General features: G+C 41.9%; 1 protein-coding gene and 1 pseudogene across 1 annotated transcript; both read left to right on the plus strand.

Moving 5' to 3' along the window:
- Window positions 1-5,468: 5,468 nt before the first annotated feature.
- On the plus strand, window positions 5,469-8,558 carry LOC119512704 (annotated as a pseudogene).
- A 21,173-nt stretch (window positions 8,559-29,731) lies between these two features.
- On the plus strand, window positions 29,732-120,580 carry LOC119512715 (Fc receptor-like protein 5). The gene is made up of 29 exons (XM_037807545.1): window positions 29,732-29,890; window positions 31,529-31,549; window positions 34,685-34,939; window positions 36,016-36,276; window positions 36,582-36,866; window positions 37,658-37,945; window positions 43,269-43,382; window positions 44,566-44,593; window positions 45,479-45,537; window positions 45,764-45,829; window positions 66,898-66,929; window positions 67,026-67,138; window positions 87,321-87,385; window positions 89,823-89,843; window positions 92,088-92,342; window positions 94,149-94,403; window positions 94,696-94,980; window positions 96,525-96,806; window positions 98,612-98,887; window positions 102,039-102,317; window positions 107,119-107,397; window positions 110,853-111,131; window positions 114,469-114,747; window positions 115,239-115,355; window positions 116,002-116,029; window positions 116,962-117,044; window positions 117,279-117,347; window positions 119,487-119,518; window positions 119,604-120,580. Exons 1-29 carry the CDS (start codon window positions 29,806-29,808, stop codon window positions 119,655-119,657), a joined length of 4,545 nt encoding a protein of 1,514 aa, XP_037663473.1. The 5' UTR covers window positions 29,732-29,805; the 3' UTR covers window positions 119,658-120,580.
- The last annotated feature ends 23,599 nt before the right edge of the window (window positions 120,581-144,179 follow it).

Here is a 144,179-nt window from a genome sequence, read left to right on the forward strand (position 1 = left end):
CAAAATGTAGATTGACAAAAAGAGCAATATTGGAATTGAGTTCAAATATCTTAAAATTAGATTCTAGGGCAGCATTAAATAAAAGATGGTATTATGAGTATATGACATAAATCTAGAGAAATGGAAAATGGAAACCTAAAAATAGACCTAATATTAGGTTGATGTATGATAAAGAGACATCATCAAACAATAGAAATTTATAGATTCCTCTATTCATCTATAAATTAAAACTAGATTTCAGATAGTTAAAAGGGACACATTTTTTTTAGTTCTAAAAAACATGATGGCTGAGAAATGGCATTAAGGCAATATTGGATTTTTATATCATGGCTTGCTAAACTTTGTAGTAGAAAATGGCTTGCTAAACTTTGTAGTAGAAAAATCAGAGCTTTTATAATATAAAATATATTACATTATAAAAATTATAAACATCTGTCCTAAAAAATTTCACAACTAAAATTAAAATGAACATCACATTAGGAAATCATTTTCAGTAAATAAGATAAAGAGTTGAGATATGATATAAAGACTTCATTGAAATTGACAAGGAAAACCTCAAAATTTCATCTGATAAATGGATAGAAATCATGATTATATAACACACAGAAAAACTCTCTTCAGCTGCTGCTTACTTGACCAAAAGCTTCACAAAACCTATCGCTTATCCCCTAAACTTACAGAGTGTCTGCTAGGCACTCAATAAGTATTTCTTTTTTTGGCCCTTGCAATTTTATTGAGATATAGTCACATACCATACAATCATCCAATGTATACGATCAGTTGTTCACAGTATCATCATATAGTTGTGCATTCAGCACCACAATTTCTGAACCTTTTCATTACTCCAAAAAAATAAAAGTGAAAAAGAATACCCAAAACAACCCATCCCCTAAGCCCTCCATATTATTCATTTACTTTTTTTGTCCCCATTTTCTACTCATTTGTCCATACACTGGATAAAGGGAGTGTGAGCCACAAGGTTTTCACAATCACACAGTCACATATATATATACAGTTATATAATCATCAGGAATCAAGGATACTGGGTTGTAGTTCAACAGTATCAGGTATTTCCTTCTAGCTATTCTAATAACTAAAAACTAAAAAAGGATGTAACCTCCAGAATGACCTCTTGACTTCATTCGAAATCTCTCAGCTACTGAAACTTTACTTTGATTCATTTCTCTTCCCCCTTTTGGTCAAGAAGGCCGTGGTGGTTAGGTTCATGTGTCAACTTGGCCAGGTGACGGTGCCCACGTGTCTGGTCAAGCAAGCACTAGCCTAACTGATACTGCAAGGACATTTGTGGCTGGTTAATAAACCAGAAGCCTGGTTTATTAAATCACCAGTCAGTTGATTGCGTCTGTGGCTGATTAATCAATGACGGGAGTGTCTTCCTCAATGAAAGAACTCAATCAGCTGGATTTAATTCAATCAGTTGAAGACTTTCAAGGGAGAAGAGCAAGAATTTTCACTTCTTCAGTCAGCCAGCCTCTCCTGGGGAGTTCATCAAAGACCTTCATTGGAGTTGCCAGCTCACTGCCTGCCCTATGGAGTTTGGACTTGCGCATCTCCACAGTTGCATGAGACACTTTTATAAAATCTCATATATACAGATATCTCCTGTTGATTCTGTTTCACTAGAGAACCCTGACTAATACAAAGGCTTTCTTAATCCCCCAATGCTGGGTCCAACTCATCCCCAGGAGTCATTATCAAAAACAAAAACAAAAACAAAAACAGAAAATTACAAGTGCTGGAGAGGATGTGAAGAAAGAGGCACACTTATTCACTATTGGTGGGAATGTAGAATAGCACAACCACTCTCAAAGGCAGTATGGCGGTTCCTCGGGAAGCTAAGCATAGAATTGCCTTATGATCCAGCAATCCCATTATTAGGTATATATTCAGAGGAACTGAAGGCAAGGACATGAATGGACATTTGCACACCAACGTTTATAGCAGCATTTACATGATTACCAAGAGATGTAAACAGCCCAAATGTTCATCAATGGAAGAATGGATAAACAAACTGTGGTATATACATATGATAGAACATTATGCCACTATAAGACAGAATAAAGTCACATCCATGTAACAACGTGGATGAAACTTGAGGACATTATGTTGAGTGAAATTAGCCAGAAACAAAACAACAAATACTGTATGGTCTCACTAATATGAGCTAACATTAATGAGAAAACTTGGAGAGTTAAAGTTGAGAACACAGGTTGTCGGGAGATGGAGGGAGGGTGGGGATCGGGTGTTTGATGCTGAGGGAGTGTAAAATGTTCATCAGGATTGATTGTATAGGTATAGAAATAGATGTCATGGTGTTATGTGATGGTGGCACAATATTGTGGGTACACTGAGCAGGGATGAGTGTGGATATGGCTGAAGGAGGAGGGCTGGGGGCATGTGGAACACCAGAAAGAGAGATAGAAGATAAATACTGGGACTGTGTGACTTGCTGAAGCCTAGAGTTGTCAGTGATGGTGGCTGGATATGCAAATGTAGGAGTGTTTTTGCATAGGGAGAACAAATGAATGTCAACTTTGCCGGGTGTTGAGAATGGGATGGTTTTGGGGGAGGGAGTATAATAAATGCAGACTGGAGTCTGTAGTTGGCAGTAACAATGTAGTATGCCTCCACTGATTGTGATGGGGCAGTGTACCAAGGCTGGGTATCTATAAGGGAGGGGTGTGAGATTCTTGTTAGTGAAGTTCTTTATTATAAAAATAAAAATAAATATTTTATATTTATTTTTATTTTATTTTTATTCATCTTTTTTTTCTTTTTTCTACTCTTCCTCTTTTCTTGCAGAAGAAATGGAAAAGTCCACATATAGATTGTGGTGGTAAGTGCATAACTATGTGATTATACCAAGAACCACTGATTGTTTACTTGGGATTAAATGTTCAATAAGTATTTCTTGTGTGAATGAGCAAATCCATTCAAGAAATGCAGATTAAAACATTGAGGTGTATATCAATCCTAGGGGTCAAAAGTAGGGGGTATAAGAAGTATAGGATGTTTTGGGTTTTCTTTTTTATTTTTATTTCTTTTTTTGGAGTGATGAAAATTTTCTAAAATTGTGGTGATGACTGCAAAAAATATGGGATAATACTGCAAGTCATTGATTGTATACTTTGGATGGATTGTATGGTATGTGAATATATCTCAATAAAATTGCATTAAAAAAACCGTAGAATGCAATTCAGTCATTAAATCTGCAACAATCCAAAAAGGCTAAATCTTAAATACTTAGTATGGGGAGATTGGATGAGACTGGCACAGTCATAACTTGCCACTGACAGTGGAAATAATAAAACACATTTGGAGAGACAGTAAACATAAAATGACATACTATATATTTTGACTCACCAATTCTAGTTCCAGGAATCTAATATAAATGAGTAAACCTGGAGAAGACAATATACATAATGATGTTAATTGTAGTTATTACAATAATATTGAGTAAATAAACGCAGAATACTAAACTGTATCCTAGCTTCATTCAAACCAGGTTAAAATCATACAAATACAAGAAAAATAGGAAATAGTGAAACCAGATGACCTATGAAATTGAGAATATGCATGAACTATTTCACTTTTAAAATACAATATTTAAAATATTTGAAAAATGATGTAAAAAAGAGTCCCAACTTTAATTATCATAATAGTCTTAACATCTAGACTCTGATTCATCCCTGTTATATCACAAGCTCCATAACTAGTCTTTTCTTCTTTAGTGAAGAGAGAGGTATGATATCCTCTTCTGTCCTTTTACAATTCTCTCTGTTTCCCACTTGGCATAGACCTACCACATTACATGGCAATTGTTTACTAATGTAGTATCTCCTCCATTAGTAAGTAAGTGTCAGGAGGGCAGGCGCAGTGTTTTATTTTTGGTATCTCCAAAACCTAGCCTTATTCCTGGCATGGTAAGTATTCACCAAATGTTTACTGAATAAATGAATGAATGAGGAAGTTGCCTCCACTGAATGTCCTTGCAAAGGGACAGTCACCCAAGTAAGGCCTTGGTGAGATCAGGCTTCTGCTAAAACACTCTTCTAGACACTGAAGCCAAACCAGACAGCAGTTGAGGGAGACGAGGCGCCAAGGAAAGGGAAGGGCTGCACTTCCCTCTCCACTGTCCTTCTCTGTCTCTGTGATATTCCTTGTCAGCGTCTGGGACCAACAAAGAAAAGTGCTGTGTAGCCAATACATCCTGATGATGAAGTGGAGAAGAGTCCATCAGTTACTTGAGTGGAGCAGCAAAGAAAAGGCACAGAAGGAGGGGGAAGGTGTGAGTGTGCAGCTATGCTAATCTCTGATCTCTCTCTCTCTCTCTCTTGCTGTTCCAGCACAGGAGAGTCCTGTAAATTACCCTCTGTTTCTTCTTCATGGCCTTGGAGTAATAGTGACCAGCAAAGAAACTGGGGGAGCCTGTACCAACCCTTCAGCCCAACAGCTGCCCCATTCCCCTAGGCCCACTCGCTCTAGCCCTGCCCACCTCACTGTTTCTGACACCTTCCCGCTCTGCCTGGCTCAAGAGTTTAATTTCTGATGCCTTCTGCAAAAGGAGGGAGGGCACACCCTACAAGGGAAGGGCAGGCACTGGGGCAGTCTGTTCACCTGGTCACAAGTGCAGTACAGTCCCTTGGAGGTCCCCAGCTGGAAGTCCATACAGAGAGCAGAAAGGCAGCTCTAAAAAAAAATATTTGCTGAACCTATCTTATACCCAAATCTTTCATCCAGCTTCAAATAACTCTTGTCATTTCTTTACATAACAGATTCAGTATTTGATACTGAACCTGTTTCAACTCCTTAACTGCCAGTTTGAGCAAGAGTCAGAAGCTGTTCTGGGTGTTGGAGGAGGAGCATTCTGTCTCAGATATTTGCTCATTGGTTCTGAGCCATTTTAGGCAATGTGTACTCCGTGGTTCCTGGCCACGCCCAAGAAGGGATGAAGATTTTGGCAGCTTTCCAACCTTAAATTCTCTTTCCCTTATTTGCTCAAGCTGAAAGCATAGTTTAGTAGAAGGCATATGCTCCTAAAATTAAGATACAATGAGATGTAAATCCTATCCTTATTACATTCTAGCTCCGGGACCATGGGCAAAATGGTCAGAACTTCACTTGATCTTTTAAAAATTAGGCATGATGCAAATGATTCCATGGGTAGTTGTGAAGATTCAATGAATTCATGTAAAGAATCTAACCCCGTACCTGGTGCCCAGAGGAGCTTGATTGATATCAGTTTCCTTCCATCAGTTGCCCAATCAAAAAGCTGTGCTCCTCTTCCATCCTCCATAGACCACCATCTTCAAAGGCGAGGTGATGACACTGACATGCAAAGAAGCCACCTTCTCCAGAACAGAGAGAGCACAGTGGACTTACGAGGGAGGATGGATTCCAAATGATGATTCAAATACTATTCAAATTACAAATACTTGAGAGTACCAATGCCGGACCCTGACCTCAAGCCTCAGCGACACTTTAAACTTGGTAGCCTCTTCAGGTGAGACTTCAAGCCAGACTTCATAAATCACCCACTTCTGGGTGATGGGAAAAGCATACTGACTTTGGGGAAGCTATGAGCTTGTGGGTATTGTGGGGAAAGTAGGTGCAAGATATCAACAGGCATGTGGGGGGGAATCCAGGAGTGACCTGAGGGCCCTGTGTCTGTTGCAGACTGGCTGATTCTCCAGGTGCCACACTCTATCTTTGAAGGTGAGAGAGTGATTCTGAGCTGCTGGAGAAGGGAGGAAGAGGAAGTAGATGAAATTACTTACTATATGGATCAGAAAAAAAAATTTTGTGCATTTACAGGAAACTCAAGCCTCATCATGCCAAAAGCAGTCTCCAATTATAATGGCTTCTATAGCCTCACTACTTCTGGGAAACATTATGCATCTTTATGGAAAAGAACTTCAAACCCTGTAAGGACTGAAGTTCAAGGTAATGGCTACACTCCAGGTGTAATAGGGTTGGAGGCAAACAAGACCCAGCAGGAGACGGGGAAGTCAGAGAATATACTCATCAGCTCAACAGGGTCCCTTGGAAAGACATAGATAGAGACAGTGGTGAATCAGTCATACCAGGGAGATGGGTGGTAATTCTATGGACACAGGTTAAATCTATAAGGCCTGTTTGCTCATGCTGAGAACGCAGCTGCTTCTCTCCAGGAGATCTGAGTTTCACTGCCCTTCTCTCTAGAGCTATTTCCACATCCTGTGCTGATAGCCAGCTCCCTCCAGCCCATAGAGGGAAGCTCAATGACCCTGATCTGTGAGACCTGGGTCTCTCCCCAAAGGCCCGATGACCAGCCCTGAGATCAGCCTGGAGCAGGTCCCTGATGCTCCAGATCCCCACCAGGTGGAGCAAAGACTCAGAGTCTTACTGGTGTGAGGCACAGACAGTGACTTCCTGTGTCTGGAAACAGAGCCAGAAATCCTAAATTCAAGTGCATAGTGAGTTTGGGTGAAGGGGAAGAGTGGGTCTGGAATAAGGAGGAGTAGAGCAGGGGCATCACAGGGGCCTCAGTTTCTTTTTATCCATACGCTTCTTCTGTCAATGGGGGTTTGTTCCAGAGATGCTATCCTGAGCTCCTCTCCTTACTGCTAGTGCATTGGGACTGGAATAGTCATGAAGGGAATGCAAGAAAGTCAAGACTTCAGGATGTCCTTCACATCCCTCTAAACTTATTCTTTCTAATTATAAAATAAGATATTATGATAGAGAATTAGGCTACAGAAGCTATGAGGACACAAAGGTATATAATAAATAATCTCCACAGGGAAGAAGGTGAGGGTCAGCTAGAGAAAAGCCTAGAACCAAATTAACACAATAGAGATTAAGAGAACAGACAGATCCATGTGGATTGGAGCACCCACAAAAGATCACATTGAAGCAGGGGTGGGTGGTGGGTGGGGGCAGTCAGCTTGAGCTAGTCTTTTTCAGAGAGAAAGCAACTCTCCATCTTACGTGATGTCACTTCAAAGGAAGGATAATACTTTCCAGTATCCTCCCTAGATCTCAACCCAAGACTTTTACCCACTGAGTCACCAGGTATGAATCCCAGTATCTTTCCCTAGTGTCACCCACCCTAGACCCTTGGGGGAAGGAATCAGAGCTCCTGAAGTGAGCATACAGACAAGAATTTGAAGCTCATATGACTGAAGGCTGGGAGGTAAGGGTCTTGCCTCCCCACAGAAATATATTCAGAATGGACCACCATCATCCTCAATTCTCGCCCTGCAAAGGGCTTGCTCTAAATTTCTCCAGCTCTATCTGCTGTCACTTACAGGGAGACACCATTCTCATCAGCCCTGATGTTTCCCCGAGCCAGGCCCTCACCTGCTATCTCATGCTCACGCAGGAGTCCCTGTGTCTGGAGTGCTCTTGGAGACCCAGCCCCCAGGGGCACAGGTGGTCAAAGGAGAGAGGCTGGTCCTGGTCTGCTCCGTGGCTGAAGGCACAGGGAGCACCACCTTCTCCTGGCACAGGGAGAGCATGAAGGAAAGCCTGGAGAGGAAATCACAATGTTCCCAGAGAGCAGAGCTGGAGATCTCTGTAACCAGGGAGACTGATGCCAGGGTATATGCCTGTGCAGCTGACAATGGCCACGGTCGCGCCTTCAGTGGGAGAGTAAATATCAGTGTGAGAGGTGAGTTCCACCCTCCCTCAGCTCAGCCAGAGTTTCTCAAATTGGGCTTCGAGATCCCGTAAGGTCATGAGGACATTTTAAGGTGGCTATGAAGAGCTAATCCTTTCTGACAAAGGTAAAAATTATAACTGCTTTAGGGGTGCTATGTGTTTGGTTATGGTGGAGAAAATAAGAAAATAGTAAGATGAAAAAGTTGAAATAAAACCTGTTGCAGTCAACAGGCCAGAGAAAGTCTTCCTAGAATCCATCACAGCTCGGGAGTGAATGCCTCCACAGCTGCACTGTCCAATATAGTAGCCGCTAGTCACATGTGGCTATTTAACTTAAATTCTAATTAATTAAAATTCAAAATTCTCTACATTCACACTAGCTGTGTTTCAAATGATCAATAGTCACATGTGGACAGAAGCTAACTTCTTGGACAGCACAGATGAAGAACATTTTCATCATTTCAGAAAGTTCTATCGGACAGTGCTCCTCTAAAGTTTAAATCTGGAATGTGGGGACAGTGAGATTTGAGAGTGATTGGGGATGTTATTATGCTGAGTGGATGAGGGGTAGGTCATGAGCTGTAGAGTTCCCATGTCTCGCTCTGTCCTCACCCTCAGGGCTCCCAGGCCCAGGCTGTGATGGGAGACTTGGTGGAGCTTCCTTGTGAGGCCCAGAGAGGCTCCCACCTAATCCTGTAGCAGTTTTATCATGAGGATGTCACCCTGGAAAATAGCTCACCCCCTCTGGAGGAGGAGCTTCCTTCAGTCTTCCCCTGACTGCAGAACATTCTGGAAACTGCTCCTGTGAGGCCATCAATGGCCTGGGGGCCCAGCCCAGTGAGGTGGTGCCACTCAACATCTCAGGTGGTTGGCTGAGCTTGGGCTGCGGACCGTAGGCAGGCTTCGGTCCCTTCCAGGAGACAGACTCTGTTTTAGTTTCCCAGTTGCTAAAACAAATACAATTCAATGGGTTGGCTTAAACAATGGGAATGTACTGGCTCATGGTTTTCAGGCTAGAATTCCAAAATTGAGGCATCAGCCAGGGGCTGCTTTCCCCAGAAGACTGTGGAGTTTGGGGGCTGGCTGCCAGCAATCTTTGGTCCTTGGCTTTTCCATCACATGGCAATGCAGATAGCAGCATCTTCTGTCTTCTGCTTTCTATTGACTTCCAGCTTATAGCTGCTCCCTGTGGTTTGTCTGCCTGACTTTCACTCTGCTTCTAAAGGATTTCAGTAATCTGAATCAACGCCCAACCTGATTCAGTGAGGCCACATTTTGCCTGACGTAACATCTTGAAGAGATCTTATTTAGAATGGATCCAAACCCGCCAGAATGCAGACCAAGACCAAGAATATGTCCAAACAGTACACAATTCAACCCCACAGACTCCAAGGTGCCAGTCTGTGCAAGAACATTTGGTTATGATTGGTCAAGACAGGGGTTTTATCAGGGACTTGTAAGGAAAATGGGGATTGCAGATCATGAAACTTAGTCGCTGGCTGCCTCTCTCTTCTTCACATTAGCCTTAAAGTTGCAAACTACACTACAGATCATTAAGCAAAAAACAACATCCACATAACCATTTCAAAGCAGAGCAAAACTTACTGGAAACCAGCTCCCCCAAGACAGCTCACAGCCCCCTCCCCTGGCGGTGTCTGTAGGACTCTAGCCCAATCCCTTCCATCTGAGGCTTACTCATGGGGCACTCTCCTCCAAGGCTACAGAGGACAAGAGCTGCCTTCTGGCTGCAGGATGACTGGGGGGCCGCTCGGTTTCCTGGCAGCCGCCACTCTGCTCATTTACTTGTGGTTCCAGGGGAAGTTAGGTTTGTAATTTCTTCTTTTACTCTTTGTTGCTCTGCCATTGGTTATCACCCAAAATATTGGTTTTATGAGGCTGGTGGCATACAGGCTCTCGGGAAGCTTTCACCTAGTGGGTGAAACCATCAGTTCAAGTAATTCAACCCTTCGAGAAAGCATTTTACATATGTGGGTTCAAGTGAGACTGAAAGTATCTAACCTACAATTGCATAGTTAAGTTTTTTCTTCAAAAATTCAATAGAATTTTTTTATCAAAATAGCAATCAAATACAAATGTAATCTACATGAAAGATGCATAAGCAAGAGAAATACAACAGGGAGCTAGATTTTAAAAGAAATATTCTGAGTATTCTAAGTATTATATAGCATAATTAATGTGTATATTATACTTATACATTGTATTATAATGTAATATACATAATATGCCCCCTACTATAATATGTATTATACATAATATGCAATTATATGTAATCATATATAATGTAATAGAAAAGTCTTCAGACTGGAAGTAAGGAGACGACTCCTAGTCACAGTTCTACCACTTGGGTGGGAGACTTTAAAAAATCTACTGATAAATACACTCTCTATGCCTCATTTTCTTTCTTTGAAAATGGGGATATTGATGCCTCTTCTTTTTTGTTTCATAGAGACACTATGATGATAATACGAGACCCAGAATTATATTATGTAAAGTTTGCTACTTTATTTACTTATTTATTTATACCCCCAACCCATTCTATGAAGGACTTGAGAAAGCTTATGACAAAAACACTTACAATTAGGAACAATGGAGTGCGACTAGAGAATCAGGCCAAGGGAAACATATATGGATGGAAGTAAACCACAGGCTTCCTTGCATCAGTTTGTATTTGTACACAGGCAAGCTTGTTCCTCTTGGTAGCAGGATGGTGCTGGCAGCCCCAAGCCTGCCTCATCTTTAACTTAGCTCAGGATCCAAATGTCTCGTGTGGGGGTCTCAAGGAAAGTGGCGAGGGTCTCAAGGAGGACGGCGGCTGAGCACAATAGCCATCTAATAGATGAAGGGTGCTTTCCCAAAGAAAGAAGACTGCATTGGACACTTAAAGCCAGCAAGCAGCTGGAAATAGCAGATATCGCTACCTCAACTCCAAGAAGTTCACTTGTCACAAAATTTATGTAAGCTAGGTCCTTTTTCCACAATAAAATAACAACTGTTTCCCAATTTAGCCTCCTCCCATCACTTTTTTCAATCCTTACATGAAAAGAGAGATAGAGAAAGAAAAAGGAAGGAAGGGAGGGAGGGAGCAGAGAAAGCTAGCAGTTAAACCTAAGAGAGGTTTTTGATGTTTCTCTTTAGGAGGTCTAATTCTCTTACCTTCTAAAATGTTCTTTAAATATTATGATGTATTGCTTTTAATGTACGGATTAGCCAAGGATACCACTTACATCCCATGTGCTCGCCCCGATTTCCAGCAGCTTCACATTGGGGCAAGTGCCAGAATTAGGTTAAAATATATATAAGAATGGGGAAAGGAAAAGGATCCCAGCTTTCACCAATTATCCCATAGTCACAAAAGGAGACAATTAAAATGCCCTGTGTTAAAAGAGATTGCAGAAGGCCTCTAGAGCAAAGCGTCATACACCAGGAAGACACTAACCAGAGGGACAAAAGAGAGCCCACTGCACACCAAACATGTGAGGCAGGTTCTGGATTCTGACAGCCCTGAAGAAATGAGGGTTTTGGAGAGTTTTCAAGTGACTGACTTGGAGGACAGAGGAAAGAAGAGTTTACGTTCCAGCAGGGTGGAGCTCATCTCTGCTGAAGGTGTCCATTATAGTTCATGGCCGTTCCAATTAAATATTCATCTTTTAAACCTTCTGGATGGAGCTATATTTTACCTATGCAAAGCAAATAAATGATGACCAAATTATTAAAATCCAAAAGAATTCAAAACTGTGGGTCAGTTACTTTTAAAACAGCAAGTATGTTCTGAATTTATACTATGGGATTGCACTGAGCTTTGCCCAGTGGATACAGGATGGAATCACAGGCTCTTAAAACTTGGAAGGAGCCATGAAAACCATGCCATGCACAACTCCACATTGTACAATGTTCACATTGTAAGTTACATAGTGTCCCCCACAAAGCTGTGCAACACAATGGCCCTGGATCATATAATCATGCAATAAATCTGGCTACACACCAGAACCATCCATAGACTGAAAAATAAATCCCATCTACCCCAAACTTATTGAATTTGAATTTCTGGAAATAATGCTCAAGGATGTGTATTTATCAATGTTCCCTGGGTAATTCAAATGCATAGGCAGGTTTGGGAACATTCATGTAGTAAAACTAACAGTAACAATAACTAGCAAATTTTGAGTGTTTGGCATGTGCCAAATACTGTTATTTCCACTTAGCATGCTGTTCCAGTTTGCTAATGCTGCCATTACGCAAAATACCAGAAACGAATTGGCTTTTGTAAAGGGGATTTATTAAGCTGCAAATTTCCAGTTCTAAGGCCATAAAAATGTTCAAACCAAGGCATCAACAAGAGGATACCTTCACTGAAGAACGGCCAATGGCATCTGGAACAGCTGGAAAGACATGTGGCTGGCATCTGCTGGTCCTTTGCTCCCGGGTTGTGTTTCAAAATGGCTTTCTCCAAAATGTCTCTGGGCTTGTCTCTCTTAGCTTCTTCAGCTCCTGTGCTGAAGGACTCTGTTGGGATCCTTTCTTTGCTTCTCCGGAGCAAACTCTGGGCTACCTCCAAATGTCTCCAAGCATCTCTAAGTGTCAGCAAGTGTCTCTCCAAAGGTCTCTCTCAGATGCTTTTATAGGACTCCAGTGATTTAATTAAGACCCACCCTGAATGGGCAGGGTCCACATCTCCATGGAAATAATTTAATCAAACATTTTCACCCTAATCAACAGACTAATCAATCTGCCCCCACAAGATTGCATTAAAGACTATGGCTTTTCTGGGGTACATAATATATGCAAACTGGCACACATACATTTGCTAATTGAATCCTCATTTAATTGTTGTCGTGGTACCCATTTCACAGTTACAGAAACAGAGGTACAGAGAGGTTGAGTAACTTACTTAAAGTTACCCAGCTAGTAACTGGCTAAGGCAGTGTGGCTCCAGAGCTCACGCCCTATTGCACAAGAAAAACCAAGGTCTACAGAAGCAAAGTGACTCATTTGGTTACACAGTCAGCAACCAGATCACTAAATTTTCCAAGTGTAAAGCACCTGCTGCTTGCCCTTGGAAAGACAGATTTACATGTTTTTACATTTTTTATCCATTCCACAAACTTACATTGAGCACCAACTCTATGCCAGGCTTTGTGCCAGGAGTGAGAGACACTGTGGGACAGACTTAGGTACAAACCTCTCAGGCACATGGCTGCTCTCACATGAGTGTAGAGATACTCATCGGGTCTGTACACCTCTCAGCAAGGATCTGCCAGACCAGGACATGTCCCACAGCAGCATGGGAAGTGAGTGAACTCCTTTCATGCCAAATGCAGCCTGAGAGACAGTTCTCCCTTGACTGACACTAATTCTATGCTTTGCAGGAGTGGGTGCTGGTGCCCGCTCCCACAAGTGAGGCCTCTGCGTCTACCCATATTTATTTGTAGGTTTGTTTGTTCAGCATTTATTGTGCACGGACTATGTACTAAGAATGCTGGGATTCTCCTGGTTTATTTAGCACTCAAAATGAAGAACTTGGGGAATGACTCAACAATAGAAATTTAAATATGCCATGCTCCACACTGTCCCCCTTTTTCTGGGACTGAGCATGTATTTTTCCCTCCAGGTACACCCCCTTCTGCCACTCCCTAACCTCTATCCCTAACTCCTACTTCTCCTTCAAATTTCAGTTCAAATGTCACTGTTTCCTAGAAGCCTTTGCTGACAGTCCACCTAACTCTGCTTCCATAAATAATAATGAAATACTACAAATCTTAATGATAATACTTAAGGCTTAATATAGCTCTTACTATGTGCCAGGCACTGGTCTAAGTACTTTACATATATTAACTGATTGCATAGAGTATTGTTTACATATGAGGAAATTAAGCACAGAGAGGGTAAGTAACTTAGCTAAGGTCACAAAGCTAACAAGTGGCAAAGTCTAGTTCTGAACCCAGCAGTCTGGCTTCAGAATCCCTACAAAGATGATGTAGATTTAAAATGATATTTTACAACACTTATGGGTACAGAAAAGAAATACTGCATTAAATAGATACCAAAGTCTCATATTGATTATAATTGATACATATTCATATAATTATATCCCATTTTTTAGCCTTGGCATCACATTAAACTTTGCATGTAAGATTTCCTTTCAATCAGAGTTTGAATCTTCTGAACTATCTTGGCCAATAGCAGAATGCATAGGCAGTGGTGACATTTGAGTTCCAGAGCCCCTACTAGTGACCTTGACCTCTTTAGCACCTTTAGATTTGATGACATAATTTTGAGGCATATCAGAAACTACAAAGCTATCCTGTTTGTTTAATTCCAAGTATTTTTTTTTTTGATTAAACTATAGTATTACTGAAATTTAAGCATCTTTACTTGGACATCAGCCCAACAGAATAGAAAGAAACTTATATAATCTATACCTTTGAAAGACAAGGAAAAAGAGAAATGCTATTGATAAAAATTTCCAACCAGGTGATCTTTGAATTTGACTCAGACACCCCCAACTTAGATTCTCTTTGGTTGTACGAGGCCTCGGGTATTGCCCCTGAGAGGCCTCACCAAGACTGTCCCTGTACAGGTGTGTCCGCAGGCATCAGGCTACCAATTTTGCAAACCTTGAGCCTTTCTAGGCATTGAATTCCCTGAAACTCTGCCTGCCCCTTGGCTCCCTCACCAGCCTTTATCCCCTTCTTCCCCATTCACTGTTCCAGGGACTGACACATATCTCTGTGTCTTACAGGAACCTTCCCAGCCCAGGTCCCCAGAAACACATCTACTCCAATTTAACTGCCCCAATGAAGGAACTGGAGACTGGGTACAAAACAGTGAGTACTTCCTTTAGGGTGAGGGTCCCATGGCTGTGCTAGTTAGTGAAGGGGTGGGATATCATAGAAAAAGGGCTTATGAGATGAGGCTTATGGGGGTGCCCTTGACACCCCAGGTCCTACTGAGACTTATTTGGGAGTAGGTATGGAGCAGGTGGTGGGCAAAAGTGCCTGTGTGTGGAGCCCTGGGCCACAGTGTCTTGCACCACTTGTCCTCTCTTTCAGCAAATCCAGTGCATCTGGATGTGGTTTATTCCCAAGTCCGGAGCATCCATTAGGGACAACAGGGTACAGTGAGCTTTGGGCAAGTGCTTCTGACCCTGACAGTGTCTTTGCTGGAGCTGAGGCAAGGGTCTGCTGCAGGCATGGCAGAGCCCTGCAGAGCTGTGAATACTACCACCTAGGCGCTGACGGTGAGCATCCTTCTCGCTTCTGCCGATGGTTGTCCCTTTCAGAGTCTGCTGCTATGGGTGTCTATTTTCTGTCCTGGGTGGGAGGCTGAAGTCCTAGGGGTGAAGCTGAAGGACTGGCTCACACAGGCCCGTGGTTGCTCACTGCCCGTCATTTTCTTTTTCTGCCCCAGCAGCGCACTCGGGAGCACCTCCGGAAGGCAAGGTGGGTCCCAGTTCCCAGCTTTTCTATTACTAAGGCTCATCTCTCTTAAATGAAGTAGCTAGTTCCATGCATTGGGCACTGAAACATTAGCTTCCCTTCTCTTTACAAGCCTTTTCCTTGTCAGGATTCCTCTGTCGTCTATTCTGAGGTGAAGAATGGGCAGCCCGCAGGAGCCTCAGCTGTGCAGTCCTCGGCATGAAGGAACCAAGGAGACCCACCTTGGAGAATGTCCTGCAGGTATGTCGTGACCCTGACTCGGCTCATCAGGGCCTGGATGAGGCCACCTGTGTTCTTCTTTCCTGGGAGCCCTCAGCCATCTGTTCCAAAGAAAAGGAGAATTATCTGCCAGGGATGCTACAGGGAAGGTCAATGACTAAGAAAGCACTGCATGAGGACACTAGAGAGTTACGAGACTATGCAGTTTGCATGACCTGCTCATGACCTAGACCTTGCATTTTCTTCACGGGCCGGGGGTTGCCGTTTGGAGCATCTTTCCAGTTCTCCTCCCCAGTGTGCTTCTCCCACCCTCACCCAAGACTGCCCCCTTCCACTCTGAGGTGAGGTCAGCACAGCCTCAGGAGCCTCGGCCAGGAAAGCCAGGGCTGCAGAGGGGACGCAAGGGCAAGGGGACCCAGGTGATAGGAGCGTGTCCCTGAGACCCATATGGGTCAGCTGTGCACACAGTGAGCTCAGGTGACCCTGGGGTCAAGGTGGGATGCCCACTGGGTTGACACAGCACATGTGCAAGGTCCCACTGGGGGACACTTTGCCATGATCCTGGGTTTAATTGTGACAGACAGCTCTTAATTTGGAAAGCACTGTGAGGAGATGTAGACTCAACCACTCACACCAGAAACTTTTCTTTGTCTGAAATTGTGATTCTGCCACCCAGGGAATCCTCCTGCCTGAACAAGGTCTGAGAGCAGCAGATCCTGTTATTGTCTTTTCCTCCTTCCCTTGCAAGAAAGCCAAGACCTGAACTTTCAATCCACTTTAACAGTTGGATGGGACTTTCTGGTATGTGTCCTCATGTTTCAAGTCTACTCCTGGCTTTGCTTTACCAGTGCACCTTATTCCCTTCACATTAATCTCTCTACATACATTTTAATCTTGGTTGCCGTATGTATTTTTATTTTCTGCCTCATAAGACCAGTGTACATAAATTAATTAAACAAAATAATATAGTGTAAGTAGTTTCTAACCAGCATAAGAAAACTGGTTGTGAAAAGCAAGCTATTGAGACTGCTCTCAGTATTTCATGCTATATTTTTATGTGCATCTGCTTAATACAGCTTTTAGATTAACCTTCAACTTGACATCAATTTAAAAGGAAAAAAAGTTAGCTTTCTTCAGCAATATGAACCCCTTTCTAGAATATTCTAGAGAGCTATCAGCCCTAATTTCACATCCATTGAATCCCTGGTCCTAAAAACTTCAAATAGTTATAAAATAAGGATTTCATGCCGAGAAACATGAAATAATCTGAACAAATATGAGTCTATCTTTGCAGAACAATGCACTGCACTGTCCCTGACAGCAGAGACCTGCCTTTCTCCTTCTTTCTCTGCCAAGGATTGCAGAGTTCCTGGTCCCCAAACACCACACACTGCCCCTCCTGTCCTTCTTGTCCCCACCCCCACTGCCGCTGTGATCCACCATCAGCCCCTTTGTTCTGGATTCAGGAGAAATTTTAGACTCTTGTAATGTTGCCAGAAACTTGTTTAAGCAACATAGACAAGAAATGTGTTTCTGAAAATAAAAGGGTAAAATATCCTAAAAAAGAATAATAATAATAATAATGATGGGTTAAAATAGCCTCTGTTTCTTACAAAAATAAAAATGTCATAGACAAAAATGAGGTAGAAAAATTAAAAGGAGAAAGAAAAACCTGACAAAGTGCCTCAGGTGAAGGAGAGGCACAAAGGACAATCTAGGAACACAGAAAAAGAGAACCTGTTTGGAGTAAAAGCATAAACACTTCACCCAGCAGAGTTGGCCTCTGTGTTTCAGACTTAATAATCCTGGCAGACAGCCACTGGTGGTTAAGCCAGTGAGATAGAAAAGCAAGATCAGCTCTGAGAACATCTTTTTGGCACAGTGGTTAAGAAAAGTAACTGCAGAGACTTATGAATGACATGGTCCACTAGGTATATTTTTGGAGCCACTCTTACCCTGTCTATTTCTGGATGAGGGGCAAGGAGGCAGAGCAAAAAAAGAAGCAGCTCTGGACTGGGAGGGAAAACTGACTGCCATTTACCAGCTGTATGACATTGGGCAACTTATTAACCTCTCTGAACTTCAGTTATCTTTTCTGTGAAATGGAAGTAACTGCTTCTGTCTCATAGGGTTGTTGAAAGATTCAAAGACAACCTTTCAAGAAATGTCTGTTGCAAAGAAGGCATAAAATCAATGGTATTTGATATTAGAATCATTGTTGTCATCATTTTTTATGGGAGGTATTGGCCCTACAGACTGTCTAAAAATCACTTACTGGTAGATGTCTAGTGACTTTTACCAACGTTGCTGTCACTGTCTTTTTCCATACTGGGTCTTAAACACAGGCACAGACATAGACCTCCTAACCATGGGATTAGATTCTACAGAAGGTTCAGGTCTCTTCTTCCAGTCCTTAAAGAATATTTTAATTGGGGTTTTGGTTCTAACAACAGAAAGCAATTCTGGCTGTTTTTTAAAAAGGGGTTCTGGAAGGATATCAGGAACTCAGAAAATTAGAGGATCAGGCTTAGCAATAAATGGGAATAGGAGCTATAGGAGGCCCAAGCAGCAGCAACCATAGCAAATGACATGCGATACAAATGTAAGGTCTGCAAACTGACATGTTCATTGCAATGGCCCCTAGTGCCACTATCTCAAGTTGCAAAATCTTGGGAGAGAGATCTGACTGGCTGAATCTAAGTCATACGTCCATCCTCTGACTCACAGAGGATGGGTATGGAAAAATCTTTCCACTTGGGCTTTTAAAATGGAAAGTTGCACTACTCTTCCTCAAGACCATACATCAGATAAGTCCACCTAAAATGAAATCAAAGTGTTAATAAGATTGGTGTGCTGAACCCAGAACAGTAGCTAGCTAGATAGATAGTAAAAAAATTAAAATAAATAAATAACGAAAATCTGCTAATGACAGTCACCTGGGCATCTTAAGATCTGACTAATTGAGCCTATACCCTTCTGTAATGATTAATTTCATAGGACAGCTTGGCTAGGTTATGGCATCTACTTGTTTGATCAAGCACTGGCCTACTTATTACTGTGAAGGTATTCTGCAGATGGGATTTGTATCTACAATTAGTTTTTTGCATCTACAATTAACAAAGGAGATTGTTCTCAGCAATGAGGCAATGGATTAGATTCTTAGCAATGATGAGGATCCAATCAGTTGGAGGTCTTAAGAGACAGAACTGAGAATTTCAGAGGTCAAAAGAAGAATTTCTGCCTTAACTTCAACATTGGCTCTTGCCAGAATTTCCAGCCAGCTAGTTCAGCTTTATTGGCATTTTGAACCTATGGTCTGCCTTATGGAATTCAGACTTGCCTGTTCTCATGTTTGCACGAGCCAATTCTTTATAATAAATCTCTTAATATACACACATAGACATATATCCTGTTGGATCTGTTCCTCTGGAGAACTCTGACTAATACACTCCATTTTCCTTCTTAAATTTCAGAGAGCACCTGTAGGAATCTGATTCTTGGGACCTTCACTTCCTATAAATTTCTGCATCCTAGCTTCTTAGAAATGTCAGTGACCAACTCGGATACCAGTTTGAGGGCACTAAAAATTTCCGAATCATTGGCACTATTTATGCTACAGCCTCTATCCCTGAACATTTTCATTAGAGTGTCAAGCTCTGGCTAGTCATAGCCCAGAGATAACTAAGATTTTACATGACCTGATCTAGCCTCCACCCCCCTTACCTCACACCCCACAACCATAAACATCCACATACATTCAGTTCTTACGCTGTCTGGAAAACTTGAGGATGTTGAGAGAATCCAAGGCTCATGAGTCCTGGATTCTATATGTTCCAATCACAGACATTTGATTAATCAGTCAATGTATTTTCTTGAGTTTCTGCTTTCTACTCTGAAATGGGATATTTTTTATTAGATGTGTTTTGTGATCTTTTTAAAACAATACACTTGTTGGTGTGATTTACCCCGATACAGAAGGATCATTTTCTTCTGGCCTATTTTCTAATCTGAGCCATCCTCAACTCTCACCAATCAAGACAGCCTAAATTCAACTGTAGCAGTCAACACTTATGCTGGGCTCTTATAACTTTTTTTTAATTATTCTCAAGTTCTTCAAGGTAGGGACTCTACCCTGTTGCCAAGAACTGGACCAGAGGACAAACTTAGGAAATCCTTCAGCTATCTAAATCTGAGCAATGTCTCCTTGAGCTTAAGAGACCATTATACTCAGAAATAACTGGATAGATGAGGAAGGGAGAGAAGAAAGAAAAAGAATCTTTAAATCCAGTCCTGTTTCCTGAAACAGAACTCTTTATCCAGTAACTGATGGCTCCATGTTTTTCATCTTTTTGGAGCAGCCAACCTACTTTCCTCAGTCATAATCCATTCTAAGATGTGTGGACAATACAATGCAAGAAGGGTTATGTGATGGTTAATTTCATATGTCAATGTGACTGTTTATGGTGTCCAGTTGTTTGGTCAAGCAAGCCCTGACCTGATTGTCACTGTGAGGGTATTTCATAGATGGATCTAAGTCATTAGTCAGTTAATTGCATCTAGACTGATTGATAACATCTACAAATCGACAGAGGAAATTGCCTTAAGCAATGAGAGGAATCTCCTCATCCAGTCAGTTGGAGGATTTAAGGCAAGATCTGACGATTTCAGCAGTCAGAAAGAAGAATTTCTATCTCCTATTCAGCTAGCCCATTAACTCTAGAGAATTCAGTCTCCTTCATTGGAGTTTCCAATTTGTGGCTTCTCCTGGGGAGTTCAAGTTCACCTTCCTGAGTTTCCAACTTGCAGCCTGCCCTACAGAATTCAGACTTGTCTGTCGTCATGGCCACATGAGCCAATTCCCATAATAAATCTTCCTAATATTTGCATATAAATACATCAAATATGTTAGTTCTGTTCCTCTGGAGAACTTCTGACTAATACAGGTTACTACAAAAGGGGTTCAAAAATTGTTGGTCCGTTAAGGAATAAATTATTGGCAAAAGGAAGAGAGGATTTCCATGCCTGGCATGAGAGAGCTATGGGAAAGGGGGCTTCTTTTCTTCTTTTTAAAGATAAAATCTCCTTCCGAATGCCCCTCTTTCTCACTGGCCTCCTGAACTTTTTTTCTTCTCTTGTATTTCCCTGTCTTACTCTCTCAAAGCAAAGGGCAGGATAGTGAAATGGTTTTGTTCTTCCCTTTCACAAGTTTTGCCAGTTAAGATATCATTCTATCATTCATTCAGTCATTCATTCATTCATCTACTCTACATTTAAGCCACCTTGTTTCATGTTATATCTTGACCCTAAGAGAAATACAAAACTTCTGCTACATGGATCTTCATTTGGTGCACAGTTTACTCACATGTTTAAAGTTATTGTTTAAATTAGTTGCAATTTAGAAATCTGGAGATTTCACATAAAAATCCATCTTTGAGTTTCTCTTAAAAAGTTGGAAAATTAGGTAACAGCAGATCTTGATGTGGTAACAACACTCTGGAACTGAACCGCAGCTGCTGCCTGTAAATGGAGTACGTGTTCTCCAGCTGGCCACAGTCTCTACCATTCCCTATTTTCTCCCCAACACGGAAGCCAAGTCACAGCTGCCATTTATCATTTTAAACGCCCAACTGTTTTACTTACAGTAGGTTTAAAACAGAGCAGCATATGACTCCCACCCATGTCTCTGCCAAAAGTGGAAATACAAAGGACAGAATAAGAAGACATTGTGGTTTCAAGAAAAGAGAAGATCATTTCTTTGTGAATGTAAATAAATATTCCTAGATAGATATGCAAAATGTTTTTGTTGACTGAATACAAATAAAGGTATCTTTGTGAAAAAAAATTATAGTTAGACTTATGAAAGGATAGGGAAAGGATCAAGATGAAGAACTTAATGAACTGAGAAATAAAGAACTGAACTTTAAATAGGGCTTTATTTTAGTGTTCATATATTAAGTATTGCCACTATAAAATGCAGTTATGTGTTAAGTAAAAACAAAAAGTTTTCATGGAGGATAAATCTATAAAAGAATGTCTATTAAAGGCAGAAAAATATGTTTCTTTGAGAGAATCAAACATTGGCTGGAGTTCCAGAAGTTGAAAATACGGCTTCAAACTGAAAGGATAAGTGTGTGAAATTTTTAGCTAATTCCTAGAATCTTTCAATAGCAGTTGATAAGAATTTAAATATAAATAATGCCACCTGGATTAACTATATGTATTTCAATATCATTAAGACTAAGATAGGGCTTAAAACTTGAGTGTGGTGCTACTAGTGTATTGAGAAAAGTCTTATCAGTTACCAATTCTGTGTAACAAACCACCTTAAAATTAGTTGCTTAAAATAAAAACCATTTGTTTACCTCATGATTCTCTAGCTTGGCAACTTTGGGCTAGATTCAGCTGGACAGTTTTTCTGGTCTGGGTGGTGCTTGGCTGATCTCTGCTGCATTCATTCATGCACCTGCTGTCAGCCTGTGGTTGGGCTTGGGCTTTCTGGTTTATTATAATCTCATCTGGCATGGCTCAGATGACTGGGCTTCTCTGCACGTTCTTTCAACCTTCAGTAAGCTAGCCCAGTCTAGTTCACCTGGCTTGGAAGTTATAGCCTTCCAAGCAGTGAGAGCAGAAGCAGGCAAGGCTTCTTGAGACCCATGCCCACAACTTGCACCGCCTTGCTTCTGCCACTGCTATTGGCCAAAGCAAGACACAAGGCCAGATGATGTTCAAGAGGTAGAGAAATACATTCCACTTCTTGATGGAAGGAATTGCAAAGTCACATGGTAAGGACACGGATGCAGGAAGGGAAAGAATTTGTGGCTATTTTTTTCAATCTACCATAAGTCTTGATAAGTTGAATTAACCTGGACAAAATTAGTAAATAAAATATATGTGCTGCTCCTACAGGGGCCAGTGTTAACACTGCTCTTGTTTATGCAATTTAAATTCAAGATGACAATGTTTTGCAGTGATAGGGAACTTCAATATCCGTTATATCATTCACCAGAGATCAGCCTGCTAAAATATTAGAAATGGAACACATCTTGTACTCAGTAATCAAAAGCGTGAGCTACATGAGTATCTGAGATTCAAAGCAATGAAAGTTCAGTGCTTTACTTGATGAGCAAGATGAAGTGTGCAGTGGTCAGCTACACATGAATTTTAGGTGGCTTACATGATATGGCACTGGGGGAACTGAAGGAAGATAACTTGTTCATGTCATCCAATGAACGTCAGCCTCATCTCCCCACCAAATATTAGATCATATACTTGGCCTTCGTGGTGGACAAAACAACCCATATAAACACTTTGACTGTTTCTCAGACAAGTATCATGAGTAGTTACTCAAAATCATGATTCTATTCATCAAAATAAGTTTCCAGAAATAAAAGGAATGGATTGAACCACATATTCCAAATTGTGAAACTGAGCACTGAATTCAGAAGATAAAAATCTGAAAGTAAACTGGTGTGATTGAATGGGTCTTTTTCAATTAATACTGATAGTGGAGCAGAAGAGTTACAAATAGAAATAATTGAACAGTAAGGCAATATAAAAATGAAAAACAAATACAGAAATGTAAGAATTCCAGTATTCTACAAATACTTCAGGAGAGGTTATCTTAAATATAAAAACCATTATGTAAAGTTTCCATCCATGGTCAGAGGTGCAAAATACATTTTCCAACAGCTGTTTTTCCTTATAAAACAACAAAACTAAAGATCACAATACAAGGCTGAATCCTGTGTTGCATGTTGCAAGGTAGAATTATGTTCTGACATTGATTCTTGGTGCAGAAAAAGAAATAATGAATAATAATGAATAATGTAAAGAAAAAATAACAATTACGTCTGCAATCCAATTTGCATTTTTAAATTCAGATTTAAAATATAATCTCCAATATCAGACATCCATGTATTATGTTGCACACATATCTTATAGTTCAGTAAAAATAATTAAATATTTATTGCCTTCTGGCAGTTGTTTTTTTATACCTTGCTCTCTTCACTCTACATTGCCTGCCTGTCACCTTTGGCCTTTGAATTTGCACCCCTTGAAATAGGCTGAATCAGAATAAAACAGATGCCAGGGGCACCAATCTATGCAAAACACTTAAACTATAGTAAACTGGTGAAACGTAAAGTCTCTCCACTCACATAATGTAAAGAGCACCTTCAGTGTAATTATTTTAAAAATACGTCTCTCTAAAACAGACTTCTCTCTGTTGAGTATGTTTGTGCTGTTCAGTCCTAGCTGAAAATGGTAGTCACAGCTGCATAGTTCAATGTTGTTTAGCAGTTAATAGGTGATTATACTTTAGCATCTAAATTTTCATTTCTTTAATATACAGCCTCCCAATAATTTGTCTGGTTTAGGAAATCACAAAATATGACAGTTAATAGCTTTTAAACTTTCATTTTGCTTATTCTTTTTCAAAATGTTAACTCAGTTTTGGCCAATGGAAGTAAAATAATGAGAAAATCAGTTTCTACATATAAATGGCATTAATGGAGAAGCAGTACCTTCCCTTCCCCTTCAAGCGTTAGGTGGTCCCCTAACATTTGGAGGGGCTAGGGCAAGAGTACAAATGGAGGTCTTCAAAGTACATATCTGAATATTTAAAAGTTATTAATATAATAAACTAATAAAATAGGCTTGTCCTCCTACTTTGAAAAGTACACCTTCATAACACCCTGGAAGTACAGGTTCAAATACAAAATTCTTGGACCCTTGGAATTCCACACGGGAGCATGCACCATGAGGAAAGCAGACCCTGAGTCCCTAGCCCCAACCCTGCGGCTTCCTCCTTCCTTCTCCTCCCACCTGCAGCTCCATCCCACAGCACGACACCTGTGGAAAATCCAGCCTGCGTATCCAAGCTTCTTACATACCCCACAGACAAGATAATCCAGTGTGGCAAAACGATCACCACTGATGAATCCAGGTGAAGAGTATATATGTGTTTAATGGATCATTCTTGGAATTTTTCTAAAGGTTTAGTTAACATTTTTCAAAATAAAAATTTAGGGAAAAATAAAGGTTTGGGTGTATATATTTAAAATGTAATCTCAATGAGACAAAGCAGATTTGCCTTGACTCACAGCGATGAAGCCAAACCCACAAGTCAGATTAGACGTCAAATCTAGTGTTTGTTCACACCCTCTGCCACATCAGTGTAGGCCTGTGGGTCTGGAGTAGAGGACACTAATTGGGGCTGTGATTTTCTTTTTATTTTGGCCCAGCTCTTTAAGCCAAAGATCTGTATGTTCATGAAGATGGAGAAATCTCTACTTAGAACAAGAAACTATCTTGGAAAATTCTCTAAAATCAGAGAAGATCTTTTGCCATGGGAGGTTAGAAATATCCCTATCTATGGGTAGGCAAGAGGGAACAATGCCTTTGGATGCCCCTGAAGTAGTCTATTTGAGTTGATTCACTGTTTTTCTTTGGAGTTTGAGTTTGATTATCCCAAAGGATTTTTCCTCCATCCTTAGCAAAGCAGGCTTCTGATAATGGCTACAGAAACCAGAGCTGCTGGTTGGGAGCAGAAGCTATTAATAGCAAGAACAACAAAATTGATCTGTCCAGCATTTTTCCACTCGTAAAGTACTCTCAAGGTCACAAAATCCCTTTAACTTGTTTTAAAATGTATAGTCTTACCCCAGTAGCAAAGATCTTCGTTTCTAAATACCATTCTCCTGTAAAAGGAAGTAGGGCTCCTTGGAGAAATAGCTGATTCTGGATCTGGGACAGGAAAAGTACAAGAGCCTGGAACATCTTGTAATGACAAATGGAAGTGCTCAAAACAGCAAAAGGATGGGGCATGTCAAAAGGGCACAGGAGACAAACTGAATGTGCTCCCAATGGCCAAAGTTATTTTGAGCCACAAAATAAAAAAATGGTATTGGGTAACTCAAAATATAAAATAAATATACATGAGTCCATAGTGATATAAGTAAATGCTCGAATAAATAAATAAATGGGGGAAGAAGAGATGAATCTTCCTTATAGAAGGGGGAGACTAATCTCTCTTCCGAGTGTGGGCTCAATTCAGTGACTTGCTTCCAAACAATACAGTACAGAAAGGGGCAAACAGTAACTTTACCATGAAGAAACCTGGCAAACACTACCTTAACCAAGTGATCAAGAGTAACATCACCATGTGGCCTCTTTCTTTCAGCCAACTCTGCAAATAAACACACTACCCTCCCCGCTACATGGAACATGACTCCCAGGGATGAGCCTGGACTGGCATGGTGGGATTGAGAAAGTCTTCTAGACCAAAAGGGGGAAAAGAAATGGAACAAAATAAAGCTTCAGTGGCTGAGAGATTTCAAATACAGTCAAGCGGTCAATCTGGAGGTTATTCTTATGCATTATATAAATATCCCTTTTTAGTTTCTAGTGTATTCGAATAGCTAGAAGGAAATACCTGAATCTGTTGAAGGGCAATCCAGCAGACTTGATTCTTGATGATAACTGTGTAACTATATAGCTTTTATCATGTGACCATGTGGTAGTGAAAACTTGGTGACTGACACTCCCTTTAACTAGTATATGGGTAGATGAGTAATAAAATAATGACAATATATAAATAACAGGGAGGAATAAGGGGTATGGGGTGGTTTGGGTGTTCTTTTTTGTTTCCTTTTTTATTTTTTAAATATTTTTTTCTTTATTTTTGGAGTAATGAAAATGTTTGAAAATTCATTGTGGCAATGAATGCACAACTTATATGATGATACTGTGAGCCACTGTATACTTTGGATGGAATATATAGTGTATATCTCAAAAAAATTGCATTATAAAAAGATTAACATCACCACCACAAGTCATGTTGGTATCACACGGATGTAATGTGCTTAGAAGGGAACACCACCTCTGTGATATTATTACCAAAAACCCATAACCCCAGTCTAATCAGGAGAAAAACACCAGACAAATCCAGATTGAAAGACATTGTACAAAAACCAATACTCCTCCAAACTGTCAAGGCCATGGAAGACAAGGAAAGATAAACTGTTACAAACTGGAAGAGACTAAGAAGAGAAGACAACTCAATGCAATATGGTATCCTGGATTGCATCCTGGGGCAGAAAAAGGACATTAGCAGAAAGAGAAGACAACTCAATGCAATATGGTATCCTGGATTGTATCCTGGGGCAGAAAAAGGACACTAGCAGAAAACCTGGTGTGATCTGAATAAAGTCTGGAGTAAAATAATGTACCAATGTTGGTTTCTTAGTTTTGACAAGTGTACCATGATAATGTAAGATGACAACATTAAGGAAAACTGAAACTGGGTGAGGGTTATATGAGAACTCTCCATACTATCTTTGCAACTTTTCTATAAATTGAAAACTATTCAAAAATTAAAAGTTTATTTTTAAAATGTATGAATTTAATTGCCTTTTTTCTTTTTTAATCATGTTTTTTATTGTAGAATATAACATATACACAAAAGTAATAACTTTTGAAGTACAGTTTAACAAGTAGTTAGAGAGCAAATCTCAAAGAATGTTATAGGTTACAGTTCCACAGTTTCAGATATTTCTTTATTGTGCAATATAACATATATGCAAAAGCTAATATCATTCAAAGTATGATTTAACAAGTAATTATATAGGAAATTTCCAAAAATGTTATCAGTTATAATACCATAGTTTCAGTTATTTCCTTATTATGAAATATAACATGTATACAAAAAGGTGGTAACTTTCAAAATTACAATTTAACAAGTAGCTATAGAACAAATTTCAAATTCTGAAATTTTACAGTTTCTTACACTGTCACTAAAAACAAGCATTGATGTCCCTCACTAATATAAAACCTAAAAGTTGTCCCCATTTAGTCAAGCAATTGCCTAATAAATTGTGGTATACACATCCATGGCTGAAGTTTCAAAATGAAAACACAGTTTCAACACCAATAACTGAAACATTTACATCAGTGACTTAAACACTGCAACAAAAATAGTACTTGACTTTTTAAAAGTATTTAAATTTTTACACAGTGGTTGCAAACGAACATGGTTTTTTATTTGAACATCATGTATATTGTCATAAACATAAAAATTTATTTTATGTCATAAACATAAAATAAAATTTTATTTTAATTGAAATTCATTTACTCATTCATTCAACAAAATTGATGCCAGAAATGAGTAAACAGAAGATGTGATCCCAACTTTCTCACAACCCTGAGTCAATCAATAAATAAATTGAACTCATCTTACATAAGATACTTTGTTTCAGTGTTGTATGGGATACAAAAAGGTTGATAGGATACTGTATCACTTATAAAGTGCCTTCCAGCTTATGATCATTGCTGGAGAAGTCACTGACACGCTTAGTGGCCATCACCCAGCCCTGGGTTAACCCCTCCTTTCCCCCTCTTGCTTGTTTATGTGCAGATGTTTCAATGTTCCCATATCACAGCCCCAGGGGAGGTGCTAAGTCTAATCAAATCGCCTGACCGTACCTTGAACCCCAAATCAGGAACAAGCAGCCCGAGCTGCTGCTGCTTGCCAGGGCAGGAACTCTGCACAAAGTTTGCTTAATATACAATCTGTGCCCAGTGGCAAGTCCCTGTCCTCCCCGGGTATATAAAAAATGCCACTCTTGGGCAGTACAGGAGTCCCTCGTCTCTGACATGAAGCTAGGGGTGTGGAGCTGCCATCCTCCCAGCCTGACCCAAGTAGGTGGTCTCCCCAGAGCACCAGCCATGATGGGAGCTCTTCCCCTGCTCTTTTGGACCACTTGTGCTATGTAAGTTAAAAAGTGGTCATTTGTTGAGAATTTGCGTGGTGCCTGAGCCTGTGTTCCCACAATGCACCATATAGCAACTTGCTCCACAGTCATATAATAAGTATTATTACTTATTGAGTGTTTACCTTGTACCAGGCACTGAGCTAAGATTTTTACATCATTGCCACACTCATACATACATCAGTATCAATATTCTCTTAAAGTGGATATTATTTTTATCTCCCTTTGACCAGTGTTGAAACTGAGGCTCAAACAGGCTACGTACTTGATGAAATTCACACAACTAATAAGAGGCAAGTCAAGATTTAAAATTTAAGTCCATGGGACACTATAGTTCATGTTCCCAAATGTTATTTTATGCTTTCACCCTTCATGGGACAAATAAATACAGTCGAGGCATGATGGAAAAGTCACAGGGCTAGGAGATAAAGGACCTAAGTGCCACCTGGACACTTTTTGCTTCTGTAGTGTCTTGTGCCCTTGTCTACTCCATCGCTTACCACATTGATTTATTTGTAAAAATCAGTCCTTTCCATTGTCCTGCAAGTGCCTTTAGGAAAGGAGATATGCTTAATTCATCTTTTTATACCTCTAAACTCATGGAGATTGCCTGTAATACAATTGATGTTCAATGCAAACCCTAAGTGTAGAAAGAAACTATTATGGATATATAGAAAAACGTTATATTAGAAAAATACAGACCATTCATAATTCATCCAATGTCTATCTTCCCTGGTAACAAGTGATGATGATGATGACTGCTTCTCACTTTTGCCCATGCTATTCTCTCAGTCCCAGAGTGATACCCTTTCAACTTGGATGTTACTTCCACTGGGAATCCTCTCTTGATTCCCCAGAACTGCATCAGGTGTCCCTCATATTGGACAGCACATTTTTCACTCTGTATTTCATTCCCTGTTTACTTTTCTGTCTCCCTCACTAAATGAAAGCTTATTTATTTTTGCATGCCATTATACCTCCAGCACCTGGCACCATGCTAGACATATAGTTATAAAGTCAATATATATTTGTCAAGTCATTTCTGTAGCAAATTTTAGGTTCTAGGACCTAAAGCAAAAATTCTGTGGTCCATTTTCCAGCAATTTACTCTTCGATTTGCCTCATACTCAGGTCAAAGTTCGTGGCTTCCTTGTAGACAAATGAGTCAGGTATTTTCATATATTTCAGACAAGATGTGGGTTTGCCTTGTGACTGAGACCCTGCAATGAGGCAGGAGGTGGGACTTGCAGCAGAGAGGAGAGCATTTCTGCACTGAGCAAGAAGTTCCTCAACTCTGGAGTGATTCAGGTGCATCCAAGGATTATGTGAATCTCAACAAGACTGCAGTCTTGCCTGGTATTTGGTAGCAGAGAGATTAAATTAGGATTTCCTTGGAAGACAGAAGCTGGAGAATTCTGCAAATACAACTGCTGAAGCCTGGAAGAGCTGCTTATATTATTATATATTATTATATAGTATATATTATATCATAATATAATATCTACATAATGATATTAAATATCATTTCTCATTATCTGGATTCTCTCACATGGGGAAACATGCTGGTTAAGATTTTCAGAGAGATTCCTCTACTTCCCTCTTTCACTTCATTAATGCGACCAGCTATACCCAGAAAAGCACTTTACTGAACTCACTCCCCAGTGCTTGAGGGCACAGCCTGCTTTGGCAATCTGGGCTGAATGGCCTGTCTCCTGGAGAGCGCCTCCTTCTTTGGGCCCTGGGAGAGGGCGTCTGTGCTGCTGTGGGCTTCCGTGCTCATCCTGGGTAAGTGCTGGAGAGGACGCCTCTGCTCCCGGAGAAACCCCAGTCTCTCCATGAGCAAAAGCCCTCTCTGTTGGGCTGCTGAGCCTGTGGATTTTTACTCCCATTTCAGAACATCAGAAATGAACAAAGGTGGGGGGGGGATATTGATTTAACAGTATATGGGGGAAAAATAACTGAAGTCCTGTACTGTTTCCTCATCCACCTTTGCTTTTAATTGCTATGGGAACTACTGCCTACCCCAAAGTAGGCTTATTTTTTTCATGTTAAAAACAACAGCTAGATCCAGTCACCTCCCGAATCACAGATCATGGAGACCCAGAGTCTCTTGTGAAAGGACATGTCCTAATTATGAACTGAGATAGAAATGATCTTTTGCTGAGAATCGTTATTTCCTTCTCTGTATTCTAAGATCAGACCAGCACTGATGTTTGCAAAGAGCATGAGAAAAGAAGAAATAAGATAGTTTCCCTTTGATTCCTGCCCCCCCGCCCCCGCTTCTGTACTTGTCAATATTTGTCCAAATGAGGCATTGATTTTCTAGTAGCTGAAGCTAGGGAATTAAAGAGCAGTTACTTATATATTAAATATTTATTAGGTGTGTCTGTCTTGTTCTCCTAACACAGGGAACAACTATTAGTGTGACTGGCATATTGTAGGAACTCAATAAATAGTGAATAAAGGGATGAATATACTCAGCACAGGACAGAGCTAGGCTCCAAGGAGGGCATAGAGACACAGAGGATATAGCCTCTGTCCTCAGCACCAAAACTCTGATTAGAAAGTAGTCATTGAAATGCAAGAAAGTTTGACTTCACAATACAAGAAAAATATTCAGTGCGTAATAGGATAATGTGTTATACTCATAATTCATTCTCACTGAGTCCTATGTCCCAGCTACTCTTCTAAGAATAGCCCCTAAATTAATTTATCTAACCTTCTAGCAATCAATGAACTGGAAATGCTATAACTCCCACTATACAGATGAGAAAACTAAGGCATAGGACCTCGGTATGTTGCTTAAGGTTCATGCAGTTAACAAAGTGGTAGAGACAGGATTCAAACCACAGTCTGACTTTGGAAACTATGCTTTTAACCATTACCTCATACTGCATGTCCAATTATGAGTTCCAAATAAGCTATGATGGTAAGTGTTCTCTGTCAAGAGAAGAGTGAAGTTGCTGCAGCCAAGAGGCATCCATGAGAGTTTCATGGAGGAGGTGGGGTTTCATCTGGGCCTTAATGCATGGCTGTGACTTTGCTTGGTACTGCAGGAGGAGAAGAATATTTCCAGAAGAAGCCAATGGAGCTAGCTAGGTCTCAGAGGCAGCCAGAATCATATAAAAAAATACATAATGACAGCAATCTCTATTAAGTGTATGAGGTTGCTTTTATGGTACCAATTTTACAGATGAGGAAACTGAGTTTTGAAAGTTTGTGTAGTTTACCCCGGGTCACACACCTAAAATTCAAACCTGTTTCTGTCGGAGTCCAACCTGAGCTTGGAGCAACTGTGTTAACCTGCTTCTCAGGGATGGGTGGAGTTCCTGATTGGAAGTAGAATGCAAGCACGTGGGTTCTCAGGGTGAAAGGGAGGCAGCTCTTTGCCTTGTGCTGATGTCTGGCTCTTGACTTTTACAGCTCCAGTCAGTGGGCAACTTGGTAAGTCCAAATTTTCTTTTCTTTTCTCTTTTATGCCTCTCAATATTCTAATGACTATATTCTATCTCAAATAAGGAGTCTTGTCCCCTTCATCCTTTTCCTGAGGGCTGCAGGGACATGAAAACATCACTTGGTCTGGTGACTCTGACCCTGACAACCACGGCCATTTGGGGGTCCCACTCTGGGACCAAACCTGCCGTTGTGCTGGATGAACATGAAGGGGCTTGAGTTAGGTGTTGGAAGAGTTCATAGACAAAGGGATGGCACCCCACCTGACGTGGGATTCTAACCTGAGAGGGAACAGTTAGAAGCATGCTGTTATCTCAAAGAGGGAGGCAATGGCTCAAACAACTTTGTCTAACCTTTCCTAGCTTAGCCTGGACAAAGCACTGCCCCTGACCAGGTGTGACCAACTTATTCCAAACCCCAGTATTCGATATAGATATTTTTTTTCTGTTAATAATCAAATTGCAATGGCTTAAAGACCCTCTTCTGCTTGTCAGCAAAAAGTCCAGTCTTCTGTTGGGAGCTGTCTCCCAGGTGTTTTGGGCAATCTCTGTGGGATTTCTTCAAGTCCAATCAGTCCAGCCTGAGAGTTGCTTGCTGTCCTCCAGCTCCAACCAGCAGCAGCTAAAGCCCTCTTTATGAACACTCTCTCCTGCAGTTCTCCCTTGCCATGAACAGACTATTCCCACAGACCCTTACCTATTCACGACAAACTTGCAACTTCACAAGACTTTGCTAATGGTTCCAGGATAATGTATGGGGAAATATCATATAGAGAATGACTTACATGAGCCACTAGATATGGTTAATCTCAGAACCCACTGACCTGTCCCAGCCTCCTGAAGGCCCTGACAAGGTGACTCTCCTCCTGGCCATAGAGCTGCCTGAAGGTAGCAGCAAGGAATCCAGCTGCATACACCAAAGGAAGGAAGTTCTCCTTTCCCTCCAGTATAAGAGCTACCACCCTCATCCCCATTTCCCTAGTCCCAGCCACTTCCCAGGATCATGGGCAGTGGGGATTCCCATTCTCTCCTGGAGAAACGTAACCCCATATTCACTGGGGAAACTGCCTTACCAATGGCCCTAAGGGAATATAAAAGACTAAGATCAACACATTCTGGGGTGAGGGATCTAAAAATGACAACTTGTGTAATATATCAGTCTCCAGTTCAGCATGTTCTTCTCGCAGTTGTTCATCTACTGTGAGCAGATATACCAGGAAGCATATACCAAGGACAAGCAACAGTTCAAGTACAGGATATTCTCTCCAAATGTCTAAAGAGAGAAATTACATTTAATTAAATTAAAATTCTTTTTTAATCTTCAGAGACATGTCTCTGGCTAATGCTACACAAATGTTTTGCAATGCCATACAGAACATTTAGCTTCTTCATCTAAAACAATCATTCAAGTTACTCTACAGTTTTTGTCCCAAAACAGTGGAAGAGTATTTCCTTTACATTTGGGTGTGATTAAAGGACCTATTTGGGCAGTTCTTCTAGAAAAAGGTAAGATTATTTAAAGTCTCAAGCTTTAAAAAAGCAATTGCTTGGAAGCTCTTAAATGTAGCTAGTCCTCCTTATCTGGAAATAAAAAGTACCAAGAAAAACACATAAATTTATTCTACTCAAAATTTTATAGTAAATAGTGCTCCCTTGAAATTGAGACTTTACTTTTGAAAAGGAAAAATAATAAAAATGAGAATACTCTGTTTTATATTATACTTCACAGAATTTAGAATACCTTGGGCAATTTGTAGAACAAAGAATGAATCGAAGATTGATTTTTTATTTTTTATTTTTTGGACATGAGCTGCCACAGCTTCAGGCATCAGGACTGTGTTCAAAGGCAGGAAACAGTTGGGGGAGGGGTGGAGTAGGAAACCAAAACCCTAAAAGAACTCTCCCCAGTGCCCTTCTCTCATTTCATCAGGAAGGAACAACCTTTCTCAGAATCCTCACCCCTTTTTCCATCCCCAGCAGTATTCCTCTGACTTCTCTTTGTCCAGAACTGAATCACGTGGTTGGGAAAGCCAATGCCTCACTTTTTCAAAACTTTGGTGGGCAACAGGCTAGAGAGAAGGCTTTGGGACTGACTTTTCAGGACCAAACAAGTGTTTTCCATATCACTGATTTCTCTTCTTCCATGGTTAACAGATCTTGCTGCACTTTACTTGTCAGTGGTGTTATGAGCAACAAAGTAGTTGTCCAATTTAACTTTTACCAACCTTATGAATTACTGCATCTTTGGCAGAATCTGAAATATCACTTTGCAATTAATTTTCATTGTACCTCCACTAAAAGACTCACCGTCCAAAGCAGTGAATGTGAGCAGGCTAGATAGTAGCATGAAATGGGGAAGGATGTTAGAGTTGACGTCTCCAAGAGTGAATGATTTGGGTTATAATTCCTTTACTACTAGCCCTCACAACCTCAAAACTACAAAACTCATAAAATGTATACTTGGATAAGAAAGAACTTCTGTAACAGTTTCTCCTACGGAGGTACCATATTTTATTCTCACGAGATAGTGTCTCAGGTTTGGGTAGCTGGGAGCACATAGCTCCCTGATCTCATATTCCTTGTAGCTATTTGAATATAATTCTTACTTCAGACCAAAGTATGCTCACCTCTCCCATACCTTCTGCTTCATGTTGATAAAAATATCACTTGGACCTTTTCCCAGAATAATTGCCTCCCATATTCCTGAACTCCCTTCATCTACAACCCTTACCCCACCAATGCCCAGTGCTCACAAAGGCTTTACTTAGAGAGTTATCGGTCACCATGAGGTACCTGGAAAGGAGCCTAGGAGGAAAAGGATTTCCAACAAGATACCTGAGGACTTGACCTACCAGAAATAGTATACTTTGGTCTTTGATGGTGAGTGGATCCTGCTGGGGCTGTCTTCTGAAAGGCCTCTCTGCTCCAATAGACCACTGAGCAAACACTGTTCCCCCAAGGTGAGATGAGCACTGCTAGAGGACCCGTGACCTGGGGAAACAGTAATCCTCACAGGGGGTCTTTCAGGGATTCTCCAAAGCCAGAGTCCTCCAGGCTACCCCACATGGACAAGTGTGCTGCGACCATAGGCACCACCACCTCAGATTCTTTTCTCTTTCCTCCTCAGCAACTACACCCAGACCTGTGATTTCCCTGCAACCTCCGTGGACCAGGGTCTTCCTAGGAGAGACAGTGCTTTTGACTTGCAAAGAATTGCATGACCCTGCACCAGGACAAACAAAATGGTACCGTTGGTACCAAGGGAACAACATGTGGAGTGAATCCTCAGAAAACACCCTTGATGTTCATGTTACTGGACAGTACAAATGCCAGGTCCAGGACTCACCCCTAAGTAAACCTGTGAACTTGCTATTTTCTCCAGGTGAGAAAGAAGGTGAATTAGATAAAACTAGTTAGTTAACCTTCCCCAGAGGCTCCAAATATTGGATCTGTCATTTCAGTCTAACCCCTGACCTCAGCTACTTACAGTTTGATGTTCTCTCTCATTGTCAACAAGTGTGTTTCAAACTAATGTTTAAACTTGGGTTTAAATGCGTGATATTTATTCAACAGACATTCATAAGAATCCACATAATCAAGGAAAAGAGCTAGTTTTAGCAGATACAAAGATGAAGCTGACTTAAATCCTGCCCTTAAGGACTTTACACACTAGTAAGGGAACAATTACACATGCATAAATATGTTGAGCACAAAATAGAAAGTTAAAAGTCCGTAAAAGAAGAGTTCAGAGAGGGGAGATCTCCAACCTCAGGCCTTTTGTCCCCACTTGTCCTGGTATCTGTCCCTTCACTATTCCTACTTTTAGCTCCCATATCTCTTCCTCTCTAGTTTTGGTTGGTGTAGCAATAGCAGTTTGGATTACCTCCATGGGCACTGCTATAGGGGAGTAGGCATATACCACATTTATCTAAGTGAGAAAAGATAGAGGTGGCCTCTCATTAGACACTGAAGAGCATGCGAATTACCATAGCAGACTACATTCACTGTCCCTGGAACCTAGATTTGGGTCTTCGCCAGTGGGTTTGTTGCATAGCCTACTCCTATGCACTGTACTACTTTCTCATTTGTTTCTCCAAGAGCTACTTCCTTGATAGCTCCTGCTCTGAGATTTGGTGAGCAGGTTGGTATTGATCTTAGCCCAGGATTTTGATCGTATCTCCTTTCAGCTTTTTCTCCTTGTCTTAGAATCTTCACAGTTTGAATCTGTCCTTGAATGACTGAATAGATGTCTATGAGGTTTATTTAGGAACTGAATCTGAAACATGTTACAGAGCTTTGGAAGGAATTGAGCAAGCTTGGGGCAGGAGACTAAATCCTGTGGCAGAAAAGAAAGAAGAAAACAATGAAGTCTGGCTAATTCATGAAGTGCAGAGGAAGGAGGTAGGTAGCAGGAGGGCTTTGAATGATGCTGATATCTTATCTCTGTGGCATTTCTAGGCCCCATCATCCTGCAGGCCCCACATTCTGTGTTTGAAGGTGACACACTGGTTCTAAGATGCAAGAAAAAGGGGAAAGAGAAACTGAATGCTGTGAAATACTACTGGAATGGAAAAATGCTTTCTCATCTGAATAAAAGCATGGATCTTTTGATCCCACAAGCAAGATCAAATAACAGTGGTCAATATTGGTGCACTGGATCTGGATCTAGGAGCAAAAATGATGTATTCAGATCAAGTCAAGTATTAGTCCGAATTCAAGGTAAACCCTTAATTTCATATAGGTTCACTTAGTAAGGTCCGGGTGGGAAAATTGAGCATGTCAAGAGGGAATCTATAGTTTGATATTGAAACTCTGGACAGATGAGAGACATAAATCCTCTAAGAGGCAGAGAAAGCAAAGTGATTGGACTTAAGCCTGGGGATGAAAAATGTGATGGAGGGATCCATAAGTTTGTTTTGTCTTGTTGTGTTTCTTAAGCTTGGTGGGACTGAGAATCCAAACCTCCTTTTCCCAGAGCTGTAAATACTCTCCTCCTGAGAAATTGATTTAGCTTTTCTATCTAGAACTATTTCCACTTCCTGACCTGAAAGCCACAGCCTCCCAGCCTAAAGAGGGGAGTTCCGTAAACCTGACCTGTGAAACACAGCTTCCTCTAGAGCGGTGGGACACTCGGCTTCACTTCGTCTTCTTCAGAGACAATGGGGTTATCCTGTCAGACTGGAGCAGGTCCCCAGAACTCCAGATCCCAGTCATCTGGAGAGAAAACTCAGGATCATATTGGTGTGAGGCTGAAGCAGTGGCCCACAGTGTCCGCAAACGCAGCCTCCTGCTGCAGATCCGCGTTCAGAGTGAGTGTGGGCGAGCCAGGTGGCTGGACGGGGCAGTGGACCCTCCCTGCCTGTCCGCTCCTTCTGCCCTGTGGGAGTTGGGGATTGCACAACAGAGATGGGTTTCCTCATCCTGACAGGGGCACCAGGCTTAGACTGAGAAGTGAGGTACTGTAACAAAGTAACACCCCATTTCACTTCCACCTCCATTTCCCTAAAAGCTCAGTCTTCTTTAACATCTGCTTAACATGTTTTGTTTTCTGGGGGAAAACAAAACAAAGCAAAAAGCAAGGTGCCCTGCTACTGAGTTGGCAGATTCCAGAATGCCACTTGCTAGGGCAAACTTTTTTAGAAGAAAAACATCCACATCTTCTTTATCAATAGCCACAAACAATGTGAGAGCCTGCGATGTGTAAAGCAGAGAGGACATACGTGTATACAGAGATACAAACAATGAATTCCAGCTTGCCTTTGATACCAGAGCAGGATGTCTGGAAACGCCTGTGATCCAGCCTAGTGTCATCATGGCCACTTACTGCTACTGCCTGTCCCTCAAAACAATTCAAACCACCAGCTAGGACACCAGAAAAAAACCAAGTGCTTTTTCAGGGATAGTCATTTTTTCCCTCTGGGGACCTTGTATATCAGGATGGAAAGCTTATTACATTTGCTGAGTCTCTAGGTCCATATGTACCATCTTCTGGACCACAATGCTAACACCTAATGAAGGGTATCATGAAGTCACACAGTATTAAAAAAGTGACCCTGCCCCCACCCCGCAGGCCCTCACCTGTCATCTCATGATTATGCAGGAGTCCCTGTGTCTGGAGTACACATGGAGACACAGCCCCCAGGGGCGCAGGTGGCTGAAGGGGAGAAGCTGGTCCTCATCTGCTCTGTGGTCGAGGGCACAGGGAACACCACATTCTCCTGGCACAGAGAGGGCTCAGGGAACAGCCTGGGGAAGAAGGCCCTATGTGCCCAGAGGGCGGAGCTGGAGATTCCAGTAGTGTGGGAGAGTGATGCTGGCGGTTACTTCTGTGTAGCTGACAATGACCACGGCCCCATCCAGAGTGAGGTGGTGACCATCACTGTGAGAGGTAAGTTTTATGTCCACGAGCCTTATTTATTTTCAGCAAACTTCCTCAAAATAGGGTGAGCACAGCCAACACTATCTTTATGACTCTCCTTTGCCTGTTTCTATTTCTGCCATCTTACATTGTGATGGACACTTTATTCCCTTAGAATATTAATAACTCCATGCAGGTGACAATAAGGCATTTCAGTGAGGTAATGCTGACCAGGAGCCGTTTTGCCTCTGGGAGGTGATTTTATATGTCTCTGCTGTGACAGATTGTGTGTTATTTCAAAGATCAGTCTTGCCTCTTTAACAGCCTTTTAGGGTGGGGCTCAATTCTGGCACCCCAAGTTTCAACTCTGCCTCTCCCTTCAGTAAATCATCAGCACATCAGGATGGTCTCCTCAAGTCTAATAGAATCAAAGGCATAAGGCATTTCTTCATTCCTTTACTATATGCATGAAGGATTCTCAATATCCAAACTGTAGGCAGGTCAGGAAATCTACATGTTCAAAGAGCAGATACTGAGCCCAGTTTTGTCCACTGAGAAGATGAGCCTGCCTTTGGGAGTCCCTGATTCTATTTCAGACTCTTCCCTTCCTCTGCTCCAAGAAACCATGCTGGGCCAAGCCATATCCCCCTCAGCTCCCCTGGAATGAGGGAAGTGGTTTCTACGGGCTTGAACTCCTCCTCTATTCAGTTGCATCCCTGACTATCCAATAAAGCCAGCTTTTATCGAGGAACTACTGGAAAGCTAGATTTCCCTGTTTTCCTTTACAGAAAAACTCCTAAGAAGAATTATCTCTACCTGCTCTCTTCACTGCTTCTATTTTCTCTCAAATCCACTGCAACCAGGCTTGCATCACACCACCAAAATTACCATTGTCAAGATCACTGATGACCTCTACGTTCCCAAGTCCAATGGACGGTTCTTGGTTTTCATTTTACTTGACCTTTCAGCACTTTTCTACGCAACTGATCCTTCCTTGAACACTTTCTTCATTTGACTTTGGGATATTACTTTTTCTGTTTCTCTACCTGTTCCTTACTCCTTTCAGTTTTTTTTTTAATGGCTCCTCATCATGTTTCAACCTCTACATTTTGGGGAGTTCCAGGGCTGTGTCCTCAGATTCTTCTCTATCCATGCCCACTCTTTATATCTTCTCATCCAGTGCTGTGACTTTAAATATGTACACTTATGACTTCTATATATGTATGACTTCCAAATTCAGCCTACAGCCTAGACCTCTAGTCTGAATTCAAGACCCATGTAAGCAACCACTTAATCAACCTCTCTAAGGAATGGCTAATTAACTCATCTAAAATCGAACTCTTGATTTTGCACCAAATTTGTTCCTGCTTGGAATTTCCCCTCCCCCCACCTTGGTAAATGCAAAATTCCATTCTTTTAGTTTCTCAGGCCAAAAATCTAGGTGTCACCCTTGACTTCTCATTTTTATTTCATCCTCCATTTCCAATTCACCTGCAAATCCAGAAGACTCTGCCTTTAATACACAGCCAAAAATCTGATTACTTTCTATCACCTCTACTACTACAAGCCACCGGCATTCATTGTCTGGATTATTGCAATAACATTCTACTGGTCTTCTGCTTCATCTCTTGTTCTACACAATCTATTCTCAATACAGCAGCATGTAAGTCAGATCATGTTACTCTTCATCTCCAAATCTTCCCATGGCTTCCCAACTCCTTCAGAGTGAAAGCCAACAGCATGTCAATGACTGACCAGGCCCTGAATGTTCTAGTGCTCCTGCAACTCTGACTTCATCTCCCACTGCTCTCCTCTCACCCACACTGGCACCCTGGCTCTTTCTCAAGCCTTCCAGGCTTGCTCCCACCTCAGGGCCTTTGCACTGCTCTTTCCTGATATCCTTATGTTTCCACTTCACCTCTCCAGACCTTTGCCCACTTTTTCAGTGAGCTCTCCTCAACCATCCTATATAAAAAAGCAGACCTTCCCCAGCACTCCTTTGCCCTGGCCCTGCTTGATTCTCCTTCCACAGCACTTAACAGCAACTGACATGCCAGGTATAGCCCACGAGATACTAACTTTATGAGGTGGGTCTCTGTTTTGATTACTATTATACCCCAAATGCCTGGAACAGTGCTTGGCTCATATTAGGCATTCAATAAATATTTGTTGAATAGATTTTTTTTACACACATCATTTCTATTCATCCTAGTAACAATCCTAGAAGACAAAGGTATTATTTCCATTTTACAGAAAGAAAAGTGAAGCTCAAAGAGATTTGGTAACTTGCGTAAGATCACACACATAAGATTTATACCGGGCAGAGCCCAGATTTGAACCTCAATGCAATCATTTAGCTCAGAGAGACAGTGCGCAATATCAAAATTCTTCAAACAACTACCACAAAGACAAATTCTTACCATCAACCATGCTCGGTAAGCACATGGCTGTGCCTTTTATACCAACAGTCAGCTGTAAACCTGAATGGTTTAGTTAAAGGCTCTGAGAAGAGGTTGCTATGCTAATGCCCAGCTGCACAGTTCTCCCCCCAACTCCCTGCAGGCAAGTCTTGTGATCGAGTGGGGCTCTCCCAGGTCACGGGACTGAGATGCATTTCTAGAACATGATGCCCGGGAGGGTCTGCTTGTCATCATGGGTATGGTTTGGGGAACAGCGACTTTGGTTATAATCCCCAGGGGATAAGGGCTGGGACTGAGCTGGGGATAGAAAGCTGCAATTGTCATTTGAAGGGCATTTCCAGAATCAGCTGGGAGAGGGGAAGAAGGAGTTAGCAGAGCTGAAAGCTGCCAAGAGGCATCTTTGAAGACTCCTGTAATCTAGAGGGACACTGAAAATAAGGAGTACTGCTCCTCCAAGAAGGCTTTTATTCTGAAATGTTGACCAGGGGGAACCCACAGGTAATAATCCCTGTTGGTAATTCACACATAAGTGTAAGTTACTTGTCTTCTTTTTTGTGGGGGTGGGTTATAGTCATTAAAAAGGATTGGCGTTATCTGGCCTAGGCAATGAGCTGATCCCTTTATAATGTAATTTCATTTTACCCTCACAATCACCTTGCAAGACAAGTGTCATCATCAGTCAAGGAAACATTATTTTACAGATTAAGCAGCAGGTCAAGAACTCAGTTGATATTTGATGGGTAAGGGATTTCCTCCCAAATCTTTGTTATTCATGGACTTTAATCAAGACCTCTGAGCTTATAAATTGGGAGAATTTATAACAGGCGAGAAACTCTGCAGAAGCCTAAAACACTGGGGTGGGCTGGGGTGTTACTGTGTAGTAGTAGACCTAACCTGAGGGGGTGTCCCCCAAACTGACCAGAGGGCAGCATGAATTTCCTGTGTGCCTAGGACAGGGTGTGAGGGCAAGAAATAAAAGCTAATACATAGACACAGCACTTACTGTGTGCCAGGCACTGTTCAAAGGACTCTATATGAGTATTATTAACTCATTAGCCCCATTTTGCAGTTAAGAAAACTGAGGGTCATGGAGATAAGATCATTTTCCTGGATTACACAGTTGGTAAGTGCAGGATCTGGAACCCTAACCTAGCAACCTAGTTTTAGAGTCTTTGCCTCTCTCAGACAAATTTCCATTACAAATTTCCCAGAGGGGACCAACTTGTCACATCTCTCCTCCCAGACACCAGTCTGAGCAGCAGCCATTTCCTATAGGAAATAGATTTACCAGGAATGGGAGACAATTTGCTGTCTGTCCACTAAACCTGGGATTCCTAGCACGAGGCCAGGGTGTGATTGATTATGATTTTGTCAGGTAGATGCCCAGGCAGACAATGGAAAAAGACTCAATACAGGACCTAGAGGCCAAGCTGCTCTGTCCCTGGATTTCTTCCCTGAAGTCCACCCTTCTGGTTCAGGGTGTGAACCCACTTTCCACCAGCTGTCATGGTGGGGAGGCTGGGCTGGCTGCCCTCTGAGCACTGTTTGTAGGTGGAACCACTCACAGGTCAAAAGGCAGGTTTGTGGGTTTTGTCATGAGCCATGGCTGCCATTAAAAAAAAATTGGGTTGGGGCTCCACAGTGAAATGGCAACATCCTCTCCCTCATGGAAGCCTGAGCCAATGGCCACCTGGGGCCAGGAATCATGGATAGGAAACACCATGCAAATAAATGGAAATTATCATTTGTGTGCTTTTGTTCTAATGTCTTTATATTTTCTTTGTGTTATTTGTGTCTGAAGTCTGAATTTGGTTCACCTAGGGACTGAGAAGCTGTATGAAAAGCATTTATCATACTTTTGCTTTTTGGTCTTTATCACCTCTGGACATGTTATGAATTTATTGGTTTACTGATTTTCTCCTTTCCTTAGACTGTAAACTCCATGAGGACAAGGACTTTACTGACTTGTTCACCGATGTACAAGGCCTAGATCAGTGCCTGGCACATCATAGGCTCAGTAGTGTTTGTCAAATGAATGAGTGAACTGAATGAAATCTCTTGGATGTAAGAGTAGGAGAATGGGTCCAATGGAAAAATCAGAAACCATCAACAGTTTACTTCGTTCTTTCCATCAGTTTCTTTCTCTCCTCCCCCTCAGAGCCCACAAGGCTCAGGCTTCCATGAGGGAGAGGATGCTGCCATTTCACTGTGGAGCCCCAACCCAATTTTTTTTTTAATGGCAGAGCAATCTCAGAGTTTCTCCTGGCTCCAGCGGTGCCGGTGGTGACACCTGCTTTCCCTTCCAGAGAAGCTGCTGTTCCAAAGTTGGATGCTGCCAAACCACTGTCAAATAACCTCTCTCCAAGTGTCTGGGGGAATTTCCCAGGATTCTAGATTATAAGAGAATGGGATGTATATGTATGTGTACACACACACACACACATATACATGTATACACATACACAAATGCATACACATACATATATCTATATAGACATAGACATACAGACACACACACACACACACACACACACACACACACACACACACACACACACACACATATATATGTAGATATATATTTTTTTTCCCCAAAATTGCTAGTTCTGAAATGATGTTGCTAAAGGTGGAGGAAGCTGGTCACTTTTCCTCCCTCAGCCCCAATCTACCCTGACCCTTAACCCTTGCCTCCTACCGCTACACAGTGAGTCACTTTGTCAGCTCAGAGCTGAGATGCCCACATGTACAGGGTGTTTCCTGGGCCGTGCGAACCCCCACCCCGGGTAAGCCTTCCTGGCCTACAACTTGGCCCAAGGAGCCTCTGTGAGTCCCAGTTCCTTAGATTCCTCTCTCTCGGGGCTCAGAACCCCAGCCAAACTGAGGAAAGGTTCCAGGGTATTAGGGCAATCCCAGGCCCTAAACTTCTCCCACAGGGACTCCAGGAAATAGAAGTGGCCATATTGCTGCAGTAGTGGCTGGAGGATCACTCAGCATCCTTCTCCTGACTACGGCTCTGCTTTTTTACTGCTGGCACCAGAGGAAATCAGGTTTGTGTTCTTTTTGTACTCTTGGCTTGAGAGGCTGGGCTATTTCTGCCTCAGACTCCACAGCTTTGTGCAGCCTCAGTAACCACCAGGCCAGCAGTTCCCACCTCCCCACCCCAATTCAGACACACCCATGCCTGTTCCTTTAAGGGTGGTTTCCCAAATAGCCACAGCATATGACAGCTGCTTCTTTCTCGCCTGGTTACTAAGCCTCAGGTGAAGGGTAGGGAAGAAGTGAAATTTTTAATGTAAAGTTTCACAAATTTTAGTAAGCAGTTTACTTGGGCAGTTTCGTTGGTTCACACAGACTGGTAAACTAGATACTTCAGCCTATCCTCAAATCACCATAAATGGATAATCAAAATAATAATCAAAACTGGAAGAACTCTATGAAGAAATAACTGAGAACAGGAGCTGGCTAATCTCTATCTTTCTGCCTCCTCAAAGACTTCCACGAGTCAAAGCCTGAACCCAACCACCTTGCACTTTGACTGCCCTCCTGGCTCCTTCCCTACTGGGGAAAGGGTCTCTCCCAGGCACCATCCGTTGCATGCTTCCAAAGGCTTCTTGCTTTTGCCCAGGTCAGGTTCTCTTCAAATGCCAGAAAATCTTGCATAGAAGATGATACAGGACGTTTTTCAGCTCTAGAACAAATACCCACATCCTCCAACTTTGTCTCATGATTTAATTCAATTCAATTCAACTCACCAAACCTTACAGCACATCTTCTGTGTACTCCCGTACTGGGCAGGGTAAAGGGAACTGTGGGCCTCTGACCAAGAGTCTCCTTAGGAAGTCTGAGTCGGAGCCCGAGGTTCCTCTGGGCATGATCCCAGCAGCTCCTCAAAGTCCATCCACAGCTCAGTGGAATGACCCATCTCTACACCTCAGGAGAGATGATTTGCTCCTATTTAATATTTCCTACATTCAGCAATAGCCTTGAGCCTTCATCAAGTCTCAAATAATTACATATTTAATCCAGGAATGCATAGCTCTGCCCCCAGCAAGCTATTCACTTTGTTCAGTTCTTTTCCACATTATTTTCGTGAGAATCCACCACTGGGTCTTTGTTTGAACTGACTAGTTTGATGTTCTCCCTTAGGATGCTCATGTGTGTCATGTGTGTGAAGTCTTTGAGAAAGAGCTCCCTCTGCTGATACAAACGCTCCTTTGCTTTATTTTGTAGGAGACAGTTCTCTGGGAGACGTGACTAGGTAAGATCTCCACTTCTGCAATTGCCCTTCTTGTTTGACCAGAACACAATATGCAAATATGGAGTTGCAAAATGAGGTCAACTTACCTCTCCACATCCCTGCGGCTAGATGTTCCCATTTTCACATTTCTTGAAGTGGTCAAAAATGGCTAAGTACTCTTCCTGCCAGCTAATACTTTGTATAATCAATTTAGTACATACTTAAATCCATTTCTTATTTGACTTATGAATTTATCTAAATGAATCATACCAATGGATATAGATTTTCTGGGTTAGCATAGACTATTCCTGGTACTAATAGTCCCAAAGTTAGCCATTGTGTCACCATAATTATGTATATCATATTTATGATGACTATATATGAATTCTAGATAGTGCAAGGAAGGCTAAATATCTAATAATCTCTTTTATTTTTCTGCTCCAGAATGGCACATAGGCTCATCAGACCGTGTCCTTAACTTTGGTTTGGAAATATGGTCCTCCTCTTCTGTTGATGTCAGTGTCTCTGTCTTAGATTATAGACAGGACTTGAAATGTGGATTATGTCTAACTTCTTTAATTGTCCAGACTGGACAATGAGCAGACACCTAGTCACAACCTCCTGATAATAAGGCCAATTTTTTTTTAACCAACCAAGAGTAGCTATTCTATCTAGGAGATGAGCACTAGATGTCAGAGACTCTGACTTTGTTCCTAGGCAGCTTGTTCTTTGAAAAGAACAATCTGACCATAGGAACCTATTGAAACACCCATTCAGGGTTCTCAGTTTCCTATTGTCTACTGAATTCTTCCATTACCCTTTCTCTTTGTCCTTTCTCCCTGGCCATCTCACTCTCTGGCATGTTTTAATGTCCCATGGGTTATCATGTGTTTCTATGTCTCACAGGAGCTCTCCCACACCAGGCCCAGGAGACCCAGTGGAACTGCGGGTGTTGTATGGAAAAGGTGAGGATTCCCTGATAGGAAGCGTTCCCAGCCCAAGCCAGGGAAAGATAATGTGCTTTGAAGCCTGGGACACATCCCTGATCTTCCCAAGGTGTCCCAAATATAGACATTCCCATTCAATAATCATGTGTCCAAGAAGAGTGGAGGGGAAGCTTGGGAAGAAGCATCTGCAGCATATACTAATGACTGGAATATCCTGGAAAGAATTGTACCTTTTTTTTTCCAGTGAACTCCAGAGAGGAGGACTTGGTATATTCTGAGATCCAGATTATTCATCTGGGAGAAGAGGCAGGTAAGTCACTGGGAAGAGATTCTGGCTGCAAACTATATTCATTCATTCAACCAATATTTATTCAGTATGTCCTATAAGCTAGGTAAGAATAGGGAGTCAATAAGGGAACAAGACAGACAAAAGTCCCTACATATGTGGAGCTTACATACTAAAGAGGGAAGAAAGACACTAAAAAAGTACACAATATATCCCTGCTGATGATCAAAACAAAAATTAAACATCCTCCAGATAGAAATTGTGGCCATGAAGTTATATGTACAAAGGTTGTCCCTAAGTCTGAATGAGTGAATGTTTATAAGGCACCTACCATGTGGTGGGCATTGTGTTGAGAGCGTTCACATATATATGCTTAGTTGATCCATGTTAACAACCCTGGGTGACCAATATGCTGAACAAACAAGACTTGTGACTTAACACAAAAAATTGTGTCCCACGGTCCCTTTAAACTTTATTCTGTGGGAGATCTTCCCTGCCACTCAGTATGAAAATGTTGATATCCCAAGGCTTTTCAAGGCATTCTCTTAAGGTGATACACAGACATTTTCAGTCCCATTCTCATTTCAGTTACACTAGAATATCCAGGTTGAGATGTTTATCAAAACTTCCCCCTCCTCTAGTTCAAGCAAACCTCAGAATGGAAGCAGGGGCGGCAGCAGGGAGGGGAAAGACAGGGCATGGTGGCTGCTTCTCTCTTCCTCTCGTCTGCTTCCGCTAACCAGCCTGGTTGGCACATAGGGAGGTGCTGGGAAAAGGAGAAGGAAAGGACATGCTCGAGCTGGTAACTGGAAGCCTCTCCAGACTGATGGATACGTAAGCTGCAGTCTCCCCTGTGAGAGGCATGTGCAGGCTCTTCTGAGGTTCCCTGTTGGGTCCCTCTCCCCTGAAATTCCCTTGACATAGGCAGATGCATTTCTAATTCCAGGGGTTGTTGGTGACTCCTTCACTGGGCCCAATGCCAGCAATCACATCTAGCTTCTTACTCCTGGAGTCCCTTGGTACCTGTAGGCCCTATAGACAGGACCCAAGACACCCAAGGATCCTACTTGTTCTCTCTCCCACATGAGCCATATCTGTCTGTGGGAAACATTCCAGAGCTCTGGCAAATCCCTTCAGGCCTGTCTCAACCTGGAAGCATTCTTCTGGTTCCACCACCAGCAGAAAGTCAGAACTTCTTTCAACCCTCTAGATAGGTGGCGGTAGCTTTCAAATAATTTTTCTTACAATCCACAATAAGAAATACAAATTGTTTTAAACAGCTTTAATGAGATTTAATCTACACGTAATATTAGTCACTGTTCTGGTTTGCTAAAGCTGCCAGAATGCAAAATACCAAAAATGGATTGGCTTTTACAATGGGGGTTTATTTGTACACAAATTTACAGTTCTAAGGCTGTGAAAATGTCCTAATTAAGGCATCAAGAGGTAGATACTTTCCCTGAGGGAAGGTCAATGGCCTCTGGGGTTCCTCTATCACACGGGAAGACACATGGCTGGCTCTGCTGAACCTTCTCTCCTGGGTCTAGCTTCTGATTTCAGTGGCTTTCTCCAAAATGTCTCTGGACTTCTGTCTTAGCTTCTCTCTCTCAGCTCCTGTACATCCTTGCTTGTTTCTCCCAGGCATTTCTTGCTAAGCGTCTGGGGGTTCTCTCTTAGCTTCTCTGGGATACTCTGGGCTTCATTTCTTAGCTCCTCTCCTGGTTCTGGTTTTAGTGGCTGTCTCCTAATGTCTCTGGGCATTTTCTCTCTCAGTTTCTCCTAATGTCTTTCTCTTCCTTGCTTCTCCCAGAAGCAAACTCTGGATTTCATCTCTTTGCATCTCCTAATGTCTTTCTGTCTGCATCTCCAAGCATCTGGGTCTGTGTCGGCTCTGAGCTCTCTCTCTCTCCCTTAGCTCTCTTAAGGACTCCAGTAAACTAATTAAGGTCCACCTTGAATGGGCAGGGTCATATCTCCATGGAAACAACCTAATCAAAAGATCCCACCCACAATAGGTTTGCCCTGACAAGAGTGGATTAAAAGAGCATAGTGTTTTATGGGGTACACAACAGTTTCAAACCAGCAGTCACCAATTTTAAATGTACAGCTCAATGACGTTCAACAAATGTACATAGTCACATACCCACCACCATAATCATGATGTAGAATATTTCCAACATCCTAGAACTTTCCTTTGTGCTCCTTTGAAGTTAATCTCTCTGCTCCCATCCCCACTCTTGGCAACCACTGGTCTGCTTTCTGTCCCTGGAGTTTCTATAATTTCATTTAAGTGGAGTCATAGATGATATAGTCTTTTGTGTCTGATTTCTTTCACTTAGCATAATGTTTTTGTTAATGATCCATGTTCTAGTGTATTATAAGTAGTTCATAACATTTTATTACTGAGTGGTATTCCATTTATGGTAAACAATTTGTTTATCCATTCACTAGTTGATAGACTGGATTTGTTTCCAGATTTGGTGATTGTGAATACAGTCTCTGTAAAGATTTGAGTACAAGACTTTGTGTGAACATGCGGGTAAATACCCAGGAATTGAATTGCTGGATCACATGATAAGTATACGTTTAATTTTGTAAATTCCCTTTAAAAGGGAACCTGCAAAATATCTCCTATTGTGTGATTCCATTTTATATGAAATGTCCAGAATAGGCAAATCTATAGGGACAGAAAGCAGATTAGTTGGGAGGTGGGGGTGAGGAGCGGGGGGAGGGTCATAGTAGGAAAAGAGGGAGTGACTGTAACCAAGTATAGGGCTTCTTCTTTTGGGGGTGATGAAAATGTTGTGAAATTAGATTATAGTGACTGATGCACAACTCTGTGAATATGCTAAAATCTACTGAATTGTACATTTAATTAAATACATAAATGTCAAATTATTTTCTAAAGTGACTGTACCATTTTGAATCCCTACTAGCCATGTATAAGAAGTCCAGTTGCTCCATATCCTTGGCAACCTTTGGTATAGTCAACTTTTTAAATTTTAGCCTTTTTTAGTGGTGTGGAGTAATATCTAATTGTCATTTTAATCTGCATTTCCCAAATGACTAACAATGTTGAACATCTTTTTATATACTTCTCTGCCATCTGTGTATCCTCTTTGGTGAATTATTTAATTCTTTTGCCCATTTTAAAATCAAGGTGTTTATCTTTTTATTATTGAGTTTTAGAAATAAACTCAATAATACAAACTGAATACAAATCTTGTCAGATGTATGCATTGTCAAATTTTTGCCCAGATTGCAGCTTTCTTGTCGACTCCTTGGGATTTTCTACCTGGATGATCACACTTTCTCAAAATAAAGGCAGTTTTACTTCTTTTTCCATCTGAGTGCCTTTATTTCTTTTTGTTTCCTATTGCACTACCTAGAAACTCCAGTATAATATTGACTAGAAGTGGTGAGAGTGAAATTATTGCCTTGTTTGTAATCTTAAATAGCAAAGGGTTCAGTCTTTAACCACTAAGTGTGATGTTTTCTGTACATATTTCATAGATGCCCTTTATCTGTTTGAAGGCATTATCTTCTACTCACTAGTTTGCTGATAGTTTTAATCATGAATGGGTGTCGAATTTTGTCAAATGATTTAGCAGTATCTATTGAGATCATCACACTGTTTTATCCTTTGTTCTGTGAATATGATGAATTACACGGATTGATTTTCAAATGTTTAACCAATCTTGCATTCTTGGGACAAATCCCATTTAGCTGTGATATGTTATGCTTTGAAAATATTTCCAGCTTTAATTTGCTAGTATTTTGCTAAAGATTTTTTTTATCTATGCCCATGAGGGATACTTACCTTTTGTTTCTTTTACTGTCTTTGTCTGGTTTGATATCAGAGTAATGCTAGCTTCATAAAAAATGTTGGGAGGTATTTATTCCTTTCTTTTACTCTGGAAAAGTTTGTATAGAATTGGCATAATTTCTTTCTTAAATGTCCCTGTTATTTGTGATTGATTTTGCTCCTGGTATATGTTACCATTTCTTGCTTCCTTGCATGCCCAGAAATTTTTTTAGATGCTAGAAGCTGAAAAATGTGAATTTTGTATTGCTGTATTCCTTTAATTCATGTTGAATTTTTTCCTGGAGGAAATTAAATTACTTAGTGTCTGTTGGATTCTTTCAAAGCTTACTTTCAAGCATTGTCAAGACAAGTCCAGAGCAGCCTTTAGTGTAGGGATAATTTAGCCTAAGTATTAAGGCAATGCTTTTCTGAGAATTCTACTTGATTTCCCATATATTATGAAATCTCTCTAGAGAAATATCCTAAACAAATCTTTTGTTTCCTCCCCACACTTCCTTGATCTGGTTGATCAATACAGGCTCCTGGAGGCAAGGAAATAATTGTCTCTAGTTCCTTTATCAATCTATGTATGGTACCTCACTTGAGAATTTTTTTTATTAGAGAAATTGTGGGTTTACAGAAAAATAATGCATATAATACAGGATTCCCATGTACCACCCTGTTATTAACACCTTGTGTTGGTATAGTACATTTGTTATAATTGATGAAAGCACATTTGTATAATTGTACTATTTACTATAATCCATGGTTTAATTTAGGATTCACTGTATGTATGGTGCAGTTTCATGTATTTATTTTACATTTTTATTCTCTCTCTCTCTCTCTATATATATATATATAAAACCTAACATTTCTACTTTTTATTCATTAAGATATATATTGCAGTGCTGTTAATTATGTTCACAATGTTGTGCTACCATCAACACCATCCATTACCAAACATTTCCATTGTTCCAAGTAGGAAGTATGCACATTTTAAGACTTAACTCACTATTCCCTATCCCAACCCCATCCACTGGTCATCTATATTCTAGATTCTGACTCAATGAGTTTGCTTAATCTAATTGCTTCATATCAGTGAGATCATACAATTATTTGTCCTTTTGTGTCCGGCTTATTTCACTCAACATGATGTCTTCAAGGTACATCCAGGTTGTCATATGCATCAAAACTTCATTCCTTCTTATGGCTGAATAATATTCCATTGTATGTATATACCACATTTTTTATCCATTCACTGGTTGATGGACACTTGAATTACTTCTGTCTTTTGGCAATTGTGAGTAGTGCCACTATGAACATTGGTATGAAATATCTGTTCAAGTCCATGCTTGTAATTCTTTTGAGTATTTAACTAGAAGTGGGATTGCTGGGTCATATGGTAGTTCTATACTTAGCTTCCTTAGGAACTGCCCAACTGTCTTCCAGAGTGGTTGTACCATTTTACATTCCTACCAGGAATGAATGAGTGTTCCTGTTTCTCCACTTCCTCTCCAATACTTGTAATTTTCTGTTTTTTTTTTTTTTTAATAGTAGCCATTTTAGTGGGTATGAAATGGTATCTTATTGTAGTTTTGATTTGCATTTCCCTAATGGCTAATGATGTTAAGCGTGTTTTATGTGCTTTTTGGTCATTTGTATATCTTCTTTGGAGAAATGTCTATTCAAGATTTTTTTTTTTTAATTCCAGTTTTATTGCTATATATTCACATACCACACAATCATCTATGGTGTACAATCAGCTGTTCACAGTACCATCATATAGTTGTGCATTCATCACCCCAATCTATTTTTGAACATTTTCCTTACACCAGAAAGAATCAGAATAAAAATAAAAAATAAAAATAAAAAAGAACACCCAAATCATCCCCCCATCCCACCCTATTTTTCATTTAGTTTTTGTCCCCATTTTTCTACTCATTCATCCATACATTGGATAAAGGGAATGTGATCCTCAAGGTTTTCACAATCACACTGTCATTCCTTGTAATCTATATTGTTAGACAATTGCCTTCAAGAGTCAAGGCTACTGGGTTGGAGTTTGATACTTTCAGGTATTTACTTCTAGCTATTCCAATACATTAAAACCTAAAAAATGTTGTCTATATAGTGCATAAGAATGTCCACCAGAGTGACCTCTTGACTCCATTTGAAATCTCTCAGCCACTGAAGCTTTATTTCATTTAATTTCACATCCCCCTTTTGATCAAGAAGATGTTCTCAATCCCAGATGCCAGGTCCAGATTTATCCCCAGGAGTCATATCCTGCATTGCCAGGGAAGTTTCCACCCCTGGGAGTCAGGTCCCATGTAGGGGGGAGGGCAGTGAGTTCACCTATCGAGGTGGCTTAAGTTAGAGAGAAAGGGCCACATCTGAACAACAAAGAGGCACTCAGGGGGAGACTCTAAGGCACAATTATAAGCAGGTTTAGCCTCTCCTTTGCAGTAACAAGCTTCACAGGCGCAAGCCCCAAGACAGAGGGCTCAGCATATCAAGCCGTCAGTCCCCAGTGTTTGTGAGAACATCAGCAACAATGCAGATGAGGAAGTCCAACACCTCTGCATTCTCCCCCAGCTCCTCAGGGGGCCCCTGAATATATATTTTTATTCTCTGCCCAAATTTAACTTTGGGATGTGTTGCTATTTCACTCTAATCTATACAGACCTACCATATCTCACTTCTTATTCAGAGTTCCATGTAATTGTGGTGTTTGAACAAACTGCCTGTAGAAGTTATATTGTTTAGAAAATATAGATCCTACACCAAATAAACATTTCTTCCCTTGGTCTCACATGGAGATTGAAGTTTTAACACACGGTCAGTTTCAACCTTTACTCTTTGGCCTGATTTGCCCTAGTCTTAACCAGATCTGCGTCATTCATATCTGTAATTAAAGTCTGGGCTCTTTTTCAGCTTTTTTTTTTTTTTAAACAGTTGCTGTATGCATTAATACTGCCATTCATATCTGCCAAACTCTAGCTCTGAGTTTCAGGTTCACACAGATAACCAATGTTCCAGAGACCAAGCAGATTATACACCAAGGGATCAACATCTTAGAGTTTAGAGATAGCCATTACAATTCAGGAATAGATCTGACTGCTGTAAGACAATCTATGGACCATTACAATAATCATTTCCCTGTTAGGCTGTGCTCTAAGATTCAATTCTGAGTTTACACATTGTAGTTAGTTCATATTGGTGAGGCATTATAGTGTTTGCCTTTGTTTCTGGTGTACTTCACTCAAAATGCTGTGTATAGGATCCATTCACCTCGTTGGGTGCCTCACAACTTCACTCCTTCTCGTAGTTGCTCAATATTCTATTGTATGCATACACCACAGTTCACCATTCTCTTCCGCAGTCAGTGTACCCTTAGGCCACCTCCACCCACTGCAAATCATGAATACTGCCTCCATAAACACCAATGTGCAAATGTCCATTCATGTCTCTGCTCTCAGATCTTCCAAGTACATACCCCATAATGAGGTTGCAGGACCTTATGGCCCCACTCTAATCAAGTCCTTTGCCCATTTTTAAATTGGACTGTTTCTCTTTTTGTTTTTAAGTTCAAGGATTTCTTTATATATTCTGTATATCAAACCTTTATCAGATATGTGGTTACCAAATATTTTCTCCCATTGAGCAGGTTGTCTTTTCACTTGCATGATAAAGTCCTTTGAGGCACAACAGGTTTTAATTTTGATGAGGAACCATTTATCTATTTTTTCTTTCGTTGCTTGTGTTTGGGTGTAGAGTCTAAGAAACCATTGCCCACCACCAGGTCCTGAAGGTGCTTCCCTCTGTTTTTTCTAGGAGCTTGATATTTCTGGCTCTGATATTTAGGTCTTTGATCCATTTTGAGTTAAATAAGGTGTCAGGTAGGGGTTCTTCTTTATTATTTTGCAAATGGAGATCCAGTTTCCCCAGCACCATTTGTTGAAGAGACTATTCTTTCCCAATTGAGTGATCTTTGGGCCCTTGAAAAAAATCATTTGGCCATAACTGTGAGGGCTGATTTCTGAGCTCTCAATTCGATTCCACCGTTCTATATGTCTGTCCTTGTGCCAGTGCCATGCTGGTTTTGTTTTTTTTTTTCTTTTTTTTTTCTTTTATTTTGAAATACATTGAAACTTACAGGAACAGTTGCAAAAACAATACAGACCCCATATATAGAACTCCAGCATACCCCGACCCCCCTCCCCCACTACCCCGATCCACCAACTTTAACATCCTGTCACACAACCATTTCTTTCTTTCCCTCCCTCTCTCCCTCCCTCCCTCCCTGTCTATCATCCATCATCTATTGCTCTGTCCTCTGAATATAAGAGAGCAAGCTGCACACATCTTTGAACAAACAATATAATTCACATATACCTTTCCCATGAACAAGAACATTCTTTTATGCAATTCCATTAACTGCAGCTAAGAGGTTCAAGAAATTCAACATTGATACAAAGCTTACATTTTGTATTTCCTTTTTTTTTTCTTTGTATCCCATCTGTGTCCCTTTGAGCCTCCTTTCCTCCATCCTCAGATCCCATCCAGGATCATCCTTGGCATTTAATTGTCATCTATTTAGACTGTCTTTTTTTTTTTTTTTTCAATTGTGGAAACACATATACAGCCTAAATCTTCCCATTCCATCCCCTCCCTAGCATTCCATTCGTGGGATTAATCACATTTAGAATGCTGCAATGCCATCACCTTCCCACCATCCATTACTAGAAATTTCCCTTCACCTCTAACAGAAACCCTACACTCATTTTTTAACTTCCCATTGCCCCTTCCCCAACTTCTCGGAACCCCAACTTTACTTTTCATCTCTGTGGTCATAGTCTCTGATACTTTCTTTGTGTTTACCATGGGGCTTAAATTTAATATCTTAAATCTATAACAATCTTGTTTTTCTTTGATACCAACTTAACTTCAGTTGGATACATACACTGCTTCTATACTCCTCCATTCTCCCACCTTTATGTAGTTCTCGTCAAAAATTACATATTTTACATTGAGTCCAAAACCACTGATTTATCATTACAGTTTATGTATTTTAGATCCTGTAGGAAGTAAATAGTGGAGTTACAAATCAAAAATTTAGTAGTATTGTTATTTATATTTACCATGTGATCTTCACTGGAAATCTTTATTTCTTCATGTAGTTTCAGTCAATTGTTTAGTGTCCCTTCCTTTCAGCCTGCTCAACTCCCTTTAGCATTTCTTATAGGACTGATCTACTGGTGATGAAGTCCCTCAACTTTTGATTATCTGGGAATGTTTTCATCTCCCCCTCATTTTTACCTTCCAGGTGTTTGTTAATTCCCCAAGACTCTGATGGTTATTGACTTCTATTTGTATTCCATTGTAGTCAGGGAATGTGCTTTGAACAAATTCATTTTTTTTTTAATTTATTGAGGCTTGTTTCATGTCCCAGCATACAGTCCATTCTGGAGAAAGATCCATGATCACTAGAGAAGAATGTGTGTCCCAGTGACCTGGGATGTAATGTTCTATATATGTCTGTTAGAATTCTCTATATATCTCTCTCCTTTCTTTGTTTCTCTGTCAATAGGGCTCCCTTTAGTATCTGAAGTAGTGCAGGTCTTTTACTAGCAAAATCTCTCAGCATTTGTTTGTCTGTGAAAAATTTAAGCTCTCCCTCAAATTTGAAGGAGAGCTTTGCTGGATAAAGTATTCTTGGTTGGAAATTTTTCTCTCAGAATTTTAAATATGTCTTGCCACTGCCTTCTCACCTCCATGGAGGCTGCTGAGTAGTCACTACTTAGTCTTATGTTGTTTCCTTTGTATGTGGTGAATTGCTTTTCTCTTGCTGCTTTCAGAACTTGCTCCTTCTCTTCAGTGTTTGATAGTCTGATCAGAATATGTTTTGGGGTGGGTTTATTTGGATTTATTCTATTTGGAGTTTGCTGGGCATTTATGCTTTGTGTATTTATATTGTGTAGAAGATTTGGGAAGTTTTCCCCAACAATTTCTTTGAATACTCTTTCTAGACCTTTACCCTTCTCTTCCCCTTCTGGGACACCAATGAGTTTTAAATTCAGACGTTTTATTTTATCTATCATATCACTGAGATCCATTTTGATTTTTTTTTATTTTTCCCCCATTCTTTCTTTTATTCTTTCATTTTCTGTTCTGTGGACCTTGAGGAGGCTGAGTTGTTGTTCAACTTCCCCTAATCTTGTATTATGAGTATCCAGGGCCTTTTTAATTTGACCAGCAGTTTCTTTTATTTCAATAAGATCTTCTATTTTTTATTTACTCTTGCAATTTGTTCTTTGTGCTCTTCTAGGGTCTTCTTTATGTCCTTTATATCCTGTGCCATGCTCTCATTGTCTGTCATTAGATCTTTGATTAATCGCTCCAAGTACTGTGTGTGTTCTGATCTTTTGATTTGGGTGTTTGGGTTTGGGTTCTCCATATCATCTGGTTTTATCATATGCTTTAAGATTTTCTGTTGTTTTTGGCCTCTTGGCATTTGCTTTACTCGATCTCTAATTTGTCAGAACTACAGCTTGGTGGCGTACACTTTCTCTGACTAACCAGCAGGTAGCGTCTGTGAGTCACCTATTCCCCTCAAGTCAGTTCTCCTCAACTTTGTCTTTGTGGTGTGTGGGGATCTGATTCTTGTGGGGTTCAATTGGTGCACTAAATTTGGGTGTGTTGTTGGTGCTGTCTGCCCTGAATGTGGGGCATGTGTCTGGGTGGTTAGAGAGGCAGGGCAGCTTTAATAATCAAACCTCCCATGTGTTCCTGGAGATTTAATGCTGTTGCAAGACCCTAAGCCTTCATTTCAGTCTTGCCACAGATTGTCTCTGCCGCTGACCCACAAGTCCTTGGTATTGGCGTAGGTTTCCTGGGATTTCTGAATGGGCCCTCCTTCCCAGAAGTGCTCACCCAGGACCTCTGCTGAGGGAAGGCCACGTCACGTCACAAGTGCACGCCAGCCCTCCAGGGAAGCTCTGGGTCACTGGACCGTGCAGGGGCACTCCCAGCCCGCTTCAGAGATGGTTGAATGGGATGTGTTAACTTTCCCCTTTTCGTACAGCTCTGCCCTCCCAGCTCCGGACAATTAGCCATGGGTGCATTAAAGGCCACTGTCCATGGCTGATATTGTGGCATGTACGCGGTGCTGCGGGAAAGACTCCCCGTCACACTGGGTTTCTTGGCACGGCTCTGGGCTGTGGGTCAGGCCCTGGGCAGGAGTGTCCCAAGCCCACCAGGGAGATGGCTGCAAGGGGCGTGGTTTTTTTCTCCTTTTGGCTCGCCTCTGCTCCCCTGGTCCTGAAACAATCAGGAGCGGGTGTGGGAAGGGGTATCCTCCACACCAGACACCGAGGCGTTGGCCCAGCCCACTCCCACCATACTTTACTGCATGGTTCTCACTGCCGTATCTGCAGCCGCTCCTGGGTTTTGTTTTTTTTTTTCTATAAAAGAACTAGTTTGTCTCTAAATGCCAGACCACCATTTCCCCACACCGCAGTGCGGCTGCCAGACTTTCAGCCAGCCTACTCACTCTTTTCGGCATGCAGACTCCTGGTTTCACCAACTGTACAGTCCCTGTGGATTTAGCAGACCTTATCTGGCTGGTACACTGCAGGAACTGGTGTTCTGGGTCACTTTCTGGTTTTTATCTAGTATTTTTCGTGGAGGTGTTTTTTTTTTTTTTTGCCCTGTCTCACCTAGCTGCCATATTAGGTTCTCTCCATGCTCTTTTGATTACTGTCGCTTTTAATAAATTTTAAGAATTGGAAGTGTGAGTCCTCCAACTTCATTCTTCCTTTTAAAAATGGCTGTGCCTATTTGCAGTCCCTTATGCTTCCAAATAAATTTGATGACTGGCTTTTACATTTCTGCAAAGAAGGTTATTGGGATTTTGCTTGGAATTGCATAGAATCTGTAAATCACTTTGGTTAGAATTGACATCATAACAATATTTAGTCTTCCAATCCATGGACACAGAATGTCCTTCCATTTATTAGGTCTTCTTTGATTTCTTTTAGCAACATTTTGTTACTGTGCTTAAGTCCTTTATATCCTTTGTTAAATTTATTCCTAGATAGTTGATAATTGCTGTTGTAAATGGGATTTTTTTTCCTTGATTTCTTCTTCCAATTATTCATTGCTTTTATATAGCCACACTTCTAATTTTGGGGTGTTGATCTTGAACCCTGCCACTTTGCTGAATTCATTTATTAGCTCTAGGAGCTTTGTTATGGATTTTTCAGGATTTTCTGCATATAGGATCATATCATCTGCAAATAGGGAAAGTTGTAATTCTTTCTTTCCAATTTGTATGCCTTTTATCTCTTTTTCTTGCCTAATTGCCCTGGCAAGAACTCCTAGTACAATGTTGAATAATAGTGGGCGTTCTTGTCTTGTTCCTGATCTTAAATGGAAAGCTTTCAGTCTTTCACCATTAAATAGGATGAGAGCTGAGAGCTTTTTTTTTGATGTGGTGTATTATACTAATTGATTTTCTTATGTTGAACCACCTTGTATACTAGGGATAAATTCCACTTGATCATCGTGCATATTTCTTTTAATGTACTGTTGGATTCTGTTTGCTAGCATTTTGTTGAGAATTTTTACAGCTACATCATAAGAAATTTGGTCTGTAATTTTCTTTTCTTGTGGTATCTTTATCTAGCTATAGCATGAGGGTGACACTGGCTACAATGAATGAATTAGGGAGTGTTCTTTCCTCTTCAACTTTTTGGAAGAATTTGAGCAGGATTGCTGTTAATTCTTCTTGGATTTTTTGGTAAAATTCCCTTGTGAAGCCATCTGGCCCTGGACTTTTCCTTGTTGGGAGGTTTCTGATTACTGATTCAATGTCTTTACTAGTCATTGGTTTGTTGAGATCTTCTATTTCTCTTAAATCAGTGTAGTTAGTCTGTATATTTCTAAGAATTTTTCTGTTTTGTCTCAGTTATCTAATTTATTGGCATAAAATTGTTCATAGTATCTTTTTTTAAAAATTCATTTTGTTGAGATACATTCATATACCATGCAGTCATGCAAAACAAAGCACACATTCGATTGTTCACAGTACAATTACAAAGTTGTGCATTCATCACCAAAATCAATCCCTGACACTTTCATTACTGAACACACAAAAATAATAATAATTAAAGTGAAAAAGAGCAATCAAAGTAAAAAAGAACACTGGGTGCCTTTGTTTGTTTGTTTGTTTTTTACCTTCCCCCATTTTTCTACTCATCCATCCATAAACTAGACAAAGGAGAGAGTGGTCCATATGGCTTTCCCAATCACAGTGTCACCCCTCAGAAGCTACATTTTTATACAATCGTCTTCAAGATTCATGGGTTCTGGGTTGTAGTTTGATAGTTTCAGGTATTTACTGCTAGCTACTCCAATTCACTAGAACCTAAAAAGGGTTGTCTATATGGTGTGTAAGAGTATCTACCAGAGTGAACTCTCAGCTCCTTTTGGAATCTGTCTGCCACTGTAGCTTATTTCATTTCCTTTCACATCCCCCTTTTGGTCAAGAAGATGTTCTCCATCCCACGATGCCAGGTCTACATTCCTCCCCGGAAGTCATATTCCACATTGCCAAGGAGATTCACTTCCCTGGGTGTCAGATCCCACGTAGAGGGGAGGGCAGTGATTTCACCTGCCAAGTTGGCTTAGCTAGAGAGAGAGGGCCACATCTGAGCAACAAAGAGGTATTCAGGAGGAGGCTCTTAGTCACAATTAGAGGGAGGCCTTTGCAGCAACAGTCTTCCCAAGGGCAAGTCCTGTGGTAGAGGGCTCAACCCATGAAACTACCAGTCCCCTATGTCTGTGAGCACATCAGCAACCATCAGGGTGGGGAAGCCCAATACCCCTGCATTCTCCACCAGCTCCGCAAGGGGGCTCTGCATATTTTTTTCATTTTTTTTTAATTAACTCTTTTTTGTTAAATCAAGTATACAAAAAAAAATTTAAAAAAAACATACAATAAAAAAAACATTTCAAACAAACCATAACAATGGAGTAAGAAAAAGACAACTAACCTAAGATAACTACTTTACTTCCAACATGTTCCTACTCTACCACAAGAAAATAACCTAATATAGCAACATTTCTGTGAACTTGTTCCTCCTATACCCATCAGAAATTAACAGACCATAGTCATTCCTGGGCATTCCCAGAACATTAAATTTACCCACAATAGCTTATCTGTTCTTGTTGGGTTATCATTCCCCCTTCCTTAATTGCTCTCTATCACTAGTTCCCCTACATTCTACATTATAAACCATTTGTTTTACATTTTTCAATGTTCACGTTAGTGGTAGCATATAATATTTCTCTTTTTGTGCCTGGCTTATTTCACTCAGCTTTATGTCTTCAAGGTTCATCCATGTTGTCATAAGTTTCATGACATCGTTCCTTCTTACTGCCGTGTAGTATTCCATCGTGTGTATATGTGACATTGTATTTATCCACCCATCTGTTGAAGGACATTTGGTTGTTTCCATCTCTTGGCAATTTTAAATAATGCTGCTATGAATATTGGCATGCAGATATCTGTTCTTGTCACTGCTTTCAGATCTTCTGAGTATATACCAAGAAGTGCAATCCCTGGATCGAAGGGTAACTCTATATTTAGTTTTCTAAGGAACTGCCAGACTGGTTTCCAGAGTGGCTGAACCATTATTCAGTCCCACCAACAATGAATAAGAGTCCCAATTTCTCCACATCCTCTCCAGCATTTGTAGTTTCCTGATTGTTTAATGGCAGCCATTCTAATTAGTGTGAGATGATACCTCATTGTGGTCTTAATTTGCATCTCCCTAATAGCTAGTGAAGCTGAACATTTTTTCATGTGTTTCTTAGCCATTTGTATTTCCTCTTCAGAGAACTGTCTTTTCATATCTTTTGCCCATTTTATAATTGGGCTGTCTGTACTACTGTCATTGAGTTGTAGGATTTCTTTATATATGCAAGATATCAGTCTTTTGTCAGATACATGGTTTCCAAACATTTTTTCCCATTGAGTTGGCTGCCTCTTTACCTTTTTGAAAAATTCCTTTGAGGTACAGAAACTTCTAAGCCTGAGGAGTTCCCATTTATCTATTTTTTCTTTTGTTGCTTGTGCTTTGGGTGTAAAGTCTAGGAAGTGGCTGTCTAATACAAGGTCTTGAAGAAGTTTTCCTAATTTATCTTCTAGGAGTTTTATGGTACTGTCTTTTATATTGGGATCTTTGATCCACACTGGGTTAATTTTTGTGTAGGGTGAGGTAGGGGTCCTCTTTCATTCTTTTGGATATGCATATCCAACTCTTCCAGCCCCATTTGTTGGAAAGACGGTTCAGTGGCTTTGGGGGCCTTATCAAAGATCAGTCAGCCATAGATCTGGGGGTCTATCTCCGAATGCTCAATTCAATTCCAATGATCAATATGTCTGTCTTTGTGCCAGTACCATGCTGTTTTGACAACTGTGGCTTTATAATAAGCTTCAAAGTCAGGGAGTGTATGTCCCACTTCATTTTTCTTTTTTAGAGCATCTTTAGCAATTCAAGGCATCTTCCCTTTCCAAATAAATTTGATTACTAGCTTTTCCAAGTCTGCAAAGTAGGTTGTTGGAATTTTGATTGGGATTGCATTGAATCTGTAGATGAGTTTGGGTGGAATTGACATCTTAATGACATTTAGCCTTCCTATCTATGAACACGGATGTATTAGTTAGGGTTCTCTAGGGAAACAGAATCAATGAGAGGTGTCTCTGACTATCAAATTGTAAAAGTGACTCACGCAACTGTGGATATGCAGGAGTCCAAATTCTGTAGAGCCGTCAATGAACCGTCAACTCCAAGGAAGATGTCCAATGAGCTCCTCAGGAAACGAACTGGCAACTTCGACGAACTCCTCAGGAAATGAACTGTGGTCTTCGACGAACGTGTTCAATGAACTCCTCAGGAAACGAACCGGCAATTTCAATGAACTCCTCAGGAAATGCTTCACTGGGCAGCCGAAGAAGAAGTGAAGGTCCTCTATCTGTCTTCCTTATAAGTCTTCAACTGATTAATTGGATCAAATCCAGCCAATTGCATTCTCTCATTGTGGAAGGCACGCCCTTTAGTGAGTCATCAGTTACAGCTGCAGTCAATTGACTGATGATTTAATAAACCAGCCTGTTGGTCTATTAACCAGTCTCAAACTTCCTCACAGCAATTGTTAAGCCAGTGTTTGCTTGACCAGACAGCTGGGTCACCTGGCCAAGTTGACACATGAACCTAACCATCACAATGGAATATTTTTCCATATTTTAAGGTCCCCTTCTATTTCTTTTAGTAGAGTTATGTAGTTTTCTTTGTATAGGTCTTTTACATCTTTGGTTAAGTTTATTCCCAGATACTTGATTTTTTTAGTTGCTATTGGAAATGGTATCTTTTTCTTGAGGTCTCTTCAGTTTGTTCATTTCTAGCATATAGAAACACTACTGACTTATGTGCATTAATTTTGTGTCCCACTACTTTGCTAAATTTGTTTATTAGCTCTAGTAGCTGTATCGTTGATTTCTCAGGGTTTTCCAGATATAAGATCATATCATCTGCAAACAATGACAGTTTTACTTCTTTCTTTCCAATTTGGATGCCTTTTATTTCTTTGTCTTGCTGGATTGCCCTGGCTAGCACTTCCAGCACAATCACTGCAGATCCTGAAGAAATTAAAAAAATTATAAGAGGATAATTATTCCATAATTATTGTGGAAACATCATTTGCTTCCTTTAGTTTTGCCAGTGTTTTGCTCATGTATTTTGTGGCACCTTGACTGGGTGCATAAACATTTATGATTGTTATTTCTTGTTGTTGAATTGCCCCTTTTATTAGTATGTAGTGGCCTTCTTTGCCTCTCTAACCATCCTTGCATTTAAAGTTTATTTTACCTGAGATTAATATTGTTACTCCTGCTTTCTTTTAGCTGTAGCTTGCATGAAAAATTTTTCCATCCATTCACTTTCAATTTCTTTGTGTCCCTGTGTCCAAGAGAGTCTCTTGTATGCAACGTATTGATGGTTCATTTTTTTAATCCATTCTGTGAATCTATATCTTTTAATTGGGGAGTTTAATCCACTTACATTCAATGTTTTTAACTGTGAAGGCATTTCTTGAATCAGCCATCTTATCCTTTGGTTTATGTTTGTCATATATATATTTTCTTCTCTCTATTAATGTCCTTTAATGTACCCATACTGAATCTCTTTAGTACTGAGTTTTTCTCCATATTTCTCTCTCCTTCCTTTGTTTCTCTGTTGGTAGGGCTCTCTTTGGTATCTCAAGTAGGGCAGGTCTCTTGTTAGCAAATTCTCTCAGCATTTGTTTGTCTGTGAAAAATTTAAGCTCTCCCTCAAATTTGAAGGAGAGCTTTGCTGGATAAAGAATTCTTGATCGGCAATTTTTCTCTCTCAGAATTTTAAATATGTCTTGCCACTGCCTTCTCACCTCCATGGTGGCTGCTGAGTAGTCACTACTTAGTCTTATGTTGTTTCCTTTGTATGTGGTGAATTGCTTTTCTCTTGCTGCTTTCAGAACTTGCTCCATCTCTTCCATATTTGACAGTGTGATCAGAATATGTCTTGGAGTGGGTTTATTTAGAGTTATTCTATTTGGAGTTCACTGGGCATTTATGATTTGTGTATTTATGGTGTTTAGAAGATTTTGGGAACTTTTCCCCAACAATTTCTTTGAATACACTTCCTAGACCTTTACCCTTCTCTTCCCCTTCTGTAACACCAATGGGTCTTATATTTGGACATTTTATATTATCTATCATATCCCTGATGTCCATTTCATTTTTTTTCAATTTTTTTCCCCATTCTTTCTTTTGTTCTTTCATTTTCCATTCTGTGATCTTCTAGGTCACTGATTCGTTGTTCAGCTTCCTCTAGTCTTGTACTGTGAGTGTCCAGAATCTTTTTAATCTGGTCAACAGTTTCTTTAATTTCCATAAGATCATCTATGTTTTTTACTTACGCTTGCAATTTCTTCTTTATGCTCTTCTAGGGTCTTCTTCATGTGCTTTATATCCTGTGCCATGCTCTTCTTCATGTCCTTTATATCCTGTGCCATGGTCTTGTTGTTCATCTTTAGTTCTTTGATTAATTGCTTCAAGTACTGTGTCTCTTCTGACCTTTTGACTTGGGTGCTTGGGCTTGGATTATCCGTATCATCTGTTTTTTTCATATGCTTTAAAATTTTCTGTTGTTTTTTGCCTCTTGGCATTTGCTTAACTTGATAGGGTTCTTTTAGGATTCATAGACCAATTAAAACCCTTATCTCTAATCTGTCAGATCTACAGCTTCGTGGAGTACACTTTCTCTAAGTAACCAGGAGGTGGCGTCTGTGAGCCACCTATTCCCCTCAAGCCAGTTCTCCCCCACTTTGTCTTTGTGGTGAGCGGGGATGTGAGTCTTACAGGGTCCAATTGGTGTAACAAGCTTGTGTGTGTACTTGGTGTTGTCCGCCCTGTATATGGGGCATGTGTCTGGTGGTCGGGGTGGGGGCGGCTCTAACAATCAAATCTCCCTGGTGTTCCTGGAGATTTAAAGCTTCTGCAATAGTCTAATCCTTCAGTTCAGTCCTGCCACAGTTTGTCTCTGCCACTGACCCACAGGTACTTGGTATTGGCGCACGGCCCCTGAGACTTGTGAATGGGTCCCTCTTCCAGGCCGTGCACCCCTAGGTCCTCTGTTGAGGGATGACAGTGCTATGTCACAGGTGAGCGCTGTCCCCCCAGGGTGGTTCTGGGTTGCAGGGCTGTGTAGGGACGCTCCCAGTCTGCTGAAAGAATGGCTGAATGGGGCGTGTTAATGCACACTGCTCTGCTTTCCCAACTCTGGGACAACCAGCTGAGGGTGCAGGGAAGGCTAATGTCCACGCGCAATTTTGTGGTGTGTGCATGTGTTGTTGGAAACACTTCCCATCACACTGGGCTGTCTGGGGCAGCTCTGGGCTGTGGAGCCGGCGACTGGCAGGAGTGTTCCCTGCCCACCAGGAAGATGGCTGTGAGGGGACGTCCCCCTTTTCTTGGGAAGTTGTGGTGTTTAGTGAATTTTCTCAGCCTCTGGACTTATTGCCTTGTGTCTCAGAGCTCTCTTAGTTCTGCTCTTGTCGTGACTTGCTCAAATTGCAAGTCTTTGAGGCTTTCTGTATTGGGCGACTTAGAGTAATTGTTTTAGAAAATGAGAAAAAGTTTAAAAAGGAAAAAAAGGAAGGGCCTTCCTTGCAGATCTAATGGGTTATTGAAATGCTAAGAGACAAGGCAATTAGGGCCATTCAGGTATGATCCAGGGAGCAGAGAAACCAGTTTTTCAGACAAAGAAACTCATCTTCTGGATTTGCATATGAGCCTGACTCTGCCTGAGCTCTGCCCTTCCCCAGTCTATGTTCACCAGAACTCCAAAAAGTCTCCGCTTTTGTTTTGGGGTTTTCCTTGCTGTTTGTGCTATCCCTATATCCTCTCTGCCAGGCTGGCTGCTCCTGGAGTCTCCAGTGTCTGGTCTCAGTCTATCTATGCTTGGAGTTTGGATCAGTAGAACGAGTTTCCAATAAGAGCCGCAACTGCAGTTCTCCCTCCTCGTTCCCAGAGCTGATGGCCCCTCCTCCCATGGGACTGAGCCTGGCAGGGAGGGACGCAGGTCCCCTGGCTGCAAAAACTTACAGATTTTGCTGATCTCAGCTGTTCCACATGTTCATGAGTGTTGCATGAAGTATGCCCAAAGTCAAATTGCTCTGTGGTGTCCGGTCCACGCAGTTCCTGGCTTTCTACCTACTGCCTTGGAGGAGTAACTAAAATGTACACCTCACCACTCCACTATCTTCCATAGTATCTTCTTATAGTCCTTTTTATTTTAGTGGGGTCAGTAATAATGTCCCCCTTTTATTTCTGATTTTAGTTATTGTGTCCTCTCTCTTTTATTTCTTCATCAGTCTAGCTAAGGGTTTGTCAATTTTTTTGATCTTTTCAAAGAACTAACTTTTGATTTTGTCGATTCTTTCTTTGGGGTTTTTGTCCTCTATTTCATTTATCTCTGTTCTAATCTTTGTTATTTCCTTCTTTCTGCTTGTGTTTGGTTTAGTTTGCCTCACTTAAAATCCTCAGTGTCTTTGTTCCTAGTAGGAATTTCAGGTGTAACCTGATGCTAAATCTGTCTTACAAATGAAGTAAATAAGACTCATAGAGATTAAGGACATTTCTAGGATCAAAAAGCCAGTAAAAGACAAAAATAAGAACAAGTCTTCTATTTACTGTAATATTTGCTGCTTGTAGCACCTGTTACTACATTTGACCAACATGTATCACCTGATCACTGCTTTGTCTGTCACTTTGCTCTCTTAGCCATCCCATTAATGCAGGACTATTTGAATGGGAGAATTAAAACTGCCACCAACTCGCTCAGATTGGCTGGGTTCGTATTATTTTACAGAGCTACCTTGATCATTTTGCTATTCTTCACATTCTCTCCTTTACATGTTTGTCAAAACACCATTTCAGCTGAGCCCTCTCTTGATACACTAGATATATTTCAGGCACTCAGTGTATTAATGGTCTGTAGCAAGGTTTCTTCACCTATTCCTCAAGGTTTTTATGAAGCCCCTGAAATTGTATGCAAACTTCTATGTGTATGAATAGTACCTGGGGATATGGTACATAGCTTTCATCACATTATTTAAAAGAATTGTAACCCAAAAGGTTGATGGGATGAATATGGTGAAAAAGAGAGAAACCTCAAGTGCTCCAGGATACCATTCTTCAGGCTCCATCTCTCCATGAAATTTCCATGTGGCTGTGATTATTCTATCTCCCTCTCTGGGACTTTTAGCTTCTAATGTGTTTGATGAGACCTGCTAAGATTTCCTCTAAGAACTATGGCAATGAAAAAGTCAGGAACTGAAGCACAGTAATGTAATAGAGAGTTTTTATTACAGAGTATCCATATTGAGAACTACAACAGGAACTTATGGATCACTCAGGGGTGGGACTTTGAGATTGGGGTGGGATGGAAGTGCTGTAAGTTCATGGAAATAAGAACTAAAATTTAGAGAGAAATAACCACTAGAGGATTGGACTGAGAAATGGTAAAACAGAAAGTCAGGTATGTTGCAAGACATATGGGTGGGGGAAACATGGCAATCAATGGAAAAGGCCCAATAGCTCCAAGGCTCTGGGGAATAAACTAGCAGACTAGGTTCTAAGTGAGTCCTTATGCCCATAGTTCATTGGTTCCCTTTCCCTCCACAGCCAATCTCTCCAGGACCCCTCCAGAGGACCAGGTGAGCTTTATTTCCTGTTCTTTCTCCCACTACTACCTGCAGTCCCATATCCCCCCCACCCCTTCCAATTCTTCCTGTATCCTCTTTCTATACCAGCATGTTCCAGTTGTCTATTCTGAGGTGAAGACAAAGCTCCCAGATGACTTAGCTGGAAAGATCAGCTCTGAAGATGAAGATGCCTTGGACAGTTATGAAAATGTCCTACTCATGTGACTTATTCCTGATCTAGAGCCTCTGGCCCAGTTGAGTTCCCAGGATCTCTGAAGAAACCCACTAGTTCCAGCTTCCCAGTCCTTCTCACCCATGTGCATCACTCCCAGCACTCCTGATTCATCCATTTTGAAGTGTGATGAGATGGTCCCTGGAAGACTTCACTAGAGTGACCAGGATCCACACTTAAGGGAACACTCTGGGTACCTGCCTGATCCAATGTGTCCCCTAGAGTCTGGTTTAAGGAAGGGGAATAAAGAGGGAGAAGGCCTGCTATTGAAGAGTAGAATCACAAGTTTTGGCAAATTGGGCTTTGGACAGAGAGAGAAAAGAATGAGTGAGCCAAGACTCAGTTTAATAAATCTATAACAATTCTATCCCTGGAGAATCATCTGCATCAATTGGTTTAACTATGAGTGGTAGCCCATAATAAATTAATAATAACTACCAACAATAAGTTAATAAACTATGGCAAATATAATAAAAATGCATAGCCCTTACAGCCCTGCTGATACTGCCTACACTGTCAGGAATCAGTTGCAGACAAAAGAATCCATTCCAAATGGTTTATAGAGAAAGGAATTTAAAGTTGGTTCTCAGGTGCTATACAAAACCATTGGAAGAGTCAGAAAAGCAGGCTGTAGGCTAAGTTTCCAGAAGCAAAGAGTAATTATGTTAATGTCACTGGGGACAAAAGAAATACAAATTAAAATTAAAATGTTTAATTTTTCAAAATTAGAAAGTTAAGTAACAACCCTGAAGACCGAAATTTGAATAGGACACATAAATATAAATTAAGATAAAATGTTTCTTTTTAAAAAAGATGTGTACTTCCTAACCCTGTCCATTGAAAAGGCCTAGAAACAATGACCAACCCAATAACAGTCAGCTTCCTTGCATAGATTGTAGTCCCTAAATACCATTTCTTACTCAAAGGAAATACAACTGCCTTTCTTGTAGGAACTGTAGCTTTGAGTTATCAAATAGCTGATGTAAGAAAATTTCTTCCTTGTAGAATTCCAGTTAATAAATGAAGAGGGAGTTATAGAATTTCTTAAGCTGCCATTTTGTGTGGATGGTTCATGCTGAACCTACTGATCAACATTAACATCACAAAAGAGGCCACCAAACATTATGTGGCTCCTGATGGAAGCCCCAACAGTAGCTACAAAGCATTTGTGTTCAGAATATCAAATTTGAATCCAATCAAATCTCCAGATTGTCCTACCAGTTTATCAGAAATACAAAGGACAGAGGAACACTATGGGGATGCAATCAGCAAATCCAAACTGCGGAAAAAATTTGCAGGACATATGACCTGGTTTCTTCAAAAAATAAATGGCAAAAAAAAGAAAGGAAGGAAGAAAGAAAGAATGAAGTAAGACCTGTAAATTAAAAGAGACAAGAGATGTAACAACCAAGAGGAATAAAGAGGTCTAGTTTGGATCCTGACTCAAACAAATCAAGTTAAGAAAAAAGATAACTTGTGAGATAATAAAGAACATTTGTACACTGACTAGATACTTGATATTATGAAATTATTTGGGATTTGGGATATAAATTATTGTATTATAGTTGTGTTTTTATATAAAAAAGAGTACTCATCTTTTGGAGCTCACACTGAAGTATTTGTAGATTAAATGATATGATTTTGTTTTAAATAATTCAATGAGGGGAGGGTGGGTAGGAAGTGGGTGGCAGGAGGAAAGAGAGCTTATACTATTCTCTTCTTTTGTATGTTTTTAAAATTTTCCACAATAAAAATTAAAATATCTATGTGCAGAATACCACCTCAATTCATCACCTCTGTGCTTCCACTCTTGTCTGAGGCACCATCACCTCTCCCTTCTGTTACAACAGTGGTTTCCTAACAGGTCTCCTTCCTTTGCCCCTTTCCTCCTTACTGCCTATTCTCAGTCCTGCAATCAACTCCCAACATTTTCCTGCACAAAACCTCGCAATGACTCCTCATTTGCTTACAGAAAAGGACAGCATCCTTAATGGCCTGCAAAACTCCACCTGACCTGCCCCCACCACTGTCTCTCTGACTTCATCCCCTTCTACCTCCCCTCATCATCTCTTCACAGCAGTCACACTGTCCTCACTGCTGCTCCTTCCACACATCGGTTTTATGCTCATTTAGGGCCTTTGCACTGACTACTCGCTTTACTTAGGATGCTTTTCCTCCTGGATACCTATCAAGGCTTTCCTCGAATACCTGCTTCCCCCTGAGGCCTACTCCGAATCACGTATAAATTCAGAAATGACTTTCCCCTCATCTTTGGCACTCTCCATCTCTTACCCTGCTCTACTTTTTCCATTTGCCCGTAGAAGAAATCTCCATATCACTTCATATCACTTTCAAATATATTGTAAAATTTACTTATTTATTATTGTCTCTCTCCCTCTTCCAGAAAGTAAGTTTCTCACGAGAAACAACCTTATCTGTTTTGTTCACTGATGTATCCAACACACCCCAAACTGTGCCTGAAATGTAGTAGGTACTTAATAAATATTTTTGAGAGAATAAAGCATCTGCTTCAGTGAGGAAAAATCAGTGCCCCCTCCATGTTGGTAGGAATCCAATGTAAATGACCCACCAATGCATAGAGAGCTGGCCTGCAAGGACCTGGTTCTGTATCAAAGGTTCAGGTTTGGCCTCTGTGTCTGTCCAGTTGGGTGGTTAGCAGTGGCACTAGCCACATCAGCCTTGGTAAGCTGATAAGTATGTAACTAAGCCCATACCTTCCACCAATACCACCTGGTGCACGAACCCATTGTACAATCACTAGAGTAACCGGGGAAAGATGGTGACTGACATTCACCCAAGGCAAGCTGTCATGTCCCCCTGATTATTGAGTCTCCTCTGCAGTAAGGTCTTTGATGAGCATTCACCTAACACAAATAGTCTCATACTTTGGGTCCATGTAAAGAGGTACATACAAATAACACTTCCTTAATCTTTCACTTTTGTTCTTCACAAAGTCCCTGACAGTATGGTCCCAACCACTGGCCACTGCTCATTAATCAGAATAGATATCCCTACCTTGGGATATCTCATGTTCCATGCAATGTGGACCATTATATGTGCCATTCACAGTTCTGCCACTAGGACGATCCCGCCCCCTCTAAACAATCCTTCAGAATCTACCTTGAATGGAGCTATAGAGCTTAAACAGACACCACCAGCTCATACCAGAGTATTTAATTAGGATAGATATTTTCCCCCCTCCTCTGTCAATTGGTCATAGGGAACCCACCACCAGGCCATAATTGTTGATTGAGGCAGAGGTGGGAGAGCAGCAGAATGTGAGCCAGCCACTGTTTACTCAATTTACTGGTGACTTCAGTTCATGCCTGAGTCAGATCTCTTTCTGTAAATCACTCCCACTTAATAATGGAATGATCCTGGACATATCTGATTTTATGGTAAGTGGATCAGACAACTTCCAGTTCATAATGGACAGCTCAGTCACTGGTGTCCCATGTTTGGGTGATCAGTGATGACCACGACCCAAACTAGCCAAGAGCTTTCTCAAAAGAAAGATCATTACGTGCTAAAGAAGGAATAGCTTTGTTCCAAAACCCTAGGGTTCTTCACTGTGGTACTCCCATCAGGGCTTTCTACAAGCTTCATGCAACACCCTGATCAGCCATGGTGTTTTGGGGCCCTTTGGATATTCTGGGTTATAAAAGCAAAGACTAAGCTGGTTGCACTGTAGCCTAAACAAGCTGAAGACCTCTTGTTTGCTCTGGACCCCAGTCAAAGCTAGCAGCTTTATGGTTTACTCAGTTAGTGAATCAGAACAGGAGAACCTAATGTGATGTATGTAGCTTCCAATATCCAGAGGCACATCAAATGTTGGGCTTCTTTCTTTTTTTTTTTTAAACAGTTTTATTCACACACCATACAATCCATCATCCAAAGTGTACAATCATGGCTTTCGGTATAATCACAGAGTTGTGCATTCATCACCACAATCAATTTGAGAACATTTTCACTGCTCCAAAAAGAAAAATCCCATATCCCTTATATTCCCCTATTATTTACACTTGGCATTGTTATGGAACCTTTGTTACAATTGATGAAAGAATATTGTAATATTACTGTTAACTATCAAGCATAGTTTGCATTAGTTGTATTTTTTCCCATATACAACTCTATTATGTAATAGTGATCTACATTCGTTCTAGTTCATGGAAGAACATTCTCATATTTGTGCTGTTAGCCACAGTCACCATCCACAACAGGGTTCACTGTGTTACACAGCCCCGTGTTTTATCCTCTAGCTTTCCTTCTAGTGACGACATGACCCTAAATTTCCCCTTTCAACCACAATCACACCCATAATTCAGTGTTGTTAATTACGTTCACAATAATGTGCTACCATCACCTTTACCCATTTCCAAACATTTACAATCAACCTTATTAAAAAATCTGCACAAATTAAGCATCATCTCCCCATTCTCTACCTTCATTCTATCTCCTGGTAACCTATACTCTAGATTTTAACTCCATGAGTTTGATCAATATAATTAGTTCATATTAGTGAGATCATACAATATTTGTCCTTTTGTGTCTAGCTTATTTCATGCAACATAATGTCCTCAAGGTTCATCCATGTTGTCTGATGCATTAGGACTTCATTCCTTCTTACAGCTCTATAATATTCCATTGTATGTATATATCACATTTTGTTTATCCATTCATCAGTTGATGGACACTTGGGTTGTTTCCATCTTTTGGCAATTGTGAATAATGCCATAATGAACATCAGTGTGAAATGTCTGTTCACTCCCTGTTTTCAGTTCTTCTGCGTATTTATCTAGTAGCAGGATTGTTGGATCATATGGCAATTCTATACTTAGTTTCCCGAGGGACCACCAAACTGTCTTCCACAGCAGCTGCACCATTCTACATTCCCACCAGCAGTGAATAAGTGGGTTCTTTCTTAATAGAATGGGAGCAATAACTTATCTTGCTTTGGAAGGACTATCCCAACACATTATAAAGGGTCAATTACAAAGTAAAACCCAAGAGGAGAAGACTTGCATATCAAAAGAATTTGCTAATTTGTAACAACAAAACCCTGGAGAGTTCTTGTGGGAATTTGTAACAGCAAAAATCTTGGTATTTTTCTGAGGATCTCTAGGGAGGGAGAAATAGAATTTTGTCTGGAGCAGAATTAATCGATACAGGTGCACTTGGCAAAGATTCTGGATTCAGTGTACTGGCTCAAGCAGCTGAGAGTGTTCCTAATTAGTTGCTCTCTTGGTAAATCGAAACCTGAACCCAACAATGGCCTGGGCTAAATGAAGGCAAGGTAACAGCAATTCCACCTCAACATTCTTATCTCTCTAAATCTTTGAATTTCTTACAACATAGAAGAAGCAATTCAAAGATTTAGAGAGACAAGAATGTTGACATGGATGTATCATGTATGATGTACTCACATACACCTTGTGCTGGTTTGGATATATTATGTCCCCCAAAAGCCATGTTTTTCAATGCAATTTTGTGAGGGCAGACATTCTTCTTTTGATTGCGTGGTTCCATGGAGATGTGACTCAATTAACTGTGGGTGAGACTTTTGATCAAATTATTTTTCTGGAGACATGGACCCCGCCCACTCAGAGTGGGTCTTAATTAAATCACTGGAGTCCTATAAGAGAGCTCACAGGCAGAAGGAGCTCAGAGCAGCTGAATGAGACTTTTGAAGAGATACATGGGAGCTGACAGAGATACTCAGAGATGCCTGGAGTTGTGGCCAGAAGGACGTTTGCAGATACTAAGCTAAGGATACACAGGAGCTGAGAGAGGGGCTGAAACATCCTGGGGCCAGCAGACATCAGCCACATGCCTACCCAGCTGACAGAGGTGTCCTGGACACCATCGGCCTTTTTTCAGTGAAGGTATCCTCTTGTTTATGCCTTAGTGTGGACACTTCTATGGCTGTAAAACTATAAATCTGTAGCCAAATAAACCCCCTTTATAAAAGCCAATCCATTTCTGGTATTTTGTGTGTATTAGTTAGGGTTCTCTAGGGAAACAGAATTAATGAGAGATATCTACAAATATAAGATTTATAAAAGTGTCTCACGCAACTGTGGGTATGCACAAGTCCAAATTCCGTAGGGCAGGTAGCAAACTGGCAACTCCAATGAAGATGTTCAATGAACTCCTCAGGAAACTAACTGGCAACTTCAATGAACTCCTCAGGAAATGCTTCGCTGGTCAGCCGAAGAAGTGAAGATCCTCTGTCTGTCTCCTTTAAAAGTCATCAACTGATTGGATTAAATTCAGCTGACTGCATTCTCTCATTGTGGAAGACACACCCTTCACTGACAACATCAGTCACAGCTGCAGCCTATTGACTGATGATTTAATAAACCAGCCTGTTGGTTTATTAACCAGCCACAAACATCCTTGCAGCAGCAGTTAGGCCAGTGCTTGCTTGACCAGGCAGCTGGGTACCATCACCTGGCCCAGTTGACACACGAACCTAACCATCACATTGTGTAACCACAGCATTAGCAAACTGAAACAGACACTAACTTTGTCTCCCAATTCAACCCAGAGGACATTCCTTCCCCCATAGCATTGAAAAATACATTAGTGATAAAAGTACTAGCATCTTTGAAAAGAATCAGAGAAGCAGGCCAGGGACAAAGGTGTAGATTCTGCCTCTGAAATGGGCTTCCTATTTACAGTAAGTATGATGGAGTCCCAGGACAGTAGGGAACAAGGCAGGCAGGCTACTGAAATAGGAAGCAAGGCCAGAGTGGTAATCAGAATAGGATGACAGACAAGGTCTTTTGGATCATGGGACCAAATTAGATGGGTAGGCCATATCTGTATAATTGATAACAAACTCATAGCCTGGCTTGACTCATCAAACAGAGGCATGGCTACTCACTTTTTATGCCAATTACTATGTCAATCAGGGTTTGAAGGCAGACAACAGAATCCACTCTAGTTGGTCATGTACAAAGAGATTTAATACAAGATATTGGGGGGCTAACAAAATCATTGGAAGGACTGGAGAGTGATACTCTTGGTTGAACCTCCAGGAACAACTCCCAGAAGCAAACTGCTCAGGCAAGGGGGCATCCACTGCCACCCTTGTTGACTCAAGGCCCACAGTTGTCTCTGTTGCTACTGGAGAAGCTCCCAAATCAAGAAGCTGCTGTCACTGTTCCTCAACACTATAGAATTAGAGACTGTCCAGACACTACAGTCTCCTGTTCTGCAGCTCAGAACAATCAAAATACCCATCTCCACCAACCAGCTTCCAGAAGAGCCACACAGTCATGATGTCAATGCAATTAAACCCACCTTCTAAATCTTGTAAGGGAGTCTGTTTAGTGGAAGTGAAGCTGCATGTGGAGACTTGGGCTTTACCTTCCAGCCCCTATTGAACAAGAAGTCATGCTAGAAAGGGGTTGGAGGGTATTAAGAGAACTAGCCTTCAGTATCTGCCACAATGGTCCTTTAGGAATGTTTTTTGTTTTTGTATAGTTGTAATAAAAGTCAGGGGTGGGGAGAGTGTATCAAAACAGAGTGTGGACTTTTAAATCCAAGAGATTTCCATTCAAGTCCAGAATGTGCCACTTATTAGCTGTAAGTCCTTAAATTAACTTTTAAAAGTTATGTAAATTATCTGGGTTCAATGTCCCTAGAAGCAAAATGAAGATGGTAGCTACCTCGTACAGTGGCTGTGAGCACATTTCTACCCCAAGGCTTTGGCTTTTGCTGTTTCCTCTGTCTGTGATGCTCTGCCCCTGGAGCCACTGCTTGCTCCCTCACAACCCTCAGAGCCTGCTCAAATGTTGTCTCATCTAGGAGGCCCTCTCTTAGCACTTGCTGAAAATAGCAGCTTCCCCTTCCCCAGCCCCCTTCACTCCTCTCCCCCTTAGCCTACTTCATTTTTCTACAAATTGCTTTTCACTACTTGACATTGTTTTTAAAAATTTCTTTGTTATATGATTCTCCCAACTATAATTTATGCTCCATGAGGACAAGAATTTTTATCTGTTTTGTTCACTAAATGTATCCCCAGTGCCTCTTACAGATCTCAATACAGGGTAAGAATTTAAGAAACACTAGTGAATTATGACAAGTATATGAAATAATTAAGGGACGTTCCTAATATTTGACTTTCATATGTAAACATGTGATAAATGTTAATTATTAATATTAATATTAATCCTACTGGTCTGTTTTTTAGGTCAACACACACTTATTGAACACAGTATACTGACATAAATCAGAAGTAGTGTCTTTACTTAAGAAGCTTCCAGAGTAATATATGGGAAGAGATAGAGACATGAAGAGATAATTTCCATATATAGTGAAAAGAAATGTTAGAAACGCACTGAACTCATGTGCCAGTTAAGGAAAGTACACTAACAGTTGTAACAGATGACCCTGGAAATCCCAGAGGTTTTCTAAAACCAAACGTCATCACTTGACTCCAGGTTAAAAGCAGAGCTCTGCTCCACACGGTCATTCAGTAATCATTCAGTCCTTACATGTTATGGTGTTCCCATCTTCAGGGCCTCCAAGTTCCCTGTAAAAGTGTGGCAGGTCACCCAAGAGATTTTGGGGGTCAGTCCTGAAAGTGACACGCATTAATTCCTCCCACACTCCATTAGCTGGAATGCAGTCACAGCTTCTCAGCCGAATTGCAAGGGGTAGGAAATGCAGTCCAGCTGTTGCCCAGGAAGCAGAGAACACAAATGTGGTAAGCATCCTAGCCAGTCACTACTGTGTTGAGCCCAGGGAAATTTTGCTGGAGGAGACAGCACACGGTAATTTAGAAACTGTTTGACATGTGGTACCAGGAAGATCTGAGCTCAAATCCAGGCCACAGTTATCAGCTGTGTGACCTTGGTTAAGTTACTTAAACTCTCTGACCCTCATTTTTCATGTCTTAAAAATGGGACCAACACTAGAATCTAATTCATAAAGTTGTTATGAGGATTAAATGTGTTAAGTCTTCAGCACAGTGCCTAGAACATAGTGATTATTTGATAAATGTTAGCCTTCAGGAGGAAAAGGAGGAGGGGAGGAGGGTGTTGATGGTGGAAAAGGAAAAGGAGAAGGGAAAGGAAAACCAGACACAGAAAAGGAAGGGCCAGGCAGTGATGAGAGGGGCTTTAGACAAATAGGAAAATATGTAGAGGTATAAAGTAGCAAAACATGCTCAGAAAATTATATGCAGTTAAATTTACTTGCAGAATAAAATTCTCTATAATGGAAAATCATGTCAGATAATCAGGAAAGGGTAAGATCCTAGCAGGGCTTGGTGCCATGATAAGGGGCTTTATCCTGTAAGTATAGGTTTTTAACCAAGAATCATGGTCAGATTTGCTTTTCAGATAGATGTTTCCGGTGGCTGTGTAAAAGATCAGCATAAGGTGGGTGAGAGTGGAAGGGAAGGTGCTTAGGCACTGTCACTGTCATCTCATTAGCCACAGCCAGATGCTTTGGGGAGAAGTGCAAAATTTGTTTTACAGGAAACTCAATAAAAGTAGTTGACTGATTGAAGGTGAAGAAGGGAGTCTAAGATGACTCCCAGGGATTTCACTTGTGCAACTAGGGGCACGATGGTGTCATTACCAGCAACAGATGGAAGCACAATCTAAAAGCTCCTTGGCCACACTCCAGTCTCACCAGTTCCTCTCAATTTTATGTTCCAAATTTTCTTCCAAAGCAACATCTAGAAAAGCTGAGATTCGCATTTGCTTCCTTTCCCACCAGACAGTCACTTTTTTGTCTAAAGTTTCTGCGCACCCCCCCCCCCAATTTTGAGAAATTTTGACAATTCCTTGCCTTTACTTATGAACCAAGTTAGAAACTTCACCTAGATAATCTCTAGGATCCCAGCAGCTCATAGAGTCAATGATTCTGCCATGCACACTATCAACCTTCAGTGTACATCAGCTCCCTCCAGTTTCTTGCTTGTTATACTTAATAAAATTCCTAACATTGGTTGTGAACTTGAAATAAGATGTAAAAACTGCCCCACCCTAATTTCAGTTTGTGAGACCTAGAAAGAGGAACCCCAAGATAAATATATCATTTATGTTTTTATGCAAAAGTTTCTGGGTGATTGGACTTCCCAGAGGCATAAAAAATGATTCTTCAAACATTTACATAAACTGGGGTGGTTGGGGGGAAGCACCCCAGACCAGCTGGTTACTATTATTTTCTGGTTAAAAAAAAGAAGGTTTTCGTGACAAAAGGAGGTCATCTGTACTGGGCTCTCCTTCCCTGAGAACACACTGACACAAGAAGCCAAAATCCTTCCCAAGAAGTGCCTGGGGAACTGCAGAAAGGAGCACAGAGAAATTGACGCAGGATAAGCTACACAATTTGCAGGGCCCAATACAAAATGAAAATGGCTCTTGTTCAAAAAGAGTCATTAAGCATACTAAAACATAAAGCTTTTTCCTTTCTTCTATAGTCTCTCCCTTGACTTGTCATGGTGTCATTTGCTGTTTAATATCATTCTAAGTAAAGAAAAATTAAAAATGTGAAATTATTACTGCAAATTTTACCCTTGATCTTATGTTGTACAATGCCAGTTTTAAATGCAAAGGTAAGGGTATTTAAGTCACGTGGAATCGCCAAAGCTACACAATTCTTATTTCATAACTTGCATATCCATATGCATTTTGTTCTTATTAGAACAGTGGAAATGCTGGGAACAAACAACAACAACAAAAACACAACTAACTCAACTCTTTTTATCTCATTTCTTGATATGTACACATTTTCCCAACACTTTCTGTCCTCAGTTTGCTGGGGAGTAAGGAAAAGGAACTATAGTTTGTTCTATCTTCCCTTTTTCTTCAATGTTATCACCTAAATGGTTGGCTAATACTAGAAGAAACTCAAGCAAGAAAGGTTATGATGGAGTTCCTTCATTGTCGTGCTTCTCAGTACACCATTAGCTTCTCTCTGTGTTTGAAGCTAGTGTGTTTGAATGCAAAGTGTGGTGTCTCAGGGCTGTTAGTGCTTGTTCTCAATCATCGACATAACACATTCACCTTGCATTGTACTTGCTTTGAGTCTCACTAAGCTCCTACACATCATGGGTTCACCAGAATGCTGTGTTCATGGGGCATCACAGATGCTCTATGCAAATAGTAGGCAGCAAGGATCACATGCTACAGGTATCTCTTTTGCTCATACAGCTGCTCCATTGTCCTCTCAGACTCAGAAAACACAAGTTCAAAGATAAAATTATTAGGAATTTCAAAGCAGCAGCAGCAGCAGCAGAGCATTCAACCAAGCTCAGGGCCCTTCCCACCATGGGGCCTCTGGTGACTGCACAGGTCACATGGCCATGAGGTCAGCCCTACTTAACCGCTTTCATCAAGCCACCAGATCCTGGTCCAGGGACGTTCACCAATGGAAAACAGATCTTCTAGAATCAAACAGGCCTGAAACAAGTTCTGATTCTTTTGCTAAATTGTAACTATTTGAACCAAGTGTTGGAATTTCTAAGAATGCTGGAATGGGACTTAAAAGAAACTGAGCCTGAAAGCTCTGGACTGAGAACAACTTCAATGAAATAGTTACTGAGTAAACTGAAAGAGGAGCTGAGGTCAAAGTTCAGGGTGGCAGCCTTATAAAATAACTTCCATTTGTTCAACGTCTACTATGTACTTTGTGATATATGTTTTACAAGCATCTTACTTAGTCCAGACAACTAAGGGTGAGGATAAGTAAGCCTGCTTTATAAATGAGGAAACCAGGATTCAACTCTTGGGTTTCCCCAAAATCTCCCAAATTGTAAGTGCCAGAGTTAAGATTCATTTTAATACCTGTCTGATTCCAATAACTATATTATTCCTGCACCACAGGGTTCTTCCCTGCCCAAGTGTTTAGTTTCCTGAGCTGCTCAATCAAATACCATGCAGTGGGTGGGCATAATAATGGGAATGTATTAGTTCATGGTTTTGAGGTCAGGGAAAAAGTCCAATCAGGGCATCGAGGCCATGCTTTCTCGTGAAGACTGTGGCATTCTGGGGCTGGCTGCCGGCGATCCTTGGTCCTTAGCTTGTCGCATGGTATGCTGGTTTGAAGTTGTTACGCACTCCAGAAAAGCCCATGTTCCTTTAATTCATTCCTGTGGATTAAAAAACCTATTGTGGGTAGGGCCTTTTGATTAGGTTGTTTCCATTGAGATGTGACCCACCCAATTCAAGGTGGGTCTTAATCCTTTACTGCAGTCCCTTATGAGATGATAAAGGACAGAAAAAAGCCAGAGAACACAGAGAAAGAAACCCCCAGAGAAGCTTAGAAGACAGCCCCAGAGGAGCTGAGAGAGCCACTGAAGCCAGGAGCTGAAAGAAATGAAACCCAGGAGAGAAGGACCAGCAGACGCCTACCATGTGGTTTGCTATCTGAGAGAGGAACCCCGGATACCAGCAGCCTTTCTTCAGAGAAGGTATTGTCCTGTTGATGCCTTGATTGGGACATTTTCATGGCCTTAGAACTGCAAATTTGTAAAGTAATAAATCCCCAGTGTAAAAGACAACCCATTTCTGGTATATTGCATGATGGCAGCATTAGCAAACCAAAAACAAATGGCAAAGCACGTAGCAGCATCTCTTGGTTTCTCCTTTCTCTTCCTGGTTCTGTTGAAATGCTCCCTCTGTGGCTTTTTTGCTGTCTGTTTATAAAGGATTCTAGTAATGGGATTAAGACCCATCCTGGGCCACACCTTAACTGAAGTCACCTCATCAAAAGTTCCTACTTACAATGCGTTCACATCCACAGGAATGGATTAAGTTTAAGAACATATTTTTCTGGGGTACATACAGTTCCAAACCACTATATCATGAGTCAGAATCTGAATAGATAAGGCAGATGCTGTAGTGAGATGGCCAAGTTGGAAAAGAACTAAAGAGACAAGCAGGGTCTTTGTGCAGAGATTTTAAATGGGATTCATCTTAGTAAGTCCAACATGTATTCTAAGACAGGGGGAGATATGCTTAACAAACCTAACAATGGGTGCCTGTTTTGATTTTTTTCCCTAAATATAAACTGGTAGCCAAATTAATAAGGAAGAAAAATCAATATGAACAGATCAATAGGAGGTGCTCAGAGATTGAATTAAGTGGGGGAATGGGCGTGGATTGAAGAACCAGCGAAGAGTCTGAAGGCTGGGGAGCTTTTGTTGCGAGGAAACAAAGCCACAGCACACAGAGTATGGTCAGCATTCAAGGACTTAGAAGCCAAAGGCAAGCCACTCTGACCCAATATTCCTTCCGGTTATTGTCAGTGAAAGAGTAGCAAGTGTGTAAAAAGACTCAAAGGCATGGGTGACTTGCCTCAAAACCCCAGATATCTGAGCGTCTGCTAATGGTGGAGATCAGGCATTTTCTTTCTTCGTTATCTCTAGCTGTTGCCCTTGCTTAACAAACTCAGGAAATTGTGAAATATCCCAGTAAATTAATAAATCTTGTGATCCTGGTCAGGAATACTCAAACTACAAAACATGTATTCATGCAGTACAGAGACATGCTACAACATGGATGAGCTTCAGAAACATTATGCTGAATGAAAGAAGCCAGTCACAGAAGACCACATGTACTAGAATCTAATTATGTGAACTGTAGCAGGCAAATCTATAGAGACGGAAAGTAAGTTAGTGGTTTCCTGGGCTAGGGGTGGAAATGAAGAGTGACTAAAAATGAGCACCAACTTCTTCTTGGGGTGATGGAAATGATCTATAATTAGTTTGTGGTAAAAGGAGTGGATTTTTTCATTGTAAAGTATATCCCAATAAAGCTGTTTTAAAAATATGCATTCACCTACTGATTTTTACTAAGCAACTTTGTAGAAAAGCCAGAAAGTAGAAAACGAATAGAACTTTGAAAGAGTAACAGACTTTGGTGTCACACAGACCCAAGTTTTGAATATGCCAAGTATACATTTTTTTCTTTGATTTTTACAACAAACTAATGAGGTGGGCATTGTTGTTACCATTTTAAAGATAAAGAAACTTAGGCTCAGAAAAGTTTGATAATTTGCTCCAGGTGACCCAGCTAGTAAGTGTCAGGACCCTGAGTCTCTCTGGCCCCAGAACTGGGGCTCCCTCACTTCCCTGCCTCATCAGAACATCGCCTATGAGATTCCCCTCAGGAAAATGACCCAATGGCAACATTTAAGAAATGAAGTCCTCTTTTTAATTAGGAGATGATTTCTCCAGATTTGTTTTCACTGCCAAGACTCTCTCTCCACCTTATCTATCCTTCCTCCCTGCCTCATTATGTGAAAATTTTCCCTTGATTGCTGATGGCCAAACCATCCTTCTGTTCAGCCTACAAAATTCTCCTTGTCACTCTGAGCGCTACTGAGGGGATCTGTTTTCATATTGACAGAGCCCCAAGAGTTACCCCGGCCCACCCAATGATCATGAGATTCCTGTGATCAGTTCCCTACTCCCTAATTCAAATATGTCCCTTCCCTTGTCCTCCAAAAATCTCAGGCTTTGAACTGCAAGTGTTGAAAGGAGTTCACTGTTCATTTAGAAACAAGAACACCAAGTTTCCATTTTCTGCCACCAGGGACTCAGAAATAGGCTCTTAATTATTAACCATGGTGTCTACCACTGCTTTAGCCAGCTTTGGACTGTGCCGCACCTAGATGCCTGTTTACACGTCTGTGACTACTGAATCTCATTATCAAAACTTGTTAAGCTAATGCTCAGATGGATCTGGGTTCCAGTCCTGGCTCCACCACCTATATTATCTGTGGGTCTTTTGGCAAAATACTTAATCTCTTCAAAACTCTTTTTTCCTCACCTACAAGATGAGGATAATACACCTGCTTGACAGAATACTGCCTGAGTGTTGATGCAAAGATTAAATAAGATAATATTTATAAAATACCTGGTGTGATGCTGTGTTGTAGTAAGCATTCAATATATGGTAGCTATTATTAGGATAAGGCTCTCTTTCAATTCAGAATAAAAGCATTTCTACCACATTTTACTTTCTGAAACCAACCACAAATGACAAAAGGAATGAAAAGTGAAACTCCATTTCCAATGAAATGTTTGAAAAGCCACATCCCTAATCAAAAATACAAAGAACAGCTTTTAAACACAGTGAAGTCCAAACTGCATCAAGGGAAGAAAGAAGCTGACAGCTAATTCAGCTTGCCATACCTCTTGGAAGAGTTGTGAGTTCTCCAGACCAGTGGCAAAGACCTCCAGGTCCAAACAAGTGAATCCTTACAGTGAAGGTCAAGGTCTGGGGAGTAGAGAAGCTGCAGAAGTCCTTTAAAGGGCTGAAGGAAACACTCTGCAGACACAGGGAGACATGGCAGGTGATATTATCTCTTATAGGTGTGATCACTGTCGACGGAAGAAAAGCACAGGCTAAATCACCACGCAGAAAACTTGTGAAATACCAGGGCTTCACTCCAAGCCAAGCAGACCTCCTTCTGACCCCCAATGTGGAGAATACTGCCAGGATGGTGAGGAGACTTCTGAAGTAAGATACTGAAGTCTCCACTGTCTGCTGATCATTCCCCCAAACTATTCTTCAATGAATCGATACCCAGGAAAGAATGGCTCTAATTCAAGATGAGCTATAATTAGAAGGTCACTAGCCTGAGATTCAGGCACATATACTACAAGAGAAAAAAGCATAAGGCAGGCAGAGAGTCTAAGCCAGAAGAAGAAGAATATCAATGAGCCAAAAAGAAAAAAAGTCAGATAGTCTCTTTTCCAAGATATCAAAGAAATAAAAGAAAGAACTCACCTCTTTGATATGAGTTCAAATAACAGATACATTAGGGTTGAAAAAGATGAAAAGAAACAGAATACTGAAGATAAGTTAATAAAGCTCAAAAAAGATGGGAGAGGAAAATAAATCATATTAAAATCAGAAAAAGAAAAAGAATAAAACCGACTGAAAACATAATGATGAAGGATAGATTTGAAAACATGTAGAGGGAGATAAAAGTAGGCTGATTTCTTCCCTTTTTATCAGGAAATCAGTGGCCAGTATCAAAGTCAGATAAACCAAGAAAGAGTGCTCTAAGAATGGCAGTTACAAGGTAAACCACTAAGAAAACTAAAAACGAACTATGATCCTTTAAAATAGAAACAATGTAATACACCCTTTAAAAAACACAGATTATAGTGTAAAAGAAAATAAGGTATCTAGAAAAGAAAGTTTTATAGCATGAAATTATATAGAATTAAGACCAACCATATTTGTCATATTAATATGCAAATGTCATAAATAATCCTATAAAAGAAATAGACACATGGGATCTAAAAACAAAACCCAAATGTATATTGTATATGAGGTACTTCTGAAACAAAGTGACCTAATAGTTAAAGGTAAAATGATGGTTAAAGGCAGACTAAATAAACAAACAAACTAGGAATCATGACATTAATATCAAACAACTCAAATTCAAGCTAGAAAAAAGCGTTAAATCAAACAAAAAGTCACTATATAATGATAAAATGCACCAAGATTGACTATGTATTTCCATGCATCAGATCATATAGTTTTAAAATTCATAAATCAACCAAATGTAAGTCTTATGAGGGTATGCAAGATCAATTTAACATATTTAATAAGCTGGCTATAATCTGCATATGTAAAACTCTGTATTCTGAAGATAAATAATACACCTTCTTTTTAAAGGCCCATGGAATATTTTTTTAAGTACATATTAAAACACATAGAAAATCTCAATAAATTCCAAAAAGCTGAATATTTTTACATGCCATATTTTTGGATTAAAATGTAATGAACAATAAGTTGTCATTATTAATAGCAAAATAGAGGGGGAAAGTCCTACCACCTAGATATATAAAAACTCTTTAAAATTCCCTGCGTCAAAGAGGAAATCAAAACTGAAGTTGTAAGCTATAGAATATAACTATAATGAAAAGAATAAGTATCATAATTTATGAAATATGGCTAAGCCCAGAGGAAAAATTTTAGTCCTAAACACTCATGTTACTGAATGAGAAAAAAACAAAAAATATTCAAGTCAAGCATTTAGGAAAAACCAAAATGGGCTACGAAAAGCAGAAATTTATAAATTAGAAAACAGAAAAATGGAGAACTGTTAATTAAACTCATAAAAGAAAGAACTGACCTGGGAGAAGAATGAAAGTCAAAGCAGATCAATTATCACAGTAGAAATTTAGACAGTTACAAAGGAGCAAGCCTATAAACATAGTATCATAGCCAAATTTTTCTAGCTTTCAAAGAATGGATAATTCTGAAGTTATTTAAATGGTTTTGGGGCAAAAAAAAAAATAGAAGAAGACTTCCTTAATATGATAATAATTATACATTTATTTCAGGCCAAAAATCAGATTCACATTTAATGAAGAATACTTAAATAATTTCCAGTAAGTCTCAGTAGAACATAATAATTTATCATTATTCTGGCATTATGTTTTTGTTAGGAGAAGTCAGTTTGTGCTGTGGTAACAAACCTCAAGAAATGAGTAATTCAGAACATAGAAGTTTATTTTTAATTCAAGTTACATGTCCAACAAGAGTCGGCAACCACTCTGTTTCAGTCACCTATAGACCCAGGCTGTGAGATGCTTCACCATATTGTACCTGCCGTCTCTGGAACAAGGTAGCAAGGTACTGGTACAAGGACAGATACATAGACCAATGGAATCAAACTGAGAGTTCAGAAATAGATCCTCACATCCATGACCAATCAATTTTTGACAAGGCTGCCAAGTCCAGTCAATTAGGGGAAGAATAATCTCTTCAGCAATCAGTGCTGGGGGAACTGGATAACCATATGCAAAAGAATGAAGAGGGACTCCTATATTGCACCATACACAAAATTAGCTCAAAATGGATCAAAGACCAAAATACAAGAACTAGGACTATAAAACTCCTAGAAGAAAACACAGGGAAGCATCTTCAAGATCATGTGTTAAGCAATGGTTTCTTAGACTTTACACCCAAAACACAAGCTACAAAAGAAAGAAACAGATAAATAGGACCTCATCAAAATTAAAACTTTTGCACATCAAAGAAATTTATCATGAATGTGAAAAGACGACCTATCCACTGGGAGAATATATGTGGAAACCACATATCCCATCAGGGTTTAATATCCAGAATATATAAAGAACTCCTACAACTCAACAATAAAAAAGACAAACAGCCTGTTTTAAAATGGGCAAAAGACTTGGATAGATATTTCTCTAAAGAGGATATACAAATGGTCAAAAAGCACAGGAAAAGATGTTCAACATCATTAGCCATCAGGGAAACACAAATCAAAACCACATGAGGTTCCATCTCACACCCACTAGAATGGCTACTATCTAAAAAGCAGAAAATTGCAAGTATTGGAGAGCTTGCGGAGAAACAGGAATACTCGTTCATTGTTGATGAGAATGTAAAGTGGTGCTGCTGTGGAAGATATTTTTTTGGCAGTTCTCTGGAAAGTTAGGTATAGAACTACCATAAGACCCAGCAATCCCATTTGTAGGTATGTCCCCAAAAGATTTGAAAGCAGGAACTCAAACAGATATTTGCACACCAATGTTCATAGCAGCATTATTCACAACTGCAAAAGATAGAAGTAACTGAAGTGTCCATCAATCAATGAATAGATAAATAAAGTATTATTCAGCCATAAAATGGAATGAAGTTCTGATACATGTGACAACATGGATGAAACTTGAAGACATCACATAGAATGAAATAAACCAGACACAAAAGAACAAATATTTTATGATCTCACCAATATGATATAATCAGAATGAGCAAACTCACAGAGTCAAAATCTAGAATATAGGTTAGCAGGGGCTGGGGTAGGGGTAGGGAATAGAAAGTTAATGCTTAAATTGCACGAAGTTTCTATTTGGGTTGATGGAAAAGTTTTGGTAATGGATGGTGATGACGGGAGCACAAAATTGTGAATGCAATTATCAGCTCTGAATTACATATGTGAATGTGGTTAAAAGGAGAAACTTTAGGTTATATATATGTTAGCAGAATAAAATTTAAAAAATACACAAAGTACATAGGACTTTACAATACAGTAAACCTTTTTGTAAATGATGGACTATAGTTACTAGCACAATTAAAAAAATATTCTTTCATGAATTGTAACAAATGTACATACTAATGCAAGATGTATAATAAGGTGGTATACGGTAGTTCCTTATTTTATGCAAGATTTTTCTGTAAACCACAATTTCTCTAATAAAAAAAAAAGAACATTCTTAAGGAAGATATAACATGTCCATCTCAGTTATCTATGTTGTGTAACAAATGACACCAAAACCTCTTGTATTAAAACAACAGCAATTCCATGGGTTGGCCATGCTCAACGGGGCACCCGGGTGAGTTGAGGTCACTCCTGGGACTACATTCAGTACGGAATTCAACTGGGGCAGGAATACCCAAGATGCCTTAACTCACATAGCTGGTGCCTTATCTGAGGTGGCTGGAATGAACATCTAGGAACTGGGCGGACTTTCTCTCCAGCTGGGCAGTCAGACTTCTTACACGGGAGGTCAGGGCTCCAAAGTAACAAGAGCAGACGTTTCCAAGCCTCCGAAGGGTTAGGCCCAGAACTGGCACAGCTTCACTTCTGCTGCATTCTATTGGTCAAAGCAAGTCAGAAGGCCTGCCAGATTCAAGGGCAAGGGAGACAGCGTTTACTTCCTGATGCCAGGAGCAGCAGCCACAAGAATCCATATCCTGCTCATACGAACAGGTTTACCTCAATCTTTTTAACGACTACATTGTATGTCATTGTAAGGATGTATCAGAAATTTTTAAACAGTCCAAAAACCATAGTTTCTCACGCTGCTTTCAGTTCATCAATTATGAATTATGCTGCAATGAGAATTCTTGTACAGCTATCTTCATATACTGCCATTAAGGTAATTTCCCAGCAATAGAAATGTGGGGTCAAGGTATGGGCTTTAAAAAAAAACCCTAACATCTCTTTTTTTTCACTTTGATCATAAGGAAGGAAAATCTGATCAGTAGTTAAAGAAGGGCACGCCCACTTCCTTTTTCTGATTCACCGATGCGTCCTGCTGTTTTCAAAAGTTTCTCAAACTGGCGGTGCTCCTATGGGCTGGGGTGAACAGCGTAGTGACTGTAAGATCAAAACCCTGTCTGTTATTCCTGAGAAAGGTTCTCTTCTGGTCCCCACCTGAGCCAGATCTTCATGCTGCTGTGGCTGTCCCTGCTGGTCTTGGGTGAGTGGAACAGCTCAACACGGGCCCTGCAGGGCTGGGGGTGGAGGGGCTTTTCTCTTCCCGCCGTGGGCTTGGGCCTTTTGGGGGCTCAATCCCTGTTCAGAGATCGTCTCCCACTTGGGGAGACTGTGTGTCCAGGCTTTACTGTACAGCTTAGAGCTTCCTTTCCTGAAGCTTAAGGAAAGGTGAAAACTGGAGAAAAAAAAAATAAACCTACCACCTTGCAGAGAAGGAAACCATAGTAAACAAAAGCTCTGATCTATTTTTCTTCAACAAATACTTTAGGAAGCCTAGGAAATGTGTTAAATTTGTTCGTTTGCATTGTCTTATTAGAGAAGAGTTTGCTTTCCTCTCTGCATTTTTTCCTTGTGTGGCAAGCCCGGATCCTGGTTCTGGGCAGGAGAGGGCAAGATTTCTGACTTGAAAGATGCCTTGTTCTTCTGCACACAAATGTGAACACAGCAGCATTGGCAGATTAAGAGCTTAAGGAGATGGGGGTTCCTAAGGGATGTGACATCCTAATTGTGCCTGTGGGTGTGCATAAGTGCTCATGAATTGGTACATGTAAACTGGCTGATTTTTACCAAAGTTTAAAATAGTAGAATTAAATACCTTTATTTATTTGGTCAACAAATATGTGTTTGGTAATGTCTATGCATGGCACTGAACTTGGTGTGAGAATGATGGGCAGATGTGGGAGGCACCTTTTCTGTGCTCAGGACGCTCACACTTTAGAAGGGTCACCAGCTATGTAACAAGATCCCAGCTAAATAACGGCCCAGGTAAGGCAGGTAGATAGCAAACTATGTGCCAGTAACTGACAGGGACTTCATGAAACAAAGAGGGGTACTGGGAGCTGAAGGGGGAATGGATGGGGTGGGGCACGATGAAAGAGAAAAGAATTCCACAACTGGACCATGCATGAACTATTGCTGGGAAAGGGAGCTCCGTGGTGGCACCAGCACGGAGCAGCAGGTTAAGGGTGATGACCAGGATCACGGGCTTTGAGGTCAAGCGGGTTCAAAACTCTACTATACCACCTACAACTACTCACACCAGTTTTCTGGTCTGTAAAATGGGGATAACTTATTTCACAGGGTTATTGGCAAGATTAAATGAATTAATAGATGTCAATGCTTAGCACATAGAAAACAGAAAAACACTGGCTGCTTTTAAAACAAAGGCCATGGTAGTCAAGATATTTAGGTCACGGAGAATGATCCATCATTCTCTATAAAACACTTAGATTTGACTATCTCCTCTATCACATGCAGGTGGACAGGATAATGTCTCTCTCATTTCTGGATTCTCAGTGCCTTGCCCAGTCACTGGCATATTTTGGCATTTCAAAATTTCGGCTAAGTGAATGAACCAAATATTTCCCTCATCTGGGATGTTTAATCAATTTATAAACCTGTCAATGTTGCCTCCTCTCTCCCCATTACCCATTCTCAAACCTGTATCCTATATCTACCATCACTGACCTAGTTCTTCAATTAATTCGTTATTCAATAAACATTTATTCGGTATCTTCTGCGTGCCAGGCACTGTCCTAGGCCCTGGGGGGATATATGGTCAGCAAAAGAGAAATCCCAACCCTCACGGAGCTTCCATTCTAGAGAGGGGAAACAGACAATAAACAAGTTAGCAAACAAGTAAGATAATTTGGATAAATGCTCTGAATAAAATTTAACATCTTCTCTTGGCTTGACTTCTAGCCACTCTCTGTGTCGGGTCTTGTCCCACTCAGGTCTGCCCGCTGCCAAGGTGATCCATCCAAATTACAAATTTCTAGCCTTGTCAATCTCCTACTTGAACCCCCTCCGTGGCTCCCCAGTGCTTTCTTAATAAAACTGAGCTGCCAACCCCCCATGACTTGCATCCATGTGCTTGCACACCTCTCTGATCTTATTTCCCCTACCACACCCTACCATCCAGAAACCCCCCAACTCTTGGAAACCATTTCCTCACTTCTACACCATTTCTGCATTGAATGCCCTCCCATCACCTCTTGCTACACACAAATGCTAATCTTTGCCTGGCCCACTCCTTTGTTCTCATTCATAGTTATCTCAAGCATCAACTCCTTTGGGTCCATTCCATGGCTCACCTCACCCGCTTCACCAAACACACACTGGCCTGGGTGGCCCTTCTGCCCCCAGAATACCCCATGCATATTTCTACTAAGCATTACAATTACAATGTTTGACTTCATGTTTCTGTTTCCCTTGCCAGCTGACTTCTTGCAAGGAGGTATCACTTTTCACCAAACACAATGTAGAGTATAATATGCTATGCATTCGATAAATGATTTAAATTGAAAAAAATGAATTTATTAGTGAAAAAGTAAATTTTAAATGGATGGAAAACAGGCATTATCAAAGAATCCTTGCTCTGTGATCATCTCTGGCTTTTTTCTTTCTTTTTTTTTTTACAGCTCCTGTCAGTGAACAATTGGGTGAGTTCCCCTTTTTTTCACACTTCAGTCTCCTTAATAAATATGAAACACTTGCAGTTGCTACCAGCAGGGATGTGAAAGTGTCACCTGGTCTGCTGGCATCTCCCAAGGTCCAGGACAGCTTGCCTGAGTGAGATGGTGAATACACAAGCAGCTGCTGACCTTTGCTAGGCCCTGCACTTGCTCCTGTGCTAATGGACCCTGCTTAGGTAGGAAATCTTCACTTCCATGGCAGGACTCAGGATAGGATGCTCTCCAGTCAGCAATCCAGGAAAACTGCTTTGAAGCCATCATATCATGGAAACATCCAGCAAGATTATTCCATCTTCCATGGTGTCAGGAGTAAAATCCTCCAGGCAATGTGTAGGGAGCAGAAAATGCCCCCACTCTCCAGCTTTTGCCATTTCTGCTTCTCCAGATTAAGGTTTCTTCACTCCATTTGCATACACCAAGATTGGCTGGGATAAGGATGCAACAGGCCATCTCCAAGATGACATGACTTCAGCAGTAGGAAAACATTCCAGGCCAGTCAATTGCCTCTCCCTACTCACTAGAGCCAGCAACTCAAAGAATCAAAGAATTCTGGAGCTATGCTAGACTTAGAGTCTGCCTTGTACAGGTCTCACATCATAGATGAGAAAACACTAGGGTAAGTGACTTGCATCATTTGTGGTTGAGCCAGAAGCAGAGTAAGGTTCTCCCATCTCCAATGCCATGCACACTCCACCAGACAAATGATCATAAAACTTGTGTAAAATCTCTCTCACATTCCTGAGAATAATAATACTAGCTAGCATTACCATGTGGTAAAAACTAATCATTTTATATTTATGAACTCATTTAATCTTCCCAATAACCTTTTGAGATGAGCACTGCTTTTATCCTTGTTTCACAGAGGAGACCCTAAGAGGTTGAGTTTCTTGCTCTAGGTCACATAGTTTAATAGTAGTTGGGGAGGATTGAGTCCAACCAAGTCTGGCTGTAGACTCAACCACTTGAAGGCATGATGAACCACTACACTTTAATGCCAGAGACTCCAGTTTGGGAAATGTTGCCTCAAAAGGGTAAATTCTCGTTTTATGAAAAGATTTTCATTGTTCCTGCAGAAGAGAAAAATGTTTCTTTACAGTGGTAAAATAATATCTTTACATTATGATCAAAATTAACAGCATTCTCTTAGGACCCACAGACCATGGGCATGAGTCTCTGGGGCCCAGTGTGAGAAATACTGTACTACATTCCACAATCTGAAATTTATTCACTGATGTTTTAAATTTATCCCCTCTTACAAAGCGATATCCTCCCTCCAGTGGTTATTCAACCTAAACCTCATCATCACTGATACCATAATATAGGTGAGAAGTGTTTTCATTAGTTTCATGTTGTTTCATTGTTTAGTTTTCCCAGGAAAAGAGTTTGAAAGAAGACACTAAATGGATAAAGGATCAGAGTGCTCAGCAACTGCACCAGAAGGGGGAGATTGGGGGAGAAGACAAATTGTCTGTTTCACATCTTTTTTTAGTTCTGACTCTTATTGCCATTCTTTGTGTTAGGGAGCATCTTGGGAATCTGAGGAGTTATGAAGAGCAAGAATTTCTTTGCATCTTCTCTGTTTGCCCAAAATCATGTGTCTTGGGAATTTAGGATTTCTGAATCCTGAAAGTCACCTCTGATTTCCAGCAAATGACTTGTCCACTCCTTGCTCTGGCACCATTAGCTGTGTGACTGTGCAAGTGATTTGATTTTTCTGGGCATTTGAATCACCATCTCTAAAATGAAGATATAGGACTAGTTAAATCTCTCAAGCTTTTCTCAGTGCCAAAATCTTATCATAATGTGATTTATCTTTTTAGAGAACATGCAAAATTGTCATTTAAAAAACTCCTTGGGAAGTTTAGTTCATGAGCACAGTGAAGAGGCAGGGGCAAGGCATGGCTTTCTCTAGGATTCAATTTCATAACAGATTAACTAGTCATTTTTTCCCATTGACACCTGACAGTGAGTGAATATGGTTGGTGTTGCCCTCCTGAAAACTTTTTGCTCATTGCTGTCACCTGAGCAATCACTCTCCCCCGAGTGAGGAGAGCACTGCTGGCTGACACACAGCCTTGAGCAAGCAGTGACCTTCCCAGGTGGCCTTTGTAGGGATTCTACAAACCTAGGCTACTCCAGCCTACCCCACACAAACCTCTGCTCTGGGACTTCTGGGTACTCCCATCTCAGATTTTTTTCTTTCCTCCTCAGCAACTGTACCTGTGATTTCCCTCCATCCTTCATGGACCACAGTCTTCCAAGGAGAGACAGTGCTTCTGACTTGCAATGGATTTCATGACCACCCAACAGAGAAAACAAAATGGCACCATAAGGATCCTGAGAACCATAGGGCCACTGATAGAGAAACCCCAGGAAATACTCTTGAGGTCAATGATTCTGGAGTGTACAGATGCCAGGTCCAGAACTCGCCCCTCAGTAACCCTGTGAACTTGATCTTTACTTCAGGTGAGAAAGAAGTGAAAGGAAAACCAACTTTAGCAATCATTTCAGTCAATCTTTCTAGCTGGCACATTCACTTCCAACAACCTGTAAGTGACCAGTTTTGCGCCACACTGTGGTTAGACAGGCAAGAGAGAGTAAAAAAATCTCTGTGTACAACCAGATAGGGAAAGAAATTAGCCTCTTAAGTTTGAACAGTTGTCTGTATTAAACTCATGGTTCCTTCAGTCCAGTGGGCAGTTGCACCTGGAAGGACATAATTAAATACAGTAGCTAAAGGTTATGGTAAACCCTACAAATGCTACAGTTTCTACTGATAGATAAATGTCTCTAGACTTGTGTTTCTTAACTTTAACTTGAGTCAGAAATCACCTGAGTGTTTTTTTTTTAAACATATAGATATCTAAGAACTCCACTGTATTTATTGACTCAAGGAATGGGACCCAGAAATTTGTATTTTTTAGAAGGTGCTTAGGTAAAAGGAAATTTGAGAAGCAATTTCTTTGAACAATTCCTGAATCTATGTATAATTTTAAGCCTGTATAATGTACTTGGAATAATAAATAGCATTAGAATTTATATGTACATATATATATACACACATATATATACAAACATTTATATATGTACATACACATATACATACAGAGAGAGGAAGAAGCACTTCCTTTTTTGTTCTAAAACCACCTATTTCAAAAGTGAAGCATTATCTCCCTAGTTATAACGCTCTTTAACTTTGTAAACAAGGAAACAGTGCAAGTAGCAAGGAGCACAAGCTCTAGTGTCCTGTCTCCAAATACCAGCTTCACCATATACCCACAGAGACCTTGGGCAAGTCATCTAGCACCACTAAACCTCAATTTCTGCATATGTAATTGAGATCATAATGGTGCCAACATTATGAGTTTTCTGCAGAACTGATTCAATGAAGTAATGCTTGCAAAGTACATTGTCATACATGACAAGAATTTAATAAATGTTGACTAATGTTATCCCATCTATATCCTTCATCAGGTCAGCATCATATTTCCAGTCTGTCCTCATACAGTTCAATAGATAAGTGAGCAATTTATTTAAAGATTCGAGTCTGAAACAATTCTATGACTGAAGAGGAAAGGAGATCAGATCAGATTGCTGGCTTTGGAGTGTGACCCACAATGGCTTAAGGAAGTTCAAGTCAAACAGATGAAACCCAAATCAAGAGTGTACCCAGCAGGCAATTTGGCAACACATTTCAGAAAAAAAATTTTAAAATGCTTATGCTTTTTGTTCTCACAATTCCTCTTCCAAGAATTTATCTACTGAAACATTCATAGATATGTGCCTAAAAAAATGGAGAATGCTAAATGGCCAAGAAAAGTATTCTCATTAAATAAATTATGTTACTGCCATTGAAGGAAAGCTTTGCAGCCATTGAAAACCAGGTTCAGTATGAGACTGACATAGGAAAGTGTTCACAATATAGTAAGTGAAAAGCGACTTACCAAATATATAAATATTACTCTGTAAACAGAAAAAATACACACAAATTCTCACATACATGAACACAGAAAACTGGAAAAATGTAACCCAAAATCCAAGTAGTGAAATAATAGGTGATTTTCATCTACATTTCTTTTTTCCAAATTTGCTCAGGAAACAGGCATTCATTTTAAAATCAGGAAAAAAAAGAAATAGTCTTAATGGTTTGGGTTTTTTTTTTTTTTTTAATCCTTTTCTTAGGCCCCATTCCTATGAAACCTACTTGGAATGATAATAAAAAGAAGGGAGAAACCACGGGATGAAACAAATAACTGGTCTTGTTTCTGACAGCTTCACTGATCCTACAGGCTCCCCCTTCTGTGTTTGAAGGAGATGAAGTGGTTCTGAGATGCCGGGCAAAAGAGCAAGCATCACTAAGTAACCTGACACTTTACAAGAATGGAAAAGTCCTGCAGAAACTTAGTGAAGGTTCAGACTTCCACATTTATCAAGCAGGTCTGAAGGACAATGGTCAATATCACTGTACTGGGTTGAAGGAACGTGATAACTCCGCTTCTTCAAATACAGTTAAAATACAAGTCCAAGGTAAGGCTTCACTATCTTGTAAAATGGGTTAGTCTGAAGGAGGGTCCCTGGGGTTAAAAAGGTAGAACAGGAAGAAAAAGATAAACTGGAATAACACTGAATCTCAGGACCCATTCCTAAAAGGAACAGAGAAAGTGCAACAATGCTTTGGGCTAAAGGATGTTGGGAATCATGTCTTTCCTCTTTGCCTGCTTCTATATGTCCTGTTGGCTGGTGCTGAGGATGAATTGTTTTCCTTCAGAGCAGCTGCAAACCTCACTGCTCTGGGAACTATTGTATTCCTTCTCTCTAGATCTGTTTCCACAACCTCAGCTGACAGGCAGCCCATCCTGGGTCCTAGAGGGGAGCCAAGTGACCCTGACATGCGAGACCCAGCTCCCTCCACAGAGGTCAGACACCAAACTCCAGTTCAGCTTCTTCAAAGAAGACCAGCCTCTAAAGTCAGGCTGGAGCAGCTCACCAGAAATTCAAATCACTGCATTATGGAAGAAAGACTCAGGAGATTACCAGTGCAATGCAAGGGCAGTGAATTCCGACATCCAGAAACAGAGCGCAAGATACCACGTAGAAGTACAGAGTGAGTGTCAGTGGGTTCCGAGGTTTTCCTGGGCCGGGACTGGAAAGAGCAGGGCAGAGCTGCCTATCAGTTTGGGCCTCTAGTCCACGTGGACTGTGCTTCTCCTGCCCATGGGAATGGAAGCTGTTCTGGAGAAAAGACCCCAGCTCTTGTGGATGTCTTAGAAGAGCTTAGAACCAGAAAAGTCCAAGAAAAGAGAGACAGGGTTTATTTTCTCTTTTGATGACATGAGATACAATTTTCTTTTCCCTCTAAAGGTTAACCCATACTAGGACTGTGGGCATAAGCTGTGGGCTATGGCAGTGAACCAGGGCTCTCCAGCTGAGCCAGAAGGGCACAGTCCTAGAATGGTAGGTGCCTGGAGCAGAACACTTAAGAACAAGAAAACCAAAGGGCAGAAGCTTTGGGAATAAGCTGGTTTCCAACTTGAAGTCACTTGGATGGTGTTGTACCCACAACTGCTATTCCTAAAGTCTCTAAAATTGTGAGGGTTCTCAAGCATGACTGCCAACAAATGCCCAAACACCTCCATGATAAAATCTGATCTGTCTCATAGGAAATCTATTTGAGTATTAGAAAGGTACTCAATGAGAAGGATAAAAATAGTATCGTTCCTCCTAAATTCACTCCTATTCTTAGGGGGAAAAAATGTACCATAATTCTGTTTCTTCTAAGCTGCCTAGATTTTATTAATCTTCTATATTGCAGTTACAGGTAATAGGTCTTTCTTAAATTGCCAGTTTAAGGAAGGACAATTCAGAGAAGGAGGAGAGGGTGTTATTCACCAGATGCAACATGATAATTTACAGCTTAAAATCTCCCCCAACCTAATTGATGAAACTACACCCTCAAGCCCTACTCCCACTGAGCTCAAGTATCTTCCATTGTTCTTCAAGACACCAGGATGACTCAAAAAGGCACTGCCCTAAGCCAACATCAGCATCATGAGCCACACCCACCTGGAGTGTGAGCCACTTTCATCACAGATTTCCTCACTTAGTGGACTCTCCTTTCTTCACCATCTAACCATCTAACCATCTAACCATCTTTCCGATAAACCTTTCTCTGACCATCTAACCATCTAACCGATAAACCACAGTGGTTAAAAAATGCTCCTTATTGTGATTTCCAACAAACCACAGCAGCCCCATAGCTCCAGGGCAGGCACCCCTGCTGCCAACTCTTCCTGTCCCCTTTGCCACCCCCACCAACACCACAGCCCAAGCAATGCTGCTAACACTGCCCTGGGCACCAGGCATAATCTCTCAAATGACTGTCCCAAGCTCCATCAGGGGACAAGTGGGAAGTAAAGGGAGGGTGGGCTGGGTTGCTTTATTCCTCGTCTCAGATGCTGGACAAGATCCTTAGGGAGTAGAGGGCCTCCCCAGCCAGGGAGGGACCACAGTGGAGACTCAGCACCAAGAACAAGCCCGGCCAACTTCTCAAGTGGGATCAGAAAATTTAGCCTTTCCTATCTTGTGATTCTTCTCCCAACCATGAGACCCCACTGCTAAAGAGTCCCCATGTCATTTTTATTCATTTAGGAGGTGCTGCCAATGTCCAAATACACACCCGCCCAGACTTAGAGTGGGTGTTTGAAGGGAAGGAGCTGGTCCTCACCTGCTCAGTGTATGGAGTCCCAGGGCACATCACATTCTCCTGGTATAGATCAAAACAGTGGCATCAGGAAGAAGAGATTCCGAATTCCCGGGGAGCAGAATTGAAGATCTCCAGGGTGAGAAGCAGCGATGCAGGAGAGTATTCTTGTAAAGCTAGTAACGGCAACAGTTTCCTTTCCAGCAAAGCAGTCACCATCAATGTGAAAAGTGAGTTCTGCCAAATATCAAACTGCACATAGTGATCCTTGGTGAAAATCACAAGCTATATTGGATGTGGGGTGGATATTGATAGCTTAATATCCAATAATTCATGTTCTGAATGATCTATTGGGAGTTGGTGCTGAGTCAGAGGCAAACAGGAGGGAATTAGGGATAGAAAAGGCTGTGGGCTGTGGGAGGTTTTGCAAACCTTTAGAAATAGAGACTAGAGAAAATGCTCAGTGATTTGGCATCAGTTCACACCCTTTGTATTTACATAATTCTTCTCCCTTTAAGTGAATTTTCTCCTGAGAATGAAGTCAGGACCAACAGGGTGTCCATGCTACTGTGGAGGGTGTAGAGGAGCCTCACTGTGAAACCAAGGGGGCCTCTCCCCCAATCCTGTATCAGTTTCATCATGAGGCTGAAATCCCAAGGAACCCAGTGCCCTATAAAGGAGAAGAATCCTTCAACCTCTCTCTGACCTCAGAGCATTCTGGGAGGACCTTCTGTGCCCAGACAATGCCTGGGGGCTCAGCCAGCACTGAGATGCCACTTTCCATAGGTTTGAGCTGGCTGTGTTCACCAGAAGTTGTAGAGTGCCTCAGAATGTGTGTTCCTCACTCAGCAGTCATAGAGACTCCATCTGCAGAAATTCACAGGCTTTGACTCATGTGGCATCATGGCAGGTTCACAGCCTCTGCCTGGCAGCTCTGTGCTCCTTCCTATGACCAGTCTCAGGAACTGAGGAATTCCTTAAATTATCAACAGGAAAATACATGTCTGACCACGACAAACGTTTGGGGTCCAAATTCTGTACAGATCAGCAATCTCTGCCCAAAGAGAAATTGCAGAGTTCAACATTACTTGACTTTTGTCCTCAGGATCCCCAGATGCTTGAATTCCCAATCAATCTGTTTTTCTCAGTAGCCCCCAAATCAGAGACAGGTAGCAACATCATAATTACTCCAAACATGTAACTATGAGGGTGAGGGGAACCCCAGACCATGTCACCTCCTTTGACCAGTATCCAATACTGGCTCTCAAAGTTGCTAAAGTAGTTGTAGTCAGGGGAAAAAAGTTTCTGTGGAGCCCTGAGTCTCTGCTTGGTGCTGTCTCCTCCACTCATGGAAAACTCCAGGCTCCCTCTTAAGGAGACAATGTGATTCGACACTGGACTAGGAGTCAGGAGACAGACCAAGGTCTAGGCTGACCTGGAAACAGCCTGTGGAGTGGAGTAAGCAAGTATCCTAGCCAGTGCCTGACTCACTTCTCTCCTCTGTGAGTAGAGCGCGTCAATCTGGGTGCAAGAAGGGGGTAGGAGCAGAGGAGAGTGTCCTGAAAGGCTGTGGGAATCCATAAAGGAAAAAGGCCAAGGACAAAGCCCTGAGGCCAACCCCAATAACAGGAAGGGAGAAATGAAAATGGGGGACCGGCAGGTAGACTTAGAATGACTGAAGTGGGAGAAAGAACACTCTTCCTCAGTCACAGGTCCCAGGGAACTGAGGAAGACACTGATACAGGTAAGGAGCTTCTCCTTGGAGGGCTTCATTTCCTCTGCAGAACAGGAGTGAGGTCACCTAACAAGGTGGGGACAGGAGAAGAGAAGGAGCCAGAGGCCCAGTGGAAAAGGAAAACACTAGAAATGGCCAGCATGGAGCACAGGAGACAGGGCTGGCGGGAGAAGCCTGGCAGGTTGCTGGGCCACCCTGAGGGCCCAGTGGGACTGGAGACTATGAATTTGCACTGGCCACAGACTGAATCTACAGTAAGAAGCAGAAACTACTGATGACCCATTCTTTTCTCTTCCTCAGTCCCTGTATCTCATCCTGTCCTCACCTTCAGACCTCATAAGGCCCAGGCTCTTGAGGGAGATGAGATGACACTTCACTGTGAAGCCCAGACAGGTTCTCCCCTCATCCTGTTTCAGTTTTATCATGAAAGTGTGATCCTGGCGAATATAGAAGCCAGTTCAAGATCAGCACACTTCAGCCTCACTCTGACTGCAAAGCATTCTGGGAACTACCACTGCACGGCTGACAATGGCTTGGGGGTCCAGCGCAGTGAGGTCGTGGTCATCTCTGTCACTGGTAAGTCCCGGGTTCCTCTGTTGGTCATCCATCCCGGGACTGCCACCCTCTTCCATCAACCCCTTAGGAAATGTATTTGCACTTTCTAGTTTCTTCTGCTTCTTCCTCGGGCCATCCCAAGGTCCTTCTCAGCCTGGCTGTCTCCATTTTCTCCCTCCTGGCCTCCAGCTTCTAAGGAACCAAATGCTCCTCTTTCTCTCCACTTGTCCTTTGAAACCCCAGATGCCTGATTTTCATTCACTACATTGTTCTCAACAGCTACAGAATCATTTCCCAGGGGTGCATAAGTGTCTCTTGTCCCTTTAATATCAGATACTGATAATTACCAGATACTAATAATTAAGATAATTAATTTTGCACATGTCTTATATGGTTTTGCTTGTGTGACACAATGACAGGTAGTGAGACTGTAGTTGCTCCAAGGATGTCCCTCTTGCTCAAGCATTTTTACAGTTCATTAAGCAATAGGGTGAGGAGAGGCACATGTGGGGGAGGGGGCTGGAAGGAGGGCAGGAGATAGCCGCCTGTGAGCCAGAGGCTCCTTCACCTCCACTTGCTGGCCAATGTCCTCAAGGCCATTAAGGGAGTTGTTGAATGGTTGTGGAATAAAAATGGTTTCTGTTGAGCCTAGAATCTCAGTGTTGTGCCATCCATGTGTAGTCAAATTCCAGGCCAAATTTTAAAGGGAGAGTGTGATTCAGGCCTGACTGGCGACAGAGTCCAGTCCTTGGAGGGGCCTGGGGGCAGCCTAAGTTTCCTCCCCTGTAAAATGGCAGAGCCAGGCTGAAAGACAAGCCAGAGTCCAGCCCTTCCCACAACAGATGTGCAGGATTATACGGAAAGGACCAGAGAACCATGGAGGAAAGGGAGACATCAACTGAAAGAGACAGGGAAGCAGCACTTGTAACATCCTAAGGCCTGAAGAAAATGCAGACAATGACATCATTATAGAATTCACTCAGGGATGTATAACGTTCTACACGATGGTTCATTTGGTGACCTAATAAATAATTATTGTGCATATACCATATGCCAGACTGCACCAGGGGCTAAGGATACATCAAACCCAACCAGCATGCCCCCTCCTCACCGTGCTTATGTTCTGGTGGGAGGTGCAAGTGAGTTAAAGGGCAGATACCAACCCACAGGACAGGAGCAGCTGTGGCTGTGGGAGCAAATGGGAATGATCCTCAGGCAGAGCTGGGAGATGAGAGGAAATGTCCTAGAAGAGTTCAGGTGCACGTTGAGACCTGAGGATGAGAGGGAACATTTCAGGGGAAAAGGCAGAGGAGCTGAGAGGGGGAGAAAAGGGCTGTGATCCAGGTAGAGGCATATGCTAAAGAAAGGAGGAAATGGTTAAGGAAGTGGAAGGAGGTCAGTTCCTATTACAGCAGCATAGAGTGAAATGGTTGGGAGAGGCAGGGATGAGCTTGGGGAGGGAGGCAGGGCAAGGTAATCAGACTTTAGAAGAAAGGTCTGATATTCTAAGGAGTGATCTGGGATCTGTGAAGGGTTTTAGTGGTGGGGAAAATCACTCAAGCTGTTGAGTGAAAAACAGATTATAGAAGAGCCAGTCTGGAGAAGAGCTAGGAGTAGAGGAGAGGGCCCAGGAAGAGAGTGCCCAGTTGGACAGATCCCCAAGGCCAGCCCCAGCTGAGGGAGAAGGGGCACTGAGAAAGGCAGTGGCTGAGAGGAGACAAGAAACCAGGAGAGTATGCCCCACAGGAACCGAGGGAAGGGAGCATTTTAAGCAAAAGTTAGCGGGCTGCTTCAGATAAGGCAGTGCTGAGTGATGATGAAAGACAAGAACCGAGTCATTTCCACTGAATTTAGCCACAACGCGGTCTGTGAAAGGAAAACACAGAGACTAGAACCGAAATATCTGAGTTTGACTTTTGCCTCACCACTTAACTAGCAGTATGACTTACTTTTTGGGCCTGTTTCCTCATCTGTTAAATGGAGATAATAATAGCTGACTCATGGGATTGTTTCAATAATTAAATTAGTCTATTTATGCATATAAGTGTTTACAAATCATATATGACAAACACACACATACATACACTGGGCACACAGTTAAAAGTTACTTATATCATCATCATCATCATAAGAATTATCATCATTTATTCACAAACTTGAAAAAATCAGCTTTAAATAGATTGATGGGGATGAAAACCAGGTTATAAGAGTCAAAAAGTGAGTGTGAGGTAAAGAAGTATAACAATAAATGCAGGCAACTTCTTCCAAAAGTTTGTCCACAGAAGGCAGGAAAAAGAGACTGTGGGGAACATCAAATACAGATAGGGTAGGTTTCATTTTGTTTTGCTGTTTTTCTAATGTGGAGGGAATAAACATACATAAATGGTGTTTGGGAGAAGCCTGTAGAGACAGAGAATTTATGTGCAGTACAGAAGCAGGTGGTGTGGGTTCCAGAGAACAGAAGAGCATCCACTTTGGGCAGGAGAAGGGACAGCTCTGCCCTCACAGGTCGGAGGGAATGAGGAAGGAGCTGATGCAGCTAAGAGTCTGTCTTAGTTTGCCAGATCTGCTATGACAAATACCACACACTGTTCGGCTTAAACAACCGGAATTTATTGACTCATGGTTTGGGAGGTTAGAAGTACAAAATCAAGGCATCAGCAAAGCCATGCTTTTTTTTCTGAAGTCTGTAGCATTGTAGTGATGGCTTGCCACAATCCTTGGGACTCCTTGACGTGCATCTCTGCCTCTGTCACATGGAGATGCCCTTGGTGTACTCCTGTGTCTTCCTCTGACTTCTGCTTCTCTTTATAAGGCCCCCAGTTACATAGATTAAGACCCACCTGATTCTGTCTGGTCACACCTAAAGAGGATCTCAGAAGACCCTATTCACAAATGACTCCACACTTAACAAACATGTCTTGTTTTGGGGTACATGATTCCATCTACCACAGGGTGTGAGTCCGATGGCAGCACAGAAAGGAAATACAGAGGAAGTGAACCGCTCTTCCCTGAAGGGTTCATTTCCTCTGTAATACAAGAGTGAGGTCACCTAACAAGGTGGGGACAGGAGAAGAGAAGGAGCCAGAGGTGCCAGATGGGAAAGGAGAAGACTAGAGATGGCCAGTAAGAAGCAGAGACATCTCCTGACCAATTTTTTTCTCTCCCTCAGTTCCCGTATCTCATCCTGTCCTCACCCTCAGAACTTCTAAGGCTAAAGCTCTTGAGGGAGACATGGTGACACTTCACTGTGAAGCCCAGAGAGGTTCTCCCCGCATCCTGTATCAGCTTTTTCACAAAGGAAAACTCCTGGAGACCAGCTCAGCCCTTTCTGGAGGAGGAGCTTCCTTCCGCTTCTCTCTGACCACAGAGAGCTCTGGGAACTACCACTGCACGGCTGACAATGGCTTTGGTCCCCAGCACAGTGAGGCAGTGAGCATCTCCGTCGTGGGTAAGTCCTGGGCTCCTGCCAATCACCCACCCCTAGCCCAGATCCCACACTCACCGCCTCCCTCATAACACTGCACCCACTTTCCTACCTCAGTCAACCTAATCCCCCAGCCTCTGCTTGTGGGTCTCGGTCCTCATCCAACCCTGGCTCAGCCAGACCCCTAAGGTAGCTCAGCACACACCCTTTACCCAAGGAGGTTTTATCTCAAATTGTCTTCTCATGCCCTCCCTGTATTGTTCAGTCCTGATGCCAATTTTTCTTAGCTAGGTGCATGGAAACGTCTCATATTTCCCACTAACACTTACATAATAACTCAGCTACAAGCACAGTCATGGACGTATAGTGAGCAAAATCTGAGTTTCTCCAAAGAGTTGTAAAGCAGCTAATGCTCTCACATGTGGTTTGGAAAGGGCTGGGGACCAGCCCCTAGGTTTCCTTAGGTTTCTATGATCCCTTGCCATCCAACCCATTAAATTCATTGGAATTTTATTGTCTTGCTGTTTCAACTGTTGTTGATGTATAGCATACATTCAGAAAAGTACACAAATCATAAGTGTACAGCTCGTTAATACCTGTATAATGATCAAAAAGTGTCATTTTAGGAGGAAAATTGCTTCTGTTTAATTTGGCTCTTTGGTTACTAGAGTGAAAGTCCACTTTTCTTCTTAGAGAAACAGAACGGCATAATAGAAAAACCTTCAGCCTGGTTTGTCAGACTGTTTTACATCACAAGAAGATGGAGCCCACCCAGTGACCCTAGTGGAGGAGCGTTCATTGTAAGGATACTCAGGGAGTAAGAAACACGATAAAGACGGAGTAGCCAGATTCATAGAATGATAACTTAGAGAACCCCTGGAATATAATGATTTTCTCATAAACAGGTTATATTGACACCAATAAGCTGGATGCTCCCATTGCTCTATGCCCACCAACTATTTTCTTTCTCTGTTCTCCAGTCCCCATTGCAGCTGCTGCTTGCAAATGCTTTCCACTCTAATTCCCTCTTTCTCATGACTTTTGTTTACTTGCAGCTTCTGCTGACCTTCTAACCACATCATTTATTGCCTTGAGCTTCTGGGTACTGATTTCTCATTCTTTCAGCTTCTGCACCAAATACTGATGCTTCATGGCTCACTTCCAAAGCAGTGGATCTGACAACTCAGCCTTTAAGCTACCTCCTAGGCCACAGGCAAGCCTTTAAATGAGCTATTCTTAACCAACTGCCCACCCCACCCCCCCAACTAGTTGAACAAAATATGGCCAAGATAGCAGGGACACATGGACAACACAACAAGTAATGAATTATGTTTAAGAAAATACTTTTTTAGGGACTGTTTGCATGACAGAGACTGAGGTTTCCTAGAAAGAGCTAACATACATAAAAGACACTTTGCTTGGGTTATCTGATATAACTATGTGTCAGAAGACCTGAATTCTATCTCTGGCTCTGGAAACAAGTAGTTCATGATTTGGGCAAAACATTTAAAAGTTTTTAATCTCACTGTTTTCATCTTTATTGAAAGTTATAAAAGACAATAATTGGAATCCCTTCTAGCCCCAGAATTCTGTGATTTTAGTTGGAATGGGAACTAAAGCCCAGGAATTCAAGAAGTCCTGCAAGAAAATCAAGTGAGGAGGAGCCTGAGAAGCATTTGTCAAAGCCCCACATAAGACTACCAGGGAAACCTGTTGGTCCTACAAAACAGGGTCCACTTACCTTGCAAAGCACTGGTGAGCAGCATCTTGACAGAGTCTCATCATGCCTCAAAGGAGAGAGTTAGGGAACATGTGAGTCTGAAGGAGCTCTTCCTCCCCAATTACTCTTGTTCCAAATCACGGAAACTGAGGATATTCCATTTAAACCGAGAAATTTAAATGTCCTGGGACCCAGACTCCAAACCCAGAGCCTAATCTACCTGGGAAAGCCCCTAGCACCAAGTCATTCTCTGTACCTTTATCATGTTTTATTTTCTTCTAACATTTAGCAATATCTAAAATCTGTTTATTTCCTGTTTCTTGTCTGTCTCCCTCAATGCCACTGGAATATAAGCTTCATAAGAACAGAACTTGATCAGTCTTTGTCTCCTTTACATTCCTGTAACTAGTCACTGCCTGAGACAGACAAGGTCTTCGTTTATTTGTAATTCAATGAACATAAATTCTTTGAGGTGAGATGAGGACAAGAAGAGCAGGAAGAAAACACTGATCTTTGCAGCTGCTTGTAATATCCACTAAGCAGAAACGAATAAATCCTAAAATAGCAAAGAAGCTTTGTGTGAACCGGGAGACTTCGCTGTGAGCCATGCAAATATTCTTTGAGGAAATGTATCACAAACAGAGACCACAGACACATTTCGTGGAAAAGTACTCTCATTAAATATATCCATTTAAATCCATCAATAGCCCTAGATTACTGAAACACACACACACAAACACACACATAAAGTATTCTCAAGAAATATGAGAGGCTGAATATATCTGTAGTCACTGAAAAATGAGTAGTAAGCAAAAAAGACCCAAGATAGGATTTTTGTATACATTTGCAATTATAAAAAGGAAAGGAAAAATGCATCACACAATACTTTTAAGAAGAAGAACTGCCATAGGAAACTGAAAAAATAGCCAAATTCTTCTGGATATTCTCAACGTAGTTAAAGAAAATATGGTCTCTGGGATAAAATATAAAGAAGAATTAAAAGAAGTCAAAGAAGAAATGGGAAGATAACAGAAGAAACTTTAGAAATGATCTGGCAGAGCTCAAGAAAGAAACCAAAGATAATACAAAGCTATTTTAGAAATGAAATCCAAACTTGAAGCAGTAACAATGGAAGAGAGAATTCTAAAAATTTTAATTGCATGGAGAATAATTTGAAAGATAATAGAGAATGCAAAGTAGGAAGACACTGAAATAAAAGAAAAGAGAAAGAAGATTGTAAATGCGGGTATGAGACAATGGAGATCCCACATGTGGATAACAAACATCTCTAATTTTAAAAAAAGAAAAACAAAACTCAAAGGTGCAATCATTTTTCCCTGAAATAAAGGAAGACTTAAACACGTAGATAAAAAATGTGCCATGTTACAATAAAAATAGAAACAATAAAAAATATCAAGATATAGTTTGATGAGGCTATTGAACTTCAATATTTTATATATATAAGGTTGTGTATATATATATATACATGCATACACATATGATGACAAAAATCCAACCAACCTAGATAAGAATCAATATAAAGGACTCATAATGAGGAGACTGTAATATGAAAAGTGGGCACTAAATCTATTTAGAATCAGAGGTTCTCAACTCTAGGTGCATATTAGAACCACCTGGGGAACTGTGTGAAAAGAACTATTACTAAACCCCTATCAAGACCAATTAAATTCAGAATCTCTCAGGTGGGCACCAGAATCAGTATTTTTAAGCACTTCCTCCGGTAAGAGATTGTACAAATAGAGTTGAAAATCACTGATTTAGATATAGAAACAAAGCCTAATCAACTATGAGAATAATGGTTACAGAATAGAAAATAACTATCATAAGCACTGAAAATGTAAAAAATATACATAATAAGAAAAATCAGTTGGTCAGAGGAGAAGAGGAAATAAGAAAGCAATAATTTTCTCATCATCATGATTTCATGGGAAATATTTAAAAATTGAATATTTTTATTTTCAAAATTGAAAAAAATGAATGACAGATTTCAAAATTTCCATTTGTAAATTATTTCTGAATACTTTACAGACAGTATCTCATCATTAACGGTTTATAATTCACAAGCAGTCCATGAAAATTTGACAAGTATCCTATAGAGTTACATAGAATAGAATGAGTGAATTATTCAAATGGAACAACTGTAGAGGTCAAGTCCAGGGAAAGACAGTAATTAAATTAAACCATTACATTTATATGACCATTATTGACCAGTGAGTGGGGAAACAGGAACTCCAATATACCATTAACGCAAGTGAAAATCTGTTCAACTTTTTGAAGAACAATTAGGCATCATATATCATCATTTAAAATGCCCACACCCCTTATCCCATAAATTCCACTTCTAGGAATTCTTCCTAAGAAACGCATGTACAAATACACAATGATACAGTTACAGGGTAGTTTAAGGTAGCATTATTTGAAATTTTTTTAGAGCACTGTAAACTTCCTTCAGTAGGGAATTGGTTAAACACATTATTGTAAATTCATGCAATGGAATGCTTTGTTGTTGCTAAAAATAATGAAAACTTATCAAAAGTCTTATAATTTTACATTTTTAAAATAAAGAGGGCTATTTCTGACAAATAGGTTGTGAGAAAAAGTGTAATTTGTCACTTCTGGGCCAAAGCCTTTTCACTGCCATTTTAAGTCCCAACACCAATTTCTTCCCTTCACATAAAGTTGATGCTCAGCTTTGCATTTGATAGTACGTAAACTATATCTCAATAAATTGGATTTAAAAAATGAACAGATTAGATTTCTAAGTGAGAATATAGAAATATGTCCTAATATATTGCTAAGAGAAAATGCAGGTTGTAGACGAGTATGTATATAGTGCCCCAAGCATGTGTGTTTTCTGTGTTCCTGTGTGGATGTGTGTGTGTTTATACATAGAAAAGTTCTAAAAAGTATCACCAAATACTCAACAGAGGTTATCTCTGGAAAATGAAAATAAAGGAGAACTTTTCATTTTTTACTTTATGCAACTCTATAGAATTGGATTTTTTCTCAGGAGCTTCTAGAATGTTTTTAATTAAAAAAAAAAAAAAAAGATACTGGTGTCAACTAACTCATTTCCTCTCTTAGTTCTAGTGTCTCGTCCTGTCCTCAACATCAGGGTTCCCAGGGCCCAGGCTGTGGTGGGGGACATGGTGGAGCTTCACTGTGAGGCCAAGAGAGGCTCCCCCCCAATCCAATACCGGTTTTACCACGAGTATGACACCCTGGGAATCATGTCGTCCCCTTCTGGAGGAGGAGCCTCCTTTAGCTTCTCTCTGACCGCCGAGCATTCTGGGAACTACTACTGTACAGCTGACAATGGCCTGGGGGTCCAGCGCAGTGTCACAGTGCCACTCAATGTCAGAGGTAAGCTGGTCCTCCCAATTAGCAGCACCACAAGGGACAGACTGTCTTCTCCACCCCACAGGGCTCCACAAGACTATTTGCTATGTGACATCATGGCAGTCCTGCTGCCTACTCAACTTCCGTCTGAGAGTTCCAGTTTCTATGTTTTCCGGAATTTGGACGATGCCTTTTCTTGCTACACTTTTCCTTGTAGCAACATTTTCCAGCCATTGTGACCGAAATTTCCCTAAGGGAGCAGTGAAGACTTTTCAAAACATAAACAACATCCCGGTCAACAACGATCAACAAGAAAGGAAATTATAAAGTTCAGCATGTCTCACTCAGAGGTGCTTTAATTGTGGTTTCCTCTGTCTGTCAATCAATTAAAAGCACAATACATTCTTTCACTGGTTCACACATCTCTTTCTAGCTTCTCCTGCCCCTGTCCCGGAGCAACTTGGGTTCCCCGCCCAGACCCTTGCTAACGACTTCCCTGCCACCATTCTCCTGCCCTCTTAATATGCCACAGCACTATCTAGCTATATCACTCTTTCTTACCTGTCCTCATCAAGGGCTGGCCTCCTAGTCATGCCCCACTTTCAGTGAAGGCTTTGGCTTCTCACTAACAGCCTTTCTGTTTACCCCAAATTCTGCCATCATTCCATCCAGTGTTCACACGGATGACCCACTCAACTCCCTGGCCTGTCCTCCTCTTCACATCAGTCACCCACTCCCATATGCACACACTACTCCATCTACAAAATGACAGCTATAAGCACCAATCATCTGACCATAACCTCCTATTCTTCTACTTGCTTCTTCCGCAACTCTCATCATAACTATTCTCTGACATCCAATAGAACTTCTCCCTCCCTAATCCAGTAGGCCACTCTTTGTCTATATGTGTCTCCCAATCCAGTCTATATTTCATGGCCAATCATTTCAACACTTCTTTTGCCAATTCTCTCAACATCCTTACTGTTTGAGCTTTTTGTCACATTTTTGGCAAAATCCCCAAATCCCAAAGTTGGACAAACCCATCTGCCTTCTCCATGCTTATAACCAGATAACTTAAAGTACTATAAAAAAAATTCACACCACAGAGCATATTGATATTACCACAAATCTGTGGGCAACAGGTGCAACCCAGCCCTCCACAAAGCTAAACAGTTCGGCTCTTTCTCTAGTTATGTTGCTCTCCCAGTCTCAGAAAATACCTTATAAATGTTCTTCCCCTCACCTCCTCCAAACCCCCCCCCCCCACACAAGCATGCATGCAACCCCCTTTACTCTCAGCAGTTATCAGTGCCTTAACTTTCAACTTTCATGAAGAAAATAAAATCCATCAAACAGTAACACTATTGACTCTACCATGAAATTGAGTGTTTGTCACTGCATCCATCTAGCAATGTGTCCCTCTTCCTAAGGTGTGGAGGAGATGGGGCTCTGCTCCATAAGTCAGGTCTGTTTCTCTCTGGGCTCTAGATTCCATTCTTTCTTGAAGTCTCAGAATTTGTTCAACCAATTATCACTTTCTCTTCTATGTCCCTCAAAATCTCCTTCTCTGTTGGATCCTTCCCATCGGCATTTAACATGCTCTGTCTCTCCTAAGAAAAACCCTCACTTGATCCCACTTTTGCCTCCACACAGTTCTCCATCATGGCTAAACTTCCAAAAATGGTCAGCTACTCAGGCTGTCTCCATTTCCTCATTACTCACTAGGTTCTAATACACTAAGTTTCTTCTGACCTCTTCATCAAAAGGGTTTTTACAGAGGCTACCAATGGCTTCCATGACTTAAAAATCCAACGATCATTTCCCAATTCTTATCTTACTTGATGTCTTGGAAATATTCCATATTGTTTACCATTTCTTCCTTCTAGAAACACTCCCTTTTTTGACTTGTCACCTTACCCTCTCCTGCTTCTCTTCCTATCTCTCTGGCCACTCCTTTTCAGTCTCCTTTACTGACTTCTCCTTGTTGAGACAGCCTTTAAGCATTGGCATGATCCAGAACTCTGCTCTGGGCCCTCTTCACTTATTTATAGTCTCTCTCTGGATGATCATGGGTCTACTCATGGCCATGTCATCGATAAATGATGATTCCTAAATGTCTATCATCTCCAAAGGAGACCTCTCACCTAAGCACCTACATATACCATATCTCTAATCAAATATCTCAAAAGCTTGTCAACCTGTTCATCTCTTAAACTGACCTCATGAAGTTTCCCTTGGACCTATTCCTCCTCTAAGTGCCCCTACCTCTGTGAAAGACACCTCCATTCATCCAGATTTACAAGGCAGAAACTCAGGAGTCTTCCTTGATAGCTCTCTCCTTCATACCTCATAACCAGTAAATCACTAAGTCCTGTCAATTTCACTTCCTAAATAGTTCTTGGATTTTTTCTCTTCCTTCTCTACCACCACCATCCTAGTCAAATCAACCATCATTTCAGCTACTGCAGTGCTACCTTTTTTTCCCCTCCACTCCACTTCTGCCCACTGCAGTCCATTTTGCACACTGAGGTCAGAATGGTCTTTGAAAAAGACAAATTTGTTCATCTCACACTCTTATATAGATACGTTTATGGACTCCCCATTTCCCTCCAGAGAAGAATCAAAATCCCTGCCTAACTCTCCGGCCTCCTATATCATGGCAATCTTCAGAGGCTTCTCTTGGTGCTACTGCCACCTTGTTTTAATAACTCAAATGTGCTAAGCCTCCTCCTGACTCAGGGCCTTTGCACCTGGTGTTTGCCTGCCCAGTGCACTCTTCACTTCCATCTTCCTCTGGTTAATTTTAAATGTTACTTATGGAGGAGCTTACCCATATGAGATCAGTCCCAGTGTTACGTATTTCAGAGCACCCTTTTCTTTACTTTGTACCAATTATCAAAATTTTAATTTTATGTTTGTGCGATTATTCAGTTGTTGCCTATCATCCCCTCTAGATTGTAGGCTTTGTGAGAGCAGGGCCTCTGGCTTTCTTACCCTTGAATTCCCAGCATATAGCACAGTTCCTGGGACTTACTAATTGTTCAGTTAATTTTTGATGAGTGAATGAATAAAAGACCAAATAAATTGATCAATATTCATTTCTTTGGGGCCCCAGGCGCAATTACATTCCTGACTATGTGTGTAACCAACAGGTCCCTCCTGTTCCTTGTTTTCTGTTGAACTGATTTCTCCCTTTTCCCAATTGTCCTTTGCCTTCTCAGATGCCTGGGTTTCAATTTAATGTTTGTTTATACATTCTCCAAACACATGTGAGATTGTATACTCCAGAATTCCTAACTAGAGACAGCACTACACAAATGCTATTATTTCCCCAAAGCTGAAGAAATGATATCTGAGTTCTCAGTGGTGTCAAAAGGTCATTAAAACAGAGAAAAATGTTTTCCTAGTGGAAATATTTTTAGAATGGAGGAATATATTGAAACAGTAGAAGCTGATGGCTAACTCTATTCCTCCCTCAGTTCCAGTGTCTCGCCCTGTCCTCACCCTCAGGGCTCCCAGGGCCCAGGCTGTGGTGGGGGACGTGGTGGAGCTTCACTGTGAGGCCCAGAGAGGCTCTCCCCCGATCCTGTACCGGTTTTATCACAAGAATGTCACCCTGGGGAGCCGCTCAGCTTCCTCTGGAGGAGGAGCGTCCTTCAACCTCTTTGTGACCCCAGAACATTCTGGAAACTACTTCTGTGAGTCTGAAAATAGCCTGGGAGCCCAACGCAGTGAGGTGGTGCCACTCGATGTCACAGGTGAGTAGGCCCTGCCCACCAGCAGCACTGTTAGGAACTATCTGTGTCTTCTCTCCCCAGCAGCTGAAAATGGAGCTCCAGGCTCCTCAGGGCTCTTTGCTGGCGTGACAGCCCAACATACAACCTCCATCCGGAAGTCTAGGATCCTTCTTGTGGTTATGCTCTCAGGAACATGGACCTTCCCAGCAGCACAGTTCCAAAGCAGTCTTCTTGATTGTGATCAAAACTCCCTCATTAAAATTGCAAAGAAATTTTCAAAAATAACTATATTCTGCAATTATGGTACAAGAGAGAAACCAAGAATTCATAGTAAAGGTTTCTCTGCCCCCATAAAAGGTCTGGCCATTCCTTGACCAGGTTCTTCTCTCACTGACTTCCAACATGCCTCTACTCTTGGGCTTCTCCCATTACCAATGATACAAACAGGCCTCACATTTCCACATTAAAAATCCTATATTAACATTATCTATGTGGACAGTCTTCTAGAGCAGAGACCCAGTCCAAGTTAAGTTATTACAGAGTCATTCTTAAAGCAATGGACAGAGGGCCAGGGCAGGGAAGGGGAGAGAGGAAGACATGGGGTGGAAATGGCCATTAAGCATCAAATTCCTCCTTTCTCTAGGCTGTTCATTGCCCTCTTGCCATTAAGTGTAATATCCAAAGGTAAACTGTTCTGGTGCTCTAAATCTGTTTGTTGATGATCCCTCTACAAGCCAAATCCCTAAACCCCTTTTTAGGGAAGTCTGTGGTATAGCAAAAGTATGCTAAGGGCTGTTGAGATGATTGTCTAGCTCTGGCTCAGAAGATAACTAGCTGTATCACCTGGCCAAGAATTTTTCCCTCTATTGACCTCTTTTTCCTCACTCATTAAGTAGGAAAATCAGAGTTACGAAAATTATAGTCATTCCCAGTCATATGATTCTACGGTTTGGGTGGAGAGGGAATATAGAATATGAGGTTTCAAAGTCTCCTGGAAGGAAACATGCAAAAGGAGAAGCTGGGAATCACTGCTCCTGCGATACATCCCAGCAAAACAAGAGACCTCATAATGAGCATGCACACACTCTCTGAGAGGCATTAAGCAAATACAAACTGATACTCAGAGTCCCTCTTGTCTGGGTCCCTGGGTATCATAAAGAATAGCAACAAAGTCACTCTAGCAGGTTGATTTAGGAATGCTAGCCCAGGATCCAGCATCTTATAAAGACAGTCATCTCTTTGGTGTCTAGGAGGTAACTTGATTGCAGATTTGATATTTCCCATTCACCCAGACCTTTCTTTCCCCACCAACAGCACCTGCCTCAGCCATTTTTTCTCTGAAATTCCTAGATGCTCTTGCCACATGGTTTGCACCTTACCTCTTAGGTCCACCACACAGGCATGTGCCACTGATCAAGCACTGCTCCCTCTTTCCTCACAACACAGTAAACAAGCACATCTTACCTTCTGTACCCTATATTCATTATTTTCAGTTCATCTTCATTCTCTTGTTTTTATGATTCCCAACACAAATGCACATTATCTCTGCTGTTGCTATTATTACATCTAAAGGGTTTCTTGCCCAGACTTGGTGAATTGTGCCTGAGTTCTGGAACTAGGACATGGGTCATGCAGATCACGAACTTCCAGAAAAATGAATATTTATTTTATCATCACCATCAACGTCATCATCGTCATCATCATCAACACTTATTGGGTCCTCACCATGTGCCAGAGCTGTGCTTAATGCTCTACATGCAGTATCTCATTTAACCTTTAAGATAAACCTATGAGATTGGTACCACTTTTATCTCCAATTTTCAGGAAAGGGACCTGAGGCTCAGAGGGGTGCAATAACTAGCTTATGGTCTGGTAAAGCCAGGTGTGAAGCATGGGCTTATCCAACTTCTAACATTAGTCTGCATTATGAATAATAATGTTTTTTGTGCCCATATTCTAATGCAACTTTTTGGTTTTTAATAATTTATTGTCCTGAAAGAATACCTAAATCTTCATGATTGAAACAAATCAGACAGTACAAAAGGATCAATATTGAGAAGTAAGTCTCTTTATACTTGTTCTCACACACATTCATGCTCTTCCCAGACATAACCACTGTTAACAGTCTCACACGTACTCTTCCAGAAATAGTCTTTAAACATAAAAGCATATAACTTTTTTGCAAAGATAGAATCATGTTACACGTTGTTAGATGTTTTCATTACCTATGCTGCTCAAAGCTATATCACAAAATGGGTTGGCTTAAACTATGGGAATTTATTTGCTTTTGGTTGACCAGGAAAATGTCCAAATCAAAGCATCATCAAAGCAATGCTTTCTTCTCAAAGACTGGGCTGGCAGCAATCCTTGGCTCTTCTATGGCATGGCAAAGGCACATAGCAAGGCTGGTTGGTCTCTCTCTTCTCTTCTGGGTTTCGTTGATTTCAGCTTCTGCTTCCGGGGCTTTCTCTCTTTGTCTTGCTTCTATTTATAAAGGACTCCAGTAATAGGATTAAGACACATCCTGAATGAGATGGATCATACCTTAATTGAAGTAGCCTCAAAAAAAGATCCTACTTTCAACGGGTTTACAACCACATGAATGGATTAAAGAACATTTTTTTTCCTCAGGTAAATACAGCGTCAAACCACCACATTAGGCAATTTGCATTTTCACTTAAGAATACATCTTGACTTTAGTTAAAAAATAAACACATCTTAACTATCTTTTGTATTTCATTAATCATCTAGATAGTTTCTAGTTTTTAGCTATTATTAAAATGCTACAACAGAAATCCTTGTATTAATATCTTTGCATATCTTATGTCAGTATCCCTAAAGGAGTTAATCCTAGAAGTAACTTGCTGTGCCAAAATTTGTGTCCATTTAAAATTTGGTAACTATTGCCAAATTGCCATCAAGGAAGTTCCTCAAATTTGCATTCTCACATAGATCACATCAAGGTGCCTGTTTATTCACAGCCACATTGGTATTTTTAAGCTTTGGCAATCTGATGGGCAGGGAAAAATGTTACCCTATGGTTGTTTTCATTTGTACATATTTACTTAGTGATGAAGAGTATCCTTTCATATAGTTATTGGCTATTTGGATTTTTCAGTGTTTCATACTCTTTTACATTTTTTTCTATGGAATTTTTATTTATTTATTTATTTTTCTTTTTTCTTTTTTTATTGAATTTTTTAGTGCATTGAAAGTTATTTGTAGATTAAGGTAATCAACTTTGTCTTTCATATATGTTTCAACATATTTTCCAAGACAGATCTTTTGCCATTTGTTTATAATGTTTTTTGTTTCTTTATCTATATGTTAGAAGCAGAAACTTTTTGTTTTCCCCCAGTTCCAGTGTCTCGCCCTGTCCTCACCCTCAGGGCTCCCAGGGCCCAGGCTGTGGTGGGGGACGTGGTGGAGCTTCACTGTGAGGCCCAGAGAGGCTCCCCTCCGATCCTGTACCGGTTTTATCACAAGAATGTCACCCTGGGGAGCCGCTCAGTTCCTTCTGGAGGAGGAGCGTCCTTCAACCTCTCCTTGACCGCAGAACATTCTGGAAACTACTCCTGTGAGGCCGAAAATGGCCTGGGGCCCCAGCCCAGTGAGGTGGTTATACTCAACATCAGAGGTAAGTTTCCTATACAGAAGTGAACAAATTATTTCCTCAAAGACACTGTGACAATCCAATGATGACTGGCCAGGACAGTACTTGTGTTTCTCAGAGAAAGATACACAGAGGTTGGTGTTCTGTAGATCGTTATTATCTGAAGTGAAAGTACTGGGGGTGGGGGTGGGAGGGAAGAAGAAAGGGGCACACTGAACATGGAGCTCAGTGGGCTAACTCTTCTCTCACTGACCTGAGCCCATCCTGACCCTCACTGTTGCCTCAGGCTCAGAGAAGAGCTTCCTCAGAAAGAGAGAGGCCATTTCCTGTGACGCAAAGCAGCATCTGCTTTGCCAGGGAGAGTCTTCCTGACCCACTGCCAGGCTCAGGAACATCTCAGAAGTCCTGGTCTCCTAGGTTCACTCTCTTCCTAGCCCAGGTATCAGCTCCAGGGATCAGGGCAATTCGTGACCTCAAGCCTCTCCCTCTGGCTCATGCACAGGGTCTCCCCTCAGGGCTGACAGGGAACAGAAGTGGTCATATTGTCACAGGAGTGACTGGAGGGCTGTTGAGCACGATAGGCCTTGCTGCTGCGGTGCTGGTAGTCTACTGCGTGCTTATGAGGAAAGCAGGTGGGTAACTCCCTGGCTACCCTTTGCTGGAGAGTTCATTCCTGCCCTATCTCTACTCCTTCAAGCGAATGCTGACCTTGTAACCACCACCATCACCAGGCCCTCTGCAGCTCCTCCCCACCCCTGTACTCCCACAATCCCCCAAATTCCTCTTTACCAAATGCAGTTTCCCACACAGCTCCAGTGGGTGGAAGACACCTTGATGAATTATCATTTCTCCAACATCAGAAACTCCTCTCTATCCTGTTAAGACCCCCAAAAGATGATAAGAGGAAGAGAAAGACTTGGAGAAATAGTGGTGAAAATAGAAACTAAGTGGCATTTGGTAACTTACTGATTTTTAAAATGTACAGTATTTTCACAGCTGATAAGTATATTTTCCTATTTGCAGCTGTCAACCATTGTTCTTTACAAAGTCCAGGTTCAAGGACTGTGGATTGTAGGCTCCCCTTTCATATTCTAACTGTACCTCCTACAGAGGCTAGGGTCAGTAGTTTTTGCCCAATCCACCACCTCCCTTAGGCATAGCAAAGAAGGGTTCAAGCTTCAGTGACTCCCAGCAGGTTCTAGATGATCCTCCTAAGGACTCTGCCCCTTGTAAAGGGCTTCTTCAACTGGATCCAATGTTCTCTGCTTTCCTTTGCAGGAAAAAAGTCTGCCTCTGACCCCACCAGGTAAGGCCTGGGCCGTATTCCTAGACTGATCTTTCTTGGAAATGAAATGCCCATGGGGAAGAAATATTGAGCCTCGTTACTGCTGAGAGTCCAGTTTCTGCTGTGTGTCACAGAGATGGGTCATCCTCACTTCATGTTGCCTTCTCAAGGCAGTTCTCAGGACCCTCCTACCCACCACCTTAGCTATATAGGTCGTCTTCTTGCATCAAGTATTAATTGCTTTTTATTTATTAACTCACATTCTTGTGCCATTGTTGCCTCAGTTGCCTGAGTGACCACTGAATCCCTCCATGTCCTGAGATGATCTTAAGTTAATCAGCCTGAAAAACTCTGGACATGGCCTAACCTAATCAACCCCTGTTGTGACAACAGCCAAGGAGATGAAGCCACTAGAGAGGTCACTGTGCCAGCAGGAGGCAGGAGGTGGGGCCTGTTAAGAAGGGGCCACCATCTTGGCTCCACAGTGCAAACCATGTGCCACCCCAGGGCAAGCCCATGCCAAAACCATTGAGTTCCCCTGTTGACTGATTTCTCTGAAACCCTGGTGTCTCTGAGAGGGAGGCTTTGGGGCGAGGTTTGAATCTTGGCTTTTCTCCTTTCTGTTTGTATGGTCTTGAGCAAGTCACTTCATCTGCTAGAACCTCTGTTTTATCAGCTATAAAATAGGATAATAATAGAACCCACTTCACAGCATTGTTATAAGCGTTAGCACAGTGCCTGGTATGTATCAGGTGGCCATTTAGTCTGGAAACATAGGGAATATTATTTTATCATGATTTGTAATGGTAATGGCCATAGACCATTTGTAATGCATTCCCCTATGTTTCCAGGCTTGGCAGGTACCCTGTAGTAAAGACTCACAAACTGGAAATGATCACTATAGCTACTTTGTTAGGATTCCTGGGAAACATCAGCATTTCTGTGTCTCACAGGAGCCCTCCCAATTTGGACACCCAAGAGCCCACCTACCACAACGTTCCAGCCAGTATAGAACTGCAGCCCGTGTACAGCAATGGTGAGGACCTAGGACCCCCATTTGGGTGGGGGCCACTGGGTTAGTCCAGGAGCGGGGAAGGGGGAAAGATGAGGAAGGGGCCACATGGAGGCCTGGAGGGCTCTAGTCCCTCCCGAGAACAAGCTCTGGCTGGGGGAGGAGGAAATAGCTCAGGCAAGCGGCAAGAACCTTAGAGTGCGCCCCTTACCCCCGCCCCAGCCCCACACCCTCTGAAACGTCAACTTTTTTTTCAAGTAAACCCTAATGGAAGAGACGTGGTTTACTCCGAAGTCCGGAGCATCCCAAAGCAAAAGAAACATGCGGGTAAGACCTAAGGAAGTCTCTGTTCTGGCTGAGCCTTAGCTTTGACGGCTTATTTCTATGTCTGGCTCAGCCTCCACCCCCTCAGCAGGTGCTTCCTTCCACCCCGAGCTGCCCCTCTTGCTGGGTCACTGGGGCTTCTTAACTTGTGCCCATCTTCACTGTGTGAGGTTAGCTCAAGCCTACCATGTAGTGCTGCTTTCTCCTTTCTCACAGATGGCCTCATATAACCTGAGTAACAAACCACCACCTTGGGCAGTCACTTCAACTCTCGGAGCTTCATTGTTCCTGTCTGTCAAATGGGACAATACCATCATGCCCTACCTCCCTATATTAGTTTCCTGTGCTGCTGTAACAAATTACCACAAACTTGGTGACTTAAACCATGAATCTCATAGCTCTGTAGATCTATAATCCAACAATGGGTCTCACCGGACTAACAAGTGTCAGCAGGGCTGTGTTCCTTTCTAGACATTCTGGGGAGGGATTTGTTTCCTCGCCTTTTCCAGCTTCTAGATGCCACCCATATTCCTTGTCCAGTGGGCCTCTTTCCTCATCTTCAAAGTCAGTAATGTTGCATCCCTCTAACCATTCTCCCACAGTCATATTTCCCTCTGACCACAGTTGGGAAGGACTCTCCAGTTTTAAGGATTCATATGATTAGGTTGGGCCCACCAGAAAATCCAGGATAATCTCCCTATGACCAGATCTTTAACCTGGATCATGTCTGCAAAGTCTCTTTTTCCATTTAAGGTAATATATTCACAGGGTCTAGGGATTAGGGCATGGACATCTCAGAAGCAGGTATTATTCTACCTACCACACTATCTCATAGGGTTATTGTGAGGCTCAAATAAGAAAACAGCTGGAAATGCTGTTAAAATAGCAGATGGTTAAGCAGCCGTGATGATGACGTATGCTGGCCGTCTGGCTGTGTTAGCAATCCTCACTCAGTGGGGCAGGCTTTTCTTTCTAACTCTGCCTTGTGTGCTTACAGCCATTTGGCTTCCCTCTCTGGTTTTCCAGTTTCTCTTGTATAAAGTCAAGTGAAAAGTGTTTGCACCCCATTCTTGGTTTATGGGCCATTAACACCTATGAACTCACTCATACTTATGGCTCCCTTCCAGGTGGGCACTGTTATCATTATGAGGCATAGTTTAAATGACTTGTCTGAAGTCACGTAGCTAACAAACCACAAAACAGTGTCTCCAGAATCCAAGCTGTGGACCTCACAGTGCTTCCTGGTGCAATTCCAAGGAGGTTTCATGCTCGTTTCAACCCAGAAGAAAGAGCCTGGTCTGAAGGCTGTCGTATTTAACTCCAATTTTAGGTTAATGTAACAGTAATAATAATTTCTAATCACTATCATGTGTTGAGCAGTTCCTGTGTGCCATGCGTACAGTTCAGAGTGCTATAAATAAATATAATGATTAAATATATACATATATATACATATACATATATATATACACATATAGATAGATAAATAGCTAGCTAGATAGATAGATAGAACTTAAAACCACCTGGTACATAGGAACTGCTCAACACATGAGCACATGACAGATATTAGAAATTGTATGTATATATATATAAAAACACAAAAATATATATACATACATACACATATATATGAAAACTCACATAAGCCTTACAATAATCCCATAGACAGATAATATTATTAGCTCCATCATACAGATGAGGAAATCCACTCAGGGGATGTTGAGTGACTTGCCGACAGCCACCAAGTTAGCAAGGCAAACCCAGGGCTCAGCCTGAGGGGGTGTGAGGACTGCACTGCCTCTACTCCTGGCCATGCTGCTTTGCCATAATACATAATATGAATCTATGATCAAAGAATTCACATGATAAAAAGGTAGATTTCTTTCTTTTGAGAGCCCCTAGGCAGCTCCAAGTAGAGAACAAAGTGTAAGGTGATGTTGAGGAGGGAGTGGGTCAGAGACGTGAAGCTCATTAGGGCAGCAGCAGCTGCAGCACAAGGAAAGAGCCAAAAGGAACCACAGACATTCACAAAAGTAAGAGATGGCCCCAAGGAGACAGCTGTGAGTGGACCAACAGCACAGGTGCCAGGGAGAGAGCTCTGAATGACCCTTGCACAACCAAACGCCTCCCTTCTCTCCACAGCAGCCTCCACACCAGGGCTTCTGAAGGACAAGGTGAGTCCGATGACCTGCCTGCCCTGCCCCCAAGGCCCATTGTCCCCTGGGGACTGTCCCCTCACCACATGTTCTCTCCTTCCAGGATTCCTCTGTCATCTACTCCCAAGTGAAGGTGGCATCAACCCCGGCTACTTGACCCAGCTTTTGGCTTTCCCAGTTCCTCACAGATGGGTCCACACATCTCTCCCACTGCTGTCTCAGCCTCTGAACCTCAAAACCATCTTTGGGGAGGAGGGGCCATTGAAGCAGGAAGACATAAACTCCGTCCAGTAGTCTTTGTGTCAAGTAGCCCATGCTCTCAGTCTGGCCAGAACACAGAGCCACCCTGAGCTCCCATCTATATCCCAAGTTACAGTCCTGCCCTGGCTGTCTTTTTGTCTAATGACATGTTGCTCCCAACCCAGGGCCCCATCATGTCTCCTGGCTTTATTAGTGGATGTCAGCTTTGGTTTCTGTTCTGATCCTGCTTCTGTACACACCCCACCATTCCTCAATGAGGACTGCTCCTGAACTCCATCATGGAAAGTCCTGCTCTTGGTGGGTGGATTTCTCAATTGCCACCAGTCCAGTGGGACTGCTGAGGTGCTCTGCCAAATGGGACAGCTTTTGTCCACAGAGACATGTACACTGGACTTGTTGTGGACCATTCCAACGCTGGACTGCATTTCTCAGTCTCCGACCTATCTGAAAATCTAAGGTCAGCACCTGGCACTTGGATAACTTCTTCCCTGCCCATGAACCCATATCTACCTGCCCAAGTAGGTGGATCTCACACTCCAGATCCTAGATCCTTCCCTGTTGGAAATAACCAAGTCAATTCATGGCCAGGAGCACCAGGGGGGCAGATAGAATGCATATTGGGGTATTGGAAGTGCTCAATTCTTATTTAATTGAATGAATGAATGAATGAATGAATGAGGAAGATACTATGGGTAATTATGAGTCATTTTTGCCCTCAAACTGGAATCTGATGCCGTGTGCCTCCTGGGAAATCTAGGAAGAACTCTTCTCTCTCCCCTTAATAAGAAATAAACTAAGAGAAGGCATTTGTATAATAAAGGCTCTGTTCAACAATGGGGAGGGCTTCTCAAATTTTAGTGTGCTTCTGATCACCTGTGCATTTTGTTTAAATGCATATTCTTATTCAGTGGGTCTGGATGGAGACTGGGATTCTGCAGTTCTAAAAAGTTGCCAGGTGGTGCTGATGCTGCCGGTCCCCAGCCACATTGAGTAATAAGGCTTGAGAGGCTTTGGCAGAGGCCACTGAAAAGCAGAGTGTGCTCTGCCACCCACTGCCTATTTCATAGGTGCCAATCACACAGACTCCACTGCTCCTTGGGTCATCTTCCAACTAGAACACAATCAGCTATTGCTGCTGCTGTGGGAATTTCTCTACAAAACACGCTGTGCTTCATCAGCCACCCTGGGTAGGGGAGAAGTAGCTGCTGCCATCTTTGTTTTCCAGCCCCATGCCTCACATTTTCCCATGAAATCAGTGAATGAATACACCCCTTAGCTCTCTCCACTCAAAGTTGTTCTATCCCACCTCTGAGCCCATGGGATATTTTGTTTCTTGACCTGAAGAGATCTCAAGTACAATATAAAACTCAACTAATGGTCCCCACCAAACTTTCTCCCTTCCTGTGTTTCATTTTTTGTTTGTTTGTTTGTTTGTTTTGTTTTAAGTTAAAACATCACTCTTTACACAGTTATCCAAACTAGAAGAGGCATAGACTTCCCAGAGTCCCTGCATTGAATTGTGCATCCTATCAAGTCAAGTCAATTTCATTTCTTAAATATCTTTCAAATCATGTCTCCTTTTAAGTCCCCACTGCCACTACCTTCATTAAGACCTTTTCCACCTTTCACCAGAACAACTGAAGAGATCTCATAACTGGTTTCCCTAACTCCAGGCTCTCCCCTCCCACAACCAACCCTTATAAAGCCACTAGTATGATCTTTCTAAATTCCCAATTCTATCCCTCTGCTTAAAATCCTTCACTATCCAGAGAGTTCAGACTTCCTTGGAACACAAGGCCCTTCATAATTTAGCTTCAACCTACATTTTCAGTTTCATCTCCTAATACTCCCCATAACCCAAGAATACATACCACATGCTCTAGCCACACAAACTTCTACTTCCTGAAAACACCACCTCCTTTTAAGCAGCCATGACTTTACACATGCTGTGCCTTTTCTTAGCATCTTTTCCCCATTTCCCCTATCTGCAAGCTCATCCATCCTTCAAGACCCAGTTCAAATGTCACCTCTCAGTGAAGCCTTCCCTCGCCAATCCATGCAAAATGAGTCACATTTCCCTCTGGGTTTCCATAACCTTTTGCAACTATGTCTCTTATAGTCCTTACAAGAGTGTATGTGTGTCTGCTTCTCTTCCTTGACTTAAAGCCTCTCCAGGGACGAGCATTATGACTAGTTCTGATTTGTAACCCTTTCGTCATGCTCACATCACGTTCAATACATAGGGCTTGGTACATCAAACATGCTCAATTATTAGTGCATCAATGAATTTGTACCAATGCTGAATGGGACTTATCTTGTTTTCTCAAAGCCCCAAAGCTGAGTTCAATAGATGACAGTTAACCCTGTGATCTGAAGAGGAGCTTATAGACACCTCCCCACAGGATTGACTAAGGAGAGGCCACACCCACCTTTCAGCACTTCCCTGTCTCCTCAAGCAACCCATATAAGACAATGACTAGAGTTCCTTGAGGGGGGTGATTCGGGAAGGAGACCTTTAATCCAGTAAGGGGTACCATGCATTTTACCTCTTTTCCCAACCCCAACTTCTCTAACTGCTTAGAGAAGGGAAGGTGATCCCTCACCACTCAGGAGGATTTGCAGAGCTTCAGGAACTCATGGCCCCTCAAGAAGTGGCCCCAAGAGCAAAATTCAGTCAGAGAGCTTTTGGGAGATCTCGACATAGATGCCCTGAAGTTTGGGAATGTTTGAGGGAAGCCCTCTGTTTCCCAATCCTGCTTCCTCCAATGGGAAAGGAGTTCATTAGCAGAACACTGACCTCTTTCTGCCCTCCCTGTCCCCTCCCTGGGGGAAGAGAGGTTAGCACCTCTCTAGAGGGTTGAGAAGAAGTCATGGGCAAGCCCAGCCCAGCCTCTATGTCTCCCTTCCTCATGCCAAGAATAACCCATGGGAGCTTGTGTGCACCTCTGCTCTAATTTTTAAAAGGACCTCCTGCTACAGGAGGGTGCATGGAGGTGCAGAGATGGAATGCCAACCCCAATATCTAGCATACAAGGCTTCAAACTTTGAGAAATAAAAATAGAGGGGAATTTAGGAGAGCAAAATTCACAGTAGGAATTGAGGCTTTGCTATGCCAGAGCAGGTGGCTTTATGCTTTGGAGGTGCTTATTACACAGACCCTGTGGGGTTTTCACCCTGACTATTTACAGCAATGTATTTGGAGCCATTGGTCTGTTTGGAACTCAGTTGGCTTTTGGCTGCTAAACCTGGGAGAGGAGCCCAAAGCCTCAGGCTGCAGTGTTTTGTGGCAGGTCACTAGAACTTGTGGCAGCTCTTTCCAAGGGCTATGGAGCTGGGAATGCACCCAATGACTGTTAAGCAATGGTGAGCAGATGTGCAGGACTCCTCTGGCTGGAAAGACACCTGCCATAGTTTGTGCTGTTCCTGTGGTTGTGGAGCCAGGTGGCTGCTTCTCCCAGTCAAGGGTCCCAGCCCCTCCTGGCACTTGGGGTCATGACACGACAGCATCTCCCTCACACCCACACTCTGCACCTATCACCCTAGGAAGCAAAGTGCAGAAAAGTTGATTTTGACAATGGAATAGAGAAGCTAGTGGATAAATTTTCTCCATTTATCTCTCTACCCCCAAAAGTGCTGTTCAGAGATGCAAAAGCTCTGTAGGGCTTCTCTGAGGACATCCTGAAAGATCGAGCAATCAACTTACTTCAAAGCTGTGGCCTGCTTAGGAGCACATGCCTTTATGTATTCTCCTTCCTTCCTAAACTCCTTCCCATTTTCTCTCACTCCTCCTTCCCTGGACTTAATGCTCTCCTTACTTAAAAACACACTTAATAATGTGTTAGCACTTGAGCTTCTGCCTCAAGTTATTTTCTAGGAACCCCAGCCAAGACAGCAGGTCTTAAGCAAATAGCACAGAGGCTACAGCAATCAGCAAACATTAACCTCAATCTCCAGAGCATTTCAGCCAAGCAGTGCCCACTTAGCAGTGCCCAACTAGCTGTCAGATGCCAGCCACATGGCCTCAGCATGGTGGGAGGTGATGGTGAGGGCCTCAGCAAAGCTGAGGGCCTCAAACAGGAGCTGGCCTTTCCCTGAACAGATGCAGCTTTCTGGAGCAGTGTGGCTGTGGCAAAGATTTAACCATAAAGAATCTTTTCATTCAAAGCCTTTGACATATTAGGAGCCAGAACAGTATTTTCTGCTTTAAATTGCAAGGCAGCTGATTTCCACATGTGCTCCAGAGCTTTCCAAGATGTCAAGTGTTAGGACCTTATCTAGGTAGGCATGGCTGGATCTGCCAACCCAAACTCAACTGGACCTTTCAAATAGGAAAATAAATACTCTAGACAGGACCCTGTGCTCAGCCCTGTACTGTCTTGCAGGACACAGGGCAGAGATGTTTGTCTCAGCTACAGAAATCCAATTAAAATAAAGGTGGAACAAAGGGGAAACATTCTGCAGCAGTGGGTTTCTTAGGCCTAAATAATTGGAAAACAAGAGATGAGAGCAGCCAGGGTAGCTCAGGACTAAAAGAAAAAGTCTGTCCACAATCTATTGTGGAGGCTACACGACCAAACAAAGCTCTCGCCCAGCACAGCTCTGAGAAGCCAGAAGCACCAGACTTACAAGGGGTAATAATAAAACATCCTCGATGAGGAAGAAAAGTACCGCCTAGGTGAATTTCCACTCCCTCGCCCAGTATGGTAAAACCACAGGGCCAAAACAGACCCCCAATGAAAGATTTCATACACTTGAGTTAAAGTTGTGGGTAATAGACTCTGGCAAATGGACCAGATTGATTTCAGTCCAGCAAGACTAATATTAAAAAGATCTTTTTCCATCTACTCTCCATGATTCAGAAACAAGTCTCTTTGACAATGCTAAGTGCTGGGTTTGGGGACGTAAGTTTGCTTAGGATAAATGTTTTAGGAGCTTGGGATTGGCTTGTTTTCTAACATCAGTGGGTCTAGGGCCAGTGCTATGATAGTCTGATGTGTCTTATTAGCTTTCTAGATTCTTTTAAATAGTAAGACACATCATCTACTAGCAAAACTTCAAATAATTTGAAAAGGGAAAAAGAATATTGCTAGTAAATTATGGTACATTAAATTTTAAAAGAATCCATTAGATAATGTTTCTCAAAAGAAAAAAGAAGAGAGGCAGGCTCTTTTGCACAGAAGAAAACCAGATAATACATGTGGAAGGAATGGTAAAGTAAGAAAATCACCACATGCCAATCCCATGGTAAAATTTCATTCAGGCGATGATCACCAATGGATGAGAGATTGCTGGAGAGCAGGCGATCCACATGCTCTCAATGTGACACCACCCTGATGCTTGTTCAGGGGGGTTGCTGTCTTTACAACTGAGAGATGAGAGGCCCAGTCTTAATTAAATGATCAAATTTAGCTTCACAAATAATGGGGGAAACTGATCCTATGGGTGCTCTAATACAATGCAGTGAGAAGTGCAACCTCACCCACAGAGTGCTCTTGCCAGAAAAACTTGACCAGAACTTCCCTGAGGAGACAAATAAATCCAGAATATGGGTGATTCTGGCTGAGATTCATGAAAGACAAAAAGAAAAGGACAGGGGTTACCAAGGAGACGGAAGAGACTTGGAAACAAATATGAACCTTGATTGGATTCTGGATCTCCCTCCACCCTACCCTACCCCAAAAAATAGCCAAAGAAGAAATTTTGGAAATAATTAGGAAAATTTGAATTTGAACCATGTATTATCGATACTATTGAATCAGTAGTTTAGGAGTGAAATGTCATGATATCTGCCACTTACTTTTAAATAGTTCAGCAAAGTAATGTCTCTGTGTGTCTGTGTGTGTGTGTGTGTGTGTGTGTGTGTGTGTGTGTAGAGGCGGGGAGAGATTGAGAAAGCAAAAGTGGCAATAAATGTTAACCATGGGTGAATGCATCAAGGGCATAACATACTGGTGTTCATTATATTAGTCTTTAAACTTTTCTAAGATATGAAAATCTTTTAAATAAAACACTGGGCAGAGGGGAGAAACAGGGAAGAGCGGATATTGGTGCTGAGTTCATAGCACTCTAGAGGTGCTGGCGGACCCTCACCCAGTCCTGTGAGCCCCTCTTCCATTCCAGGTGTGGGAATAACACTTACTCTGTCCAGGCACTGAGAAGCTCCCTGGCTGAGAGAGCCAAATAAGGCATTGAGGAGGATGACCAGGGTTTTACTTTTTCTTCGCACTATTGTACAATTTCCATGGGAATTAATCTTTGGCCTTTAATTCTTCTCTGGGAATTTCATAATGGACTGGGGTTTGTTTTCAACATGAGAGCATCTTTACATTGGCATGTTATGACTGGAGTTCTTTAAAACTGTCGTTGGATCTCCCTGCAGAAACTCCGATAGACCATTGGATAATATGGATGAAATAATTTGGGATGGGAAATAGAACAGAGAGGAGACGCTCAGCCTCAAGTACAGAGTGGCCTGGAGTGGACTCGAATTCGTTTACTGCTCTGACTCACTGTGAGCTTCCTAGGGGCCAAATCTCAACTGCTCGGCAGTGGTCCCAGGAGGCTCCCCAGAGGAGAACCCTTGGTCTGGGGGAAGCAGCCCTACATTGGTGACAGCTGTAGAGGCATGCTCCCTGCTGACCACACCCCTGGTGGCCTCAGGTTTAACCTGTAGGCCTATTGGGTTGAAAGAACCAAAATCTAGGGAATGTCAGAAGGGAGCACCCCTTTTCCACTCTTCTAGTCCCTTAGAAGAGGGATTTTCCCTAAATACCTGTTATTCTCCCCTGATTAGTAGGTGACAACTATTGGTTCACACATCTTCACTGTTGCATCTTCTTTATGAAAGTTTCAAGCATGGAGAATTTGTTTTCTTTTTCCTTCTTTCTCCACCAAAATCAGTGCAAATAAAATGTGTCTGCTCCGAAGACTCAGATTTTCCTTCAGGGGGGCTGTCTGAGTTACAGCCCTGGGAGTGGGCAGTGAGCCAGCCTACTTGTCTCTCAGACCATTTGGCTCTCACATCCCAGCTTTATTAGTCATAAAGGTGGTCTACTGGCTTGGCTAACACATTTGGGTTGTTTCTCAGTTGGTACAGAACTCTGACACAGAAGAGAGTGCTATTTTGGGGTTTTCCTCAAAGACCACACAAAGGAAAATTACGTTAACATAGACACTGGCATCTACCACTCATCTGATGATTCTGAAGGTTGGAGGCTGTCTGGAAAGCCCACAAGGACAGGGAGAGAACAGGAGGCACAAGAAGGGCAGCCAGTGTTCCCCACATTTGGTGAAGAAAGGAAGCAACAGATTCCTCTGTACCCAGGGGATGTCACCTAAGGCAGCCTGCTAGAGCTGACTTAACAGAACCCTGTGCAAGAGGATTGGCTGCTAGGCACAGGGAGAAGCTAAGGCCACTGGGATGGGAGCTGAGAGGGAGGCTCCCACAAGGTCAACCAGAGTGTGCATCACCCACCCACACCAGGGAATTTGCCGTGCGGAGGTCCCTGTCAGAGGAGGGGTCCAACACAACCACACAGAAGGGCCCTGTGTAAAGCACTGACATTCAGATGCCTGTCATACCAGGGGACACTGATGACCAAGAGGGAGCTACCAACACACCAACTACATAGGAGGATACTTGCCCACTTGCCTCATATCTCCTCTAAACCAGGAGGGTCCTGCAGTAGCACAGTAGTGGGGAGGATGGGTGAAATCAGAGCTCAGTCTCCCTGCCCCCTCGCCGTCCCCAAATGGCTGAGCTCAGTGAGAGAGAGGAGCTTTGAATGGGAAGGGAAAGTAAGCATTATTTGGAAGGAAGTGACATATGTAATAAACACAACTGAGTCTTAGTAACCAAAATTAGACTTTCTCTTATTACTGAAGATGTCCAGGAAGGCATGGAGTCCGCCTGGATGTTTCCCAGTGGGAGGGGAAAGAGACATGGCAGAGCAGGGCTGAATGCAGCAGTTGGATAAACACATAAAGGTATTCCTTGCTTGTTCCTACGTCAAGTTCAATCCATTCGATAAACCACTTATAGGACTTAAAAAACATCCTTTGTCTCACTAGTGGCTGTATGGGCAGGTAAATCCAATCATGCTGGGGAAAATACTAACAAGCCTCTTTTGGACACAAAGTTTTCATAGGAAAAACAAAAATAAGAAAGTATTGAAGGAAGTGGGGAAACAGAGTTTCCCAAGTGGTCACTTTTCTAAAAGGAGTGGTCAAAGCAGCTCTCCTTCACTTCCCACCACCCCTGATGGTCACCAGTTTCCCTGCTCCTCCAGGATTGTTATTTCTAGCCCAGGAATCTTTATCTCTGCCCTGGCCCAGGCTGGGTGCCTCCTGGGGTGGGCCTCTCACTGCCACCTGCCTCCACTCCCACTGCCTCATGCCAGGCCCCTACCCTAGTGCTGGACCCAGCTGGATGGACACACACATTTTCTGTACCTTCTGGCACAGCCTTGAGCCCCCTCATGGAGTGCCCACCTCCCTGGCTGCCTCATGACCACAACCAAATCAACAAAGTTCTCCTGTCAGCCCTGCATCTCAATAAGGAGTTAGTGCTCCAGCACACTTAGGGGTCCCTAATCCTTGGGGAGAACCCACCTTGAGAAACTAAAGTTTGTTAAATTAAATGTGTTGTAGTCTGGCTGGTCACCCATCACCTCCCTGAGAGGTTGGGGGTGAGGATTTAGAGATAAGACCATATTTATTGAGCATTCCAGACACATAAAATACACGAATTGCTTTACTCCTCGAAATAACCCTATGAGATAGCCATCCCTGTCCCACCGATGAGAAAAAAAATGAGTCCCCAAGAAGTAAATTGCCCAAGTCACGTAACTTTTAAGTGGCAGTGACAGGATTCGAACCTATGCTCACAGGCTCCCAAACCTCTGCTTTTAACTGCTACACCAAGAGGAAGTTCCCAGAGCCCCAGTTACTAACTTTGGGATAGGGAACCTGGTCCTCATGCCCCAGATGCTAAACATTCACACCCTTTTATTTCAGGGTGAGTAGCCCTTACATCACATGCCCATGCAGGTCATCCCCTACACACGTTCCAGCTTCCAGGGACAGTAGTAATAGAGGGGGCCTCACAAAGTCCATCTGTGAATTTTTTTAACCCCTGGGTTATATTATAATAAATTATACGTAGAGAAAATTTCTTAATGAAAAAAAAAATGGCATGTGAATATGGAATCTCTCTTATACACTAAGTTAAAAATTGCCAGTCTCTATCATATTCTAAAAGTTGTTTTATTTTATACAATGAAATTTCATTTTAATCTTAATCACTTTGAATTCTTACTAAACATTATGGTTCTGTTAGACACACTGAGATTTGGTTAACTCTAGTAGGATACATTTTAAGTGTTCCAGAATTCATTTGGGTGGCATGGTAGTGAAAGAAATTTGTAAGTGATTATGGGATGTTATGTTACCCTGGTTAACAGATAATGATGGTGTGCATATGTTTTTAGAGATAACAAGCCTGAAATATGACCCCGCTCTTGGCCATGGCTTTGGGACCTCGAGGACCAACTTTTGGGACCTCTGTCTTCCTTTGACATTTGGTTGACCTCCTCAGTGTCTCCTGCTTTAACTCCTCCTACTTCAACCAACTCACCTGTTGTCTTTCTCCTTCTTCTGTCTCCTCTGCTCATCCTGCCCCATTCAATGAGACATATATCATGAGAATATTTATTAATGGGTTAATAAGGGTCAGGCATCAGGCTAAGCATTTTGCAAAAGTCATCTTTCTTATTCTTCACAACAAACCTATGAAATAAGTATCTATACTGCCCTATTTTACAGATGAGGAAACTGAGCTTAGAGAGATTAAGTAGTTTACCCAAGGCCATATATTTAGTAAGTTTTGGAGCTAAGCCTGCCCAGCACCAAAGTCCAAGCTCTTCACCACTTCATTAAATGCCTTTATTGAAGGAGATAATGCTTATGTAAACCCCATGTTGGTGAGCAGCTGGTGAGGCATCTGTGCTATTTTAAAGGTTGCTCTGGTTTCTGTTTGCCTTATTGGTCCCTGCCCTCTCAATACAGAGAAGCAGCTGCTGAATTGCCAAAAAGATAACTCTGGAAGAAAATGATGGAAAGTAATTCAGTCTCCTGTATAATGTGAGGGGAATAGGATAATTAGATGGGAGGTATGGAAATACATATATTCAAAATTTCAGTTATTGACCTCTGTGATTTGGGTGTTATTTGGCCATTTTCCAGAGAAATAAAAGCAAAGAGGTGATTTCACTAGAGAGGCTCTTCCAGGTCTATTATTTTAAAAGAGCAAGTTGTTTACCCACAAGAGGACTTTGAATAATTACCAATTCCTCCAGCAGGGACTCAGCTTATCCTGCAGCTCTAGGTGTCCTGGCACCAGGCAGATTAAAAGATCAAGGACCTGGGGTAAAAAGGGATAAAGTGAGAGTGCACAGGCTAATGGGTACCTCAGGGCCCTCTCTTCCATGCCCCAACCCTCAGCCTCGCTTCCCATCTTCTCCACATGTTCTCATTCACCTCTCCTGGGCTGCTCCACACTTCTGAACCCTCGTGTCCACCTGCATCTCCAAGGGAAGAACCCAGTTCAGGCCCAATGGATAGGTCTGGTCCAGAACCAGTCATACGGGCTTGTCGGTAAGCAGGGGTGAAGAGTTGGGAAAAGAGACGAAAGAGTAAGCGCAAGAGGCAGGTGCCCTCACTCGCCTTCCCTCCATCTGCCCAAGCTGCCCTACCTCAGTGAAGGTCAATGCCAGCTTGCCTCACCAAAATTAGAATGAGTCCTGGGTGGGTGGGGGTCTCTGTGGCCATAAGCACAGAATAGCAGGGGTATAGAGAGGATCAGAGAATACTTAGGAAGCACCGTGCCCAGCAGGGCCAGGGAGTCCGGTGTTGGGACCCAGGCTTGGAAAGTGGGAGTGGTCGAGGGAGGTCTGCCATCTAATGATCAAGTCTCACCATTAAAAGTGACCTCAAAAGTCATCCACTCTTGGCACTTTTGTCATCTCGAATCCCTCCACAGCATCCCTGCTGAGACATCACCCAGCCTATGGTGGAGAAACCCAAGGGCCCGGAAGCGCAACCCCTCACATGGCCAGCAATCACACAAAGTTAGAGCTGGAGGGAACCCACCCTTGACACCAGTTGGTCTGGAGCATGCTGGGGTGGGAAAGCCTCATGTCTCCAGTTAACCTCCTTGCACTTATCTGAAAGCCACCTCTTGGTAATTTTTACCCTCAAGGAGATTCTGCTCCCTGGACTTAATAACCAAATTCCCTACTGCAGGTGTTGTCTTCAAATAGCTGGACCAGTGGAGCAAGCCAGTGTGGGAGAACCTCCACGCTCCTCACTGCCATTCACTTATTCATCCACAAAATATTTATTTGGTGGCTAAAACTGAGCTGGCCTCTGTGCCAAGCACTGGGGATATATCAGTAAACAGAAGAGATTTTTAAAAATCCTGCCCTCAAGAAGCTAGCATTCTAGCAGAGAGAAACAGACCCTAAACAATAAACATGAAAAATAATTTGTGTATAATTTAGACGGTGGTGGGTGCCATGGAAAAAGAAGTAGAGAAGGATACGGTGGATCAGAAGCACCCAGAGCAAGCTGCCATCATAAACAGGGTGGTCAGGGAAGTCCTCAGGGAGAAAGTGACATCTGTACAAAGACCTGGAAGATTTTTACAGTGTTAGACAATAGACATCTGAGGGAAGAGTGTCTCAGCAAGAGGGAATAAACCATAAGGCAGGAGCATACCTGGGAATGTTTGAGCATAAACAGCAGGGCGGGAGCAGCGAGACCAGGTAGGAAGCCACTGCGTGACCCAGGTGAGAGATGACGATGACTCAGACAAGGGCGGACATCCGAAAGGGTAGGATACCGAGTATGTTTTGAAGGTAGAGTCCATAGGATTTCCTGTTAGATTAAGTGTGGAGTATGAGAGAAAGACTCAACATGAGTCTGCAATATTTGCCCTGAGCTTGAAGGATGTCAGCTCCATCCTGAGGTGGAAGACAAGTTTGAGGGAGAAGATCAGGAATTTGGTTTTGAACAAGTTGCATTTGAGATGCGTGTTGGATATGTGGATGCAGAAGTCAAGTAGACACTCAGAGATGTAAGTCTGGGATTGTGAGAGAGGTCTAGAGATACAGAGTTGAGGGTTGTTGGCACAACGATGATCTTTAAAGCCAGGAGCCTGCATGAGATCATCAAGGGAGTGGATAGTGGCAGAGCAGACCTTTGTGACTACATCAGCAAAGTGTTTTGCCTGCTGATTCAAGATGGTCAAGTGAGCTCACCAGTTTATTCCCCTCCCCAAATCTACTGAAATAAGCATATTCATTTTATCATTTATTGGCTACCATCTTAAAAGCTCTGCATGTATTATCTCATCCCATCCTGAAACAAACTATGAGGGAGTTGTATCATGCCCATTTTGTAGATGAGGATACCAGGGCCCTGAGATCACACAGTTAACAAGAGATGAAAACAGGTTTCAAACTCAGGAGTTTGACTCTTAGCCTCTGTGCTATACTGATGGAGGATGTGTTCCAGAAAATCTGAACTTTAGCAATAAAAATAAAATCCAAAACAGAAGACGAGATAAGATCCAAAAAAAGGTGGGACTCAGGAATGCAATGAAAAAACAAATCCTATGCTGACAGTCACACAGCAGCCCTAGAAAGCAATTGGTCCAAAGAAAATCAGAGCGCTCTGTGAAAGATGTGCTCAGAAAGCAAGTCACGTCTATTATACAAATTATATGAATAGGAAACCGAAAGAAAGATCCTGAGCAGGTCTTAGTTAATGATAAATGATAAGAGGAAGAAATATGATTCTTCAGTAGCAACCACCACAACTAGAATGACAATTAGAAACCTTGGGAAAAATGAGACAGTCTACTAAAGTCATGGTTCAAATTTGATGCAAACTAAAGTGGGAGATGATTGTGGGTAACTGATGGAGCAGAAGAAAAGAGACTTTCATTCATAGAATATTCTCCTTTGAGTGGCCAAGCTTTAATTGCATAGTAGTTTATTTCCTTTTCTATGGGCCTAATCACAGTTCTTGGTGCTGCAGTGAATAATGTTTACATAATCATAATGCCTTAAATACTGCTTAAAGGGTTTCCATTTTTAGAACCAACCCAAAGCAGAGAAGACTTAATTATGGTACCTCAGTATTTAAATACTATAAACATGCTTAATATGGAAGTGATAGTATGACTGACAGAAATCTGGAGGCAGAGAGCAGAGAGAAGTCTCTTTGCACTCATTTCCTTGTTTTGTGTAGTGAGAATGAATAGATTTTGCCTCAGGTTGATATATAAGAAATAAAGATTTAAGTACACTATTTTTAAAGCACAAATGTAACCACTAGAAACACCTAACAATATTATTGACCAAAACCAGGAAGTAGAGGGGCAGGATGGAAGGAAGGTCAAATAATGCCCTGAGTTCTTTCTCTTTCCTACTGTGTAGTTAATAGATATTACATGAAGTTACTAAATCAAGAATACATATTTGCAGATTTGTATATTTCTAATATATCATGTATATTTATTTATAATATACATCATAGTATTTAAGTTTGCGTGCTAACAACTAGGAAACTAAAAATAGAAATGGAGTAATGAACACTAGGGAGGAGAAACTTTACTTTTTATTGTCTGCCTTCATCTACTGTTTGAACTTTTAAACTTGAGCATTTATATTTTACACGTCTGTGTCTATATAGTATGGAGGTCCATCAGAGTTTTTATTGTTGAACGTTGAAAATTGAAATGAAGTCACAATTTTAACTGTGACCACTAGGTGTCACTGGAGCCCCAGGCTGGTGCCTGGCCTGGGAGCAGAGCTGCAGTGACAACCTGGGAGAGCTACCTCCATCCCCTCTCCTTGTGGCCTGTGGGAACGTGGGGGAGAGGGAGGCAGCAGCTGGAAGGCAGTGGCTTGGCCAGGGGCAGGAGCTGGCATTCTGTGCACAGCCTGCAGGCCCCCAGCAGTGGGCAGCCTCAGGTTGGGCAGTGGTGAGCACACAGAGAAGGGAGGCCCCCCAGCAGGCAGGCACATCAGATGACATCATGACGGGAGAAAACATTCCGATCGGGAAGTTGCCACAGTGAGGTGGGGCCTGGGCCAGCCTGCATTATGAGGGGCAGAAACTGGGAGAAAGCAGAGGAAGCAGGTCCAGAAGGAAGAGACAGGAACCCATGAGCAGAGAGAAGCAGTTACATCAAGCAAGAGCAACTGAGCCCAAGTTCCTGAGATCCAGGACATCCCAGCTTTGGGACTTTGGGCAAGCTGTCTAACCCGGATGAGCTTAGTATCCTCACCTTGTTGTGAAGACAAGAATTTTTTTTTTTAATTTCAAAAACTGTTTTTCCATTTGCAGTTTCCTCTAAAGTTAAATGTACACTTACCGTACAATCCAGTAACCCCACTCCTAGGTAAAATGAAAACCAGGGTTTACACAAAAACCTGCAAATAAGTGTTTTTAACAGTTACGTTCGCAGTTGCCCCAAACTGGAAATAACCCAAATATCCCTTCACTGGGAATAGATACACAAAATGGACAAAAAATTCCATACAATGGAATGCTATTTAGCAAAAAGGAGGAGGAAATTGGTGATAAATGAAACAACCTGGTTGAATCTCAAAGACATGATGCCAAGTGAAAAAAACTATTCTCAGAGTAGGACACTGCATGATTCTATTTTCAGTGACTTGCTTACGAAGGCAACAGTAGAGGGACAGCAAACAGATCAGCGTCTGCCCCCCAGTGACGGGCTTCTCCCGGGCCCTGGGGGTCTGGCCATGTCGGGAGGGGCAGGAGGGTGTGGAGAGACCCAGGTGTTCTCGTGAGTCTTTACCCTCAGCTCCTGCCCCCTGACTGTTTCTCACCCACCTCCACTTCTGTGACCCCACACACGTACCCATCGGTGGCAAATAAGAGCTCCAATGTCGGAAAGGTTGAAACAGACTTCTCTCTAGGTGGGGCAGTTTTGGTTCTAGGTGGCTGGTGTCTGTGGAAGAAGAAGGGACGTTGCCAGGGGACAGACTGCTGCAGTTTAACCCTCAGTCCCAATCACCCTGGGACCAGCTTTCATTTCACACGTAGGCGTGTCTGCTGGAATTCAGGAAAACTTAAGGACAATACCAAAGAACACCCTGGGTGGTTATTCCTTTAAAACTTGCCCTTTTGTATCACCTGTGGTTAATATTAAGATCAACTGGTTTAAATAGTCATATACTTGGGAAATAGTGCAGAGAAAATTGATGATTATAACTCCATAGAGGCCTAAGTGAAAATATTGCCACCTCCAAAATATTTTGAAGTGAAACAAGAGTCTCCTAGTTCACAAATGTGATAACTGGCATCTTTGAAGTGCTTCCCTTGTCAGTACATAAATCAACATAAAATGTTGTGAGACCCACATCTGCCTATTTCTGACCTGTATTCCTTACCTAAGCTCTCCCATTTCTCTCCTCTAAGTTAAAATCCCCCTGCCCAGGTCCACTTCCACTCGCCGTGGCCTTCTTCTCTCTCCTTCCTCTTTGGCAGCCACTCCCGTGCCCTCAGTATGCAGCCCAGGGAGCACCCCAGACAAGCGGGCCCTGGTGGACACCTCCTTCCCAAAGCCTGCGTGCTGCACCGCCTTTCCCCACACGTTGCTCAAGCAGACCCCATCCTCCTCTGACTTTGCTCCCCCTTCCCCATACAGCACTTGGCCTTGGCACCTGCTGCCAGCTGTCTACACAGCTCCTCTTGATGTGCCCAGTTCTCTTAGCCCAGGTCCTCTAGAAAGCAGAGCTAAGGCAAGGACACAGCCCTGGCGCTTTATTCGGAAGTGCACCCTAAGAGGTGAGGATGAGACGTGAGGGAAGTGAGGCAAGGAAAGATGTGGACAAGGTAATGTGGCATTGACTGTGCTGGCCACAGAGTCACAGGTGCAAGGAGACACCTGGAGGCTTAGCAGGTGCATCTGCTCAGCTCTGGGACTTCTTGAGAAGAAAATCTCACATTCTGGCAGCTCCCAGAGAGGAGAACAGAGAAATTCCCTGCCTGTTCCCTCCCTTCTTCCCTTTGCCAAGCCCCATGGGGTGGGTGCTAACCCCTCCTTTTCTGGATGTGTCAACAGCAGCTCAGGAAGCCAGACTCCACACCCGCCATGTGGCATTTTATCAAAGTTCAAAAGCAGAAGGACAACTTGGCTCTGATCCACAGGGTGCTCACCAATAGAGAAAAGGAAGGAGGTAGTCCAGGGACCCCGAGGAACCCACGTTTGTATCCACACAACCTCCCTGGTGGCAGGGACCACCTGCCAGGTCAGACCTTTACCCCCTCCTTCATGCCCACCAGAGAGTAGGTGTTTCAGGGGAGGCAGGGCCTGCAGGAGAGGAGAGCTGGGCAACCATCTAAGAGCAGAGAAAGCAGGGATGACAGAGTTTTGTGGAACCAGTTTCACTGATGGAAAGTCTGAGGAGGTAAATGTCAAGTAAGTCCTCAAGGTGCAGCCCACCCGTGGAGACCACCAGGCCCTTTCATAAAGCTGCAGGTCAGCCCACTGCTCCTTAAGACCTTCCTTGAGGAACCGGAGCTGGTGAAAGACCTCACCAGAAGGCTAGGTTCCTTTCTGCCCTTGGCCAAGAGGGCCACAGACCTCCATGTTAGCCCATGAGGTTCGGCGATATGCCCACCCACCCCAGATCTCCTCACCTCCGGGTAGCACACAGCACACCCTCTTTCCAGGGGGTGGCTGAAGACGCCAGCGAGCCAGCTGTGCTCAGGCAGGGGCTGCCTGGGGTGCAGGGGCTCAAGGACCCACCAACTCGAGCCCTTGTCTTGCAGCGAGGGCACCACCCCCTCCCCGCAAGGCCTCCCCCTGGGGTAGAGCAAGGAGAGACTCTTCTCCCTCAGGTTCCCTCTGTGGAAGAAAGGCCAACAAACCCCCCTTTAGAAAGGAAATAAGGAAACAGAAAACCAGTTTTTCCTTTAAGAATTGAAGCCAGTGTCTAATTGGTATAGTGCTTGCTAGTGAGATTTAAAGAAAAAGTCTCAAGGCTTTTTTGTTGTTTTATTTTATTTTATTTGCTTTGACGGTACTTACTGTTCTCAAACTCCTAACAACCCATGGCAGAAAGAGCTCCCCTAATGCAATGAAACTTGATCGTTTCTTTCCAAACAATTCATACTAAATTGTTTGTTTCGTTAGTTTCAAAATGTTTAGATAAATTATTTGTCATAAGAGAATAGTTAGCATAAAAATTAATGGTGGTTTAAAAAAATTACATAGTTGTGGTATCTAGAATAGGCAAATTCATAGAGACTGAAAGCAGACTAGTGGTTCCCAGGGGCTGGGGGGAAGGGAGAATGGGGAGCTATTGTTCAAAGGGTACTGAGTTTCTGTTTGGGTGATTAATATGCTCTAGAAATACATAGTGGTGATGGTTACACAACATTCTGTATGTACTTAATGCCACTGAACTGTATACTTAAAAATGGTTAAAATGGTAGATTTTGTGTTTTCTATTTTTTATCACAATAAAAAGTGAAAACACATATGTATAGACCGATGTAAACAACTCGGTAGTAAACTTATCACACTTTTTTTCAACCACATATTATTCAAGGACTTATTTTAAAGGCTGAAAAGATCATTGTGGGATCAAAGGAACAATTGTTCCCTTCCTACAACAACAACAGCAACAACAACATGCTTTTAGTGATTTCTGAATTTTTTACTAAAATCTGAACCCAAGGTAATGATTTTCTTTGGTAGTTATTGTCCCCCACATCTCAAGCAGCCTCTGCTCTGCCCCGGCTCCCACTGTGGACGGACAAACACACCCAGGCTTTTGGCCATGACCTCCCTACCCTATCTGCCCTTCCTCACGTCGGCAGCGGCCACAGGGCTGCAGTTCATGAGGTTTTCACAAAAACTCCCTGCAGCTATTAAGCATTTTGGTTACACCTGTAAGAGCTCCTGAACTCTGTGACTTCCCTATTTTTGTATCCTGTCCATATCCGCAGAGCAAAGACCAGTGGAAAGGGACCCAGGAATAGCCAAGCACAAGGAAGTCCAAAGTCAGGGGCAAGAGAAGAGAAAAATCCAGGAAGTGGGTGGTGAAAGCTTTAAAGGGAAAGAAACATGAGCTAGGCTCTGGGTCCTTTGGGAGAGAAGAGATGGAGGACTGTGGGGGTGGGAGAGTGCTAACATCAAGAAGGCCAGTGGGAATACGGGACACTCCCAAGGCTCATGCTCCACAGTGGGCCTGGGGACTGAATTCCTGAGCCTCAAAACCAGGAAGGAACCCATGGGTTCTGTCCCCGCACTCCTCTAAGGGGCTTGAGAGCTGCCTGTGTGCTGGGTATGAACCGCACAGGCCACCAGCACAAGATTGCAGAATCGTAACAAGCGAGCAACAGCAGGCTGTGTGGCTGCAGTGGCCAGTGCATGAGGCTGCTGGGCCTGGGGGACCAGGCATCATAGCCCACAGCATTTTCTAGAATAGTCCGTGAGAATGAGCAAATGGTTGCACATCAGAGCAGGATTTTCTATAACAGGAAGTGCTAAAGGAAAGTAAGCAGGCTGGAGAAAAATGCACAGCAAGTGAAATGTAAGTGATCATTTCAAAACTCTGCCCAGGGTTACTGAACCCTGACAGATGCTGGCAGCACTTTCTCAGAGGTTCCAGCTGCCCCAGATCCTCCCCACCTGCACCCAACTCCTCCCAATCTCAGTGAGAAGCTATTTTGCAAAAAGACAAACCAAAAACACAGAAACCAAAAATTAAAACATGGCAATAAATACTGTCATGTGGACTGGAAGGGACTGTTAAATGTCACAGCCCTTGGCACAGCTGGGTAAGGACCCACAACACGAATTTTCACAGATCCCTTTTGGGGTCGGCCTGCTACTGTCTTATGGCGATAACCATTTTCCCAAGGGGAATGGCAACTTTTTGATACTTGATTAATTGGTGTCTGAAGCCTCAAGAATTCTCCACCTAGAAGGAAAAGGCTTTTCCAGCATGATTTCTAGAGTAGCACCTGTATCCTATTCTTTGTGAAAAAAACTGTTTTCACAGGACTGTCAATCTAAGTAATTAAGCAAGTTCTTTCTAAGATAAACTCAGGAAAAATGATCAGAAGAGGCCTCAACATGACAGCTAAACTCAAGAGAGCTTCCTTTCCACTGGGAAGACGTCCACAGAGCCATGGAAAGGGCTCATGGCTTCTTGATAGAGGATGGACACCCTGCCTCCCCCACAACTGGTCTGTCACTCCTGCCTGGCCAGCCCCATATGATTGCAAAAGAGCCTTTGATAAAATTATGGAAAGAAGCTTGACTAGGACATAAATATCATCTATCAATGTCTGCAGGACCATTGACTTGCTTCAGCACATATGGAAAAATTTATCACCCAGTCAGGCGAGAGCTACACTGTATAAGGCAATTACAATGTTTCCATGAACACCCAGCAAAGGAGCATGTTAAAAGGAAAGGGAGGGGTATACAGAGACTGAGCAAATTGCCTCACTCTCAAAGTGGCTCATTCTTGACTAGGAAAAATGTGGAAATATTAAATTTACCCACTTGGGGAAATCCTTATATTCTCACAAACAATGGGGACTACCAATTTAAAAGGCTAAGCCTTTGATCTTGGGGCTTGCCCTTATGAAGCCTGTTACCGCAAAGGAGAGGCTAAGCCTACATTAAATTGTGCCTAAGACTCTCCCCCAGAGAACCTCTTTTGTTGCTTAGATATGGCCTCCTCTCTCTAAGGCAACTTGGCAGATGGACTTGCTGCCTCCCCCATACGTAGGACATGACTCCCAGGGGTGTAAATCTCCCTGGCAACACAGGACATGACTCGTGGGGATGAATCTGGACCCAGCAGTGTGGGATTGAGAAAGACTTCTTGATGAAAAGGGGGAAGAGAAAGGAAAAAAAGTAAAGTTTCAGTGGCTGAGAGATTTCAAATGGAGTCAAGAGGGAATTCTGGAGATTATTCTTATACATTCTATAGATATCCCTTTTTAGTTTTTAGTGTATTAGACTAGCTAGAGGAAATACCTGAAACTGTTGAATTGCAACCCAGTAGATTTGATTCTTGAAGATGATTGTATAACTATAGCTTACATTGTGTGACCATATGATTGTGAAAATCTTGTGGTTCACACTCCATTCATCCAGTATATGGACAGATGAGTAGAAAAATGGAGACAAAAAAATAAATGAATGGGGGGTGGAGAGATGGTTTGATCTTTTTTACTTTCATTTTTATTTTTATTCCTATTTTTATTTTTATTACTTTTTTTGAAGTAATGAAAATGTTCAAAAGTTGATTGTGGTGACAAATGCACAACTATTTAATGATACTGTGAACAACTTATTGTACACTTTGGATGACTGTGTGGTATGTGACTACATCTCAATAAAATTGCTGGAAAAAAAAGATAAAACAATGTGCCTCATTCTCTAATTTTGTAAATCCAAGAAATCTTCATAATCCAAGCCATTTAACAACTTTTTTTTTTTTTTTTTTCATCATGAGCCCTCTCCCATGAAATCCCAGCATCCAGAAAGAAAGCCTCAGGATAGGGCAGTGGCAGGGAGAGAAGGCCAAGGGACTCAGAGTGTTTCTCCACTTGACTGTCACCCTGGTCTTTGGGCCAACGTCTAATGAACATACTGAAAAACACGTCCTTGTGCTCCATATGAAGAAGCTGAGAAACACACAACCTGATGGAAGAAGAAAGCATACCTGTGCCCAGTTCCCTCCAGGGAAGGCATAGGCATGTGTTTCTCCCAGCTTGGGGCAAAAGGTGAGAAGAGTACAAGAGAGAATTTCCTTGAATGCACTCATTTTGTGAGCCATGGTGGTGGAAAGGGTTGAAAGGAGAAGTAGTCATAAAGGGTTTAGGTTTCCTTAAAGCAGAAGCACACATCAATTTCTTAACCACCGTGGAACCCTCGTCATTTTGGTATATAACACCAGCACACAGGCTTAAGATCTCAAGGTAAGAGAGGTCACCAGACCATCAGTATACCCGACAGTTGTGACACCAAAGGCGTGCTGCACCTCCATTGTTGCTCACAGTTTTTAGCACTCGGTAAACCTCAAGTCCCTTTCACCAAAGGGCAGGCTCTACACATGCACAACTATTTAATCATACTGTGAACAACTGATTGTACACTTTGGATGATTGTGTGGTATGTCCCCCTGCATGATGGGGGACTCTCAAAATCTGGACAGGCAAAGCCATGCCTCCGCCAGGGGGTAAGAGCGACACAGGAGACCCTGGATATTTGCTAGTGAGCTGTCTGAATCCTTTTGAAAATCCCCAAATTCATATATCAGGAACAATTCGTGCTTGTCCCCAGAATCACACTCTCATTAAGAGTCAGATATTTCCTGTGAATATCCTCACACTACAAGTCAACTGACTTTTTACCTTTCACTAAAGTGTTTCTCTCATTGGAGAGCCATTTCTCTCTCTCTCTCTCTCTCTCTCTCTCTCTCTCTCTCTCTCTCTCTCTCTCTCACACACACACACACACACACACACACTCTTAATCACATCTCCAGAATTTCTATGCTCATGAAGATCAGCAGAGACCCACTAAATCAGGCTTGGTGGGAATGCTAGTCTCACTCACTAGCTAAGTAACTTACAACATGCACCAGCCTCAGAGAGCACATGATTCAAATTATAATCTTTATAAATTACTACATGCCAAAGATCCTCAGGTCATTTATGAATAGTCAACTCCACTGATGTTAAATTACAGAATTCCAAGGTCACATAGTCTTTATAACGTTCCCTCCTTACCAGCCTATGCCTGACTCCACTCCCATTTACCATACATGGTAAGTTATATTATGTACCTCAACATGCACATGTTCTTAATCTCAATCTGCATTGCTGTGGGTGGAATCCAGTGTACATCAGGACCTCTTGAAGGTGTTAATTTTAGTTAAGGTGTGGCCCAACTGAATGAGAGTAGATCTTAATCCATATTACTAGAGGCCTTATAAAAAGAAACAAAATGGAAGCCAGATGTCAGAGAAAGCTACAAGGAGGAACAAGAAGCTGGAAGTCAGCAGAAAACCAGAAGAACAGTCACAAAGAGAGTGAGATCACTATGTGACGCGAAGCAGAGATGCAAGCCAAGAAACCCCACGGATTGTGGTAAGCCTTGCTGATATTTTGATTTTGGGCTTCTTCTAGCTCAAAACCATGAGCCACTAAATGCCTGTTGTTAAGTCAACCCATTGTGTGGTGTTTGTCATGGTAGCCTGGCAAACTGACACCATGCAAGCTTTCCCATCCAAGTCACAGGCCATCCTGTAAAAGCTGTCTGTAGCAACATGGAGACATCAAACCCCTCTGGAATTTTCATAATTGTCTTTTGCAACCAAGGATGGGGACAGAGTAGAAGGAGGGAGTTGCCATATGGTTGATCTCTGTTGGTTTCTTATATTGCATAAACGCAAACAATCTCCATAATCCCAACCCTTTAACAACTTTTTACAGCATAAGTCCTCTCCCATTAAATCTGAGCTCAACTAGATGGACCACTTTGGCCCTGCTCTCTTACCCACAGGCATCACAGTAACTAGCTCTTTTCTGCCAAGCTCCCATCATAACATTATTCCATTCAACCCTATGAGGTAGGTACAATTAATATATTCATATTCCCGTTTTAGAAAGAAGGGAAACTAAGGCTCAGATAACTTAAGTAACTTGCCCAAGCTCACCCTGTTGGAAAGCAGCAGAGCCAGGTGCTCAACCTCTATTCTCAGGGCATGTCTCCAGGTGGTTGGTCACACAGGGGGACCCACAAACCCATCCCCCACCCCAGGTCCTTGCAGGACATCAAACCCCACCTGTGCCTCCAGAGGGAACATCCCTGAGCCAAAACGGAACACCTGGCAATACACTCAATTATGCTGCTATGCTGCCAGGGGCCTCCCAAATAGGCCCAAATGCCAGAATCCTTTGCATTTGCATTCAGAATCCAAGGCTGCATGCTCCCTGGGTGGTGGGTCCCAGTGTCGCCTGATTCTGAGGAAATTCTTGTCAAGTCCAACCAGGTGACACACAATCTCCAGCTGGTCGTTCCCAGGAGAGGATGGTCACATCACCCCGCACAGTTTGCTCAGGTAGATTTTCTAGGGAGCACAGCCCCACCTCCCACAAGCAGCCCAGATCCAGGGACAACAACATCAAAACCGTGTGCCAAAAATCCAGTTCCAATTCTGAACAAAGCCCTTGAAGCACTGCTGAGAAGGGCTACAGACACCATTTGCATCTGATAGCTTCCCAATTCTAGAGAATCTGGAACCCTGAGACCCTCGAGCTCCTCTTACTTTATTAAGCCACCTCACTGAATTAATGAGAATTATCTTATTCTGCATTCATTCTCCAGGTAGGCGGAAACGGCAATTTCTTTCTTTTGTTTTTAATGTTTCATTACAATACAAGTTCTTCTTATCTCAGAATCACCATAATTCTCCGCTTCCTGGACAGGATCTGATTGCAGCAGGGCTCGTGATGGCTAGCTCATAAACTTTCCATTGCAGTCTGCCCATAAACTTTCTAATTTTATCACATTTGTTTTAAGCAACCTTATATTGTCATCCCTCTTCCTCTTGGCCTCTGTGGCTTTTTCCTGAAGGCATCATAGCTGACAGGGTTCACATTTGTGAGGGGCTGATGAATGCAGCACCTACTGTTCTTACTGGGATTACACCGTAAAACTATGCCTCAGACTTCTGCCTGTCTACCTGCACACATTGCAGCACATTAAGTGTCTGGCTACCTTTGATTCTTCAGTAGTGACAAAGGCATTCGTATTTGAGCAGATTCTCTACACGCATTAAGATCTGTTTGCAATTTGGAGCACATCTGCTCTATTAAAAAATATGGAGCACGGGCCATGGGTTTGAGGGTCCTGCACATGTCCTCTCCCTTGGGGTGCCCCAGGAGTCACAGACACTCAGCCCCTGAACTACCCTGAGTCCAGGCCTGAGGGGCCATCCCAGATAGCCCTTTTTAGAGCAGTGGTTCTCAATCTCCATGCATCAGAATTACCTGGAAGGTTGGTCGGAACAGATTTCTGAACCCCATGCCAGGAGTTTCTGACTCGAAGTTCTGGGGTGGAGCCCATAATTTGTGTTTCTAACGTGCCCAGGTGCTGCTGCTGCTGGTCCTGAGACCACACTTTGAGAACCGCTGACCTAAGCAACACCACTGCTTTCTCAAATAGAACCTCCCGGGGCCTCCAGAGTCAGGCAGCAGGTGCCCTAGGCTGCCAAAACATCCTGGTGCAGGGATCTTCTTTAACAAGCCCTTTGAGTCAGAGAGGCAGGAAGATTCTTTCAAGTGG

Source organism: Choloepus didactylus, chromosome 2 (assembly GCF_015220235.1).
Source record: "Choloepus didactylus isolate mChoDid1 chromosome 2, mChoDid1.pri, whole genome shotgun sequence".
Lineage (NCBI taxonomy): Eukaryota > Metazoa > Chordata > Mammalia > Pilosa > Megalonychidae > Choloepus > Choloepus didactylus.

Bases quoted from the DNA above. Each gene is read 5' to 3' on its own strand.
- LOC119512715 (XM_037807545.1), top strand. From the start codon at position 29,806: ATGGCCTGTCTCCTGGAGAGCGCCTCCTTCTTTGGGCCCTGGGAGAGG. The intron at 66,930-67,025 runs GTGAGCTTTATT...TTTCTATACCAG, and splicing joins GGACCCCTCCAGAGGACCAG to CATGTTCCAGTTGTCTATTC. The intron at 67,139-87,320 runs GTGACTTATTCC...TTCCTGAGAAAG, and splicing joins TATGAAAATGTCCTACTCAT to GTTCTCTTCTGGTCCCCACC.